This window comes from Chenopodium album, chromosome 25 (assembly GCF_948465745.1).
Source record: "Chenopodium album chromosome 25, dcCheAlbu1.1, whole genome shotgun sequence".
Lineage (NCBI taxonomy): Eukaryota > Viridiplantae > Streptophyta > Magnoliopsida > Caryophyllales > Amaranthaceae > Chenopodium > Chenopodium album.
Window position 1 is genome coordinate 4,637,764 of NC_137858.1, and position 140,971 is coordinate 4,778,734.

Consider the following 140,971-nt stretch of genomic DNA (forward strand, 5'->3'; position numbering starts at 1 on the left):
GCATCAGATTATGTGCGACAACAAACATGTGTAATTAACTAATAAAGCATGTAATTGTGTTGCCATGTACACCTCAAGGCTCAAGCATATAAGACAATTGTGCGAACATACTTACAACAATTACGCACTAACTCAATTTTTTCGAATCAGTATTTACATGTCAAACACTAAAAAGTGAGGGCGGAGGCTAGGATAAGGGTTCCTCACCCCCAAGTACCACAACTAGATGAGAGGATTTAATCATATGACCTGAAGGTTACAATGTAAATTTGGTGAGATACAACTATAGAGCAAATAAAACATCTACAACCTATATGAAGTAAATTACATATTCCTCATGCCATGGATTGGGCTGGTGTCACTTAAAGCAAAGATTGCTAGCTGTAATATATAGTTAAGGCAATAATTGTGATGACCTAATCTTCAACAAAAAATAGGGTTAAGGACTTGTCTTGTTGGTTTAAGATTGTCATATTATATATGTATTTTAAAAAAAAAATATCGCAGAACATGAATAGGAAGGATATAAAATTTAGTCCATATCTTTAAAAAAATAATAATTAAAAAATTCCATTAAGACTATTAATTTTTTGGTGCAAAATCCATTAAGATTATAGTAGTATATATATTTTGTACTATTAACTTCAATGTGATCCAGTTTAGCATCTTATAAATTTAAGGGCAGGAGTGGAGTTAACGGTCCAATGGAAGCGTAACACATCTATAAGGTCAGTAACAACAACTTCCTCGTATAAAAAGCCTGCATGCTTCTCTAACAGTAAACGCCCATAACTATAGTTGTAATCTACAATCCACAAACTAATAATAATAAAGTAAAATGCATGTTTTTGAATTTCTTTATCAATGTACATCTATATAATTAATTATTCTTTAATTTAAAATTTACACTCAAGGATAATTAAATTATTATTGATCTAAGTAATATGATGGAAAGTCTATAAATTAGATAGCACATTGGTATATACGTACTATATGAATATTTAGGTTTGATGAATATCACAGATAGAAGTATATATTAAAAACTGACCTAACCCAAAAGTAATCCAATCCAAAATTTAATCTATGATAGCATAATAATTTTACATGACTTAAATCTAAATAGACTTGACCTAATAAGTCGCAATCTAAACCCATCAAATGACCTAAATTGACACCTCGCACCATGTATGCATGTGAGAGTAGAGAAACAAACTTCTCAAACGGCTCAAAAATGTAGAAAGAAAGAAAACATAGTTAAGTGGAGATAGAGAGTGTTATTAGTGTTAAAATAGAAGGATATTTTGTGGCCTCCCACTTTGAAAAATAATCAAAGATGATATGATATGGTCAGAGCAATTAATTTAATCATATTTGCCACGCGTCATTCGTTATACGTTTCATGTTCTTTCTTCCCCCACCATGCTTTGTCAATGCCAGTAGCCTCCAATTACTCATATATCATGACGGCCCATCAGATACAATATACGTAGTATATGGAATTAGAAATATGTTCGTGTTAAGAGTTAATTAATTTAGTCAAGGTGTGAATGTCCACACTCCAATTCTTCATTGCATTTAATGTAGTAGCCAACCCTAATTGCCACCCTCTAAGGTTATAACCCACAATGTAATAGTGGTTCTTACTACTATAAATAGCCATGTAATTTCACTTGTATGATACACAAAAATATTACCAAGAGTAATACATAAAAGTAGTAATACTTCTCTTATTACCTTCTTCTCTTAATCCTCTAATTTCTATATATTTCATAACACGTTATCAGCACCATCTTCAATCAGGTATACTTATACCGATTATCCAATTTTTACAAAGATTCAATTTCCTTCACAAAATATATTTTGAGGAGTATGCTCTATAGTTGCCCATATGGGATCCTCTATACCAGAAACTCACAATATATTTCTCCACAAAATTACTCTATTTAATTAGCCTTGTTGATTAAAAATGAGGATATCAATACATACCTTATTTATGATACTTAGTTTGGTAACTCTCATGCATGGTTATAGAAAGTAATATATAATTACTTTTGCATGTGGAAATATTTGTTGTATGCATGTTAATAGAGTAAATTTCATGGTCACATAAATCATGTTTATACTTACTTACTTGTGCATAATTACTAAAATGAAAAAAATGATGCAGCCTTTATATTTATTTAATTTTTAGATTACACACTTTTATGTTTCTTTCAGTTTTCGAACCCTTGACCTCATGAATAGATTAGGGTTCTCGGACCACTACGGCTTGCATCCCAGTGTGATACTTATTTACGTTTGTAAATATTAATAGTTTGATTACGATTATTTTACTAGTCTACTAGAACATTGTATGATATTTTTTTACAGTAGTGTAAAGCTGAAACGGATAATTTACCCCCCTATAAAAGGCGGATTACACCCCCTTATTTCACCATACAAACCTTATCCCCTCCTTAAACTTTACCCAAATTATCTCCTCTTCTTCTTCCTCCATTTACACCGGTCATACACCATGTTCCCCGTCGACAACCGACAACCACCACACCCCTTTACTTTTGAAGAAGATTTAAGGAAATTAAAACTATATTTAGTTTTAATTATGGCCCTAGTAGTTTTATTAATGGCAATGATGATTTTCATCATTTTACATAAGTAGCGCTCGGTTTTTCGACAAAGGGAATTCATGCATGTAATCTCCGTAGTACTTCAAGTTTTTTTTTTGTCTTCTAGGTAGATTATAAGTGTATTTTGTTATAATAAATGTTCCTTTTGTCTTATCATTAATGTATGTCATTAATATTATTATTATTGTTGTTGTTGTTGTTGTCGGTGATGTAGTGATAGTAGTACTGTAGTAGTATTTATTGTTATTGTTATTATTATCATTGTTATTGTTATTATTGTTGTTGTCGTTGTTTAATTAACGTAATTATCATGTTTAATTTTAGCTTAACTTTATGTAAATCATAATAATAACCCAAGGGGGAGAAGCAAATATGTTTTAAATGGATTATTATTATGATTACAATTTGATTACTTTAATTATCACTTGCTTAATTGGCTTAATAATAATTACCTATTTGATTGTAGTTAAAATGGGAGACTTGATGAAAAGACAATTTGACGTATTAGACTTGTCCGGACATAATTATCTTGAATGGACAGTTGATGCCCAAATGAATTTGAAGGCTCAGGGATTGGAACATACAATCAAAGAAATTACCATCCCAGGAAACGAAAAAGATGCCCCTGCTCAAGTTAAAGTTCCAACTGATCAAGAGAAAGCAAAAGCTATAGTTCTCTTAAGGCATCATTTACAAAACAGTTTGAAAACTGAGTATTTAATGGTGGAAAATCCCAGAGAACTATGGGATAGCCTGAAAGGAAGATATGACCACCATAAAAGGGTACTCCTTCCTTCAGCACAATTTGAGTGGACAAACCTGAGATTTCAGGACTTTAAATCTGTCAGTGATTATAATTCATCACTATATAAAATCGTATCAATATTGAGATATTGTGATCAACCAGTCACTGAAGTGCAAATGATAGAGAAAACACTCTCTACATTCCATGCTAACAACATTGTATTGCAACAGCAATACCGTGAAAGAGGCTTTGCAAAATATTCTGAGCTTATTTCTACATTATTGGTTGCTGAAAAGAATAATGATCTTCTGTTGAAGAATCACAACCTAAGACCAACTGGGTCTCAAGCATTCAATGAAACAAATGCTGTAGAAAGCTCAAATCCACCCGAGACAAATGTTGCTCATAGAGGTGGACGTGGAAAATATAATAATCGTGGCAGAGGTCGTGGAAATTTCCGCGGACGTGGCCGTGGACGTGGTTATGGCCGTGGTAGAGGCCAATTTTCCCCTAGAAACAACACTCAAAGGGGGCATCAACAAGGAAACAAAAATCAAGCCACCACAAAAGGAAAAGACACATGCTATAGATGTGGCATGACTGGACATTGGGGACGTACTTGTCGTACGGCCAAACATCTGGTAGAACTATACCAGGCTTCCATTAAAGGGAAAGAAAAACATGCCGAAGCAAATTATGTTAATGAAGAAAATGTCCCTGGAATTAGCCTTGATGTGTCTGATTTCCACATAGACAATGGTGAAGCTGGTGGTGAATATATCTTTGGAGAGAATAATCATGTTTAGATAATTCATCAATTACTATGATATGTATTATGTTTTCATTATGTACTTTTCTTGTATGTTTTTTTTTTCATGTTCAAGTTATGTACTCTTAATTTTTCATCATTAATAAAGTAAGTCCAGTTAAATTATCTTAAACTAATCTTATACTTATTATTTTATGAAGATATGGATCTGCCCGAAGTTGGTTCCAAATTTCAATGCCTTTTGGACAGTGGAACAACACACACTATTCTGAAGGATAGAAAATATTTTTTAAAGTTAAAATTATTTCAAGCAAATGTTAATACCATTTCTGGGTCAGCCAAGCTAATAGAAGGTTCTGGAAAAGCTTGCATAATACTCCCAAATGGAACAAAATTAATCATTAATGACGCTTTATATTCGAGTAAATCTCGAAGAAATCTTATAAGTTTTAAAGATGTGCGTCAAAATGGTTTTCATTTAGAAACAATGATAGTGGATCAAAAGGAATATTTATGCCTCACGGCAGAAAAACATGGCAAGAAACATGTGTATGAGAAATTGCCAGCATATTCTTCAGGGTTATATCATATAGATATACGACCAGTTGAAATAAATTTGATATCTAACCAGAAGTTAGATAATAAGAATCTGCTAAATTTATGGCATGATCGTTTGGGTCATCCTGGTACAGGAATGATGCACAAGATTATAGCAAATTCAGTAGGACATTCAATTAGGAATGTTAAAATCCCTCGATCAGATGAATTAACATGCTCTGCATGTTCACTTGGCAAATTAATAATAAGGCCATCTATGAACAAAATTGCTACTGAATCTCCAACATTTTTAGAGAGGATTCAAGGAGACATTTGTGGACCAATTAATCCTGCATGTGGACCATTCCGATATTTTATGGTATTAATTGATGCCTCAACTCGATGGTCACATGTAAGTCTCTTATCCAGTAGAAATGTTGCTTTTGCAAAACTCCTTGCTCAAATTATTAAACTAAGAGCACAATTTCCAGACCATACAATAAAAAGAATAAGGCTTGACAATGCTGGGGAATTTACATCCCAAACATTTAATGATTATTGTATGTCGATTGGAATTGTTGTAGAACATCCAGTAGCTCATGTTCATACACAAAATGGACTTGTTGAGTCATTAATTAAGAGACTACAATTGATTGCAAGGCCATTATTGATGAGATCAAAATTGCCTTCATCTGCTTGGGGTCATGCCATGATACATGCGGCAACTCTAATTAGGTTGAGACCAACTGCTTATCATAAGTTCTCACCACTACAATTAGTTTTTGGTCGAGAACCTAATGTCTCACATCTAAAAATTTTTGGTTGTGCGGTGTATGTTCCTATTGCTCCACCCCAACGAACAAAGATGGGTCCACAAAGAAGGCTGGGAATTTATGTTGGGTTTGAATCACCCTCCATAATTAAATATCTTGAACCAATGACCGGTGATTTATTTACGGCCAGATTTGCCGACTGTCATTTCAATGAGACAGTATTCCCAGCCTTAGGGGGAGAGAAAGTGGACCCACGAAAGAAAGAAATAGAAATCATTTGGAATGCAACACAATTGTCAATGTTTGATCCACGAACAAATATGTGTGAACAAGAAGTTCAGAAAATTGTTCATTTACAAAGCATTGCAAATCAGCTGCCTGATGCATTTATAGATGCAAAGAAAGTGACAAAATCACATATACCAGCTGAAAATGCCCCTGCACGAATTGAAATTCCATCTAGTGATAAGATCACTGAAAATGAATCTCTAGCACGCCGAAAGCGTGGAAGACCACTTGGTTCAAAAGACTCTAAACCAAGAAAATTAAAAAGACCTGATGAGATCAACAATATTCCCCTTACAGAAGGTCAAGAAAGACAAAGTACAGATGAGAATAGAGAAAAAGATGATAATCCGAAAGGGGATGAACAAGATGACCATGACATCGATAACAATGAAACTTCAATAAATTTTGTTTCTACCAGGAATTATTGGAGTAGAAATAATGTTATCGTAAATGAAATATTTGCATATTCCATTGCAATTGAAATGGCATCTAACGAAAATGATAGTGAACCAAGAACAGTGGAAGAATGTCGTTGCAGGCATGATTGGCCAAAATGGAAAGAGGCAATGCAGACAGAGTTAAAGTCACTCGAAAAACGAGAAGTGTTTGGAAAAATAACCCTTACACCAGAAGGTGTAAAGCCAGTTGGATACAAGTGGGTATTTGTGAGAAAACGAAATGAGAAAAATGAAATTGTTAGATACAAGGCAAGACTTGTAGCCCAAGGTTTTTCTCAAATTCCAGGGATTGATTATGAGGAGACATATTCTCCCGTAGTTGATGCAACTACGTTAAGATTTCTGGTAAGCTTGACAGTCTCGGAAGGACTAAAGATGCGATTAATGGATGTAGTGACCGCATATTTATATGGGTCACTCGATACAGATATTTATATGAAAGTCCCAGATGGACTAAAATTACCAGAAAACCACAAGCCTAGACATTTACTTTCCATAAAATTGAAAAGGTCACTTTATGGATTGAAACAGTCTGGGAGGATGTGGTATAATCGTCTTAGTGAATACCTTATGAAAGAAGGGTTCAAGAATAATCAAATCAGTCCTTGTGTTTTCATTAAGAGATCACAATCAGGGTTTGCAATTGTTGCAGTTTATGTTGATGACTTGAATATCATTGGAACCCCAAATGAACTTGAAAGAACTGCAAAATACTTGATGAAAGAATTTGAGATGAAAGACCTTGGACAAACTAAATTTTGCCTTGGATTGCAAATTGAGCACTTAAATAATGGTATTTTCGTCCATCAGTCTAACTACACCGAAAGAGTGTTAAAACGTTTTTTCATGGACAAAGCGACCCCAACAAACACCCCGATGATTGTTCGGTCTTTGACTATGAAATATGATCCATTTAGACCTCGAGAGGAAAACGAGGATGTCCTTGGTCCTGAAGTACCATATCTAAGTGCAATTGGGGCTCTAATGTATCTAGCTAACAATACTAGACCAGACATAGCCTTTTCTGTGAATTTGTTAGCCAGGTTTAGCAACGCACCAACGAAGAGACACTGGAAAGGAGTAAGACACTTACTACGATATCTACGAGGAACAAAAGATCTTGGTTTGTTTTATCAATCAAGGCAAGATGCCACCCTCATCGGATATGCGGATGCTGGATATCTATCAGACCCACAAAATGCCAAGTCACAAACTGGATATCTGTTCACCTATGGTGGAACTGCAATTTCTTGGAAATCAACAAAGCAAACCTTAACTGCGACATCATCAAATCATGCTGAGTTGATTGCCCTTTATGAAGCAGGACGTGAGTGTGTATGGCTAAGGTCAATGATCGGCAATATCCAAGAAGAATGTGGGATGAAAGAAGTAACTGAAAGTCCAACCATCATTTACGAAGACAATACTGCATGTATTGCACAAGTAACTGAAGGATATATTAAAGGTGATAGGACTAAACATATATCCCCAAAACTGTTCTTTACACACGATTTGCAGAAGGAAGGGAAGATAAATGTCCAACAGATCCAATCATCTGATAATCTTGCAGACTTGTTTACAAAATCCCTACCTTCGAAGAGTGTTGAGCGGTTGGTCCACAAGATTGGGATGCGTCGTCTTCATAAACTATGTTAAAATCAGGGGGAGCATTATATGCACTGCACTCTTTTTCCCTTCGACCAGGTTTTTATCCCAATGGGTTTTTCCTGACAAGGTTTTTAATGAGGCAGTACACTAAAGCATATAGTAATATATTGTTGTACTCTTTTCCCTTAGCTATGGCTTTTATCCTAAAGGGTTTTACCTAGCAAGGTTTTAATGAGGCAACATATACCCTATTCTGTATGGACATTCAAGGGGGAGTGTTAAGAGTTAATTAATTTAGTCAAGGTGTGAATGTCCACACTCCAATTCTTCATTGCATTTAATGTAGTAGCCAACCCTAATTGCCACCCTCTAAGGTTATAGCCCACAATGTAATAGTGGTTCTTACTACTATAAATAGCCATGTAATTTCACTTGTATGATACACAAAAATATTACCAAGAGTAATACATAAAAGTAGTAATACTTCTCTTATTACCTTCTTCTCTTAATCCTCTAATTTCTATATATTTCATAACAGTTCGGTCAAATTTTTCATACTCCTTTCAATAATTATTATATTATACATATATATTCAATGTTAAATATAAATGATCAATTAATTAATGTGTATTTTAGAAATTGATTATAATTACAACAATTATAAACTTTTCACAAATATAATAAATGTAGTATATTTTGTTTTTAGTTGTAACGAACAATGCAAGCACGTGGCAATAAGTCACATGTTCAAATCTGCAAACTCTGCTTATAATTAGTAATTATGCATCACTGTTTTGATTCATTCAACGTACATATATTATAACACGTTAAGATTGTTAGAATCACTTTAGCTCGATTCTTAAGTCTCTTACTCATATCATCACTCACATAAGGTGTGCATATAAATCATGCATAAATTCTGTACCCTATTATCACATAGATGATTAATTAGCGGACACATTTATCTTATTGTGAATGTATTTTTAGCTAAATTAAAATGAGATTAAAAAAATAGTTTAATTGTAGATTTTGTCAGATATTTATTAGTAATGTTATTGTTTAATGTATTTTTTTATAAATAATTTTACGTAATTTGTTAATACATATATAATTTTAATATAATTTGTTTAAAAAAATCAGTGGGTTCAATGAACCTATTTGAACCCAACGTGGATCCGCCATTTTTACTAGGGTTTTAATCTCCTATATCATAACTCTTCAACGACCATCACCTTTCAATCATCACCGTTGAATATCTTCTCAACATCAGATGGAAACACAAGAAGATTAAAAAAGGTTGTTGTAATTGTTAAATTACTTCTGTTAAAGCCTGTTGTTAGCACTTCACGAGAGAAACGGTGATCAGTAGGAACAGGGAATTAGAAGGCGCTAGTAATTTGAAATTAACACTTAATCTAACATTTAGTTTTTAAAGTAGAATTAATGGTGTCTACTTATTTGCACGATATTATTATGTAGGTTAAATGGTTAATTTGTTATTGGATTCAACTTGATTTTCCATTCAAAAATACGGAGTATTAAATTAGTTAGTATATATCCTTTGTAAAAAGGATCGGAGTAATCATCAATCCATCTTCAAGATTATTACGACGTTTGTTTTGTTTTCCACCGACCATTTTCAAGTGTAGTGCTTTCTATTGAGCGAGTTTAATTCCCGTAGTGGATGAACCGTGTATTTATAGTAGACCATCATTAATTTTGTATGAGAACTCATGCAATAGCTATGCTTTCCACCGGCCATGGTCTTGTTAATTGTATGTGCATGTCATTCGAATTTTAGATCATGGTCTTCAGTCTTGTTAATACCGGTCATGAAGTGTGTGTGTGTGTCTCACTTTGCCAATAGCGGATTTTCAGTATTGCCAAGTGTAAACACCCATTTGTGTCTCCCCAAAATCAAACCCAGTGATGAATGTCTTTCACGTCGAACCATAATCGAATGAGGTGAAAGTGTGGAAAAGTCAAGTGTTGCGGTTTAGTTTTATTTAAAATTCTCTTCTCTCTGTTTTCGAAAATAACTCTATTTATTTAAAAATAGCTAAACCAGTTTAGCTTGGTCTATAATTAAGGTCCAATAATAGTTTAGTTGGATTGGGCTCAAAGAGACCTTTCCAACGATATATTATGAGCCCAATTCCGATGAATATTGAGGAAGTTATGGCCAAAATACTAAACTGGGCCCGGTTAATTACTTACATACGGCCTAATGATCTAGATGAGGGCCTAATGTTAATTATTATTCCTAAAATTATTAGGATTAATTATAACTTTCTAGAAGTTTCTAGAGGGTTCTTTTTAATTCTAATATTATTAGATTTAATAATTATTTATTTTTGGACTTTTATTTGGAATAAAATATTATTATTATTATTTTAATATCATTATTATTATTTTTATTATCTTTGAAAATACGTTTTTTATCTTCTGTACGGATTCCGTAGATCAAGTTGATTAAAGATCGGATTTCGCGTGGAAAAACGCGCTTAAGCCAGGCGACAGAGACAATTCGTCAGCGACAGACCTTGTCGCCTCGCGACAGAGTGAATTCCTGGCGACAACGTGTAGTTTTATTCCTTATCAAATTCCATACTTTTCCGGATTATTTTCTTATAAATAGGGTCTCAAACCTCCGTTTTTATTCATCAACTCTCATCAACAATCACCCAATTCTCTCTATCAACTCTTATCGAGAATTACTTAATTCTTATTCTCTCTCTCTCTTTCTAAACCAACCTTTTATTAAACACAATTCCGCATTCACAAGACTTAGAATCTCTTAGCCAAGTTCGAAGTTGCCTTCGCCCTAGACGTGCAAGGTTTGATATTTTCTGAGGGTTTGGTCCAAATCTAGTCAAAACTTTATTTAATTTGATTTCAATTTAATTATTTAATTATTCTTTATTATTTTCATTGAAGTTTACTAACTTGTGTATTTTGTTATTAGAAAGAGGTACGAGGCTTCAAAGTAAGTAGATTAGCTTACTCTCTATTTCTTTCACAATGTAGAAAGCATGTTTACTAATGTTTAATTCCTAGTATCATATTAGGATGTTTTTAATGCTTTCTAGTATCATGTTTAGGGTGTCTTTACTTATTTCTAATATCATGTTAGCATGTTAGTACCATGTTAGGTTTAAAGCTTTGATCTTTATTGCTTAGTGACATGCTAGGATTTGTTATTAATCTTGTTAGTATCATGCCTAGGATCTTGCTATTATTATTAAGCTTTATTATGCCTTAACATGATTTGGATCATTATTATATTTATTATAATTATGTTGCTTGATATTTATTTATTGTTATTGCTTGATCACACCTTTTATGATTGCTAAAGGGAATTTGTACTTGAAATCACGCTTAATAAGATAATTAATAATCTTGTTTAGGCTAATGTGATTTTAAACTCAAATGATCGCCAATAATAGTATTATTTGTGCATTAATATTCGACCAACATAGATAAACAGGGTAGGATTAATATAATGTTTGTATGTTATTCGAAAAGCGCACATGAATACGAGCAGAATAAAGTAGAGACCTATTTTATAGGGCGGGTCCTTTCTTTTGTAGATTGGATTCGTACCCTCATCCCCGAACCCTGTTTGGTTCAAGACCTTATGGAGTTGATGGTCCTTTTGGATTGTCTTTTGGGTTTACAAGTTCCTAAAACTTGTTGGCGACTCTTTTGCTCTCTTTTCTTTCCCTTTGAAACGCCACCGTACTTTAGTGTATGATTACAGTGGGGTTCAAGTTTGGGATCATAATGCTTGAAATATTCCCTACACCGAGTAATTTTCAGTTTTTTCACCCATACTTTTTAATTGTTGGTCTCAGATTTCCAAATAAATGGATTAAGTATTGCTGACCCCACTTAGTACGGTATTACAAGTATCACATTTTATGTTTCTTGTACTGTATTTATTTCTGAGAAATCTAACACCTCTTAATTAATCGACATGCTGTATTTTCTATAACATGTCATATTAATCGTATATAGTATGTTACTTGAATTACATTACATATCTATTATAAGCCTTATTTTACAACACTATGAACGAGTTAAATATGTCTATTGGTTGTCAAAAAATTGTACATCTTTAATTGTTACCTATTAAATGTTAATTTTTAATGTTATTTAGTTGCAACAAATATATTTATATTTTTTAATACAAGATTTTTGAAAAAACTGGAAAATAACCACACAGAATATTTCTATAACAATGATAAAAAAAAAGTTTGGCCCCTAAAAGAAAATTACTCAGGATCCGTCACTGTTGCTTTCATATTTGTAGAGGAAGATGTTTTGTGGCCTCCCACCTTGAAAAATAATCAAAGATGATACAATAGGGTCAGACACTCATACTACTTCATTTAATCATATTTGCCACGCGTCAATCGTTATACGTTTCATGTTCTTTCTCCCCTATCATGGTTTGCCAATGCCAATAGCCTCCCACTACTGCTATGCCATGACGGCCCATCAAAATTTTCATACTCCTTTCAATAATTATACAATCCATATATTCAATGTTAAATATAAATTGATCATATAATCAATGTGTATTTTAGAAAATATTATATTACAAGTACAAATTTTTTACAAATAATATAGATAGTACGTTTTAATTTTTATTTATAGATAATATAGATAGTACGTTTTAATTATGTACCCTATTATCACATATATGTAGGGGTGTCAATCGGTTTTGCGGTTCGGTTTTTGGTTCGGTTTATCGGTTTTCGGTTTACAACGGATCGGTTTTTAACGGGTTGGAATTATTATTGGGTTAGTTCAGATCGGTTTTAAATAATTTCGGGTCGGTTCGGTTAGGTTTGTTTTTATTACAGTTTCTTTTCGGGTCGGATTCTAATCGGGTTGGGTTATAACTGGTTCGGGTCATAATCGGTTCGGGTTAAAGTCGGTCGGTTTAAAAACGGTGTTTGTCTGTTTAAAGCGGGTTTTGGGTCAAAACATATCGGGTCCTAATCGGGTCGGGTTGCAATCGGTTCAGGTCATAATTGGCTCGAGTTGAACTTAGTCGGTTTGACAACTGGTTTTGCCAGTTTTGAACGGGTTACGTTAACGTATATATCCTAGCATATCCTCAACATTCTATAATTAGTTATTCCAATAGCTTTAATTAAGTCCCTTTTCTGTATAAAGATTTTCAGGATCAAATAATAATAACAAATCTAGAGTTAGCTTTTAGATTTTTTTAATACAATATAGTGTTCGGCTTTAAGTTACAGGTTGTAAACGATTTGGGTTTATCGGGTTTTAGTCGAGTTTAATCGGTTTCGGTTTACAATGGGTCGGGTTGCTATCGGGTTCGGAAGTACTCGGTTCGGATTGTTCTCGGTTTTGGGTTGTATCAGTTCGGCTTGATAACGGGTACGGTTCATTAACGGTTCTCAAACATTCGGATCGGTTCAGTTTCAGGTTTTAAAAAATCGGGTCGGGTCGGTTTATGGTTTTAAAATAACAGGTTCATAGCGGTTCGGTTCCTTTTCGGAACAATTCGAAACGGTTTGGATTCACCAGTTCGGGTCGATTTTTGACAGCTCTACATATATGGTTAACTAGTGGACATATTTGTCTTATATTGTAAAGGTATTCTTAGCTAAATTTAAATGAGATTAAAAAAAATAATTTAATGTAGATTTTGTCACATATTTATTAGTAGGCAAAAGCTAATGAGCGTCCCGGGGCGTTAGATAAGAGTATTAAAAGTGAAAATATTTAGAGTAAAATTAACATTAATTACACTGAATAACGCGTGATTTTGTCATGCATTCCTTACTTAATACTCTTTCAACCAATAAAATTATTTCTTAACTAACGCCCCGGGACGCTCGTTAGAAAGATCCTTTAATTTGTTACCGATTCGACTTGATTTTCAATTCAAAAGTACGGAGTATTAAATTAGTTAGTATATATCCTTTGTAAAAAGGATTGGAGTAATCATCAACCCATCTTCAAGTCGTTTTATTAATCACTACTATATTAATTAATTAACCAAACAACTAAAAAAGCTTGTATAGATCTCAATTTGTTATTAAATTACTAGTGGTATTTTGATTATTATTGATTATAAAATATGCAAAAAGAAGTGGAGGATGTGAAATGTTGCTATATATCTTGCCCTAACATTATGAAATGTTATTTTCAAAATCTAAATCATTCTCACTTAAATATAACCTAGTCAAATCATATTCTTTGTCACTCACTTTATAAATTCCAAATCATATTGTTGATTGATCTTCAACATATGCTTCATATATCCTGTCAAACAAATGGTATTAAAGTATATACTTTGTATATTTTATGCAATATCAATTCAATATATATTACATAATTGTAGTACATTGAATCCATTTCATGTATTGCACCATAGATTGAACATTATTGTATATAACTTTGGAATTCTATTGATAGAAGTTCTAGATACACTAGTACATACATGTGTGATTTAATTTCAATCATGTTATTTCAACATACACAAAAGATGATGTAAAAAATGTTGGTATGCCATTACATAATGGTGTACTTAATACTCCATACTATATCTTGTTATCTTGTCCATCACCCAAAAAAAGAAAAACCTCACTCAATAATCTAATCAATGTCAAATTTTCGAGTCACAAATTATATGATTAGCTTTCGAAGATGATCTAATTCAATTCGTTCATCAATCATCTCGTTATAATCTATTTTATAAGTCTAAGAAGAATTTTCAATAACTATCCAAAGAAACTTAATTTCATCAATCCACTGCACCTTGTGATATAAAACTACATATATATACCTAATTACAAACAGTATAATTAATGAGATTAAAATATAATAAAAGAAGTGATTGACCTAAGGAAAAATAAAATTTAAGCAGCATGTAAAAGAGATGGGACCATGATTACAAAATCCGACATGAAGTAGTGCAGTTTCAGGCATTGACTCTTACCCATACATAAGATAGAAAACTATTTAAACTTGCATTACAACAGTTAGTTGGACTGTACTAGTGCACTAATTATGACTCTTAGTTTACCACAGCATCATCTTTGTATTATAATTTCAAACCAAATTTTAATTCAATTCAATCAATCAATTTTTCCACTTAAGATTAAAAGTGTCAACTATCTCAGCCCTTTTTAGTTCTTCATTCAAATGTTGTTATACCTAAATTGCATGTTTTGTACGAACAAGTTGAATGCGGTCTTTATTATTGATATATATCAATTTTTTTGGAGTGTCAATTACGAATTTAGATGGTAAAGTTTGGGAAAATGAGATGGAAAAATCAAAGCTCAACTGTATATCTGCATCATGAATTACTTACTCGAGAGGGAGTTATAGCTACTCCGCATGATTTTCATTTGTTTCACACTTTGATAGTAACACACAAACCCCTAATTGGGGTGGAGTGTTACAAATAGCATTAGAGCAAACATGCAACGACATGGTAATCCTATGGGCGGAGTGTTGCTTTAGTAGAGGAGGGTTCTAAGTATGATGCAATTGAATATGTCAATTACTTCCTCCGTTACGAATTACTCGCAACAAAGGGGTATTATTTGTGAGATATAAAATATTCCTTTGTTGCGAGTAATATGTAACGGAGGAAGTAGTTTATATGTGCGGTGTATGTTTGATAATACTTCTCATGATTGCTTTAAATGGTTTTAATGTAATACTTAAACCAACAAGCTAAGGTGTTATTTATTTATTTATTTTTTTTTGAAGAATTGAATTCAAATGTTAAGATACTTTAAAATTAAACAATTAACATGTTTGGCTATGAGTAATCTTAGGGAATATGAACTTATGGGAAGTTTTTTCAAGATACTCGTGAGCAAGCTAAGCTAAGACAAGATGCGCTATAAGAATTTGATTTCTATGGGTCCATTTATGATCCTAGTTGCGCATGGTGACGATCAACTTGACCCAAATTAGGGATTGTTGTATTACATACATACATTGCCTTTCAAGTTTTAAGCCTCATGGTTAAATATTACTCCGTATAATATTTGACTGTATGTGGCTCATAAATCATAATATATAATGAGATTTATTGTACTTCTTTCATTTTCTTTTTTCTCGTACACTATTTAGTGTTCATGTTTTTTTATTTGCCCAACTTTATTGATTTATATGTTGGGCAGAATATCGTTAAATTTATCTCTATTTAGATTTTCAGACATCAAATATTCTATATTTATTATATTTAACTATAATTAGAAATATAACAATTATGCATTAGCAAACATAAAATCTAAAATATAGTGAGTAAAAGAGAACGGAGAAATTATAATTTTGTGTGGCCGTGTGGAATTTTGTTACATTACAAATTTACAATGATAACAATTCAAGTGTGAATGTGTGCTTTTAACACTATACGAGCAAGTGTGGCCGTGAGAGACCTTATCTCGTTAGATTATATGGAAAATATATTGATAAGAAGAACTGAAGATCATCCTTTAAACGAAAGAAAGAAGAAGTGTCTAGTTTTGCTTCTATCAAAGAAAAACTTGCAACTCTTGACAATAATCATGCATCCTTTAAACAAAAGAAAGAAAATCTCTAGATCGAAAAAAGCCATGCATGTTTCGTGGCTGGTAGCGGTCTAGCAGAAATCGATCTCCTTCTTTTCAATGCTTTCGGCTTTTGCTTTAATTTTCTCCTGTGCTCGCTAGCTATCTTTTACTATCTACGCTACTTTCTCATCCATAAGAAAGAGCTACATACATACAATATATAACACTACTAGCAATGAGACGTCGAAATCGATTGGTCGAGTAAGTGTTTAATAGAATAGACTAGAGTATATGTTAGTACTACTGCTAGGAAGCATCCACACCCAAGTTCTGTGGCTGCTAATACATGGGATCGAAAGCATATACATATTTAATATAATTCATCTGTTGGCTTATAATACACGACCTTAATTATTAGTTAATTAAGAAGTTGCATTGTAGAACTAACACGTTAGATTTATGCGTGAACATATGTAGTACTCGTATAATATAATCCCGTTGACCCCAATATCCCATGCGACCATGCATGCATGCACGCACCATGCGATACATGCTGGTATGGACTATGGAGGTGTATAGAGGTGGTCATTTTATTATCGGTTCAGACCTAAACCACCTAGAACTTGTTCACAATCCACCCAATAGGCCGGTGAATTATTGGTCAAAATCATACATTAATTTAATAACCAAATACGAATCAGTCTATTCCAGTCAACACAAATAAAAGATCAAATTGACAAAAAAAAAAAAAAAAAAAAAAAAAAGTGATTTAACTAGACTAGGTGCAGCCCGGCCGTCTTGCAAGTAATTAATAGTAAGTCGGACTAAATCAAAATCGATGAAATGAGAAAGATCCACCGGTCCCAATCCCAATTCCTAACCAACTTGTAACCAATTAGACGTAGATGCTAATTACGGAGTTACTAGTAAGATTAAGTAGATATATATATAGGTGCTGTTACAAAAAAATGCTTGCTAGCTGTAAATAAGTGCTTGTATTAAAGAAGAAAAAAGCCAGTAGGTACGTGTTTGCTGTTATAAGCAATTCTCTACATCTCAAAATCTCACTATGTTGTTTGTTTAGTAGTCATTCTAGTCAATATTCATATTACCCACTAACCACATACAGTGTAAGCTAGCTAGCTAACGACGTAACCCGCATGTTTGTTATAGGGGAAATGAATCCAGCATTAAGCACTAATATTGGGCTTCCACTTCGAGGCCCCAACTGATGACTATCTATATTGGCACTTGTCGATGTATTATGTCTCCATGCGAGGGGCATCCTCAACATAAAATTAAACATTTTGGGTTGTGTCGTGTTGTGTCTCTGAATGACATAACTTAGTAGCATCGAACTTAATAACAGTATGTAATTAATATGTATAGCAGAATCCAATTTAATTTTAACATCCTACCGTGTATTATGTTTAAATTCCAAACAAATGCTCGATCTATCACAATATGTATTGTTGCCCAATGCGCAGATTTCACACGCGTGTATTGGACATAATATATATATATATAACCATTATAACGTACAAGTATTGCCAATGCTTTCTATAATTGGTTGATTGAATTCTACCAAACAATAATATTGAACTTATTTCTTTCCACGTTAAGTAATTAAGTTCAATAATAATGCCCCACTTTACTTTATTAATATATTTCACCTACTTCACATTTCAACTCACATTGCATACCATTTTTATACAATTTTTAACTATACATTGATATGTCAGAACATACACGAGTCATCAATTAAGCGAGTTTACAAAATGTGTGAATCTTTAAGAGAATCCCTCGTTCACTTCCAATGGCCTGATCATGTCGAGCAATATCGACAAGTTTTATGCCAATACGACCCACTATCATCTTTACTCGTAAGTAAACAAACTATGGGCAAACAATTATATTCTAAAATTCTACAATTAGAATAAAGAACCAAAATAAAAAGTTTTTTTTTTTTTTTTTTTTGACAAGAACCAAAATAAAAAGTTAATGATTCTACACTAGAGATATTTAGTTACCATGAACGGCGCTCAATTGGGCAGTTGCCTCAAAGAAAAGTAAAAGGGACCCACCAACTCTTTTAACACAGTGCCAGATGGCACTTGAATCCTCCACGTTGCACTCCTCTACAGTTTGGTTTCCCGCTGATGACGTGGCACCCATCATCTCTTAATCTCTTACTTAATTACTTTATTTCTCTCATGACTTCATAAATACCATAATTTATTTTTTTTTTTTAACAAAAAAATTTATTTTCAACTTTACCAAAATATTAAAAATATAAAAATATATTTTCTCCTCTAATATTATTAACCCATTTGGACCCACCACCAAAATTTAAATTAATAAATAGACCCCTCCTCTTCATTTCCTCACTTCTCTACATCTTCCCTTCATAAACTCTTTCTCTCTCTAAAAACTACTACTTCACACAAACTTTCTCTCTCTAGAAAATATTTGAAACCAAACCAAACAAGCCCTTAAGAAAAAAAAAATGTCAGTATTTTATGAAAACAAACCCCCAAACCAAATCAATGGCAATACGCAAACACAATGTCATGAATTCCAAAGTCAATCACCATCTTTATTATGCTCTTCTTATCCTATCACTCTCAAGGTATGTTAATTGATGTACCAACCAATTTTTTTTTAATTACTTCCTTCATACGTTGTCAATTTCTTGTTGACTTGATTGGACTTTGTTGTTGTTACTACTTCAAAGTCTACCTTCACCATAAATTATAATGTGTTTTATGTCTGTTTTATATTAAGACGGATTTTAAAACGTACTCTTAGATGTCGACCTAGGGTAGATCATGTTCGAGATATGGTATGTAATCAATAATGGAAGATATTTTTTTAATATATTTCTCGATATTGATTACATAGCATATCATATCTTTAACGGATCAAATTAAAGGTAGGAATGAATAAACCTAGCCTGGCCTAACAAAGATATCACCTTAACTTGGTTTTTGATAATGAGGTTGATATTATATTAGAACTACTTTAAAGTAGTTAGCAATTTATTTGACGTTTAACTCTAATGATTAACATAGACGATCATAGGTCAATTTGAGAACATAATGATTGTACGTAATAACTACTGTCATTGTAAACTAAAAATTGTTGTGTGAAAAATAAATGGTATACAGTGAAATTATCTACGAAATAACAAATTAAATTTGTTTATATTTTGTAGTTTATGGACATAAGCTACAAAGTGAAGGTTGAATCAAATGAAGGGGGAAGTAACATCAAATCATTGATCTGTGGCCGTGGTAGCTCAACAACATCAACAGGAACGACTACCACAACGATTCAAGAAAGAACGATCTTGAACGAGATAACCGGAATAGCGTCACCAGGAGAGATCGTGGCCGTGCTGGGACCATCAGGGAGCGGGAAATCCACACTCCTAAATGCACTGGCAGGAAGAATCCGTGGACACGCACTGACCGGATCAATCCTAGCGAACGACAAAAAGCTTACAAAACAAATTCAAAAACGAACCGGATTTGTAACCCAAGACGACGTACTATACCCTCACCTTACAGTCCGAGAAACACTCCTCTACTGCGCACTCCTCCGCTTACCAAACACCCTCACCAAAAACGACAAAATCAACGTCGTTGAGTCTGTTATTGGAGAGCTAGGATTGCATAAGTGCGGGGACACTATAATAGGGAACACATTCATACGTGGGGTCTCGGGGGGCGAGAGAAAGCGAGTGTGCATCGCACATGAGATGCTTGTGAACCCGAGTTTATTAATTTTAGATGAGCCAACTTCGGGTTTAGACTCAACCGCGGCTCATCGGTTGGTCTTAACCTTACAAGGGTTGGCTAGGAAAGGAGGGAAAACAATTATTACTTCGGTTCACCAGCCTTCGAGCCGGGTTTACCAAATGTTCGATTCGGTTCTTGTGTTGTGTGATGGTAGACCGATTTATTTTGGGAAGGGTCATGAGTCGATGTCGTATTTTCAATCGGTTGGGTTCGAGCCGTCTTTTCCTATGAACCCCGCGGATTTTCTCCTTGATCTCGCTAATGGTACGTCATTTCTTCCTTGTTACACTCTCTTCTTCATTTTTTTGACGTGATTAAATTAGTTTATCTTGTTTTCTGTGTCGTCAATAATGACGTGTGCAAGTATTTGCGTGGTAGTTCTCAAAGTTAGACCGCTTGCATCCTGCATGATAGAGGTGTTGATTTAGGTATCTAGGTTAGATTTAATAGGTGTTACATGATATGTGCGTGAAATTTTAGAATAAGACGAGTATATTTTATTAGGGAATGATTGCTCAACGGTTTAAGTTGATGTGATTATGCTAGCTAGCTCTTAAGTTAACCACTTGTGTTCTTATAAGTTTTCCCTTGTTTTTTTGTAGTAAGTGTTAGCCAGCTAACATGACAATTTGATAAAAGTTATTATATTCGACAAATAAGTATATACATTATCTTAAAGAGGTTTATCCAACTTAATGTTTTGCTTAACCTATGTAAATAAAATTTCTATTAAAAAAATTTAAACTAAAAATAGTGGAATAAAAGTCATTTCAAATTTGATAACAATACAATTTGTCCGTAAATAGTACTAACCTATATAATAGGGAATTCTATTACATTAAATTATTAAAGGTGAAAAATGTCGTGAGCGAAATTTGCTAGTTGTTTTTTAATTTTATTTGTTGGATTGGATTCGAATAATGAGTGAAATGATCAAATAATTACGAGTAGTTTGATTAGTCAAAAAATGATGTTTTGGAAACAAGAACAAAAACAAGTTGTTGTTTGTTCAAATAGAAGCGAGATTTTGATTGGAACCCTTGCAAGTTGATAAATTTCTGGCACTAGCTACATAATGAAAGTGATGGAATTTATTGAAGAAGCAATATGTCGTATTGATTAGTCTTTTTATTTGTCGGATCATCGTACAATCGATAGCGGCATTAAAATTAGGCGTGAATAATATAATTTTTCTTAAAATTGTGATTTTATAATGTACTGTAATGACACTCATCTACTAACTCTCACTCAAGTACTGAAATCAAATACGGAGCACCGTAACACTAATAACTTGTTCGTATACTCCCTCTGTCCTTTAAATCGTCACCTTTCTCATGGTCGTGCGAAGCTACTACCCCACTTACGGTTTTAAACTATACATAGCTAGCTTATACTTCGTACTTGCCTGCTATTATTGAATATTCTCTTTTAATACACTTAAGTTCATTTATAGGTGTAGCTTATTATTTATGAAGTGCAATGAGTTAAGTTTAAAGAGTCACTTACTTCCATACTTGGTCATGAAAAAGAGGGGGGCAATAATAATGCCGACTTACTCATTTTTAGAATCATGTACTCGATTCGTAGTACTAGAAATGTACCATCAATTATTTTTGAATATAAGCCAAAATCTCATCTTAAATTTTGTAACAAAATCACGTAACTAATAATATTTCAGGCTAAGTTTGTTTCACAAATACGCCAATACAGCCAAATAGTTTAGGATCCTTTAATAAAATAAAATGGTTGAGGCGGCTAATATAAATAGATAACCGTAATATAATGTTTATAATTATTTATAAATAATCATATATAAATATAATTTTATGTATTGGGAATATGTATTGTGGCACAAAAATTATGCATACCTGAATTTCTTTAACCATCTTATTCTATTGGCCCCGTACACAATATTTTTTTTAAAAATGCTTGTGTATATCTTCTGACACTAACAAAGAGATCAGAATTATTGGTAAATTACTTTTTAAGATTTTATCTTACTTCCCCCACTAATTAAGATTCTTAATTGATGTGTTAAAACCTTAAACAACATATACTGTTAATGTATATAGGTTGACAAACTTAGAAAAAATACGTGTAGGGAAATCGCCTAAGCTAAAGCCTATAAATAATATACAACTAACAACTCAACTCAATAAGGAAAAAACAAATTACTCAATTAAAGTAACTTGTCCATATGTTTCACCGAGTCTAGAAAATGTCACGATTCTAGTACAACGTGATATGTAACGAGCTTTAATTTACCTTTATTTCCTCCATAGCTTTCTCTACCCCAATTATTAAAATAAAAGTGTACACACACAAAATGGTATACCTAATTAAAGAAAGAAAGGAGATGAACAAAATTTAGCCAACATGCACGACAGAGAAAAGTGTGCTAGTGTTGGAGGTGGTGGGAGCAAATAGCAATTGTCCTAAATTGATAAAATTAGGATTGTTTTGCAATTGCACTTATTTTTCATTGAATATTTCTAAGAACATGGGAAAGTTGGTGCCTTTTTTTTCTTTTCTTTTTCTTTTTGTGTTGGATAATAGTAATAGAAATTTAATAATTTTACGTACCTTCTTGCCAGATGTCGCCCTTTGCTTCATCTTAGCTAGTTAGCTTTCTCTTTCACACTCCTTTTCAGTCTTCAGTCCACTAATAGTTTTTCTTTATTTTTGACTCCTTTTCCTTTTTTTCATACTTTTTTTTTTCTTTTCTTTTATTATTTGCCTTAACTTTAACCACCCACCCACAAAATTTTTGCAAAAGAGTAAGCTCAATAATTTTGGGAATTATTCTAGCCACTTTCTTTTTTTTCAATCCTTGGAAAAGTCATTACCATTTTTGCTTACATTTCACTTTACTTTAGAATTATGTAGGATAAAGTTACTATTCACCTATTCATATTTTTTTTTATTTTTTGTGTGTTGTTAAAAATATTAATGTTTAAAAATCTGTAAGGGTTATCGATAATCAATATATGGAGTGTAAGAAATTGAAAGCAACAATTTCACTTGTATATAATGAGCTACAAATTCAATCCTTTTACACTTTCATTGATAAGTCAACTCTTGAATAATAGTTTTGCATTAAAAAAAAATTATTAACAAATAAACTCTTGAATAGTAATTTATTGTTCACCTAAAATATTTTAAATATTCTTATTTAAAGTATAATCTTTTAAAATGATAGTCATTTATGATTATTGAAATTTAAAGCACACTTCGCGTGTATTTAGATCGTCTAGCAATTATTGAAAAGAGATTGAATAATATTTTAGGAAACTTCCAAATTTAAATTGAACAAAAAAAAATCATTTTATTAGAAAACGAAAACCTTAGTGATAAACGAATATACTGATTAGAGTTGAAATACAAGGCACTGCATATTTAATTCATTATATAATTAAGTGATAAAATCTAGACACAAATATATATGCCGATTCCACCATGCTTTAACAAATTTGTATTAACAACTCATTAGCCCATTAAATCATGCTTTCTAATGATGCTAAAATTATTAATAATACATCAATATCATGCTTTTGTATGATAAGATAGCATAATTGTTTAATCCCAATATTCCAAATTCGAGGCTTCTTATACTCGTACGTTTCTAAGAATCTTTAAGTTGTAGAAACTGTACATCAAACTTTTAACATTTAAATATTTTTTTTTATAACAGTATATTAAGCAAGGAATTTCCTATATAACGTAGCATATTATGTATCAAATAATTAATGACACGTATCAAACTAACAAAGTTTAAAAAAAAAAAAAACAGAATTAATAATACTTAAAAGAATCATGCTTAAACATCCTTTAAATTTGGAAATTAATTAGAAAAACAATCTCTGTCCTACAACTCCTTGTAGGGCAAAGATGAAGATTATCTTAGTCTGAATTGTCAAGCATTTGGGCCACCATTGCCTGATTACTGTGTTTAGAATCATTCTACTGGTTCAGAATTCATGCTTTTCTACAAATTCTTTTCAAAGAAAAGGGACACCCCTTAGCCCTTATGCAATTTAACTTCTTATTTGCGTGTACGGATTCTCAATGTCTCTAAATAATAGGTCAAGTTTCTATTTTAAAATGTATATTGGACCTATAAATATACTCGTATTATTGAAATATAGTACTCCGTATAAATTTCTTTTTATTAAATCAATTTTGAAAACTTTTGACAAAATGTTTTATTTAATTTGTTGAAAATGTGACCCCATACCAAATTAGTTATGTTATCTCATGATGGAGAGAACATTTTTCCTGTGTGAATAAAAGACTTACAATTAATTTCTTCAATCAAATGGTCCAATATTGATAAAAAAGATCATACTGTATCTTATCATAGGCCATGCATATTAATCTCCATACTGATAGTGACACATTATAGTTTCCCATATATACTATTAGTAAACATTGATCATTGCTTTATCTCCTTTTACTAATAAGGATAATTAAATAATGATCATATTAATCTTATTTATCAAGATAATTGTTATTTTGACCTAATAAAGATTTTATCCAACACAGTGTATAAACTATTAGAGTTTGAATATACATCTTTTTATCCCACTAATTAACACATCCCATATTTAGTCAAGAAAATACCTATTCTAGAAAATTGATCGTGTAGCTTCATGTGTCACGTACGAATCTATACCTAGTGCACCCTCTTTTAACTCATAATAAAACAAAAATGTCTATTTCTTACTAACATATTATAGCTGGATGGCAATATTTTTTTATGAGTTATTTTTAAAAAATTGGTTAGTACCATGTATGTGGATTATATTCCTATATAGTATGTCTTATTTGGCTATTTATCTTTGTTACTTTTCTTTTGTTGTGGGAGACATGTCTCAAATTCTTTTAAAACAAAGTACACCTTAGTAATAAATTGAATGATATTTCATAAAATTATATGTTCATAGCTTTTGTGTCTTTTAAGCTTCTTTACATTTCGATATCCCATTATCTTTTTTAAAGATATTGTTCACCTTTGATGGTGTACTGTCTTCCTACCCTATCCCGCCTAGAAAAGAAAAAAATTGATAAATCTTTTTCCATAAATATAAAGTTCCGTATATTAATTGCATAGTTTAAAGTAAGTATGATGTGATAACATATTAACACATAATTATACTATGTCATAGATTTGTTGATAACTACTGATTAACATACTAAACTTTCAACGTAGTCATCCTTAATCAGTACTTAGTACTAGTGGGCAGCCTTAATCAACTTGGATGTTATTCTATTTCATGATTAATGCGTGCAAGTTTAAGATTACATAGTTGAGCTTCCACAACTCTGTAAGAAGTGGTGAAAATGAAGTTGCGAACATAAATTACCAGAGAACAAAACTCATCTTTACACATTACTTTAAAAGTTACGTGAAAAAACAAGTACAAGCCATATAGTCTAGTTTAAATAAGTTCAGATTAACAAATATCAATAATATATCATGGTGCAATTGTTACATAGAAAATCTTCTACATACGTAGGTAGCAGTATTGATCGTTGATATGTTCGATTCAAAATCCTATATATAATCAAATTAAAGTCTAAGCGACATACTACAAAACAAACAATGCTTTAGTATTAATGCACTTTTGACTAGGCATAATACCATTCATAGTCTAGTTTAATGGATGGTTGAGGTCATGGCTAATATTTTGCAATGATTCACTACAATACATAGTCTTTTGGCACACTGTTGCGTTCATAGACACCATTATGAAGACAAGTATCAAGTTGGAGTATTTGATGATATGTGACGACATCTAGTGCGTATGATAGCATATTAGCATATCCATAATATTAATGGAAAGTACCAAATGATTTTTGACCCCTTTTTTTCTATTGGATAAACTAAATGTGTGAAAAATATATTTTTTTAAAAAAATAGGAATTTACCACTAGTTCTTCAATGTTAGAGGTGCGAATCTAGCTAGTGCAATAGGCCTCCAATATTCTTGTTTTTATGATAGGTATTTTACTATTTTGAATATTGGATTGTATTTTCAAAATCATGCTAGATATTGTTCGTACTATTGGTCCGAATTTTTCTCAATAAAATCATTTCTCGAATATATAATTAGTTCAATGTACTGACTTAGCAGTCATTTTCTTAAGACTGTAGGAGTTTGTTTGCTCTTCTCTTATTTTGTTTTCAACTATTCAACATTCCAAAATTTCATTTCTAACATATTTTTCAACAATGATAATAAAAAAAATCGAATATATGTTAGCCTTTGTTTAAGTTTGTGCTTAGCCATTTTTAGAATCATTTTTTTTTCCTCATTCTAGTCGATTTGTATAATAGTAATATAACAATAATGCATTAATAAACATGTTAATTTTGATAGTTGTTTTCCAATAATATATTTCTCAATCAAAATAAAAGCTTGTCAATCGATTCTAAAGATAAAGTGTGATCCTCACGTGGGTAGGGTTCTTCATCTCTTTGACAAAATATTTATACTTTCACCACTTTATTTGCTGTTTAGCATCTTTAATTATTTATCATGTCATTTCCAAGCACAATTATAGAGTAAATAACGCTCCATGATAGTAATATATAGTCATGTAAATGGAGTACCCACTTTCATAAGCTGATCTTGGACCTTTAATTTATATATACTTTATACTATAAACCATATAGCATCATCTTATTATACATATTGTATGATAGTTTCAATATCAAGAGCATAATACACTTTTACCATACTTCGTGCACATTTAATTAATATCAATAATCAAGTCAACTAGCTAGAATAAATTGTCACATTGTTTAAACTTGTTTATTATTTTAATATCCCAGACTATCAATTCCACCATCCTTTCACCATTTCATATTAACGGATATGATTATTCATAGACAGATTGTATCCGGATAAACATCTTATCAAACTTTATTTTTATCAAACTTACCATGTTACTTTCCTTTCCTTTTTCCTATCTTTTTTTTAGGTTGATATAATGTTATGAATAAAAGTATGGAATATTTATTAGAAAGTATGACCACGTGTGAGGCTACTTTGAGGGTGCTTACGCATTGAATAACGTAAACAAAAGAGGTTTTTGGTTAATTTGATGAGTGAGCACCAAAAGCTTAAATGGAGTCCCACCATACTCCACCAACATTGGCCTTCTTTTATTCTTACCTTTCTTATTGCTTCCTCTTTAGGTAGTGACACTATCACATCACTAATCTTAATTATACTCTTTTAATACTTGCACTATTCTGTTACCATTATACTTTAATATGATTGTGATTTGATCATAGTATATTAATAAACGTATTGATGATTGTATGTTGGACCTACTAATAATTGTTAAAGTTGCGGGTTATGTACTTTTTTTTAGTCGTGAACATAGTTGTCCATCGAGTAGCTAGCTAGTGTTATTACTAGTAGTATACATGCTTATTGTTCGTCGTATACATGTTTTGTTATTCAACATGATTATTAAGAACTTTGGTTGTGTAATGACGTTCATGAAATTGTTGTATATGCAGGCATTTCTCACCAGCCAGATGGAGTAAACGAGAGTAATAAACCGAGTACAAAGCAAGCACTTGTTACAGCATACAACACTGTATTAGCTCCTAGAGTAAAAACAGCCTGCTTAGACAATACAAGCAATAACAAGAACACATTGGCAAAAAACACAGTGGTTGGTAGTAGAAGAAGCGCGAAGCAATACATCAAAAACGGCATATTCTCATGGTTCGGCCAGTTTAGCATCCTTCTCCAAAGGAGCCTAAAAGAGCGAAGACACGAGTCTTTTAACTCCCTTAGAGTCTCACAGGTAATCGCGGCTGCACTTCTAGCTGGGATTATGTGGTGGAAATCAGACTATCGAGATGTACAAGATAGGTTAGGGTTGCTCTACTTCATCTCGATTTTTTGGGGTGTGTTTCCTTCTTTTAATGCTGTCTTCGCGTTCCCTCAAGACCGGTCTATCTTTGTTAAGGAGCGTGCCTCTGGAATGTACTCGTTGTCTTCATACTTCATGGCTCGAATCATAGGTGATCTACCCTTGGAGCTAATTCTACCATCAATTTTTCTTACATTGGTGTATTGGATGACTGGCTTAAGGCCTGAGCTTTGGACCTTCCTACAATCCTTGGGTGTTATTATAGGGTACGTGCTCGTTGCACAAGGCCTTGGGCTTGCTCTAGGCGCGATTATAATGGATGCCAAACGAGCTTCTACGATTGTTACAATCATTATGTTGGCTTGTGTATTGACTGGAGGGTTCTACGTGCATAAATTGCCAAGGTGCTTAGGGTGGGTTAAGTATGCATCACTTACATTTTACTGCTATCGACTACTAATTGATGTGCAATATGATGGGGGCGAAAGAATTTCGTCGCTCTTTGGCTGCTCGAGCCATCATTCGAGTAATGTGGCTAATTGCAAGTTCATCTACGAAGACATTGTAGGGCAGATCAGTCCCCTAGCAAGTGTAGGAGTGATGTTGATCATGTTTGTTGGGTTCAGGTTATTGGCTTACATTGCATTAAGGCGTATGAAGGTTTGACCTTTTTAAAAATAACCACGTTACGTTACTAGTACTACTCCCTCTGTCAGGAATTAATTATCACGTTGACATGCATGGGTACGTATTGTGACAACTAAATCCTTACAGCGGGAGTACATATATATGATCCGATCCATAATCATCTTTCAATCCCGAGAAGATTATGCTTCGCGCTTTGATGATCAAGTTGTGGAACAGCTAGCCTTGTGGGAAGCTGCATGGTGTAATAGGAAGCTAACAAATTCCAGTTTTCCCCCTTTTATTTTGAAATGCAGTTTGTAAAGATTTTTAGCAAAGAGGCATAACTGAACCCTCCATCATAATTGGAGTTGTATTTTTTCCCAAGTTTGTTAAATGTATATATACGGTATTTATACTAGTATTTATTAATGGTAATAAAGAGGATTAAATTTCACTTTGAAAGTGGCAATTGCTTGATTATTTGTCTATTTTTTTCAACATGATTTTTCAAGCTTCACATCATTAAAGTGAAATTATCCATACCATTTGAGAAATTAAGATGATGACTTTTCACATAATTGAAAAGTCATAATGTAAACAGCTAATCATACAAAACAAACAAATTAACTTCTTTCTCCAATTTGGCAATAATTAGTTCACTCATCACTTGTTTATTATTGAAGGTGGCTTTAAAAAAAATGAGGTGAAATAAACATTGAAACACATCAATGAGTTAATCTAATAAACTAAGTTGGTTCTTGAAATTTGACTTAATTGGAAAAAAAAAACAGTTATAGATTGATTTTTACAAACAAATGTGCAGTATGTGCTCTTAAAATTGCTTGGTCATATAAAGTATATAGTATGTTACGGTATGAACTATAGAAACAATTAGTCATATACGAAGTATGAGTTTTAGAATCGATAATTTTTATGAATGACCTTTCTATTACACGCGATTTTAAAAGATGAAATATAGTAGATAACATTGGCTTTGTGTTGCCCATCACACAAACCCATTTAAGGCCATACGGTCTACAAACCATTCTAATCTCATAAGCCTATGTAATCCTTGATGCTTCTAAAAAACAGCCTGCTAAATGACACTTCAAGTTTCCGTTTATTATCATCCAAGTTCATAGTTGACGTTAAAAAATACTTGTATAAGAAACCTCCTTTGGTATCTTTTTTATTTGAAATACTTTTAATCAGTAAGCTTAAGATAATTTTAAACGGATTTATAAACTTACGTGTTAGAAAATACGAAGTATGTTTAGCATTTGACAACCTCGTAAAATGCAATGAAGTTATCTTTAAAGAACGAAGGCAGTACTCGTAGAATAATAAATATAGTGTTGAGGTTGAAATGTGTTAGCATTGGGCTAACTTCCTAAAGCATAATTGGGCTAAATAAAAAATAATCCTGATTATAATCCATCAATCAATATTCTAACTCAGTACATATCCTCAAAGCCCAAATATCTTCTCTTGCAAGTTTCTTCAACCCAAAATCCCAAAATCAGCAATTACGTTCAAGTATTCAACACTCAGAAAATTCCAGAAAACCCAGAAACACCAATTTTTAAATGTTGGATGAAGCAATCATAATCATTTGAAGCTGAAATCAATGGAGAAATTAAGCAATTCAAGCTCAAGAGAGATGCAATGCGTCGGAAAATTGGAAATTGCGAGCCCTAAAAAACCAGTTGGATTTCTTTGTGGTTCAATTCCTGTTCCTACTGATAATTCCTTCCACTCTTTCAGCTCTGACCTTGTTCCTTCTTCTTCAACGTAACCATTTTCTCTCTCCTCTTTCAGTTAATTTTTCTGGGTTTTGATTATTTTATTGAATTGTTTTGTTGATTTTTGTTGTTGAATTTGAATTTAGGGTGAGTGCACCGAGGTATCGAATGCTTCCGACGGAAACTGATCTTAATAATCCGCCATTGACGACTACCAGTGCTCCTAATACGCGAACTTCTCCTCCTACTGATGGTTAGTTTATTATTACTTCTCTTATTTTAGTATTAATTGTTATGATTTTTATGTTTGAAAATATAATGGATGTTATTAGTGATTTAAGCTGTAGATTTCTCAAAATTCTCATTTCTATTGTTGTTTGGAGGTAATAGTTATACTGAATACTATTTTGGACTGTTCGGGAAATGATATAATGTTCTGAAAAATCGTAATGATGGAGTATTCTTGAACAAAAGAAGTGAACTATATATATTGATGAATTGAATTCTGTTAAGTAATTATGTTTGTTCCGATTGGGTTGGTTATCCACGGGGTAGATGATTAGATGTTGATATTTCCCGATTGTGAATGTGGAACAAATACTATACAATTTTCTGTAAAAATTGGTGATAAGTCTAAAAAAACAAATAAAAGATTGTCTTCATAAAACTAGTGGGTACTACTGAAATTTATGGGAGAAGAAATTATGTTTCGTTAATTGGTTGAGATTATTATCACCCGTTTTTCCTAGGTGATCTTCATCCTATATGAAATATACTCCAGTGAAGTATTTATTGGAGACTTAGATTCCAAAGTATTAATGTCGGTTTAATATGTGAGAAGATTACCATTGGGTTAGATGAAAGTATGTCTAGGGCATTTCTAGGATATTAATAGGTTAGTAAGTACATGGGAAATACTAAATAGAGTGTGTAATATATGAGATTTGTTGATCACTGACTGGTTAATGTTTTTAATTCATGTTGGGTTTGAGTGAGAAGGCGGGTGACAGTTGGTTCATATATTAGGTACTCACTGCAGCATCTGTTTTCTTTCTCCTTCATGTCCATCACATATGAAATTGAGAGAAACTGCTGAAAAAACTAAGAAGCTGCTTGATAAGTAAGCTCTCTCACGTTCTGATAAATCATGTTGCTAAATTTGGAGTGTGGTTTGGTGATATAAGGAGAATAAAGATCTCCATTGTTTGAGGTTGGAGATGAGATATACTATTGCAGAAGATGGTGGGTTAAGTAAGCTGTATCAATGTTACGGAGAGCAACCATGTTTCCTCAAACTCATACTGGATAGAAGATTTTTATTTAGATGCTGAATGCTGATGATTCGTTTCTAAGTGAATTTTGTGTCCTATCCTGATGTTCTATACCTCACATTGAGCATTTTTCTGTAGCCTTGCTGCATGTTTCTATCATGATTTAGAAGCAAACCTTAAAAAATCGCTACTACCTTCATTCCTTAATATTCTTGGTATTTTAGTAATTTTCTTGCTTTCCTATGCAACTATGTATTATTGAAAATTTTCATGCTCTCTCACGTTGAGATAAACCATTAATTTCTCTAATTCTGTATCAGTGAAAATTATAATAAGTTGATATGCCGAAAGTACACGTTGAAACGAATCTATAAAGACTCCACATGAATATAATTTTCCATACATATAAATTACAAACAGTGGTCAAAGTGTAAATTGTGAATCGTGTTGAAAATCAAAGTGTAAAGAACATTAAGGAATGAAGGTAGTATATATTAGTGTGATTCTTGTGGTCATATGTCAATATTGCTGTTCTAAGTTAATATGATGCTTCTTAGGAAAATGTTTTCATCATGGTTAGAGTTTTCGTGTAATGATTAACTAGTTTAATGACTAATACTTCAGCAGGTGTATCCTGGGATGATGGAGCTGTTACATCTAACTTAGCTAGGAAGGGTGAGGCCCTTGCTGTATCTGGTTTGGTGGAGTATGGTGATGAGATAGATGTCATTGCTCCTGCAGACATCCTGAAGCAGATTTTTAAGATTCCATACACTAAAGCTCGGCTATCAATCGCAGTTCACCGCGTTGGGCAAACTCTTATACTGAATGCAGGGTCAGTTTGTATTTCTCTGCTTTGTGTACTCTTGGTGGTTTTTTTGTAGTATGTTTCTGTGATTTCAATAAATTTTATCTTTATCAGGCCTGATGTGGAAGAGGGAGAAAGATTTGTAAGGAGAAATCAGCCAAAATGCTCAGATGAATCACTCTTTCTCAATTTCGCAAAGCATTCAGTTCGAATGGAGGCTTGTGATTGTCCACCCACTCATTCCACCGCCGCAGAAGGACAATCTAAATCTTCTGTTCTCCCAGACCCATCTGATCCTATGAGTACCTCCTTCAGATCTTCTGAATTTCTGGCTCCTAACATTTCTGATGATGAAGGCACTGATGGACATTCTGATTATTCTAAAGCCAAACAAGATGGATTGTATTGGGAAAGTAAGAAGAACAGAAACAAGGCACGTGATCCTGTAAAAAAGGCTTCTCGCATTGGTGAGAAACCCAGAGGCCCAGTGCAGGAATCCGAAAAGTATAGATGTAGTAATGATGAGTTTTTGAGAGTCCTGTTTTGGCAGTTCCACAACTTCCGTGTTCTGCTTGGCAGTGATTTGCTCCTATTTAGTAATGATAAGTATGTATCTGTGAGCTTGCATCTATGGGATGTTTCTAGACAGGTGTGTATCATACTGTTTGTTTTCTCTCTCCACATTATGCTCATGTCATACTTCTTACTATCTATGTGTTTTCACTCAATTGTCAGGTCACGCCATTAACATGGCTTGAAGCTTGGTTGGATAATGTCATGGCAAGTGTTCCAGAGTTAGCCATCTGTTATCATAGAAATGGTGTGGTTAAAGGTTACGAGCTTTTGAAAACGGATGACATATTTCTTCTGAAGGGCATGTCTGAAGATGGCACACCAGCATTTCATCCATATGTTGTTCAGCAAAATGGACTCTCAGTTTTGAGGTTTCTCCAGGCGAATTGCAAACAAGATCCTGGTGCTTACTGGGTACCATGTCACCTTTCTTTAGACTTGCTTCACTCCCTGTTTGGTTTGCTTCATTGAATTACTTATTGATTATGTATTTCATTATCTAATTCATGCTTTCTAACTTTTTTTCTCTCAGCTATATAAAAATGCTGGAGAAGATGTGATTCAACTTTTTGATCTCTCTGTCATTCCCCAAAACCATCCACCTGATACTGATGATGGTTGCTCGAGCTCTTTGCCATCGTTGATCCAGAGAGGAAGATCTGACTCTTTATTGTCGCTTGGAACTCTCCTTTACCGTACCGCTCATAGGCTTTCGCTTTCCATGGTAACTCTAGTACACTACATCACTCTTCTGTTTTTATTGTTTCTATTTCATACTTCCACTTTTCTTTGCTCATATGGCTTTGGGTGGATTTCTGTGTTGATTTCTCGTTTAAGGCTCCTGAAAGTAGGTTCAGGTGTGCTCGGTTTGTCCGAAAATGTTTGGAGCTGTTGGACGAACCTGATCATCTGGTAAAATCCATATCCTTTTGCTGCTATTTTGTGAAAAAAAAAGAAAAAGAAAAAAAAAAGTTGACTGTAGCTTTTCATTGTTCGTAATTCAAAAAATTATATTTCCTTAGCTAGTTTTGATTTGTTCTTGATAGGTTGTCCGTGCATTTGCACATGAACAATTTGCAAGGCTTATCTTGTATAATGATGAAGAGATCGACTTAGCTGCCGAAGTTTTCCCCCTCGCAGCAGAGGTGACTGTCACTGATCAAGAAGAAGAGTCCTTGGATATTGTTAGTATTATTTCAGAATCTAGTGTCCAGGAGTCATCAACTAGTGAGCTTAATAACTCTCAGGATACAAATTCCGAGGCTTCTGGAAGTGATATTCAGGATATAAATTTTTCGGTATCTAATGGTTTCAGTGCATCTGATCTTGTGGATGCCAAGAGCTCTGGGTTTCTGCAGGATCATAGAGTTAGTGAAGGCTACAACTTGCACACTGTGACCTCAGCTCCTGCAGATGTGATTCGGACTATTGCTGATCCAATTTCCTCAAAGCTTGCTGCTGTACATCATGTTTCTCAGGCTATCAAGTCACTGAGATGGACACGGCAACTGCAAGGCGCTGAATCAGAGTTTGTTGACGATGAAACTACGCAACCCCCACCTCTATCTGAAAATTTTGCTGTTTGTGCTTGTGGGGATACAGACTGCATTGAAGTTTGTGACATTCGGGAGTGGCTCCCAACATCAAAGCTGGACCACAAGCTGTGGAAATTAATTCTTTTGCTTGGAGAATCTTATTTGTCTTTGGGACAAGCCTACCGGGAGAATGGCCAATTGCTGCAAACATTAAAAGTAGTTGAAGTTGCATGTTCTGTTTATGGGTCAGTGCCTCAATATCTTCAAGATGCAAAATTTATTTCCTCTATGGGTAATGGTCCAGCCTGGAAGAGTAGATCCAGCAAGAGAGAGGTGCAAAGACCTATAATCAGAGATGAAAGGCGACCATGCATGAGCTCTTATGATGACAGTATTAATCCTGCGGATTTCTCTTCAACTTACCTCTTTTGGGCCAAGGCTTGGACGTTAGTTGGGGATATTTATGTTGATTTTCTCACTTTACAAGGCAAGGAGACCTCTCCATCTTCAGCTCAAACAAATTCTTCCCAGGAATTAAAAATGTCATCCGAAGTTGTAAAGGAACTCATTAGGCTTAAAAAGAAGCTGGGTCAGGATGTAGAGAATTGCAGTACATGTTCCCTTGTAAACTGCAGTTGTCAGAATGATAGGGCGAGCAGTGGCATAAGTGCCAGTAGCAGCAATGGAGACACTGCCCCATTTGTTCATAGCAAAAGACAGAATAAGAGATCACATTTGAGAAATACAGGTACCTCTCCCTCTGCTAACCCGGAAAATCACCATCCCCATTGTAAAGTAGATATGGGAAGAAATTCTGTAGGGACAGTGGACGAAAGGGATAGTGATTCAACTTTAGATGAGAATAACATGACTACAAATCTCAACCGGGATGATGACCATGTGGAAGAAACTTCAGGTTCTGTTACCATGGAACACACTGGGGATGCATCAGATAATGCTGACGCTGGCTCTTCTTTTGACAGTTCAATTGAAACAACATCTGAAGAATCGCCTAAAATCAGAAGTGGTGGTATATTTAAGTACCTGCAAGGTCCTGGAAGTACTGATACGGATAGCATTCTTTCATCAGCATTAATATGTTATGAGTCAGCTAGTAAGTCTTTGGTTGAGCTTTCTAATGTTTCACCTGAGTTGCAGTCTGTGCTTAAGAAGATAGGATGGGTGTGCAATGAACTTGGAAGACTCAGGCTTGAAAGAAAGAATCTGGCTAAAGCTGAAGTTGCTTTTGCTAAGGCGATAGATGCATTTAGAGAAGTTTCTGATTATACCAATATTATACTAATTAACTGTAATTTGGGTCATGGTAAACGAGCATTGGCTGAGGAAATGGTATCAAAGATGGAGTATTTTAAATCAAAATCTATTCTCCGTGATGCATACATGCAAGCCTTGGAAGCTGCTAAAGTGGAATATGGGAAGTCGCTTAGGTTTTATGGAGCTGCGAAGTCGGAACTAAGCAACAACAATGTCGAGGCAGATGATTTGTTAAATAACCTGAGAACTGAAGTATATACTCAGTTTGCTCATACTTATTTAAGGCTTGGCATGTTATTGGCTAGGGAAGATACAGTAGCCAATGTTCATATAAATGGAGCTCTGGAAGAAAAACTGATGGGGTCTCAAGGTCTTAGTGACAAAAGGACAAAGAAAGGACACAAGAAGAGTCAGATTTCAGCCAACGATGCCATTAGGGAAGCATTGTCCATTTATGAGTCTTTGGGTGATATACGAAAACAGGAAGCTGCATATGCTTATTTCCAGCTAGCTTGTTATCAGAGGGATACTTGCGTAAAGTTTTCAAATTTAAGCCACAGAAGCAGCAATCAATCAAAAAATGAAAATGGCATCCTCCAAAGGGTAAAGCAGTATCATTCTTTAGCTGAGAGGAACTGGCAGAAGGCTATTGAGTACTACAGTGCAAAGAAACATCCTACAATGTATCTAACCATTTTAATTGAGCGGGCAGCCCTTTTATCAAATCTTTTTAGTGTTTATAACTCACATGGGGTACGTTTCCTTCCAAATTCAAATCTTTTCCTTTACATATATAGTCAGAAGCTCACCCCACCAACTATAAAATAGCTGGAAAAGGAATTGTGTTAGTAACTGGTTGGTGGTATGGTTGTGTCTTAGTAATATCCCTGCCCAACAACTTATATAAAGTGTGGAGAAAATCTGGGTGGATTTAATTTGGTTAATGAGATAGATGTAGAAATATAAGAATATTATTTGTCAAAAAAAAAAAAAAAAAGAAATATAAGAATATTAGAGTTTTACTAGAGAAATGTAAACATAAAGGGAAGAGGATTGGATGGGCCTCTTGTGAATTATGTGGTGAGGAGTATTCCATTGAGTGATACACATGATGATGGTTTATTTTGGGCTTATGGCCTATGGAGATTGTATTAAGTTTTATAGAATGTTGCAGATCAGGGCTATATATCTTGTTCAACAATTTGTTACTACTTACTAGACACACGCAATGCTGTTATTGAATGCTTGTTGACTTGGCTATATTCTACAATGAAGTTTGACATTGCTAACTATCTGTTAATTGCGCAGATGCTAGAAACTGCTTTGACTTGCCTGCTTGAAGGACGCTATGTCTCAGAGCAAGTGTATCATCCAGATTCTTCCACAATTGACAAGACAGATGTCTGTGCTAAATTCTGGAGGCAATTGCAGATGCTATTGAAGAAGATGTTGGCCTCTTCTCTATCAGCAGGTCCAAACAAAACGGCTGTTGCTTCACAGGCACCAACTCCATCATCAAAGAGGTTTGGAGATGCTGAGAAATTGAAAGAGCTTTATAAGATGTCCTTGAAATCCCAAGATTTCCACCAATTGCAATCTATGAACAATTTATGGGCTGGTATCACTGTACAGGATGATCAAACTAACTCAACTGGCAGTGACTAGTGTCCCAGACTACAAGTACGGCGTGATTTTGGCATCTTATTTGTGTGCAGTGCTTCATAGTCTGGTAACTAGTGGTGGCTGCTCTTGTGTCCTAAAAACAGCTTCTAATACACACAGCTCAAATAGATGCAGCCATAATTATTATTACACCACCTTTGGTTCAGCTATTTGTATCTATATGAATATATTACTCTGGTGCAGTGGAAGGCTTGCACCTGTGTATATAGTTGTGCAAAGGTTTCAAAATATCACATGATGTAACAACGGAGTTAGTGAATCCTATACTGTATGTCTGTATGTATAACAGCTCCCCCAGTAAGTCAGAAATAGTGTAGTAACCTGAGTTGGTAGGAAATAGTTACACTCTAGTTTTCTTGTGCTAGATAGTTATATGGTTTGAACATTGGAGATATTGCTTCAACTGGTTACTTTGTGTAAATGAATTGATACGTTCAAGGATTTTCGTTAGCCGGTGCTGCAAATGAGTTGGCATAGAGTTTTCCACCCTTTTTTAAAAAAAACATTGGGGGTGTTGTATAAACTTCATGATCCTTTCATTTTTATAGCATCTCATGGTTACAAATAAAACCCTATTATAGCATCACATGCCGTAATATTTCTACTACAATTCAAATGTATTCTCCTTATTTTAAAATCTCTGGTCTCAATTAGTTCAAAGGAATCAAGCCTGACCCTTACACACTTGTTTCATCTAAACTAACCATCTAAACCATGTCGTATCTAAACTAACAGTTTCGTTTAATCGACGATGAGCCCTTTTTTCGACTCAATCCATTGAAACAAATGTCCAAACTACTCCAAAGTCTACTAGAGCGGTGGTGAGCACATTGTTTTTTTTTTTTTAGTGCAAATGAGGTACAAACCAAAGATAAAAGAAAAGGCAGGAAAAAAAATTCAATTAAGAAGACTATCAAACCAAGTTGTATGAGGAAAGATTATAAACTTTCTAATTAAGTTATCAATTTATTAAGTTTATTTTAAAACACAAATAATTTCATCAAAATAGAAATTCGATTCTCTGAAAAATGTGTGCTGACACGAAACAACAGGAAACGCACACACACAAGAACTCCTCCATATATAAATAATAGATGAAAATGCGCATTAATCTTTCCACCATAATTCTGCTCTTCCTAATTACATTCACAAATTCAATTCTCCAGAAAAATTCATCAATGGCTGAAACTGCTCCACCTTCATCATCTGCCCCTGCCAATGTTTACATCGTTTACACTGAACAGCCTTCTGATGGCGCTGATCACGAATCCTCCCATATTCGCACCCTTTCTTCTGTTGTTGGCAGGTTTTACTTCTTGATTTCATCATTGATTTTTGTATTCGCTCTTTTTCTAGGGTTCTATTGGTTTATTTGTTATTGGGATTTGCTTGTTATCATTGCAATACCAGATTTTTAGGGTTTGATTCTTTGAATTGATGATGATTCGTGGGTATTTGGTTTTTTTTTTTTTATGTTATTCTGTGGAAATTGCGAAATGGATTTGTAAATGATAAGTTTTGTTCTTGGTAATGAAGGAAATTGTTGAGAATTGATTAGGTTGTATCTGCTGGATTATTTCTTAAGAAATTGAAGTTTGTTAGTGCATGTTTTTGAGACAATTGATTGGGGAAAAGTTGGTTTTTTGAGCAATTTTTATGGATGTTGTCTGTTTGATGATCGATTGATCTGCCCACAATTAAGCTTCCTAGAAAAATGTAATCTTTTCATCTGATGCATAAAATTTGTTTTCAATATGTTTGGTTTGAGTTTTGAATGTATATACAAGCACTTAAGAAAATAATGTGAGTCATAATGATTTTCGAGCTGTGAAATTTTCTGGTCTTATTAAGATAGGCAGAAGAAAGTGGATTAAATGAGAAATTCAGCTGTAAATGTCTTCTTGCTTGTTGTTGATGTTGAACCTTTTTTTTCTTGTAATCTTAAATGCATATCCCTTATTACTGCAGTGAAGAAGCAGCCAAGGAATCCTTGATTTACGTTTACAAGAGCGCAGCTACTGGATTCTCGGCCAAGCTGACTCCTGAGCAAGTTTCACAGCTCGAAAGTATGGTTTTTTTTGCTCTATTTCTTGATCAATAATTCAATAGTGTGATTAGTGATGATAGAGTTTTGAAGATGGTACTTGTGCCATTTATCTGACATTTTCCAAGTATATTATAGATTTGGTATGATTTGTACTTCAGAATTAGGGTGATTACAGATATACTACTTGTGCTTGAGTTGATGGTTTTGACTTGTTATAACGTTTGTTATGAAGATTTATAGGGTTGGAAATGTAAAGTAGTCCTGTTATAGGCTGTTTAGTTTGAAGGGTACGGCAAATATATCCCTTAACTTTTGGAAAATTGATTTCACCCGTCTATTACCTTCCTCAACTTGATGGTAATACATCATGTTACCCTCCTCCCGCTTTGATTAGAATTTATTCCTTGTTAATACCAAATCCTTTTATCTCCATTCCATTTCCTCCATCCATACCAAACACAACCTAAGTATCTATGTGGAGCAGTGACTAGTTAGTAAGAGGGTAGTATGTGTCATAAGCCAAATAATATAATTACACATTGAGGTCTGCTTTGTTTTCACTGCTATTGTTGATCCTTTTCGAGCTAGCATATTATCTGTGCTGATGATATCTAGTGAGTCTTCTTGCCCCTCGTTTTCTAGTGCAAATTTGCACAACCATGGTTTGTGTTCAGTGTTTGCCATTCTTGTAATATCCTTGCTGAATGCCTCGAAAATGATCGGTTGTTCTTTTTCTTTAAATATTTAGGAATGTTTTTTTTGTGCATCTACTTAAAACCAGTCACTTTTTATTACCTGTCTTAAAAAGGTGAAATTTTCTGTGACTTTGAGGTTCAAACAGAATTAAATCAACTTTTTGTCAATAGTTTTTTGACTTTTATTTTTCTGTTAATAACAGAGCAACCCGGAGTACTTCAGGTTGTGGTCAGCAAAACTGTTCAGCTTCATCCGGTCGGTGGTGGTGGGGCGGTTTGATGCTGTCACCTCTATGTTACCTGCATGGGCTTAAATACAGTCTGCACTGGTGTTTGTATACTCATTAACACCAATGTACAGTGCTTGTTACCCATAAATAAAAGTTTTCTACTGATAGACATGTAGAAGTTATTCTAATAGTATGGAAGTAATGTTTAATGCATGTAGTTCTTGCAAGCATTGTACGTAGTATTATTAATCCAGCACAATGGATATTATTAATATGATTTGGGTTGTGTTGAATGGCCAATCCGACCACCCCAATCCCCAACCCCAATATTACTAAATGTTACTCCCTACATATTTTAAGATTTATCAATGTTATTGATCCAAACTCATTCTTGAGGGTTTAGAGACCTATTGTTAGTCATTTTGTGGTTCTAAACCAACTTTCATGACCTAGGGAGACACCCTCCACATTCAGTTTAGTTTTGAAAAATTATCCCGAAATTGATTCAAAATTGTGAATTATAGCCTTCAATTTTATTAAATTTGTTACTTTTTTGAACTCAAAAAAAGATTAGGTCGAGGTGCTTTCTATGAACCCCATGCTACCCTGAGAGGCCAATTTTGTGGATTGAATCATCCGCTTTCCCTCGTAACTATTATTTAAGCTAGTTACAACCACGCATCATGTCATTGATTCAAGGATACGGTGGCTGACTAATATAGCTTCAAGTATCTTCTATCTTCCTAGGATGCATCTATGATGCCAAAATCCAAAAATGGACTGATTTCTAAACATAAAATGATAATTTTTAAATCTTAGGCTACGTATATTCGAAAATATATTTTTTAATAAGTCATAATTGAACCAATAATATAAACATATAATTAATTTTGAAAAAAGGAGCTGTCAATTTGTATTCAAGTCGGGTTTGGGTCGGGTCAAATTAGATCTTGGGTTAAATCAGGATCAGGTTATGTTGGGTCAATCTAGCTTCAGATCAGGTCCAGGTTCAGGTTTGGTCAATTTTAGTTCAAGTTATAGCGTGTCGTTCACCTTTTCAGATTTAGGGCGGGTTCAATTTGAGTTAAAATCATATCGGGTTCAATTTTAGGTTCGGGTTGTGTTGACGAGTTTGGATGGGTTAACAAGATGGTACAATCGAGTTCAGGTTAGTGTTGAGTTGGGTTTTGGTTCAAGTTCACTTCTAATAAATATCGATGTGGCCAAGTTGAACTATATAATTACGCCTTCCATATTTTGATCAAGCATCATCAAGATTTTATTAAACCTATATACGAGTAATAGAGAACAAAAGGTATATAAGCTAGACAAAATATTTTATTAAATTGAATTGAGGGTTTACAAAATTATATAAGTATATAAGCTGAATAAAAGGTAAATAAAATTTTATTAAACCTTCCATGACTCGAGTTCAGGTTTTAATTGGGTCGGGTACTAGTTCAGGTTCAGATTGTTTTTGGGTCGGATTTAATCGGTTGATGGTTACTATCAGGTCAGGTGCAAGTTCGGATCAGGTCATCAAGTATTGGAGCAAATCGGTTTCGGTTAAGATCAGGCCAGGCTCGGGTAACCCTATTGTTCGAGTAAAGGCAGGGTTCAAATCATCGTCGGTTAAGATCGGGTTCTCGGGTCAGGTTAGTTTTTGACACCTCAAACTATAATCCACACTTTTTGATGAAATTTTGAGGTTTTGGGGCTCGATGGAAAAAAGTGTTGAGACCTTAGGGAATATATCTCAGGGTCATATAATGCCATTTGAAATCATATATGATAATTATATGTTCTCATAAACGTACGTGGTAGGCATTAGTTTACGAAATCACTGCAAGTTGTGAACGGGTAAAATGACCGTTTAAGGGCATATTAGGTGGTTCCACCGAACCAATTGGACTCCTGGAGAGTATTAGGGATCATGGTAAACACCTCGACAATTTTTATTTCCGGGCAAAAAAAGGTAAAAAAAATTACAAATTTGAAGGCTATCCACGCTTTTTGTGTAAATTTTGAGTTTTCAACCCTGAGGGATACATCTCGAGGTTATATAATGTCGTTTGAAACCATATATGATCATTATATGTTGTCATAAACGTCCGTTGTAGGCTTGAGTTTACGAAATCACTACAATGTGTGAACGGGTAAAATGACCGTACAAGGGCATATTGGATGGTTCCACCGACCGTATTGGACTCCCGGAGGATATAAGAAGCAATGGTAAACATCTCAGCAATTTTTATTTCCATGCGAAAAAAGGTAATAAATTACAAAATTCAAGGCTATAATCCATGCTTTTTGTCTAAATTTTGAGGTTTCAGGGGCCGGTGGCGAAAAGCTTTGAGACCCTAAGGGATACATCTCGGGGTCATATAATGCCTTTTAAAACCATATATGATCATTATATGTTGTCATAAACGTACGTGGTAGGCTTGACTTTACGAAATCACCTCAGGTTGTGAACGGGTACAATGACCGTTTAAGGGCATATTGGGTGGTTCCACCGACCCAATTGGACTCCTAGAGAGTATTAAGGACCATGGTAAACATCTTGACAATTATTATTTCAAGGCAAAAAAAGGTCAAAAATTACAAAATTAAAGGCAATAATCCATGCTTTTTGTGTAAATTTTGAGATTTCAGGGCCCGATGACGAAAATCCTTGAGACCCTAAAAGATACATCTCGAGGTCATATAATGCCGTTTGAAACAGTATATGATCATATATGTTGTCATAAACGTACGTGGTAGGCTTGAGTTTACGAAATCACTGCAAGTTGTGAACGGGTAAAATGACCGTATAAGAGCATATTTGTTGGTTTCACCGACCCAATTGGACTCCTGGAGGGTATTAGGGAGCATGGTAAACATCTCGTCATTTCGGGCAAAAAAAGGTCAAAAAATTACAAAATTGAAGGCTATAATCCACGCTTTTTGTGTAAATTTTGAGTTTTCAGGGCCTGATGGAGAAAAGCCTTGAAACCCTGAGGGATACATCTCGAGATTATCTAATGTCGTTTGAAACCATATATGATCATTATATGTTGTCATAAATGCCGTTGTAGGCTTGAGTTTACGAAATCACTATAATGTGTGAACGGGTAAAATGACCGTACAAGGGCATATTGGATAGTTCCATCGACCGTATTGGACTCCCGGGGGATATTAGAAGCAATGGTAAACATCTCAGCAAAAAATGGAATTTAGGGTTTTGCAAAATCAGGGAATTTGGGGCAATTGGAGTATAATACTTGATTGAGGGTTAATGTAGACCAATATTGTCAATTAATTTTGATTTTTTGAAAGGGAATTTATAAATTACTCCCCCAAAATGGAGATTCTTGCCTGAAAAACAAATTAAGGTAGTGGTACTCAAACATTTTGTGATTTTTTGGTAGTTTCTTCAAAAAAAAATATTTAAATGGTAGTTGTTTCCAAAATCAGTTATTTAAATGGTAGTTGTTAACAAAATTTCCTTTACGAAATCACTACAAGTTGTGAACGAGTAATATGACCGTTTCAGCGCATGTTGGGTGGTTCCACCGACCCAATTAGACTCTTGCAGGGTATTAGGGACCATGGTAAACATCTCATAAATTTTTATTTCCGGGCAAATAAAGGTCAAAAATTACAAAATTGAAGGCCATAATCCACGATTTTTTTGTAAATTTTAAGATTTCAGGGCCCGATGGCGAAAAGCCTTGAGACCCTAAGAGATACATCTCGAGGTCATATAATGTCGTTTGAAACCATATATGATCATTACATGTTGTAATAAACATTTGTAGGAGGCTTGAGTTTACGAAATCACTACAAGTTGTGAACGGGTAAAATGACCGTTTAAGGGCATATTAGGTGGTTTCACCGACCCAATTGGACTCCTGGAGGGTATTAGGGACCATGGTAAAAATCTCGTCAATATTTATTTTCGAACAAAAAAAAGGTCAAAAAATTACAAAATTGAAGGCTATAATCCACGCTTTTAGTGTAAATTTTGAGTTTTTAGGACTCGATGACGAAAAGCCTTGAGACCCTAAGAGATACTTCTCGAGGTCATATAATGCCGTTTGAAACCATATATGATCATTACATGTTGTCATAAACGAACGTGGTAGGATTGTGTTTACGAAATCACTACAAGTTGTGAACGAGTAAAATGACTGTTTAAGGGCATATTGGGTGGTTCCACTGACCCAATTGGACTCCTGGAGAGTATTAGGGACCATGGCAAACATCTCGGCAATTTTTATTTCCGGGAAAAAAACGATCAAAATTTACAAAATTGAAAGCTATAATCCACGCTTTTTGTGTAAATTTTGAGGTTTCAGAGCCTGATGGTGAAAAGCCTTGAGACCCTAAGGGATACATCTCGGGGTCATATAATGCCGTTTGAAACCATATATGATCATTATATATTGTCATAAGCGTACGTGGTAGGATTGAGTTTACGAAATCACTACAAGTTGAGAACGAGTAATATGACCGTTTCAGGGCATATTGGGTGGTTCCACCGACCTAATTAGACTCCTGGAGGGTATTGGGAACCATGGTAAACATCTCGGCAATTTTAATTTCGGGCAAAAAAAGTTCAAAAAATTACAAAATTGAAGACTATAATCCACTATTTTTGTGTAAATTTTGAGGTTTCAGGGCCCGATGGCGAAAAGCCTTGAGACCCTAAGAGATACATCTCGAGGTCATATAATGTCGTTTGAAATCATATATGATCATTATATGTTGTCATAAACGTCCGTTTTAGGCTTGAGTTTACAAAATCACTACAAATTGTGAACGGGTAAAATGACCGTTTAAGAACATATTGGGTGGTTTCACTGACCCAATTGGACTCCTGGAGGGTATTAGTGACCATGGTAAACATCTCGTCAATATTTATTTTCGGACAAAAAAAGGTCAAAAAATTACAAAATTGAAGGCTATAATCCACGCATTTTGTTTAAATTTTGAGTTTTCAGGGCTCGATGGCGAAAAGCCTTGAGACCCTAAGAGATACTTCTCGAGGTCATATAATGCCGTTTGAAACCATATATGATCATTACATGTTGTCATAAACGTACGTGGTAGCTTTGAGTTTACGAAATCACTACAAGTTGTGAACGGGTAAAATGACCGTTTAAGAGCATATTGGGTGGTTCCACCGACCCAATTGGACTCCTGGAAGGTATAAGGGACCATGGTAAACATATAGGCAATTGTTATTTCCTGGCAAAAAAAGGTCAAAAAATTACAAAATTGAAGGCTATAATCCACGCTTTTTTGTAAATTTTGAGGTTTCTGAGCCCGATGGCGAAAAGCCTTGAGACTTTGAGGGATACATCTCGAGGTCATATAATGCCGTTTGAAACCGTATATGATCATTATATGTTGTCATAAACGTACGTGGTAGTCTTGAGTTTACGAAATCACTGTAAGTTATGGATAGGTAAAATAACCGTTTCAAGCCGTATTAGGTGGTTCCACCTTTGCAATTGGACTCCTGGAGGGTATTAGGGACCATGGTAAAAATCTCGACAATTTTTATTTCCGGGCAAAAAAAGGTTAAAAAATTACAAAATTGAAGGCTGTAATCCACGCTTTTTGTGTAAATTTTGAGTTTTGAGGGCCCGATGGCGAAAAGCCTTCAGACCTTGAGGGATACGTCTCGAGGTCATATAATGCCGTTTGAAACCATATATGATCATTATATGTTGTCACAAACATCCGTTGTAGGCTTGAGTTTACGAAATCACTACAATTTGTGAACGAGTAAAATTACCATTTAAGGGCATATTGGATGGTTCCATCGACCGTATTGGACTCCTAGAGGATATTGGAAGCGATGGTAAACATCTCGGCAATTATAATTTCTGGGCGAAAAAAGGTGAAAAAATTACAAAATTGAAGGCTATAATCCACACTTTTTATGTAAATTTTGAGGTTTCAGGGCCCGGTGGTGAAAAGCTTTAAGACCCTAAAGGATAAATCTCGGGGTCATATCATGGCGTTTTAAACCATATATGATCATTATATGTTGTCATAAACGTTTGTTGTTGGCTTGCGCTTGCGAAATCACTACAAGTTGTGAACGGATAAAATTACTGTTTAAGGGCATATTGGGTGGTTCCAACGACCCTATTGGACTCCTGGAAGGTATTAGGGACTATGGTTAACATCTCGGCAATTTTCGTTTTTGGGCGAAAAAGGTCAAAAATTTACAAAATTGAAGGCTATAATCTACGCTTTTGTGTAAATTTAGAGGCTTCAAGGCCCGATGGCGAAAAACCTTGAAACTCTGATAGATACATCTCAAGGTCATATAATGGCGTTTGAAACCATATATGATCACTATATGTTGTCATAAACGTCCGTTGTAGGATTGAGTTTACGAAATCACAGCAATTTCTGAACGAGTAAAATGACCGTTTAAGGGCATGTTGAATGGTTCCACCGACCATATTGGACTCCCAAAGGATATTAGAAGCAATGGTAAACATCTCGGCAATTTTTATTTTCGGGCAAAAAAAGGATACAAAATTACAAAATTGAAGGCTATAATCCATATTTTTTGAGAAAATTTTGAGGTATAGGGCCCGGTGGAGAAAAGCATTGGGACCCTAAGGGATACATCTCGGATTCTCGGGGTCATATAATGCCGTTTAAAATCATATATGATCATTATATGTTGTCATAAACATCCGTGGTAGGCTTTAGTTTACGAAATCACTACAAGTTGTGAACGGGTAAATTAACTCTTTAAGGGCATATTGGATGGTTCCACTGACCCAATTGAACTCCCGGAGGGTATAAGGGACCATGGTAAAAATCTCGTTAATTTTTATTACCGTGTGAAACAAGGTCAAAAATTAAAAAATTGAAGGCTATAATCCACATTTTTTGAGGAAATTTTGAGGTCTGGGGCCTAGTGACGGAAAATGGCAAAATTGAAGGCTATAATCCACCCCATTGTTTGAGTACAGGCTGGGTTCAAATCATTGTTGGTTAAGGTCGGGTCCTCGGGTCGGGTCGGGTCAGTTTTGACGGCTTTAGGGTCTCTGCACTTTACGCCACCAAACCCCGAAACTTCAAAATTTCCTCAAAAACTGTGGATTATTTAGCCTTCAATTTTGTAATTTTTTGACTTTTTTCTCCATGAAAAATTGCTTAGATGTTTATTGTGGTTCCTAATACAGTCCGAGAGTTTAATTGGGTGGGTGGAACCATCCAATTTGCCTTTAAATGGTCATTTTACTCATTTTCGTACATGTCTCTTATATTGGCTATAAGTTCTCACGGAGCCTTTATGTTTCCGGATAATGGTCATATATGGGTCCACACAATATTATATGATCCCGGGATTCATCCCTTAGTGTTCCGTGAAAGTCCAACACCAACTCCCGACACCTCCTAAATCGCTCTGATTTCGTGTATTATAGTAGAGCTGTCGATTCGGGTATTCAAGTCGGGTTTGGGTTGGGTCAAATCATGTCTTGGGTTAAATTAGGATCAGGTTATGTCGGGTCAATCTAGCCTCAGATCAGGTTCAAGTTTGGGTCGGGTCAATTTCAGTTGAGGTTATTCTGGGTCGTTCACCTTTTCGGATATATGGCGGGTTCAATTCGAGCCAAATTCAGATCGGATTCAATTTCAGGTTCGGGTTGTGTGTGAGTCAGGTTTGAGTGGGTTAATAGATGGTACATTCGGGTTCGAGTTAAGTTGGGTTTTGGTTTAATTTCAATTCCAATAAATATCGATGTGCTCAAGTTACGCCTTCCAAAATTTGATCAGCATTATCAAGATTTTATTAAACCTATATATGAGTAATAGAGAACAAAAGGTATACAAGTTGAATCGAATCGTGGGTTTACTGTTTACAGTTTTGTACCAGTATATAAGTTGAACAAAAGGCATATAAATTTTATTAAACCTTCCATGACTCGGGTACACGCTTTAATTGGGCAGGGTACTAGTTCGGGTTCAGATTGTTGACGGGTCGAATTAAATCGGTTGACGGTTACTCTCAGGTCAGGAGCAGGTTCGGGTTCAGGTCAAAAAGTATTGGATCAAATCGGTTGTCGGTTAACATCGGGTCAGGTTCAGGCCGTGTTACAGGTCACTAGTTTCACCCCATTGTCCGGATACAGGTTAGGTTCAGATTTGTTTCTTAGATCGGGTGAGTTTTTGACAACTCTAATTAATCATGCCAAGTTTTGCCTCAAGTAAAATCATTTTAGTTTTTTTTTTTTTTTTTTTTTTTTTTTTTTTTTTTGAAGAAAAAAATCATTTTAGTTCATACCGAATAACATTCATTTTAGTAGGTACGTAAAAACCTTATTACATTAAAATCTAAATTGACAATCCCAATCCAACAAATCTTATTTGTACCTATGAATCTATGATCCAGTAACCAAACTCCTAAATTTTGTACGAGTACCTGTAAATAAATGTGAGCCCATATCCAGAATAACCTTACGTCAAAAACCTTATCAAAGTTTACCATATTTTTTAGGTGTATGAAAAAAAAATAGTAGAAAAACCAAGAAAGTCCCAGAAAACTCCCGCCCCTTTTAATTGTAACAGTTCTCGACATATCCTAAACTCTTCTCTTCCTTTCCAACTCCACATCTTTCTACCTTTCTCTCGATCCTTCACTTTTTACCGCCATTAATTTCCATCTTTCTCCAACAAGTATATAAATATATATCATCTCTCAACTCATTCAATTCAATCAATCAACACAAAAAACACAAACGATCAAACAACAAGATCATCAACAACCATCTCTTTACTTGCAACAAAAACAGCACAAACTTTGTTTTCTTGATTGTTTTCTTTGCATTCATATAATCATCATGTCAGCCGGAGCGAAAGCCGGAGGCAAAGCTATTGGTATCGACCTCGGTACAACCTACAGTTGTGTGGGTGTGTGGCAAAATGATCGAGTCGAGATCATTCCCAATGATCAAGGCAACCGCACCACCCCCTCGTACGTTGCCTTTACCGACACTGAGCGGCTTATTGGCGACGCTGCTAAGAATCAGGTTGCCATGAACCCTCAGAATACTGTCTTTGACGCTAAGCGTCTTATTGGTCGACGTTTCTCTGATGCCACTGTTCAGGCCGACATGAAGCACTGGCCTTTTAAGGTTGTTCCTGGACCAGCAGACAAGCCTATGATTGTTGTCAACTATAAGGGGGAAGAAAAACAGTTTGCCCCTGAAGAGATTTCTTCTATGGTTCTGACAAAGATGAAGGAAGTTGCTGAGGCTTATTTGGGACAGACTGTTCAAAATTCTGTTATTACTGTACCTGCGTATTTTAACGACTCTCAGAGGCAGGCTACAAAGGATGCCGGGTCGATTTCAGGGATGAATGTCATAAGGATCATCAACGAGCCTACTGCGGCTGCCATTGCTTATGGTTTGGATAAGAAGGCGTCGAGGACAGGGGAGAAGAACGTGCTCATTTTCGACCTTGGTGGTGGGACCTTTGATGTGTCCATTCTTACAATTGAGGAAGGGATCTTCGAAGTGAAGGCCACTGCAGGTGATACTCATCTCGGAGGTGAAGATTTTGATAATAGATTGGTGAATCATTTTGTTGCTGATTTTAAGAGGAAGCATAAGAAGGATATTTCTGGAAATGCTCGGGCGTTGAGGAGGTTGAGGACTGCCTGTGAGAGAGCAAAGAGGACTCTCTCGTCGACTACTCAGACGACGATTGAGATTGATTCCTTGTATGAAGGGATTGATTTCTATTCTACCATCACGAGGGCAAGGTTTGAGGAGCTGTGTATGGATCTGTTCAGGAAGTGTATGGATCCTGTGGAGAAGTGTTTAAGGGATGCAAAGATTGACAAGTCCAAAGTTGATGATGTTGTGCTGGTAGGAGGGTCGACGAGGATTCCTAAGGTACAGCAGCTTCTGCAAGACTTCTTTAACGGGAAAGAGCTCTGTAAGAGCATCAACCCGGATGAGGCTGTCGCGTATGGAGCTGCTGTACAGGCTGCTATTCTATCAGGTGAAGGTGATCAGAAGGTTCAGGAACTGCTCTTGCTTGATGTTACCCCGTTGTCTCTAGGAATTGAGACAGCAGGAGGTGTAATGACTGTGCTCATTCCAAGGAATACAACAATTCCGACGAAGAAGGAGCAGATTTTCTCTACTTATTCTGATAATCAGCCAAGTGTGCTGATCAAGGTGTATGAAGGAGAGCGTCCTATGACCAAGGACAACAACTTGTTGGGCACCTTCGAGCTTAAGGGAATCCCCCCGGCCCCTAGGGGAGTTCCTCAAATTAATGTTTGCTTCGACATTGATGCAAATGGTATCTTGAATGTTTCTGCAGAGGATAAGACTGCAGGGGTGAAGAACAAGATTACTATCACTAATGATAAGGGAAGGTTGAGCAAGGAAGAGATTGAACGAATGGTGAAGGAAGCAGAGCAGTACAAGGCTGAAGATGAGGCTGTGAAGAAGAAGGTGGATGCTAAGAACTCTCTTGAGAATTATGCATACAATATGAGGAACACTATTAAGGATGATAAAATTGGTGGTAAGCTGGATGCTTCAGATAAGCAGAAGATTGAGAAGGCTGTTGATGAGGCAATTGAGTGGTTGGATAAGAATCAGTTGGCTGAAGTGGAGGAGTTTGAGGATAAACAGAAGGAGTTGGAGGACTTATGCAATCCTATAATCGCGAAAATGTATGGCGGTGGTGCTGCTGGTGCAGGGATGGATATGGGTGGTGACATGCCAGGTGGTGGTGCTTCAGGCGGTATGGGTGGAGGTAGTGGTGGTGCTGGGCCTAAGATTGAGGAGGTTGATTAAGAGGGTTATGTTTTATGAGTATGATATAGGATTTCCTCTGTTATCATCAAATTGTTCTTGTGCTTTTGTATTTTGGGGTTTTCCTAGGGGAAAGGGGGGCCAAGGATATTGAGAAATAAAGTTAGCTTATGTTTAGTGTTGTAACGTTGATGGTTGTAATTAATATTATTATATGATATAAAAATATTTTGTTATTAATTCAAATCCAGTTATGTGATGCATTGCATGTCTATTGTTTAAACTGTTTATTTATTTATAATAATAGGTAAAAATAACACAGTCATTTCTATTTCAGAACAGAAAACAAAAGCTTATTTGCACTTAGCCTAATTATGTGGAAAATTATGTTTTAAGAACTTCATACAAAGATTTTAGGTAAGGAACTATTGACCAATTTATGAAAAACAAAATTGATTCAATCAGGGTGTTTTCTTTCTATGATTCCCTGTTTAATATAAAAATTAAAAATAGAATATATAAATAAAATCAGTGCTCTGTATATTAGAAACTCCATTTTGCTTGTTGCTTGTTTCTTTAATAATTTCATAGTGTGTGAATAACAATCAGTTTGAATTGAACACATAATTTCATTAAAAAGAAAACAATTGTTGTTTAAAATGTTATTGTTATAGTATAAACAAATGTTTCTTTTAAGCTTCAACCTATGGGCAGAATAATGCAGCAAGCTAAGATTCATAATTCCATAGCCTATGTAGGAGTTGAACCTACATCATAGTGCAAATTGCACATAGCTCTACCAATTAAGCTAATAGGCTGCTTTAATTGGTTTTTGAAAGAGAAAACAGCATGTTAGGTATTTTGTAATAAGAATACAAACTCGGCTCAAACTAACATAACTAATATAAGCAATAAAGTTACCCTAACTAACAACATGCTCTTTTTAGCTAAAACAGAGCAACCAAAGAGATACCACTTTGAAATGCATTGCACATACAGCTTAACTGTATTGATAAATTTTGTAGCTACCACTGTGAGGGGTAAAACCCTGTGCCAACATTAGTTCACTGTTTCAGGACTTTAAAATCAATCTCACATTCCTAAAAACCCAAACAACATAGATCAACAACCCCCAAAACATTGACATAAACACCTCCGAAAATCATTCCAACACTAAACAAGTACATCCATAATTACCTCAAGGGAATAGCACTAACTAGACCGTATATCATCGAATATACACGCTTCCAAACCAACAATGAACAATCAATACCTCAAGCTTTATGTCAATTCAAATTCCTCCACCCCAGTGAGAGAATATAAACTGAAAATATACCCAATCACTCCAAAACCATCTCTCAAAACCTAGAAATTTCGCTGGAATAAGATTGAGATGATACAACTCAATACTTCCCAACTCAAGAAGACATCTGCTTAACCTTTTTAAAGATTCAGCTGGCACAATACATTTTCCCCATATACTTCTTGATCACATTTGCATTCTACACACACTTACCATCCTGAACTCAGCACTGCATATCAATCTAGCCCAAATTAATATTTCAACACAAACATTAAGAATAACTTCAAAATCATTAAGTGAATACTCATCCAACCTATGTTACTTGGACTCGGATACCCATGTCCAACACGGATACGTGTCATATCCATGTCCAAGTCGGCTATTTTGTGAAAAAAAAAAACCATGATTTTGAACTAAAAGTGAAGTGTCCGGGTGTCATACCCATGTCCAAGTGTCGAGGGTCCAACACGGGTACGTGAGGTGAAATTAAGAGTCAGAGTAACATAACATCCAACCAATTCATAATCTCTTTCTATTCCTGCCTAAACAGTAAACATCATGCACATTGGAGGATAAAAACCTCAAACCATAACAACATCAACTCAGAAAAAATATCAGATCACCTAACTCCCACAATACAAATTTGAAAATTGAAACCATACAAACTTCTATCAAAACAAAAACCAATCAAAATTAACTCAATTATCTGAAAACTTATATCACACTAAAATTAACATACATATTCCACAAGTAGCAAATTACAGTAACATTTACCAGATAGTTTATTGCGAGGTTTGGGTGGTGATGGTTGATGAGTTGTGGTACCGACCTTTGATGACGGTGTTGACAGTAGAAGTTTCCCATGATATTACTGGATTTGAGCGAGTTGGAGGAGAGAGAATCAACTCCGACGAAACCCTAACAAGTGATTAGATGTTACAAATACTAATTTTTTATCCCCAATTTGAAGATTTGATCGATGATTTACGTAATCAGAGTGTGAATTAGACGAACAGGAGAAATCGGAAACATCGTCTGAGGTTAGGGTTAGGGTTTTGATCGGAATTGATAAGTTTCCGAAGGGGAAATTGAAAGTACAGAGAAATTTTAGAGGGGATATTTAGACTATGAACTTATTGCACTTGCCACAACCCCGCTTCTTTCAAAAAAAAAACTTATTGCACTTGTGAACTTGTTGACTTATTGACCTTGTTTGACCATTGACATTATAGAAGTAATTATAATTATTTTTTGTCAAGACAAAAGTTAATCATATTGGTTATTTGGTTGTATAATTTTTATTAGTGACAATTTACGATGACTACATAAATTTCGTAGCCACTGTAATTTTACATGATGGTCGTATATTTGTCAGAATTAATCAATATCATTCATTGAGTTGACTTTGATAAAAATATTTATTTACTATTGAATTAAAAATTAGTTGTTTTATCTCCTTTCTCTCAACACTACATGATCTGAGATGATCATCATACTACTCCATCAATTATTTGAATAACTAACTAGATTAGCTTGGCAAATTTTGAGCTTGGTAGGCAGGCAACTGTTGATTAGGGGTCTGTTCACATTTACTGAACTAAGCTGAATTGAACTGAACTGAACTGAACTGATTGGAGCTGAACTGAACATATTTGAGCTGAACTGAACTAAACTGAACTTAATTGAGCTGAAATGAATATTTTATGTGAGAGGGAAATTAAGAGCTGAACTGAACTGAACTGATTGGAGCTGAACTGAACTGAACTGAAATTAAGTAAATATGAACAGGCCCTAGGTCTAGTCTAGGGAATTACTCGTATATGGTAACTAATAAGTTAAGATATTGACGTCATAATTTAGGATTAGGAGATTTACAAGAGTTATTGTAAAATATTCTTTTTACACCCCCATTTTTTAAGTGTTACACTTCTTTTTCTTGATAAACACTGCAATCTATCTATCTATATATATTATACTAAAAGACAAGCACCTCAATGTGAGGATGACAAATGTCACTCTCTCATTGGCTTATCTTATGTATAAAATATATCTAAATAATTTTTGTTTACATATTCAAGCATAGTTATTTTTGTTCAACTTTAAACAATAAAAGCAAGTTTCTATACATGCATAAGATTTATATGATTTCCTAACATGATTAAATTTTTAATAAAAAATATATACTTTCCAATACTGCAAATAATCCATAACGTCTTTCCAATCTTTATTTATAGTCAAGTTAAAGAATAATACTGTAACTAATTTGAAGCAATATGATTAAAGTGCATAATTAAGGAAACAAATATTTTGTATTTTGAAAGGCTAATATTGTTTTTTTTTTAATGAAAATTAAATAAAATCGATAGAATTTAGTTTGACGTCAATTGTGAAATCAATACATACATTTTAAAAAAAAAAAAAAAAAAAAAAAAAAAACAGATGTAAAGTAAAATATTGTGCACCAATTATAAAAGTTATCCTAAATTCAATACAAGTTATCGAATGAACACAAAAGTTTTTGATAAAGATACAAAATAGTGTATAAATTAATTTTATTGTTTGTTGTACTCCTCGACAAATACTGAATGCTGAGCCGAAATGTCGTCTTATAAAAAAAAAATATATAATCTTGAACATAAATTTAATTTTAATCGGCCTTTCATTTTCTATACAATGTCTTTTACAATGACCTTTTGTTTTTTTTACGTAAACAAAATTGAACTAAAAATCAATCTAAACAAGAAGAATAAATGTAAATTGAATTAGACATTTGACGGGAAAGGGCATATATAAAATGTATTATAACTAAAACTCGTGTTTAAAATTGTAATATTCGTATTAACAATGCTATTACTTCCCTCAAAAAAAAAATAAATAAATAAATAAATAAATAACAATGCTATTACTTATGAATTCGTGCATTGCTCATGTACTATGCTAGATATACAACAATCATGTGCAATAATCTATGTTGTTTTATACATAATAAAACTTTTAACTATAATTTAGACTTTCAAATCAACAATTTATAATAAAAAAAATATATACATGTCATTTTTATTAAACCTAAACATTATATATAAGTCACATTGTTAAAGTTCTAATTATATTATTGGAATGTTGGTATGATACTATTTTCATGTACTTTACATTCTATGTAATTACGTATAGTATGAAAATTAATACATTTCGTGTAAAATAGTATGTGTATATAATATAATATTTTTTATAATATAAAAAAGTATATATATATATAATATAATATTTTATAACACGGGTCCTCCATATCCAGTGTAGTCTCAATCACCACTACACCAATTGGTTGTTGGTATTGGTGATTGAGACTACACTTAATTGGCAGGGAGGACCCGTGTTCGATCCCCGGCAACAATTGAGAGGGGAATGGAACCTAACAGCCCACAACTGATCCTCGAATCCGAATTAGCTTAAAGGGTGAACCGGATAGAACACCCACAAAAAATTGATCAAGCAACTCAATGCATATATGACGGGAATTAACTTATCCTTTATATATCTTATACAAAACTCTAAAGTCTATAATTTTTTCAAGAAATAATAATATTTGTAAATTTTTGTTAATATGAAAGATATAAACCCATCAAAATGTATATATAGTTAATTTGTTTAATAACTTATATCGAATGCGTAATTTTATTAAAATTATTTGCATGTAGTCATTAAATGTGTTGGATGTTGTGTAGCTATGCAATGTTGAAAACTTTAGTTGAGCTACTTTGATTTAGTGATTGTCAGTAAAAAGATATTGACGTCGATATTGAAATATAATAGTCTAATAAATTCTAAATAGAAAAATTAAAACAAAAGGAAATGAAAATAGTAAATGGCTTTAAATATGAAATAAACATAACCTTTTAAATCAATTTAGCGAATTCAAGAGACAACTTTAGGGCTTTTAAAAATTAAATGGGGGAAAATATATGTAAAAGAACATTTTTAGAGATATAAATGTCCACAAAAAATTGATCAAGCAACTCAATGCATATATGACGGGAATTAACTTATCCTTTATATATCTTATACAAAACTCTAAAGTCTATAATTTTTTCAAGAAATAATAATATTTGTAAATTTTTGTTAATATGAAAGATATAAACCCATCAAAATGTATATATAGTTAATTTGTTTAATAACTTATATCGAATGCGTAATTTTATTAAAATTATTTGCATGTAGTCATTAAATGTGTTGGATGTTGTGTAGCTATGCAATGTTGAAAACTTTAGTTGAGCTACTTTGATTTAGTGATTGTCAGTAAAAAGATATTGACTTCGATATTGAAATATAATAGTCTAATAAATTCTAAATAGAAAAATTAAAACAAAAGGAAATGAAAATAGTAAATGGCTTTAAATATGAAATAAACATAACCTTTTAAATCAATTTAGCGAATTCAAGAGACAACTTTAGGGCTTTTAAAATTAAATAGGGGAAAATATATGTAAAAGAACATTTTTAGAGATATAAATGTCCATGCACTATTATAAGAGTTTTGTTAACCTTTTTATAATTAAGGTAGGGACAAATCTTAATATATACTCCGTATATTTTATTTGTATAAAATTATCAATATCCATACGACCATACCTATATACGAAGTATTTGTGTTGTATAGTGTATTTAATTAGCTGTTGGTTATATGACTATTATATAATATATAGTTTTTGGCACAATGCTTAACTCAGGAAAGATATAAGGTTATTATTGTGTCTATAGATTTGGTGAGTGCAACGGGTCAATAAAACATGTATGTAGTAGAATGATTGTAGCTACTGATGCAGATGGTATGATAAGAAAATTTAAGTAGTTTTTTTCTCAACGGGATATATAAATGAATTAGTCCACTTCTCTTATATAGTTATTTGGAGTATTATTCAATTATTTTTCAACTAATAAAATAACATTATAAAAAATTAAAAGAAATTCAAATAACATAAAATACTATTCAAATCACGTTCCTTTAATTTTTTTTATTGACCATTAGTAACCAAGTCCTTTATTAGTAATTGAATTACCTTTGTTTTTATTTTTATTTTCCCTACGAGTTTTATTATTTGATTTATAAACCGTGCATCGTACGGGCACTATGCTAGTTTAACATTATTTCTCCTACATAAGTTGAGTCAACACTTATCATGTCCATGGATTAGGATTTGAGTCTCGATCAACTCCTGATATCCAGCTTGAGGGTTTGTGTTAAGGGTATTTTGGTAATTTCATTATTCATGATAGTTGGGCCACAAGTGTCATTACTATTATGCATAAAGAGCATTATCTTCCTTGGCATCAAGCACCTAAAATGTGGAAGGCAAACCTCACCATGGCCGACATCAAAACCGTTATACAACAATAACAAGTCAATTGGTCAATCCAAAACATTATCAAAGACGATATATATTCTATTATTCTTCTATTGTGTTAAATCTACTCCCTCCGTCCCTAAATTACATTCCTCTTTCTAGCATTAATTCCTCATATAATAGAGAGAAAGAGGAATGTTATTTAGGGACGGAGGGAGTAACATTTTTCAACCATTACTATCGAGAAGCAAATTAAATTGCGAATTTCTTGGCTAATCAGATCATAACCCCCTAACATCCTCGGATCCTCCCCTACAATACGTCAATACTGGCTCACATCTTGTACGACTAGTGATTGTACTCTCTAATCATTCGTAAGGATAAGTTAGATTGTGATATTATTGTTAAAACTAACCTAATCAATATATATATATATTAAAACCCATGGCAAAACATGCTATTTTGCCATGTGTCACCGATTTTGCCATTTGGCGCCACATCATATCAGCCCATAAATGATTGTAAAACTCCATGCATTAATAGTATTAATGTTTAGTTTAATTGAAAAACTCTTCATGTGCATAACACCCTATTTAAATTTCACTTTGAATGTAACTCCTAAATAATTGCACAATAATAAAAATTGTAAGAAATTAAAAATTATTCCATTTTTTGTGCATTAATTAATAAAATTGTAATTATAGAATAAACGAGTTGATTTATATATACATATATTACAATTGTGATTATTGAGTAATACGTAGTATTTTTTTGTGCATTACTAAGTAATATTGACATCAAATTTATAGATTTGATTTATCAATTTTTTTAACAACAAATTAATTGATTTATCATTTACCCTATATTTATTAATGCAAAAAAAATGTTTTTATAGTCAAATCAGCTCATAAAAACAAAAAATTACTTAAACTATCACCTTTTTTTTTTAAAAAAAATAATTATAAACCACTTAAACTCTTAGTGACAAACAAGCCAAAAAATATATATTTTGATCAAAGTAATAAATTTTACTACCTCCGGTTCAAATTACTCGCAACAAAGGAATATTTTATGTCTCACAAATAATACCCCTTTGTTGCGAGTAATTTGAACCGGATGTTGTATAATGACCCGGGGCATCGCTCGGGCCAATAACTAGTTTTATTTAATTATCCAATTTTTATAGTAAAACCAAACATACCCACATGACATATGTAATGTGGAGAAATCAAGATCTTAATTTTGATTTTATAACCCATAGAATTAATTAATTAATTAATGGCATATAGTACTCTGTTTACCCAATAACATGTTTTTAAGACGGGATAAATTAAATACAAATACTAAGTAGTACTCGTATTTCGTATTAATTAAAGACAAAGATGATTACAGTATTAATTAACGACAGAGATACTTGTGTAATTACTGAACAAAGAGTACAAAAGGTAGAGTACAGTACTAAATCAACGACAAGATAGCAGCAGTATAAATTGTCGGAATTTCTGTATTATATCACCATTTCACTGCAATTTCCCTCGTGGTTAAACTGCAACTTGCCCAATGATTCTTTTTTTCTTTTTTTTTTTTGGATTTTGATTATATTTGCCAAATGAAATTATTTGAGGTAAAAATAATGGAATAATTGCAGTAAATCAGAAAAAGACAGTGTTTATTCCCACCGTCGATTTCACGAAATCACGATGATTTGGATATTTAGTGGTCTCCAACCAATCACCCACGATCTTACACAGTCATCAAAGATGCACCACCGATTCTTCCCTTATTCCATTTTTATTATAAAGTTTTTATTTTTATAATTTTAGGAGAGAGAAACAATGATCGATCTATCATTCTATCCATGATTCTTTCATACCTTAATTTAGCGTCATTCTATTGAAAAATTAAGGAATACCCTGTTTTTATTTTTTTCACAGATCCCAAAGAAATTAACCCCAGAAAAAGACTTGTCTAAATTCTTTGAATTTCACGAATTCATCATACACCCATTTGAGAAGAGAGAAAAACAAACAAAACCCAGAAATTTTAAGTCTTCTTGGCTTGATTTGACACCCTTTTGAGGAGAGAGAATGTCGGAAAATAAGCAAGGTGGTGGTGGTGGTGGTGGGTCACCGGGAGCGCCGGTAAGAAAGCTGATTACAACATCGGCGACGAAACCGACATCGTCGGTATTACCGTATCAAACACCAAGATTAAGGGACCATTATTTGATCGGAAAAAAATTGGGTCAAGGTCAATTTGGTACGACATATTCGTGTACAGAGAAATCAAGCGGAAATCTTTACGCTTGTAAATCAATTCCAAAAAGAAAGTTGTTATGTAAGGAAGATTATGAGGATGTTTGGAGAGAGATTCAGATAATGCACCATTTATCAGAACACCCAAATGTGGTTAGAATTAAAGGGACTTATGAAGATTCAGTATTTGTGCATTTGGTTATGGAATTATGTGCAGGAGGTGAATTGTTTGATAGGATTGTTGCAAAAGGTCAATATAGTGAAAAACAAGCTGTTGAATTGATTAAAACTATTGTTGGGGTTGTTCAGGCTTGTCATTCTCTTGGTGTTATGCATAGAGATCTTAAGCCTGAGAATTTCCTCTTTGATACACCTTCTGAGGATGCTAAGCTTAAAGCTACTGATTTTGGTCTTTCTGTCTTTTATAAGCCTGGTTAGTTCTTCTGATTTTCGGGTTTCGTTTTCGTTTTCATTGGGTTTGATCCTTGTATCATTTGTGTTATTGATATTGTGGGTCTGAAGTATGATCTTGCTTTGTTAGTACATTTGTGGTGAATGATGATGATTTTTTATTTTGTTTTGCTTTGGTATGAATTGTGATGTAATGTTCACTTTTTGACATAAGTGTTTGCCTTTTGAATGTTGCATATCTTAATGAACCTGGGTGCTATGTCATGCACTTTCTTAATGTAGGTGTCTCAATGATGGGTATCTCAAAATTGTCATCATACATAGCACAGAATCTAGTTTATATTATATATTCATGCCCTTCCCTTTTGTTAGTGATGACACCATTATTCAATTGTATGAATAAATACCAAGTGCAAATTCTTTGTATATAGCACAAGTAATATGTCTTTTGTTTGTAAAGTTGGCTAGTGGTACGCGATTTACAAAGTACCTTAAAGTTTAATTCCTACCAACCTAAGCATGTTGAGTTGTTGACAATCTCACCAATTTTTGGGTTTAACCTTCACCTGTTATGTAATACACAGGACAATATTTTAGCGACGTAGTTGGGAGCCCCTACTATGTTGCACCCGAGGTATTGTGCAAGCGTTATGGACCTGAAATAGATGTTTGGAGTGCTGGTGTCATTCTCTACATTTTATTAAGTGGAGTTCCACCATTTTGGGCTGGTAAATTCTCTAGTTAATATCTTTACAGTTCAAGCTATAGTATGTCATTTCTTCATCTCCGAGAAGCTCATATTTAATTATTTATAAACCTGCTTTGCAGAAACTGAGTCAGGAATCTTCAGACAGATTCTCCATGGGAAGTTAGATTTCGAGTCTGAACCATGGCCAAATATTTCAGACAGTGCAAAGGATCTGATTCGTAAAATGCTTGAGAGGGATCCAAGGAGGCGAATAACAGCTTATGAAGCTTTATGTGAGTCATATATCTGAAAATGACAAATAATGTCTTAACTGCTTGAGAATTTTGTACCTAATTTTCTTCCCCGAATTGGTATTTTTGCCTGCAGGTCACCCATGGATTGTGGATGACACTGTTGCACCTGATAAACCTTTGGACTCCGCGGTTTTATCACGTTTGAAGCATTTTTCAGCTATGAACAAAGTTAAAAAGATGGCATTACGTGTATGTTACTATCACTTTTAGTTATAGAGTCATGTGTTTGTTAAATACGGAGGTGATTATCTTGTTGTCTGTCCATCTCTCACAAGATTCAGATTGTCCCACATATTTCTTGATATAAATGGGCATTTGACTGCACAATCTAAATTATGTTATCAAGAGAGAAATTAATTAACATAACATATTTTCTGATTTCCAAATGTGATATCTTCGTTTGATAACATTCTCTCCTGTCTTGTAAACATTCTGTAAAAAGCAATTAGGGAAACAATGTGATTTCAAAAGTGGATTTGTGGTTCTATTCCTGCATGGCAAGCGGCAAGCTTCTTTTTACACCCTGTATGTTACTTATTGCATCAACTTTTTGTCCAAAACTTCCTGCAGGTAATAGCAGAAAGTCTTTCAGAAGAAGAAATTGGTGGTTTAAGAGAGTTGTTTAAGATGATTGACACAGATAACAGTGGAACCATAACATTTGAAGAATTGAAAGTTGGGCTGAAGAAAGTGGGTTCAGAAATGATGGAGTCGGACATCAAAGCTCTTATGGATGCTGTAAGTCTACATGTCCAAGGAAAATTGATTTTTAAAGGCTTGAAATCGCTTTTTGTGCTCTTCTGATGTCTTACCTTATGATTGGTTGTCAGGCTGATATCGATAACAATGGAACCATTGACTATGGTGAATTCCTTGCTGCTACCCTGCATGTGAACAAGATGGAGAGGGAGGAAAACTTGATAGCAGCTTTTAAATATTTTGATAAAGATGGTAGTGGCTACATAACAATTGACGAGCTTCAACAGGCCTGCAAAGAGTTTGGTCTTGGTGACGGTCATCTGGATGAAACAATCAAGGAAATTGACCTGGATAATGTGAGTTTTTCCTCTATCCTTAGTTTTTCTTTCCAATGATCAAAGAATTTCTATGTCCTTTTTTGTCTGACCAATGTTAAATCTTGTACTTGTGTGACATTTATATAGATAGTCACGTATATTCTTTAAGCATTATTATTGTTATTTTTTTTTTCTGATATATGAGATCAATAATAGTCTCTGTTTTTTATTTTATTTTTATAGATATATGAACTCTTGGTGAATTGTGGCACTCTAGAAATAGTAGCCATGCTTAAAACTGACACATTAAAAGCACTCCTGGTTCAAACTAATTGCTGGACACTTTTAGACTTATGTAATCAAGCTTTTTCTTCATTGATCTTTTAATATTACCAGTCTTGCAATAAAGCTGTGGAATGAAAATGGATGAAGTTACTTCTCGATATAAATTATGGAAGATCTAACCATTGTAATTATAGATTTTGAGAAATTTATGGACAATATGTTGGTGAGGTTTGACCATTAAGATTGAATGTAGCCGAGATGAAGATATAAGCTTTTTTCTGAGCTTTCTTTTTGATGCAGAGAAACTGGTGCATCAGCTCTGTATGTAGAGCACCGTATGTTTCACAGATCCTGATAGGTCTAACATTCAACTGTTAATATGACTTCATCTATTGTTTATCTAAATTTTCTCCTGCTGTCATTTAAAGTATCCACCACCCCTTGACTTGGCTTTGGCCTATTTATTAGTTGAGCTCTTCTGATAAATCATTGTTGTGAAGGAGTAGAATTGACATTATTGACCTGGTCGGTGCAAAGCAAGTTACCACGGGAATCAGAAATTCACTTGCTTCTAGATAAAATTGTACTTTCTCCGTTTTCTTATACTTGCAACAGTTTGACTTATACACTATTCATGTACTCCACTTTGACTAGCTTTAACGATTTATAGCTAAGAAAAAATATAGTCATGTGTGATCCTGTTAGATTCGTCTCGTTTTATACTATTTTAATATCTAACATTTATAATTTTTACATATTGCTAATTAAAGATATAAACGATTGAAATAATGCATCGACAAACGTGAAAAGTGAAGTGTTGCAAGTAAAAAAAAAAACAGAGGAAGTATGAGATTTTGGTGACTGATATCTTTTTACTAATTAGTATGGTCAGATGTCTACTCTTGCCAAGTTATGGATGATATGGTTTGAGTTACCAATCTTACCATGTCGTTACACTTTCTAACTGCATTGAGTAACATGGAAACTTTTGTGTTAGCATCTTGTAGTTGTGTCCCTTATACCTTGAAATTAGCTTAAGCAGTGTGAATTATTATAGAGTTAACCTCAGTGATTTGAATAGTGCAAATTAGGCCTCCATATTTCTCAAAAAGGCCTTTCCTTCCTTTCTACATCTCGACATTTCCCCTGTCAAGACTTTATAAGTCATCGAGTTCTGTTGATCACCTCCCATGTACTCTCAGACTCTCAGTTGCTACATCTTTCAGGAAGTCAGACTCATCCACATCTTAGGGATGTGCATTATCTAATGCATTATATGAATTTCCTGGTGTAAGATCTCTGCTGACAGTTTCACTGTTAAAACTGACAGGATGGCCGCATTGATTTTGGGGAGTTTGCTGCGATGATGAAGAAAGGTGACTCAGGAGACGGCGGAAGAACCATGAGGGGAAATTTGAATTTCAACCTGGCTGAGGCATTGGGAGTAACCCCAGTTGAGGCATTGAAAGTAAATCCAGCTGAGGCATTGGGAGTAAATCCGGCTGAGGCATTGGGAGTAAAAGACTCCACTTCAGATTCTAGCTAAATGTTTTGTCTGCTGTATAGCTCTGAAGGATAGTGACTGGCAATAATGAAGCTGCTGATCTGTTGAACCTTCACTTATATGTTGCTTTACATAGATTGGATTTGATGAAATCCAGTTTTTGAGATTTTGAATATGGGAAAACTTCCATTTATCTCAGATGAATGTGTAGAGTAGTGGACACAACATTTTTTTTTTTTTCTTTTTTTATTAACTTGTATAAGAATTATATTTAAGTTATTTACTGAGTTGGCCTATCATCAAGTTACAATATAAATTTCTTTTTTATTTACGTCCCAAGGATGATCTTCTTTGACTTGCCTAAAACGCGTCGTTTTGATGGTGACCAAAAGCACAAAAAAATATAATAAAATAAAAAAATTAAAGCTGATGATGCAGAGCTGACTTTTAACTCTATTGTTTTTTTTTTTTTCCTTAGGCGGTAGTGATCATGAAATCTGGAGGAAAACTCTAACCACTTGAGGTATCCTTTACTCTCAGCTCACTTCTTTATTAAAGAGTATTCCATTTTTGCTCAAACTTTGAGTTTTTTCCCATTTTCTCACGAGCATTTTTCACCTGTTTTTTTTTTTTTTTTTTTTTTTTTTTTTTTTTTTCCGCTCATTTTTGTAAGGTATGAGTATCAAATCACCGCTCCTTTTTTTCCTAATGAACAAAATTTTGCTCATTTGTGACCTTGCTATTAGCCTATTAGTGACGGGTAGTTTATCGCTAGTAAGCACAAAATAGAAGAAAGTAGTAGTACTCCATGTTATATACTGTGCTATACATTTTCCACACCAATAGTCACCTAAATACCATTAGATAAACATAAATTGTGCATCATTAAGATGAATTGAGGCTCCCTCGTTATTACATTTGGTAACTTGAATGCGATCCATATCAAAGTTTTTCACATCCTAAGTTCCTAACCCATGAAAGAAAAAAGGTTTAGGCACACCACGTGTTTGTAAAAATGCCTAAACTAAAAGACATTGGTCTCTGGTACTACTACGTAGTCCTTGTTAGGGCTTTTTCAAACTCGGGCCAGTTTCAAAGGTTCGTTTATTGTTGCAATTATCAATTATGTTATGAATTTATGATGCTTATATTTATGTTATAATGCACATTGCACGACGTATATCTTTTACCTTCAAATTTTATCACTTTACCTAAGCATTTATCAATGTTTAAATACAGAGAATGATAATTATAAAATGTATATAATATAAGGTACTCGTATATAATATCTTAGGATCTGAATGAAATTTTACTTGGTATCGTTTATAGTAACACTCCATCAATTAAGATTTGTCTATTTTATCAGGAATCTCAGCATTAGTGAATTTAATGCTGTTAATGGGCAGATTAATTAGCATAATCATCTGTTACTTGCAATTGTCCACATTCTATGATCGTTTTAATTCATTACCATAGTGAAAAATCATCCTGTTTTTTTTTTTAGAACGGAAAATCATCCTTATTTAAAGCCATAATATTTCACCAAAATCTTTCCTTTATAATTTCAAAAAAATCAAAAGTTCTCCTCTTCAATTCTTTAACCAGTGATACATCTAAAACACTGGCAGAAAAATAAAATAAAAAATAAAAAATTTCAACTATGAATCTGTTGGACATCCATAATTTCAATATTTGGAATTTTGAAATGAACATCCTGTATGTTGGGCTAGGAATTGTTCTCATTTTCGTTTCCGTTTTCGGTTTCTTCCGGTGGAAATCTGCTTCTGTGAAGGCAATGGGTGATGAGGGTGAACTGCAGGAATCCCTTTTAGCTTCAGAAGTAGATGGTCAGACCAGCCATCAGGTGATAATTAGTCCTTACTCGAAAGCCGGGTTCTTCAGCAAGGCCACCTTTTATTGGGTAGGCTCCTTAATATCAAAAGGTAATCATAAGGCTAGTCTAGACCTTGATGATGTTCCTCCGCTTCCTCGTGATAATGATGCTAGTGAAATGTTCGTAACGTTTAGTAAGTCTTTAGAGCATGCTAATGGCAAGGTTACAAGTATGCAGCTTTTTAAGTCTATGATCATAATGTCGTGGCCTAACATATTATGGACATTTGTTCTTAATTTGATTGACACATTGGCCATCTATGTTGGCCCTTACCTCATTGACTCCTTTGTTCAGTACCTAAATGGGGTGAAGGTGTCGTCGACAGCTAGAACCGGGTATGTTCTGATTTCAGCATTCGTTGTTGCAAAGCTTGTGGCATGTGTCTCGGAGAAGCATTCAGACTTCAGGGTTGCGATAATTATGCTCAAAACAAGAGCTGCCCTTATTCAGAGCATCTATACTAAGGCCTTGACCCTCCCCTGCACATCTAAGGAAGAAGGCCGTACAACGGGTGAGCTGATCAATGTCATGTCAGTTGATGCAGAAAGAGTTGCGCACTTTGGTGCCTTCTTGCACGATCCATGGGTGATCGTCCTGCAGCTTGTATTAGCCTTGTCAATCTTGTACGCAACTCTTGGGCTTGCCTCAATCGCGGCACTTATTTCAACTGTGTTTGTGATGCTGGCATACTATCCTGTGTCAAAGTTGTTTGATAAGAATTATAAGAATTTGATGCAATCCAAAGACAAAAGAATGCAGGTTACAGCTGAGATACTAAGGAACATGAGAATTCTGAAGCTTCAAGCTTGGGATATGAAATTCTTGTCCAAAATCCATGGCTTAAGAGATGTGGAGAATGAATGGTTGAAGAAAACTGCTACTTGTTTGGCAGTAACAACTTGTGTATTCTGGATCGCCCCAACATTCGTGTCTTTGGTTACTTTCAGCACATGCTTGCTCATTGGTGTCCCTCTAGAATCTGGGAAGGTCTTATCTGCTATTGCAACATTCAAAATTCTTCAAATTGCCATCATAAACCTGCCACACTTAATATCTAGTATAACACAAATAAGAGTTTCTCTTTCGAGAATTGCTTCATTCCTCTCCCTTGATGAGTTGAGTCCGGATGCTGTGGTGAAGCTTCCTGCAGCATCTACGATAAATAATCAGGTAGTCATTGAAATTAGAGGAGGAAACTTTACCTGGGATCACTTAGCTCCACACCCTACATTGAAAGATATCAACATTAAAGTTGAGCGAGGAATGAGGGTAGCAATCTGTGGTACAGTTGGTTCTGGTAAATCAACCTTGCTCTCGTGCATACTTGGAGAAGTGCCAAAAGTCTCTGGTGTCTTAAGCTTATGGGGGTCTACTGCTTATGTTCCTCAAACCGCTTGGATACAAAGTGGAAGCATAGCCGATAATATCTTGTTTGGAAAGGAAATGCATGTAGAGAAATACAACAGGGTCCTAGAGGCATGCTCTTTGAGAAAAGATCTCGAGGTCTTACCCTTTGGAGATCAAACAATCATTGGTGAACGAGGTATAAACTTGAGTGGTGGACAGAAGCAAAGGATACAAATTGCTCGAGCAGTATACCATGATGCTGACATTTATCTTTTAGATGATCCTTTTAGTGCAGTTGATGCTCACACTGGAACTCATCTCTTCAAGGTTAGAATTTTTATTTCATACACGTAATTATAACAGTATAACACAGCAGTGAAATTGTAGTTATTTATATGATTACAGCAAACAGCAAACTAGTGTTAGAAAAATTCAATGGAAATTGATGTACAAAGAGATCGGATAAATTCTTCAAGGCACGTGATAAACGCTTTCCTAATAGTTATTTATCGACTCTCTTTGGAACAATCGAGTTACACGATAACACTATTGGGATACAATGAAAAACCAATTAGTTTTGCTTGTTCTTGCAAAACTAATTCAACAAAGTTTGAGTAGAATTGTGTTTGTTTTCACTCTAAGAAAGTTATTGCAGATTTTCTCTCAAAGTAAGCAAGAATAATTTTAGATTCTAATCTCATACCTCATATATGTCATATAATCTCCTATTTATAGAGTTTATATGAAGAGCAGTTTTAATTCCAATGGAAATGTCCGTTCACAAAGCAACCGTTCAGAAAAACTGACAAAACCGTCAGTTTTGAACTTTGCCCGGTCTGACCGGGCAATGGAGCCCTACCGGGCGCGAGCAACACTTTTTAAAACATGTAAAAAACTAACAAACCCCCTTTGCCCTGGCAGACCGGGCAATTGAGCCCTACCGGGCACGAGCAGCATCTCAAGAAATTGAGATAATTGACAATTTTTACTCGTGCTCGCCCTACAGGGCAATCTTGCCCTGGCAGCCAGGGCGAAGCACAAATTTGTCAATTTTGCCTTGTTTTGTCACTTTTTTACATCTTGCTTTGCTATACCTCTAAGTATAATCATTATACTAATCCTCCTCAACTCCTAGCATAATATAAACTTCATATACGATACATATGCTCCATTTATTCCATAAATGTTCCAACAACTAGCACTATAAATTTATATTTAATTCTTTTCACCTTCTTTGGTACAGGATTGCATTCTAGAGCTCTTAGAATCCAAAACAGTGATGTATGTCACCCACCAAGTAGAATTCTTACGTGCAGCTGATCTGATTCTGGTGAGTTTTGAAGATTTAATTCTGGAAAATTGAATGAACAAATTCATGGATGTCCTAATGAATGCTTTATCTTACATAAAGGTCATGAAAGAAGGAAGTATACAGCAAGCTGGAAAGTATGAGGATATTTTAAATTCGGGCACGTCACTGATCTCAGGGAACTTGTGGTAGCTCATGAAGAAGCCTTATCCTCATTTGATTCAATCGGGACTTCAACAAACATAGCTAGGACTGATGAAGAAGCATCGAAGGAGGAGACTGATGATGATGATGGTGAAGCTGATGATAAAGACCTGAGGTCGAAAGGACAACTTGTGCAAGAAGAAGAAAGAGAGAAAGGAAGAGTTAAAATCCTCTTGTATTGGAAGTATATCACAGCAGCATACAGGGGAGGTTTAGTGCTCTTCATATTATTGTCTCAGATTCTTTTTCAGATTCTTCAAATCTCAAGCAATTATTGGATAGCTTGGGCAACTCCAGTTTCATACGATGCCAAACATGTTGTACAAGGAAAAACTTTACTGACTGTGTATGTTGCTTTGTCGGTTGGAAGTTCCTTATCTATTCTGGTGAGATCATGGCTTCTTCTGATAGCTGGGTACAAGACAGCATCTTCGCTCTTCTACAAGATGCATTCCTCGATTTTTCGTGCTCCAATGTCATTTTTTGATGCAACCCCTAGTGGACGGATCTTAAGCAGGGTATGATCTGATATCTGATCTAGCCTCAATTCCCCTCTTATTTGGTAAAAGAAATTGGCTTTTTTTTTTTTTTTTTTTTCGTAGTCTCATTCAAACCTTGCTTCATTTATACTTTCATTAAAATGGTTCGAGGGATTATACATAGTGATGATTTACCTTAGTTTTATTTAGGGTGATATAATATGAAATCATTTATTCAGATTAATCATGTAATACTACTTGTTTCAGGTGTCTACAGATCAAAACGATGTGGATATGTCTGTCCCAAATAGAGTTGGTGGTTTCGCGTTCTCTGTTATCAGTCTTTTAGGGGCTATTGGAGTAATGTCACTGGTTGTATGGCAGGTTTACATGATTTTCATTCCAGTTATTGCTGTCTCTCTGTGGTATCAGGTAAATATATACGACGACTCAGACCTTAGATAATCAATATTCTTGCATCACCTAATTTTAGATTCTAAATATTCTTCTGCAGAAATACTACATAACTTCAGCACGAGAACTTTTTCGGTTGGTTGGAGTAAATAAAGCTCCAGTTATACAACATTTCTCTGAGAGTATATATGGAGTTTCTGTTATCAGGAGCTTTGGTCAAGAGTCTAGATTTTGTGAAACAAGCACAAGGCTAATAAATGGGTCTACGAGGCCAACTTTTTACAGCAATGCTTCAACCCAATGGATTAAATTCCGCCTTGACATGTTGTCTTCACTTATATTTGCCTTCACTCTGATTTTCTTGATCTCTATTCCTGTGGGATTAGTTAATCCAGGTATGCTGTCTTACTGATTCTTTGCACCATTCTTGTTACCGCTCTTGTATCTAACATATTATAGGTACAATTACAACAATTATGACTGATTGTGATGTCTATCTTTTCTTCTCTGATTCAAGTCATTGCTGGGCTAGCTGTGGCATACGCGCTCAATCTGAATGAGTTACAAAGCCGCGTAATATCAAATTTTTCTGTAATGGAGAATAAGATCATCTCAGTTGAGAGAATCCTTCAGTATACAAGCATTACAAGTGAGGCTTCCCTCGTGTTAGAAAATAATAGGCCAGACCAATCTTGGCCTTCTTGTGGACAGGTTCATGTTCAAGATCTTCAGGTACAGTGTCGCCCTTTGCTTATCCCTACACAAAGATAGACATATACATTGACAATTGATAATTTGGTAACCGTAATAATTCATACCAGGTTCGTTATGCTCCACAATTACCACTTGTACTGCGAGGAATAACATGCACCTTCCAAGGAGGAAAGACAACTGGGATTGTAGGCAGAACAGGTTGTGGCAAATCAACCCTGATACAGGCTCTCTTCCGCATTGTAGAACCTGCAGCTGGGAAGATAACTATTGATGGAATCGATATTTCATCCATTGGACTGCATGATCTACGGTCTAGAATAAGCATAATCCCCCAAGAACCTACCCTGTTTCAAGGGACTCTTCGAAGCAACTTAGACCCACTAGAAGAGTATACTGATGAGCAGATTTGGGAGGTAACATTAATTTCTGTTAGCCTACTCATGCTCATTTAAACTGTATTTTTTCTTAGCAACCACGATGTTTTCTTTGTCTTAGGCTCTTGATAAGTGTCAACTTGGAGATGAAGTTAGAAGCAGGGAATCGAAGCTTGATTCAGCCGGTATATGTTGTTTTCTTTTTTTGTTTTTTTTTTTATTTTTTTATTTTTTATAATTCTCTTTCATGTAAAAACACTGAATTTGCTCTAAACTGTTTTCTCTGTTGGTATCTGAATCAGTAAGCGAGAATGGAGAGAACTGGAGTGTTGGCCAAAGACAATTGTTTTGTCTTGGTCGCGTACTTCTTAAGAGAAGCAAAGTGTTGGTGCTTGATGAAGCTACTGCTTCTGTGGACACTGCAACAGATAATGTCATCCAGCAGACCCTAAGGGAACACTTCTCAGACTCAACATTAATCATAGTTGCACATCGAATTACTTCTGTCATCAGTAGTGATCAAGTGATCGTTCTAAGCCAGGGAACAGTTGAATGTGACAGACCTTCAAGTTTGCTACAAAATCCTACCTCGTCTTTTTCGAGGCTTGTTAATGAGTATACAGCAAGATCAAAGTCCAAGAAAATGGATCCAAGATCAAGAAAACAGAACTCATAAACAGATCAAACTGGCTAATCAAATATTTTAATTTTCAGCATGTTAAAAATAGCAATTAATATAAATTGGACCAGGATTCTATATTGTTTTGTAAATAGCTCAGTGATATTGAAATGAAGTAGGTTCGTTATGATTTTCCTAAAAAAAAAAAAAAAAAAAAAGGTAGGTTCGTTATGATACTAATGGTTTTTTTTTTTTACAAGAATTTGGATCCATTGCACTCTGACTCTCTCCACCTACTGTTCCTTAAAGTTGGATAAATGTCATGAAAGTCAGTGAGATTATTGCAAGCCTATATTCTTTTTCTTTATTAACTGTTGAACAAATTTTGAGAGTGAGAGATAGCTCAAGTGGTTAGAGCTTCCCTCCCGACTCCAAGAGATCTTGGGATCGATTCTCACCTCCGCCCCGTGGCTCTTTTCAAAGTTAATAATCACATCAATATTATTAACATTAGGAAATTTTCTTATAATTTTTTTTATTTGTCAAAGCACACTCATTTAAAAAAAAAATTTTTTGTCAAAGCACACTTGTTTTAAATTTTTTTTTTTGTTAAGTCCCACCATTCCCCAGGATTCCGACTAATTACTTACATTTTCGGCGTTGACTAACATGTGCACCTTGCACGACTCACCTAACCCCATTTTCTTTTATTTTCCCCTCTTTTCCCTTCATTGATTCCCCTCTTCGTCACTCCTATTCATCATAATTTGGTTTTTATATCCTTTTATACAATTGCACGGAAATATAAGTGACGAAGAGGGAATAAATGGAGGGAAGGGGGGGGGGAATAATAGTAAAATGGGATTAAGTGTGTCACGTGAGTTGCACATGCTAATCAACGCCGGAAATGTCAATCAATAGTCGAAATCCGAAAAGTGGTGGGTTTTGAGTCTTTTGACCCAAAAATAAAATAAAATAAAATAATACTGGTGTGTTTTAACAAAAAAAATTTATAACATGGTTTTCAGCAAAATTTTTATTTTATTTTATAATGGGTGTGCTAAAGACATAGAAAAAATTTAAAACAGGTGTGCTAAAGAATTAGAAAAAAATTTTAAAACAGGTGTGCTGAAGATTCATGTATGGAATTTTTGTAAGTGTCGTTAGGCCTTATGATTAATGAAATCTTTTTCTTCGTGTCAAAAAGAAGAAATAGAAAAATGAATTGATAGTTTTTTATTTTATTTTTGAAATAAAACTATAGCACTTGAAGGAAGGAAGTTGTTTTGGGTCTCGCATTTTATGAAGGCTTGTGTGCCATCTAGGACTGGGCCGGGTGGGCCTTGTTGTAGCTATCCTAGCTACACTACAGTACTGCCACTTAACCATAATGGGATCTTTCTACTCACATTTGTACAGTGTGAGGTTCATCACATACGCCGCTTTTGAGTTGAATTTCACAAAGAAATAATCAAGGTTATATGGGAAAAGAATTTGGAGTTGAAATGGGGTAAATTGTTTTGAGCAGGGAACTTTGTGGTGATTCCTTCCAACAGTTTTAGTTAGAGGGTAATGTTAGAGCCAATAAGGAGATTCTTTACGAGAATTAATCTCGATTTTAGAAACTCCTTATTTATAATGTGGCGATGGCCATGACCACCACCGCCATTGCTATCGCCATCATCAAAACCATCACTATGTCAAATAATCTTGAATTACCACTTCATCAGAGTTAACCCAACTGGTAGTCTTTGTTGGGTTATTGGACATAAAAGATATAGGTAAAGCATTTGTTATTGCATTAGGTATGACGTTATTGGGCATTTTTGACACCCAACATTTTTGATATGTAACTATTTTGTAACCGAAGTTAGGGCTCTTGATTGTCAAAAAAAAAAAAAAAAAAAAAGTTGAGGCTCTTGCTGGCGAAAATAAGTTGGTTATATGTCATCGTTATGGGTTTCTATAAGCCGTATTTTATTGCCACCAGTCATTGAAGACAACGTCGTTTCTTATACAATTGGCAGGGCTCCACGATGAAAATGGGGAATACTTAATTGGAATTGTGACTTGTTACAACGAGACCTCCACATGCAAACCAAATTATATGGGATTCAAGGCACTTTGAGTCTTGCCATTTTCTTCACTCAAATGATCTCATTTGGTATTTGACCTAGAGCACATACAATCATTTGCAGTGTGCAATAAAGTAATGTTTTAATTTATGACTATTAGTAGCATCTTAATTGTTTTATTGCTTACTGTTCATATAATATTTCTGGTTTATAACGTTTAATTGTACATGAAGTATGTAAACTTCAACATTGGCCTATAGGCCTTAAATAATAATCCCTCAATTTTTTTTTTTAATATTGCTTACCATGAGATTTTGCACTACTTATATGTAAATTATGACTTTTACAAAAAAAAATATATATAAATATATAAAATATGATAATGTAATATATATAGTTGGATTTGTCACAATGTCTACTTGTATAATATATTTTATTTTATTTTATTTTTTACAACTAATCACTTAAAAATCATATTTTAAAGAGTATGTTAAATTTTATCTGTTTTTTTTTTAACTATTTATTCAGCTGTTTTTTTTTTTTTTTATTATTATTATTATTTATCTTTTAATTATGTGTACATATATGCTTCATGTTCAATTTTACAGTCATGAAAATCCGGAGAGAGTATGTTAAAGAGTCATAAAAAATTGAAATCGGAGTATAATTTGCTAAAAGTAATTTATATTTTGTAAGATTATTGATGAAAAAAGTAGACCTCGATAGCAGAGTTTTTAGTCGGACTAGTGAAAGAGTCAAAGAGTAACATTTTAGTGGTAGATTTTTTTTTTTTTTTTTTTTTTTTAATTTTATACTAAATTTAAAAAAAAAAAATTTACTAAATTAGTCTCGTGCGATGTACGATTGTAATAAATGAAATTTCCTAACTTTGTTTATAATTTCATACCACAATTAAATAAAAAATTTCCCAAAATAAATAATAGGTGAAATAATTTTATTTTATTTTTTAAAAAAGGGTTTGAACAAATGAAATTTCCTAATTTTGTTCATAATTTCATGCCACAATTAAAATTAAAAAAAAAAAAAACCCAAAACAAAATTAAATAATTTTTTAAAAAATAGAGCTCATAAAAAAAATTGAATGATAAAAGGCCGGGTCCTACTAAACCTAGGAGGCTAGGAATAGATGCATGAAGACTAAACAATTTAATTTTTTTTTTTTTTTTTTTTTTTGAAAATTGACACTAATAATGATATAGTTGACCAGAATTTTTTTTTAAAAAAATAAATAAAATATCATAAAATAATGACATCATATAGAGTTTTGAAGGGAAAATTATTAATGACAACCCAACATGTGTACAATTTTAGGATAGGATGATGTCAGTGGTTTCTATTTAAGCCTTAGTTATATATATATATATATATATATATATATATATATATATATATATATATATATATATATATATATATATATATATAAATACTCATAATGGTAGTTATTCTCCAAAGTACTTTGTACTATATAATACGAAGTAACACTAAAAACACTCTTGAAAAAAACACGCGTAGCTAGATAAGTGTAATTAGTTTTGTGGCGATTTTCTAAATTTAAACTATTTACAAGAGTGTTTAATGTTTATAAGTAGCCCTAAGGGCTATGAATAACATTTTCCATGTTTTGAAGAGTAGTTTTTTACAAATATTATTAAATAAATCCACAAAATGAACAAAAAAAAAAAGGGTTAGTTCTTCGGTTTTTTAAGCTGTACCCATACTTTTTCAAAGTTATAAGTTGTGCCTTCCACCTTACGATATTTTATCAACATTACCCTTTGACAACCATATCCATTAACGAAAGTTAAGTTATTTTTATCAACAAATCAACAATGGTGTCATGGCATTATTTATTTGACACATGTCCCGATTTAATTAGTTTAACACTTTAAAAAATTTAAAAAAAAATTAAAAAAAAAAGTTGTTAAAGTTAGGTGAGGTTATTGTTAATAAAATTAGTGAGCTTGACGGCAAGACATTTGAAAAAACATGGACACAGGAGGCATAAAATTAGAAGAACCAAAAAAAAAGAAAAAAAAAAAAAATGCACGAAGGGCTATAATTGTCATTTGAGACCAAACTGGATAGGATAGAGTGATAAACCCCCGATTCCAGAATAAAGGAAGACGAAGGGATAGAAGTTCTCTCTCACAGAGTATAGAGTTGAACTAACAATGGCGTCTGCATTCTCTGCAACTTTGGCATTTTCATGTGCAACACTAAAACCCAATCAAAACCCACTTTCTATGAATGTTCCTCTTTCTAAACCCTTTTCAAGCTTCGTTTCACCCCTTTCTCTTTCTCCTCAAAGACTCTCACTTTTCACTGTTGCAGCCAAAAGACGCAGATTGCCTGAAATCCCAGATGAATTGAAGGAAGAATATGAAAAAATGAGGGATGAATTTGAAGAATTTCAAAGACCCCCTAATCAAAAACCTCAACTTTCTGATATTTTGCCTGAAGATTTTCAACCTCCTAAGCCTGGTTCTCGTGAATACGAAGCAATTCTTGCGAAATATTTGCCCAAAAGACAACCTCCTCCTCCTCGTGAAGAGATTTTTGCTGTTGTTGTGGTGGGTTTTCTTTTAATTTTTTATTTCTGGGATTTTGATTGTGTTTTTTTTAATCATTCTATATGATGCCCTGGTGATTAATTCGATATTAAGTATTTGTTCATTGGTTTTGTTAAATATGATTGTTTTTTGGTGCAAATTAATCGGGTTTTTTTGGGTTTTTTTTTTTTTTTTTTTTTTTTTTATAAAATTAGAGTAAAAGATTGGTAAATTGTCACTGATTTGATATGCAAATTCTTTGGATTTTTAATTTTTGAGGGGAAATGAGCAAAATTATCAGATTACTGTCATTTCTGTGATTAATTTTGATGTGTTATGTTTTGTTCTTATTTAGGTTGGTTCTAGGCAATACATTGTCATTCCTGGACGATGGATTTACACCCAGAGACTCAAAGGTGCTAATGTCAATGATAAGGTGAGGTTTTGAGAACGCCTTTCCAGATTATTCTTATTACTAATATTATTTAATGGAATGTTTACTCTAGGACATCCATTACTTGTTACAAATCTACAGTGCAATTGTTGGTGGCTTGAATTGATGTGTTCTTCTAGGCTGTTGTGTAAAATAATGTGGCTTACTAAAAGAACCAGAAATAAATGTGACTGTTTTGATGAAATATCTGAGTATGCAAAGTAAAATAGTGAAAACTCTTGGATCCATGTGTACAAGTTTGATGGATAAAGCATAGTGGTTCGTTATAAATCTTATAATAATGTTTAGTTTTGCAATTGTCCCTTAATTATGCTAGGTTTGTGATTGTTGAGAATAAGTAGGCTGTTTGTATCTCTGAGGCTGTTGGGTGCAGGTTCTTGTACTGTGTCTGAGGTATAAAAGGATCTAAAAAATGATTTTCTACAAACACGGAGTCGAGCTAGTATAGTGTTCTATTGTTCTGTATAAATCTGTAGTGTTTCGTAGAATTCTGTATGTACTAGCAAGGTCAGCTACTCAGCTATATCTTCGTTTTCAAGGCCAAAGAGAAAACAAAAAAAAGGAGACCAAACAAAGCTGTTCCCGTTGCCTTTCTGTCTGTTTCTTGCTTGGATATGAACAAGAGCTCATCCAAATGTTTATAGTATTTAATAGCATTAGAAGTGTGAAGGCATGGATGTGGTTGTCTAATTGTATATAACATTGTTCGTAGCTCCCGTGAGCTGTTCATTGTGTTCCCTGCTTGCTTTCTTAACTACTGTCCGTCTGTCCCTATGAGAATTTGCTTTGCCTCATGACTTCCTTATCAGTGCTTTATGTATTATACAGGGCATTGGCTCAGAAATCTTGTAAAACCCCAAACCCATGAAAAAGTATTATTCGAAATTTGCAAATTACAGAGCCAATGTCCTGTAAATTTGATGAGCCGACATGGAATATAGATGATCAACACAAAATCATTTTCTGTAATAAGAGAAATGCAGTGCAAGCACAAATCGGTTGAATCAAACAATTTGTTAAAACTTCTATCATTTGTTTTTATGACAGTGTGTTGAGGGTGTTACTTCTTAATTGTTACTTTGTTTCAGTCTTTTATGTCGGAGTAGTACGATTTTATGAGCGTATCACTTATCAGTTATTATCTGTTTCAGCCTCTTAAAATATGTGGAGTGAGTTCAAATCTTCTGTCCCATTATATGTACTACTTAAATCTATCTTCTCTCATACAAATCACCATTTTCCTATGAAAATAGGAATCACTACACAAAATTGAACCAAATTTGTATCTTCTGTGAGCTCTGTCCCACTTAATTCTGACTTTTTCCTTTGCCCTTTTCTGCATCATGCTTGTTGGTACATGAACGAGAGTTCTTCCAATGTTCTATAGTACCTAATAGCATTAAAAGTGTGAGGGTACGGATGTGACAGTAATGGATAGTTTCTTTCTTTTGTGCATTTCAAGTGAAATCATAGCATATAGCTAGTGTTATATTGTTTGTTTGATTGTATAACGTTGTTCTAAGCTCCCTTGGGTTACTTATTGTGTTTCCCGCTTGGTTTGTAAGTAGTGCCTCTGTCAAAATCTGTTTTGTCTCGTATCTCTTTACTAGTGCTCTGAGAATTCACCTCTGGTAACCTCCCAGTCTCCAATTTAAACAACTATCAACTTTCGTATATGTTAACTGAAGAGGCTACTATATTGCAGATTGTTCTGAACAAAGTTTTGCTTGTGGGAACTAAATCTAGCACCTACATAGGAATGCCCATCGTCACAAATGCTGCAGTACATGCTGTTGTAGAAGAACAGGTAGCCTAAGTCTTCTTTTATCTGCTTCCACCATTTAATCACCGATAAAATCATGAAACCATCAACATTACTGGTGCTGTTGTTCCTGCAGTTGCTTGATGACAAAGTTATTGTCTTCAAATATAAGAAGAAGAAGAACTACAGACGAAATATTGGTCATAGACAGGTATCAAAGTTACTTCCTATTTGACTAAAACATCAGTTATCAGCATTTTCCTGTAATTATTTTACATTTTGGCTTCTGTATGCAGCCCATCACTCGTATTAAGATAACAGGAATCACTGGTTATGAAGATTACCCAGCTTCTACTCTAGAAGCAGAAGCAGAGGCAGAGACAGAGGCAAAGGCAGAGGCTGTTTCAAGCTAAGTAACAAATCTGCTGCATATTGCCTTTTTTTTTGTTTTTTATTCCACCAGTAGGTTTTTGATTCTTGCAGTGTCATCTTTTTGCCAAAGTTTAGGCTGTTTGTAAGGTTTAATTTGATAGGATCGATATTGGAAGAACTATCGTTGGCCAGAGTTTACTGTATATTTCTCCAACTGAAGGAGCATGATGTAAATTAATGCATCCAAATGAAAGTTTTAAATTTTGCAGTGAAGGCTTCAATACTGTAGAGCTGATCATGTAAGCCCGAAGCAATTTGTTTGATTTAGACTCGGTTTGGAACCCAGCTGATTGACTGGGCATTTATTTGTTGGTGTGTTGAGGTCTGAACTTTGAATATACATTTCCTATAAGTTTTGATTACTTAGGTGCTGAGCCCGAGTTTACTGGGTACGATGAGCTTCCCCGTTCTAATTCCCACTAGAACAGTAGGAGTACTCTTAATGATACTCGTGAAATAAAAGTTACGATGCTTTAGAAAAACACAGAAAACTTCACTATTGTGCAAATTAATTAACAGAAACTATGTGCTACCTCTTGTTTTATGGATTCCTTTTGGAACATTATACAAAAGCTGTTTGCAAATTCATGGATTCTTGTTGGATCACAGTACAGAAGTTCATCACACAAAACAATATGCTCTCTCTCTCTATTTATTTATTTATTTATTATTAGGAAATCATGTTGTGAATATATATTTATTTACTGTGATAATTTTCACATTATGTATTATTTTGTAAAGATATCTTTTATGTTAAAACATGAATGATATACTTTCTATTTTGTAAAGATATTATTTATGTTAAGATATGATTTCGTGAATAATATCTTTATACAATTGGTATATTTATTATCGTTAGGAATTTCTAAGGTGCTGGAATTGTTTCTTAATAATTTAACCAAGTTCAATTCTTTTCCTAAAAAAAAAAGTAACCAAGCTCTAAGGCTACCTGTATAAATACCTCGTATGTTCAATATAAGTGGTGTAGGATAAAAAAAGTTATTGATCAAATATGAATAGAATGTACAAAAAGTATTATGTGAGACGGAGTCATAAATTAAAACAAGAGCGGTCCCAATTTGAAGAGATCCCGATACCAATAATTTGGGATATTTTGTTAAAACTTCCTACAAGAACATGCTTGGTTTGTAAGCTTGTATGCAAAGATTGGTATAACATCATCAGTGATACTGAATTTGCTAATTTACGGCGTTCTCATGGCTGCTATATCTCTCTATTGCTTTGCGATTATTCCTATAAAAGCGAGAATGCTATTACGCTGGTTGACATAGAAAAAACCTCAACAAGTATTGCCGACGAGATGGGTAATCTTAATACTAATAATATCGATTCAGTTATGGAGCTGAAACCCGAATTAGTGAGGAAACTTGCTATAGTTAATGAATGTAATGGTGTTATCTTATTTGTTGATAATTATGAATCTAATTGGTGTTCTTATATCATATGCAACTTGTTAACCGGACAATATGCATTCCTCAACAAAACCAGTACACAAGGTTGTTATGGTGTATGGATGGTAGGGATTGGGTGCTGCCCTGTGTCACGCGAATTGAAACTGGTTAGAATTATATTCCACAGAGAAAAGCGAAGTAGAAGGGTTGGGCAAGTTAAAACACTCGGTACTAATGAATGGAGGAATCTTGATAAAAGAACACCACTTCCACGTAGTTTTTGTAGTAATGGGTATTGTTCAAGACCAGTTTACTTGAACGACTCGATTCATACGTATTCCGATAAGGATAAATGTATATGGTCATTTCATTTTGGAACTGAGAAATTTTCGGCTATTTCATTACCTGATAGTATGAGGGAAGAGAAACGGGTGGTTTTGTGTGTTTTAGATTCTTGCCTCTGTTTGAATGCAATGGACATATGGGGTGCAATGGCTATGGAGGAAGTTAATATTTGTCCTCACAACATATGGGTTATGAAGGATTATGGGGTGAAAGATTCTTGGGTTAAACAATTCATAGTGTATCATACAGATAAATTTTATTCTATGCCTTTATGGTATATTGATAAGGAGAAAGTGTTGGTTTCTTGTGGTTATAAAGGTATTAGGGTATATGATGTTGGTTCTAAAACTAGTGAAAAGGTACATGTTGTTGGATTTTCTCATGTTGAAGCAACTATAATCAATCCGATGTTTACCAAGTTACAATGGTCAGATGGTACAGCTTCTTCATATTTTCTTTGTTCCAATTTTATCATCTTAATTTATTTATGCTATAACTTGTTAATATTTTTTTTTATTTTAACAGTGGAAGAGGAAGAGGAATTGACTGAAGTTGAAATTGAAAGAGCAGTCAGAAAAAGAGGAAGGGGAAGAAGAAGAGGAATGACTTGTTAAGGAGTACGCTAAGTATGCTAGGCGCGTGTTTCCTGTGGGTGTTGCTGCTGTCAGAACCGTGAGCTCCCCAAGCTTACTCTAAGGTTTGGATTAAAGCTGATGCCATCAATGTTATAAAGGCAGCAAACTTAGCTTGAAGGAAAAAAAAAAAAGCTTCATTTATTTAGAGTTTGTTTTATTTACCTTACTATTTTAAATAATATGTACTGTATTTTTTTGATAAATAAAATTATAATATAATATTTTAGAATTGTTTAAAAGATCTTAGACAAATTAAAGTATTTGATAAAATAATGAAATATTACGCTTACTTTTTATTTTTGTAAGGAAAGGTAGCAATTTATATTTTCTTTATTTTAAGGAAAGGTAGCATGAGCATTTCGCTAGAACAAGAACATCATCTAAAATTAAAGACAAACTACTGTAGTCCGATCTGTGATCCCGCAAAGCCTGGACAACGGAGAGGCAATCACTCTCAATAACAACATCCTGCAACCCCATCTGGCGAGCAACAGTCAAGCCCCATTTCACAACCTTTGCCTCGTTGGGATTGCATTGTGGCGCGCCCTCCATACAAAAACCTTTACCCTATGGAGCACTTGCATATGCCAAATTCTTTTCCAAATATCCCTACCTGTCTGTAGCAACTCCAACCTCTTCCCTCTTCCAGTCATCATCGAATATAGCACGATAAGCTGATTCGACTGAATAATCTATTAATCTCCATGCTTTTCTAAATCCCAACAGACAGTATCTTGCGGCAGCCTACTACTTATAGGGATGCTAGTAATTCTTTCCACCTCAAAAGGCAGGAATAATTGTGACAGCAACTCAACATTCCAGCAATGATTTCCCACATCAATCAGCTCACTAACCTTCTGTTGAAGTTCATCAATTGAACTTCTGCTTGAGGAATTTTCCAGAGAAAATAGAGAGGAAAGAAACTTGAGAAAGAAGATAGAAATTTTATTACAGCTGAATGAATGAAAATTACAGCATAAGGAAAGCATTTATACTAGAGTTAGTTACAAGTTCTAACAAACTCTAACAACTTTTCTAACAAACTAAAGAGCTGAGCTGTAAGCTAATTTCTGATATGCTGAGTTACCTGATGGTATGAGGGAAGAGACACGGTTGGTTTTGTGTGTTTTAGATTCTTGCCTCTGTTTGAATGCAATGGACATATGGGGTGCAATGGCAATGGAGGAAGTTAATATTTGTCCTCACAACATATGGGTTATGAAGGATTATGGGGTGAAAGATTCTTGGGTTAAACAATTCATAGTGTATCATACAGATCAATTTTATTCTATGCCTTTATGGTATATTGATAAGGAGAAAGTGTTGGTTTCTTGTGGTTATAAAAGTATTAGGGTATATGATGTTGGTTCTAAAACTAGTGAAAAGGTACATGTTCTTGGATTTTCTCATGTTGAAGCAACTATATTAAATCCGGTGTTTACCAAGTTAAAATGGTCAGATGGTACAGCTTCTTCATATTTTCTTTGTTCCAATTTTATCATCTTTATTTATTTATGCTATAACTTGTTAATATATTTTTTTTTATTTTAACAGTGGAAGAGGAAGAGGAATTGATTGAAGTTGAAATTAAAAGAGCAGTCAGAAAAAGAGGAAGAGGAAGAAGAAGAGGAATCAGGGGTTGAAGATATATGATGAATTGTAGTCAAGTTTTTTAGTTGAGGATATCGTTTGCAGTTGTTATAACTTATAACTGTTTTTTTTTTTTTTGAAGCAAAGGAAAGGGAACCTTCATTAAGTGGTGGACAAATTGTCCATAAGTACATACGGTGTTACATCACTAGGACAATGATTATTCCATACTTGCTCATCACCGAAAGGCACCAATTTTGCCAAATGGTGCGCTACAAAGTTCCCACTCCTCTTTACATGAGATCAAATAACGGAAGAGAAAAACGAACAGACATCAAAGACATCTTCTAGGATAGAATCTAAATCCGAGAGAAAAAAGGAGGCTTTAGAGAGACGAGAATGATACTCAAGCAATCCGACTCAAGAATGATGTTTTTATAGCCATATTTGCGTGCAAGACGAGCAGCAAAGAGGATAGCTTTACCTTCCGCAATCTTAGGGGTCATCTGCATTTTGTTCTCCTGGTACCCGCAAAAAGAACCTCACCCTTGTGGTTTCGAGCAACTGTCCCAGCCCCAACCCAGCCTTCAACACAAAGGGAAGCATCGCAATTGATCTTGACAGTGCCTTCAGGGGGAGCAGACCAACTTATAACTGTTTCATTTTACTTGAATGACTCGTCTCATAGATACTCAGACTCCCTTGATGATAATGATTGTATATGGTTATTTCATTTTGAAACCGAGAATTTTGGCCTATTTCATTGCCTAATGGTATAAAGAAAGAGAAACAGGAATGCAGGCTTGTTCTTCTTGGCGTTTTTTATTCTTGCCTTTATTTTAATGCCATAAAGAAATCTGATACTCGGTTTCACATATGGGTTATGAAGGATTATGGGGTGAAATATTCTTGAGTTACAGTTTGATTTGATTTTCTTATAAATTATGCCTTTATGATATATTGATAAGGGGAAAGTGTTGGTTTCTTGTACGTGGTTCTTATGATATTATAGTATGTGATGAGTGATGTTGAATTGTTGATTCTAAAACTAAGTATAAAATAAGTTTTTTGGAAAATTTGTGTGAAAGGGACATGTATGTTCACTATTTTGTTTGAAAGGACTTTATATGTTTTAACTTTTAAGTGATCTAAATGGACCCTATATGTTTTAAGTATTCTAAAACGACCTCATATGTTTAAATTGGTCTAAAAGGACCTTATAAGTTTATAAGATTATATAGCCTTCAATTTTATAATTTTTTGACTTTTTTTGCCAGAAAATAAAAATTGCCTAGATGTTTACCATGATCCCTAATACCCTCCGAGAGTTTAATTGGTGGAACCATACAATTTGCCTTAAATGGTTATTTTACTCGTTTTCACACATACTTCTTGTATTGGCTATAAGCTCTCACGGGGCATGTACGTTTCCGGATAATGGTATATATGGGTCCACACAATATTATATGATCTCGGGATTCATCCCGCAGTGTTCCATGAAATTCCTACACCAGCTCCCTACACCTCCTAAATCACTTCGATTTTGTGTATTATAGTGGAGTTGTCGATTTCGGTAATCAAGTCGGATTTGGTTTGGGTCAAATCATGTCTCAGGTTAGATTAGGATCTGGTTATGTCGGGTCAATCTAGCCTCATATCAGGTTCAAGTTCGGGTCGAGTCAATTTCAGTTGAGTTTATTCTGGGTCGTTCACCTTTTCGGATATATGTCAGCTTGAATTCGAGCCAAATTTAGATCAGATTCAATTTTAAGTTTGGGTTGTGTGTGAGTCAGGTTTGAGTGGGTAAATAGATGGTACATTTGGGTTCGAGGTAGTTTTGAGTTGGGTTTTGGTTCAAGTTCAATTCCAATAAATATCAATGTGCTCAAGTTGAACCTATATAATAACGCCTTCCATAATTTAACCAGCTTTATTAAGCTTTTGTTAAACCTATATATGAGTAATAGAGAACAAAAGGTATACAAAGCTGAATCTGATTGTGGGTTTACAGATTTGTACCAGTATATAAGTTGAACAAAAGGCATATAAATTTTATCAAATCTTCCATGACTCGGGTACGTATCTAATTGGGTCGGGTACTAGTTTGGGTAGAGATTGTTGTTGGGTCAGATTAAATCGGTTGACGGTTACTCTCAGGTCGAGAGTAGGTTCGGGTTCAGGTCAAAAAGTTTTGGATCAAATCGGTTGTCGGTTAACATATGGTCAAGTTCAGGTTGGGTTATAGGTCACTAGTTTCACCCCATTGTCCGGGTACAGGTTGGGTTCAGATAATTGCCTGTTCAGGTCGAGTTTTCGGGTTGGATCAGTTTTTGACAGCTCTAGGTACCTTCTATACAAAATAGTGAACATATATATCGGACAAATTTTCTTAAGTTTTTATACGAGTACTAGCTTAAATAGAGAATTATTTTACATTCAAACAATTTTTAGGAAAATCGTTCTCCACAAGTATCAACCCCGATCCGCATCCCTTCACACGCATGCTTTTACTACCCCCGGAGTATATTCACCGGTAATAAAACACCAGCATTACCACTTTCTCCACGATTAAGCGTTTGAACTTGATCCATTTTTAGATTTTCCCTTTAATAGTTAATCTCCAAAACCCTGCAAATCTCCCTTTCTCTCTCTCTCCACTCTCGATTTTTGAAGATCTGAATTCCGAATTCGATCTTATTGATTGATTCAACGCATTATACTGTTTTCGATTAATCCCCAAATATTTAGGGCTGCCTTGATCGATTCAATTGGTTAATGCGTGCAATTGGAGCTTGGATTTCTGATGCAATTAGGGTTTTTCTGTAATTCGTTTCAGAAATGAAGGTTTTTCGGTGTTGATTAAGGAGGTAGTAATGGTGGCACCAAGAAATTTGATTGGAGGAGGAGATGAAGGGAAATTTAGAGACGAAGAAAGCGCGAAAATGGAGGATTCGCCTTCGAGCAAGAAGACGAGATTAGATGGTCGGTTCCCATTGACGAGGTGGGAGCTAGCTGTTGCTATGGCGGTGTTCTCCGTCTTCGTCATTGGTTTGTTCTTCATTTTCATGAAAATGCCTGCTGCTGAGTATGGAAAAATTAAGTTGCCTCGCACTATTTCTGATCTTCGATTGCTCAAGTATTGTTTCTCTCTCCTCTCCTTCTCTTCTTTCTATGATGATTTGCTCTACTATTAGTGATTGCAATTGCTTCTTTGTTTACAATTCCATGTTATTGTTGATTTCAATGTTTAATTCTTCTTCGAGTTGCTTGTTATGATTATGTGATTGTATGACCTATTTTCCTGTAAATTTAAGTTTTGAGATTGTGTTGGATCCTTTTCCCGATCAACGAGAGGATTAGCTACTAGATTGATTCAAAAAGAAGTATCTTTGATGCACATAGGTTAAGGAGTTGCTATCTATTGCATTGGAATTTTGAAGTCAGCGAGTAATGTTGCATATCAGTTTGTTAAATCAAGACAAGTTACAGTGCATTGAAATTTGAGTGACGTATAATATTGTGTTTGAAGTACACAAAGAATAACTTTCTTAGGAGGTTTAGTATTAAGTAATGGAGGGAGTGCAAAATTGATTTTTGTTATCAATAACTATGTGGATCAGAAACAAAATTTGGCATTAGAGATTGTGTAGTTACTTACAAAGCTGGGTGTTTCTCCTTTAGTCCTGTTTGTGTGTTTTGTGGCTTCCTCTTGGCCCAAAGTTGTGAACTAGAGATTCCTTTTAAATTTAAAGATACTTGATAATGTATAATTCAATGATCTTTGTCTTCATAATATAGTGAATTTGTAGGTTAGTTGATTGGTTTCCTAGTCCAAGTATGAAGTTGCTTTTTTTTACTTGGGGGGGGGGGGGTAATTGTGGGGTCAAATTGCATACATTAGCATCTCTCCTTAACCTACTTAAGAGAGTATCTGTAGTTGGTGGTGTCATGGTATTGATATTACGATATGATAAGTTTGGTGGTCAAGATCAGTGTTACCTAATACACTATCTATTACACTTTTCATAATATGCAATTTGCGCAAAATGGGCCAAAAATAGCCCAAAATTGACCATTACGTTTTTCATAATACGCAATACATAAGGAGTTTAGTGTACTAGGTAACACTGGTCAGGATCATGCCTTGATTTGATTACATTTATCTATGTAGTGTGATTTAGGCGCTTTATGAATTACAATGCCATCTATGGCATGTTACAAGTAATACGATCAACTGGTTAAAAAAAAAAATGTATTACGATCAACACAGAAGACAAGGTTGAGCTGTAGGATTTTCCTAATATTAAATGATAAACTCATAGATGGTCCTTGGAATTATTACTAGCTACAGTAGGTCAGTAGTTGAGCACACGTCACTTAAATTCAGCTTAGATTGAATTTCTTCCCATTTAAAGTTCAATGGGTGTGCAATTTGTTACTTGTCTTAGTTTTTCTGGACATTTCTTGCTTTGAACGTTAGATTACTTCATCTTTTTGCATTGCTGCTTTCTACAAGAAAGAATGATTTTTTTTTTTTTTTTTTATCACTATGTAAATAAAGTTACGGAAATGCCATAGAAGTAATACTTGTATATTTTTCTCTACTCTCAGTGCATTGAATGCAGTCTGTCTTGTGTGCATTCTGTTTTTGGAGTTTCCTTAACTAACCTCTTTGCAACTTTTTCAGAGACAACCTTGCAATTTACGCAAATGACCATCCAGCACAATTCATTCTTGGTTACTGCTCAGTATATATCTTCATGCAGACTTTCATGATTCCTGGGACTATCTTTATGTCCTTGCTGGCTGGTGCTCTGTTTGGTGTTTTTAGAGGCCTTCTCCTGGTTGTGTTTAATGCAACTGCTGGAGCATCATGCTGCTATTTTCTGTCTAAGCTGATTGGGAGGCCCATAGTTAATTGGTTATGGCCTGAAAAATTGAGATTTTTCCAAGGAGAGGTATAATATTGTAAATATTTGAGTTCAACTGATGTATTATGAGTTTATGTCTTCTGTATTTGTGACATTTATTCTGATTAATATTACAGATAGCAAAGCGTAGGGAGAAGTTAATGAATTACATGCTTTTCTTGAGGGTCACCCCAACCCTTCCCAATCTATTTATCAACTTGGCGTCTCCCATAGTAGATATACCATTTCATGTCTTCTTTCTAGCTACAATTGTTGGTCTTATTCCAGCCTCATTTATCACTGTGAGGGTAAGTGCTTCCTCTTTGCTTTATGTATGGTTGGCTTGTTGTTGGTTCTTAAAAATTCGGGGCTATTGTGCATTAGAGGTTGTTTATAGATGTGTGTTGATATTCTGCTCTTGTTATTATGCTTTAGAGGTTATTTAATGATGTGTGTTGCTATTCTGTTTTTATTTCCTTTGTCCTCACTTACTATTGTCGAATGAGAGATATCAGATGTAGTATCTAATAGGTCCATGTGTATACTATCTTGAATGTTTGTCAACTTGTTCATTTTCATCTGTAGTTTGGTGGATGACAAGATGAGTTGTACCAGACTGCCATCTGTCTCTGTTGTGATGTTTTAACAAGGTGCATAAATTTGGCTTTTAGATAATCTTGCTGTTTGATAGTCTTTGAGAATAGCAATTGGTCGTTATATATATATATATATATATATATATATATATATATATATATATATATATATATATATATATATATATATATATATATATATATATATATATATATATATATATATATATATAACGAATATTTTATTTCTCACAAATAATACACCTTTGTTGTGAGTAAATTGAACCGGAGGTAGTATATAAATCCAATTTCAGAGGGCAAGCAAAGTTTAATTTAGGGATTCTGCACCATTCTAGTGAAGGATGCATTAACTCTTCTTTGACCTTAAATTTAAAAATTGTTGTTGAGGAAAAGATCTTGTTGCCTTTTATGTTGCTATAACCATTTGCATCTATAATTTTTGCCTCTGTATGCAGTTGACGCTACATACTTCTGTGCCTTCTTCAACACAATGGGATAGTCCATGTTATGTTTTGCTTTCATGCTTTACTTCTTATGGATCGTTCCACAATTGGGGGTTCTTATTGTGCAATCGGGTTAGTTCAAGTACCTGATAAGTAATGGCCATTGTGGGTAGGCTATAAATTTTCCTAGGCCATCGTGGCATAGATTCTCAACCTCCTACCCTGTAATTTTTTTTTTTTAACTTCACAAGTATATAGTCATTTATATTCTCAGTAGCATGGACAGTTGATCATCTAAGGTTTAAAGAGGGTGAGTTTTGAGTGTTTGAACTGGACACATTTACTGTTGAACCTCAAACTAAAGTTATTTATTCCTGTGTGTTAAGAAATAGAAAAGTTATCCATTCCTGGAGTCTGGGGTGCTATGTGGCACAGAAACAGCCCAGGTTTCGAAATGAAAACCTTTCAGAATTGTGAAAACCTCAAATCCCAGCCATTATGTGCTCCATTAGCACAGAAATGGTGGGGTTTTGCAAACAGGGAAACCTAAGGTCCTAGAAGTTTTCGTGCTTCCTAGCTTTAGATTTAGTAACAAATACTGGAGCCATTCTTGATGATTTTAGAGTCCTGGTTCAGAAGTGGTTACTATCTTATAGATTAATATGTATACGTATTTGAGCTAACTAGCTTAGAGAGTGTTATCTTTATTTTTTTTTTTGGGTGCTTCAGTTTTTATTTTCACTAGTATTGTGTGGATTACCTAACTCTTCACTTTTGATCTCATGATTTGTTCAATGGGTTTGCTTGTCATGGATTGGTGTCAGTGCTCACTCCTGGTTTCATGTGTGTCTCTAATATATCTTTTGTCCTAAATTCAGGCTGGCCTTGCGCTTGGGGAGCTGAAGTCTGTGAAAGATCTGTATGATTTCAAAACACTGGCTGTACTTTTTCTGATAGGTTCTGTCATTATATTTCCTGCTATTCTGAAGAGGAAGAGAACCTATGAATAAGTGAGATGTGTTTCGGGTACCCTCGTGGCTCTAACAGAAGCTGATGATTACCAAAATCTATTGGTTACGTATGATTTTATGGCTGACAAGAGGTAAATGTTGACTTGTGGTCATTGTGGACCGTAAGATGAATGACACAATCACGCATATAACATTTGATTGACCTACAGGTCTTAGTCTTAATCCGCGGATTACTTATAAAAGACTAAGATTGTGACAAATATACTACTTCGGATGTCTTCGGACTTTACAATAGTAATCTGCCCAGATTCGTTTTACTTTAGATGTTGGTTCTAAGTTTCTAACCATTGTATGAATCAATATGTTGGTTGTAGCATTTGCTATACTTTATAGTATATGTAAACATATGAAGTAGTTTATTTTGGATGTATGGCCTCCAGTCATACTGATACTCACTTGTGAATATCCTTAGCATTTTTCAATTGTTCCTGAAAGTTGGATGAATATTATGAAATTCAGTGAGATTGCAAGCCTATATTCTTTTTCTTTATAAATAATTGAACAATTTTTCCAAGTTATTAGTTGCATCAAAGTATTAACATTATGATTAACCATGTCATCAAGAGTTGTGGTCTATTCTATGTACCAACGAGAATGGACTGCGTAGCAGAAAATAGCAGCCTTGAAGACGGCGTAAGTCGGCAAATCTAGGATCGGTTATGATATTTAACCAATTTTTTGCATACAAGCTTACAGATCAAGCATGTGTAACCAATTAGGATAGGCTGTGTAACTAGTTCAGCCGTTCAGGTGGCTCCTTGTGTGCATAATTAGCAATTACAAAAAAATAATGTAATACAAATTTTATACAGAATAGATGTAGCAATATATATGTGTGGTCGCCGGTGGGAAAGGGGAGGGGGTTGCAGACTTGCAGGTACGGGGAGGGAGAGGGAGGTTACAGGCACGGGGAGGGAGATGATGAGGTGGTTGGCCGATGGTGTGGAGGTGGTGGTTAATTGTCTAATTATTATATATTTGAGGGTAGGTTAGTCTTTTAATTAAATTAGTTTACATAATGAGTCATTTAAGCGTTGGTTAGTAAATTTAATGACAAATATGCCACTTTAGGAGTTTCAAGAATCTAAGGATGATACTACATTTTTTTTTTTTTGAAAGATAGGATGATACTACATAAAACTCAAAAAAATGCGTCTTCCATATAAATAATTAAAACCTTGAGGTCATCACATATAATTTCCTATTTTTTTAAAGCTTTTTTCACGTTATACTCACAAAAAAAAAAAATCATTAAAAAATTTTGTTTTTTCTCAATTTTTTCATTATATTATTTAAATTGCCAAAAATAATCAATAACATATTTTAAAACCAATTCAAATCAGCCGGTATAAATTTTAGACTTATTTTCCTGATCAAGTCCTAGCTCTATCAATCCGATTTCATTTATTAAAATGTCATTATTTACTATAACACTATTTTGTTCATATTTCGCGGCAAAGGTGTTTCATATATGATTTTTTTATATCAATCCGTTGATAGAAAAGGAGATCTTGCGAGAGTGCATTGTGAGGTGTTGTTTGCTCTAAAATGGTTTCATGTAATTTGTTTATTTTATAAATAATTTTAATATAATTTATTTCATATTGATTTGAACATCTCATTAAAAATAATATAGATAAGCTACTATATAATAACTCTTAAAACTAACATTACATAACGTCAATGAGAAAATAGCATGTCGTGTGCTATCAGTATATGTAAGGTTATATGCTCAAGTTTAACTAGTCTAAATTTTGTATATGCTATATTTGTAGTGATATTTGATTAATATGATTTTGACTTGGCTGACTTGTGATTATCTACGTAGATAATAAGTACTAAGGGTTATCTAATCTTGTTTCTCCCACAATATAAATAACGCCTAAGAAATCTCTCCAATGCTCAAGAAAACACTACACTTGAAAATGACGTAGAAACAGAAACAAACATGACCACTAGATCGACCCAACTGACCCTGATAATATAATATAGTGTCCAGTGAAACGAGAACCTCTGACGAAGATTCAGAGTACAGTAGTGACTCCAATGCCAGGGACGAGGATAAAGAAAAAATTAAGGACGAAGATGATGATGAGTATGATACTTAAGAGAAAATGGTGAAATCATTAGATTAATAAAGGGTACTGAAAATAAAGAGCTTGAGTGAAATTTATAGTTGGATTATTTTCCATAATTTTATTAGTAAACCTATTATATCATATTAAGGCAAAGATATAATTATTTTTGACATTAAATAATTAAAAAAAATTAGCCAATAAAGATAATTAGTATAGTGATAATCATTTTAAGAATAGACTATTACGATAGATTTTTTTTTTTTTTTTGATATATGTGCGTATCGATAAGCAAAGCACGTAAGCCATTTCACTAGTCACATTAGAAACTTGGATAAATTTTTAGGGGTTTGACAAATTCAACAAACCCTACTAATTAACTTTACATGAGAATACAATTAGTTAAAAAATAAAAAATAAAAAAAAATTAAAAATAAAAAATAAAAAGAAAGAAAGAGAAGTTACATTTGTAATAATATATAGCATGCCTTATTAACATGCACATGAAAGTTTGTCCTTGTTTTTTTTTTTTTTTTTTATGAAACACACATGAAATTAAATTTTGTCTAAAACACAAAGTACTACGTATATATTTATATTGATATATATTTTTTTGTTTTCTCCTTTTTTTTTTCTTTTGATGACGGTTGAAGTATTATGGATGAATTGAGCTTTGCTATAAGTTTGGAAAGCATTCGAGAAAACTTCCAAGTTGATTCTGAACCTCTAGTTTATAATCATGAGGAACTAAGTGCATGTTTGGTAGATCATTATTAGAAAATGATGATGAATTTCCTAGCAAATTATCCAATATTTCCCACTTGTTGCTACTATCATGGTCATTATGATGATGTTCCTCATTAACTATTCCACCACTTTGTTGATGATGTTTATATGCTTCTTTTGTTGCAAAGCTTGTCGAAAGAGACGGACTATCCAATCGAGGGAGGTCGATGATCAGTTGGTTTTCGATTATCAATTCCGGGTTGAAATTAGTGTAAGGAAGCTGCTGCATGGGTTGTGTTTGAGGGTTGTGGAAGTTTGTGTGACATTGGTTTATAGAATCGGATGGATCGGTATTAGGGCTTGATGTATCTTGGATTGATGGAGAACCAATGTGTCTATCATAGTTGTTATTTCTCATGTAGTAGTACTGATTTTGATGATGACTCCATGCTTCAAATCCTTGCTTGTGACTTGGACTTGGTTTCTTAAATGCTCGGCATACCACCCATCCTTCTTCCTGCAATATTCAATCCTCTTTTTATTAGTCAAACTCTTTATAGTACGTACTTGTCTCAAAGGTTTTAAGTATAGCTACATTTATTAACATTTATATGTTGCACCTAGGAGCTCATGCATAGGATCGATGGTGTGTGCTCTAAGTCCAACATGTGCACAACTCGAATTTGAATATTGTGCACATACTAAACCCAGAACACCATCTTGGATACTCTCAAATGCATGAAATAATTTGCGCAGGAATCACTACTATTAATTTATAAAGATAAATAAAGGCGACTCCTTATTAATATTTGTATGTATATATTTTTACCTATGGTAGGTTATTAAATATACGTTACGTAGTAAGTCATATAATGTAATTTTTGATATGGGCAATAAAAATCACAAGGACTTGCCTGAGGAGGAGCATGTTCAGAAGTTTGAAGACGATATTCATGCATAATCCAATCAGTTTTCCTGCCATTAGGAGCACGGCCTTTGTAGAAGACAAGGGTCTTTCTCATCCCTATGATGTTATTCTTGGATAACACCGCCTTATCTCTCCCAGTGGCCTTCCAAAATCCGGCCGCCGTGGCCCTATTTGTACGAGATCCGGTAGGGTACTTCCTGTCTTTGTGGCTGAAGAAGTACCATTCATTACGTTCATCATATCCCAACTTGCATTTATCTGCACCATATAAAAAAGGGTCTAAACATTGAGATCAAAGGTGGTACTCCTACTTTAAATTATTTCTACCATGAATTAAAGTTTATTACTACACTAGTGATTAATATTGAGGGTCTGAACACTAAGCAAAGACAAGTTGACTCACAAAAATAAACTTAGGATAGCTATGTCTATCTACTCCTAGGAGATAATTGAATATTACTACGCTAGTGATTAATATTGAGGGTCTGAACACTAAGCAAAGACAAGTTGACTCACAACAATAAACTTAAGATTGCTATGTCGATCTACTCCTAGGAGATAATTAGATAACGTCACATATACGAATAATATGTATACAATCATTTTATTGAACATCTACAGAACGTAAGTAACGTGGGTAGAACAAAAAAGAACAGAATGAGAATATCTTAATAGACGATTGTATTATCGAGTAGTGCATATAAATATTAAGAGTATATAGGAAGTCAAATACATACCTTGGATGTCCCAAGGTTCCATCCTGTAAAGATCAATTTCAATGATGACATCTCGATCGAATTTGAGGGAGTTGACCTTTCCCTTGAGATAGTACCCCACTAATTCTTCTTCTGTGGGATGAAATCTAAATCCCGGTGGAACACATAATTCGGTATGATTCATTTCCAATTATAATTCTGTAAATCAAATCCAAAATTTAATTAATAAGATAATTGAATGATGTAACAAAACTATGATTTGCTATTCATCAAGGATATTAATAATTACATTGCATCAATATATTGATAATTACTACTACTATAATACTAAAGTAAAACAACATTTTACTTATAGTAAATTCTAAAACATAAATAATACTCCGTAAATAGAAACATGCTAATAGTCTCTTAGGTATACATAATAGAAACGATGATACAAATATATGAATCGATGTTATTGTACGTCAACTTAATTACTTTAATTTCTTGCATAGCTTTATCGAATATTTCCTAAATTCAGCCTCATATATGTCTATCTTTACAATTACAAGATGTATATATATGCAATTATAGGGAAAAAAAAAATGAATCATAAGGTTTTTCCAAGCCTATACATGTTATTTAAAAGTATTCGGGGCAAGAAAAACTAATTTGTTTATCACACATATACAATCTATCGATTATACTTCATTCGTACATAAATAAACTAACCTTAAAAAAGGCATAAAATAAAATAGGACAACATGCTTGACCTTAAGAAAGTGGAAAGAACTATTGCAACACATGAAATTTTCATGCATGGTAAATAAACAATCATGATATCATATGCATTTTGGTTATAAATGCACTTTCAGTGGACCAAATTCATTATAATGGTCCTATACCTAAGTTTATAGCCAATCAACAAATTTATATGACCTACCAAATAAAAAAATAAATAATATACCGTTGAAATAAATTAAATTTTGGAGGATTTAATTTTATTCAAGTAGAGTAGTATATGCATGAGGGTTAAAAAAAAAAAAAAAAAAAAAAGGAGCCGAAAATATTGACTTTGGCAGAAACACTGAAGCATTAAGCACGCACGTTGAGTTGTCTTTTGAGTAGAGTGCACTACATTCATATACGCTGCCAATAATAGCTTTAATTTTATTTTTATTTGTTTAGTATATCTTTATTATTACCATAATATTCATATATACATATATATACATCATTTACCCACCACCTTTCTCTTTCAAAAATCTATCGTATGTGTATAAGTCAATGTCAAACATAATTACCGTAATCTAGTTTGAGCCATGCAGTGCACCAATAAAAATCTACATAAGATTGATTGACAATAATGTATGAAGTATGTATTATCCCACTAAATATATTTATTTCTTGGGTGTTAAAAGATAACCGTCTTTAAACTTTGATTAAATACAAACATGCTATATATCTTAGTTATATTGCTTGACATATACAAAGTGGTCAAGTGTGAACAATGAGCAGGTTTAAACTACTCGACGTATATGTATGTGGCTATATTAAAACAAACTCGATTAATTACTCTCACTCAAACAAAATTATAAGGAATTATGTTATTATAAGTTTTGTTGATCTATTAATTGAAAATGATCCTAAAACACATACTGAAACTCACTCCGTCTTCATACAATTCAAATTTTAAAACCTTATACATTTACAAATTAAAGAAGCTAGTAATTAAGTAAATTAAAGAAGCTAGTAATAAAGTAAATTGTATATGTCGTATAATCTAACCTCCATCCTTGATTAGATCTTTCTATTCCCAAGAGTATCATGCTAAGAAACGATCAACTTAATACCCTCAAAGGACTAACAAAGCTAAGAGTACGTAGTTATCAAGTAGTTAATTAAGAAATGAGAACTAACCAAAGAAATGAATGAAATCTGTGTGTATGTTGTACGTCCTAGCTTAGAATAATCTTGTCTTTCTTCTGCCTCCTCTTCTTCTCTATTTGAATCGCGGTGAATGGTTATGATGATCCAATTAACTCGTTCCGACTTGATCAATATATGTGAGAGCAAGCTAAGGTACCTAGCTAGCAAGCTTAGCTTAGAGATGATGAATAAAAATATGTCTTGGAGAAAAAGAACAATGATCTATATCATGTGTATATATATATATATAAATAAACCTGGAGGATAGGTTTATAAGTAGTAAAAAAGAGGAAGGTGAAAGAGATGAGGTGTAGTTATCAATTACGCATGGGGTTAGCAGATTGCTCTAAGCCTTTTACTTGTATATTTTGGACGGCGTCTCACCCTAATCTTTTTCACGCCACCCCCCTTTCTCTCTCTCTCCAAATTGTCTTTCTTTTAACTTCCACCGTAAATTTTGTGTTTTAAGACTATGTATCCTTTCTCTTATATAGTTACACTCCCTCCTATCAACATCTTACGTTACCAGATAGAGTATGGCGTAGTGGAAAGATTTGCATTTCACAACCATCAAGTTACATTAAACATTATTTTCCTAGGAAAAAATTCTCTTACATACCCGGCCCATACCATTAAATTACGTTAAACATTATTTCCTGTTTACTCGAATTAAATTGATCAGTGTGAGGTTTTGACTCGGTAGGACTTTCTCCTTAATTACCTTTAAGAGAAATCAACACCTATCCTATGTTATTTTACCATAAAATCCTTGAAATAAAGGTTAAAAAGGAAATGAAAAAAAAAAACTAAACTTTAAAATTAAACTATCCAATAGTTTCTTCTCCTTTTGGCCACCCCCCTCCTTTTTTTCATAAACAAACAGTATATGTTCCAACTCTTGTTTGTCTGTTTGGTACGCCGCCCTTTGCTTACTTGTCACCCTCGGTCGATTGCCACGTGGAGGACATGTCAGATATTCTTACCTGGCCTGTCCACATCATGCAACTAATGATTAGTAATTTTGTCATCTTCATAAATATATTTTTATGTTATTTTCTCTATGTTTTGTAGACATTACCTCATATGAGTCAAAGAGAAGTTATAAAACCTTCTTTTGCCCTGGATTTTGGGTTTGTCATCTACTATACTTCGAAAGGTTAGTCTAATTTTTAGTATTTTATTAGGGTACCGTACCCTCTTGGCCTATGTCTTAATCCTTTATCCATATTTGTTACTATCAACCTTGAAAAATATATAAGAAAAGTGTTAGTGGTATTATTCATTTAATATTTTTACAATTTGTATCTTAAAGTGACAAATAATATCATTCTTTGAAAGAGATTTGTATTATTTTCTTTGAACCTTAAAGTGATTGGACTCACAATATTATTTTTGAGATGTCCTTAATTACTTACTTACAGGGAGTCCCAAGTTATATGAGACTATGTGTAATGTGAAAGTTTTTATATATTGTGTCAATAACAACTAATGGTGAATTATTAGAGATGACGAAGTAGCTTACCAGACTTATATATTGGCTATCCACATAGACCACATTCCACTTTTTTAACGAATTTTAATTTCCTCAAATATTTTATCCATTGTAAAAAGAACCAGTTTAGACAAAATCCATGGCAAATGAATTTAAATTATGCTTTTTTAAAAAAAAAAAATAATTATAAAAGAGCTCAATTACTAATTGATCAAGAGAAAATTAAATAGTGTAATATCTTTAATTTTCAAGAGCAACAACAGTTACATATATACTTCCTATAATGAGAGATATCAATTACAAGAAGACAATAATATTTAGACAATCCTATATGTTTTGAAGAACAAGTTTCTTCTGTAATTGATGCCTTAGAATCATGTTTCTGTGTGCCTACAATATTATTGTGATCACATGAAGTAAAACATTGAATACATTATATGAGTATATTTTATAATTGTTTATACACTTGTATCATGAAACATGGAGTTTATTATTTGGTTTCATAAATAAAAATTATATTTTAACCATTGTTAAAAAAATAAAGTAAAATAAGTAAAAATCCGACGACCAACAATTTGGTTACATTATTAATAAACGTAGGGAGACATTTATTTCTGGTTTTCATCAAAAAAAAAAAAAAATTGTATTTTCAGTTTGGGTTTATTTTCAGTCGCGGATGTATAATCTCTAATAATTTTTTTTTTATTTTTTTATTTTTAGGAAAATAATCTCTACACATTATTGTTGAGTTTAACAAATTTGTTGAAGAGATTATGACCGCCGCATTTTTGAGGAAGCATCATCACTAGCGTTCAAATGCACTTTCCGTTATAAGAAAACGAGTTTTGGTTAATGGAAATCATTTCATGTTTGCTCAAGTAACAAGATAGTGCGCAAAATAGTAAACTATCATTAATCAAAAGGTTTTGTGTGAGACCAGACTCACGTGAGACCGGGCTCAATAACAAAAGTCCAATAAAAAGGCGCGGGTTAACTAAACTCGATCGCGAGACCCGCAACACCAAAAACATGATAGTAGACTCACGTGAGTCCGTCTCACCCAAAACTTTACTATCATCAATTATATTCACAATTAATATATTAGTATGCCAAATATTACTACTGTATTACTATTATACAGTAATTGTTTTTTTCTTTTTTTGTTTTTTTTTTTTTCCTTTTTTTTTTTTTTTTTTTTTTGTCAATTTCATTTTATGTCCAAAATATCTTCATCTGGCCGGTTCGTCACTAATCTCGTGGGCCTCTAGATTTGATTTGCCACTAATTCTCTAATTAGCTAGGTTTTGACCTTTTTTCGTTCTATTTTGTGATAAGACATCTACACTATATTGGTCGGTCAATTGTTCTTGATAAAATTAAGCTAATTCATGTACAATTATAAATTTTAAAGTAACAATGTATAAAGTATAAGATTAAAATAAATGCTTCGCTTTGATTTCTTTTTACACTTAATCCTCATATTTCGCGTTATTGTTAACCTATGCTTTGAAGTGTATTAAATAATTTTACGAATGAAGATGATTGATTATGTTAGAAGTTGATCAATATTTTTGATAACACACTTCCAAGTTTAAACTTTGGATTCTCATTTTAATTTGTTAGGAAAAAATGTAGTTTAATTACCATGAAAGTAGACAAAGTGGAGAGTTTGTAACAACTTAGTTATGGCTCATCCTTCAATTCAACAAACAAGCTCCTGGAGTGGTCCTACCACATCATAGAGACCAAAAAAGAAAAACACAAAAATAATCTTCCTTAATCATTACAATCTTCCTTAACCAACCGTCCAAGTTTCTTTGCAATATACTAATATTAGTAAGCAATAACATCCTTAATATATTTGAAAAAGACAATAACAATATTTAAATATGAATGAATCCTATCTTGAAATGTATCTATTATTACAATTAAGCTAGTGCATATATACCATAAAAGTCTGTTTACAATAGGTTACATGTTCAAATTTCCCCTTATCTATTTGTATTTTGTAATACTATTATACCCTAAAGCTCAGAAGAAAAAAAAAATATATGATGTTAAATTAGTACCCAATAACTTAATGAATATAATCAAATGGACCCCCTTTTGATCCATTCTAGTTCATTGAAAAGAACATATAAATTAATTAAAGGCTATATAAAATAACAAAAAGAACCAATTGAATATTAATGAAGTAAGAACAATAAAAATAAATGTAGTAATCACCAAGAAAGACAATATATGGCCAAAAATTAGTCCTAAAAGTGAGGGTTTGTCACTTTATAATATTTTTAAAAATAAATTAGGAGATGTCACATAATCTTACATCATTGTCTTGTTTTTGGTTGTATGAAGAAATTCGAGGCATCGCGTGTTAAAAGGTTTTTCATAGGATCTAGCGCAAGATTCTGCTATAAACTTAACTAAACGTAAAAGTAATACTCCATTTATATTTTTTACAGAATTATTAACTTATTAATTATTTTATTCTATGGATTTAATCATACATTAACATGAAAAAGAAATTTACCAATTTTATTAAAATTTTTTATTGGTCTTGTGGTCTATTTAGCTACATGTGGCAGGTTGCTGTTACCAGCTTATATACCTAAAAATGTATTTCTGATTGTAATTTACTACAAGTATATATTATTCTTTTGTCAAAAAGTATATATTATTCTTATAGTTTTTTTTTTTTTTTTTTTTTTTTTTTTTTTTTTTTTTTTTTTTTTTTTTTTTTAAGTTGCTAAATTTAATTATTTCTTAAATTTGGTGCATCGTATCATACATTGTTGTAATGATAATAATATTTAAGAAAAGAGCTTTATGCAAAAAACTAAGCAGAAATAATTTATTAAGGTTGTGAATGGATAATATTGCTCCAAATGGCAGGTTATACTATGTTGGGTATACCTAAACAAGTATTAATGAAATTAAGATATGATTTCACCCACTTACAATGGTTAAACTATGATAAAAAGTTGCTTAGCTGAAAAAAATGAAGAATCAAGAACTATACTTCAGAGCACAGGTCATTCAATTAGGTTAATATTGTATTACTTTCAGATAAGATTTAAGGAGTGTTAAGCTAGCAACCTTTATTTATGTTGGCATTTATCAATTAAGTTACTTTTCTAAAGATCGATATAATATGGGTTTGATTAGTATCTTCTATAAACCGTCCTGTAAGGCTGTAATCCTTAGTTATTTGAAAATTTTAATGATCAAACGCGTGCACAACATGCATGCACTCCACACACGCCATAATAAAGTGTTAGAAATAATATGAAATGTGGTCTATGTAGCATACTCATTACATCGGCCCTAGGGTGGATCGGAAAACTCTACTTGCAACGTAAAGAGATCGAGAAGTGAATAAACTCATAGCTTAGTACAAATAACTTCGATTTAGCTAGCAAATACATATATACCTAGTTGACTACTACTCGTAGTTGTTATAGTCTATGAATTGGGTAAATACAAAATAACTTCGATTTAGCTCGCAAACACACAATCTCACTTTCCCTTAAAAATAAGATTAACTCCACATGCTTTTTGAGGTATTTGATGCATATATAAACTAAGAATGGTCTCAATAAAATAAAGGAACTAAACTTGAAATAAGAGACAATAGCAGCACGCTTTGTCTCCATAGCATGGAAATTATCTACACGATTTTTTTTTTTTTTTTTTTTTTGACACATGAGTTCAATTAATATAAGGAATAAAGGATTACAAAAGATGGAATAATGTTTCCTCAAAAAAACAATGGAATAATATAAGTTCGTTAATTTAGAATTGTTTGTCCCTTTTTTTTTTTTTTTTTTTTTTTTTTTTTTGGAAAGGCAGAATTATTTATCCTTTTTATGATCAACTCTATTTGACATATAAGTGTTATACATAGTTTTTATTACTAACTCTTTTTCATGTTTTTTGCAACTTTGCAATATTTTATATCTCACAAATAATGCCCAAAGTTGCAAAAAACATGAAACGGAGGTAGTATGTACTTTTGTGAAATTACCTACAAGGCTATAAATGTTGTAAAGTAATAAGGTTGTGACATAGTAATCAACTAATCATATACACAATAGTAAATAATTAAAAAAAATAATGAAATTAAATACAAACTCTGATTAGAATTAAAAATACTTTTTCTAATTTTTTTTTTTTTTTATTTCATTTTATGCATGATTTATGTGAAATCATTTTGTATTTCTCTAATCATTTTGTGTTTCTCTTAATACATAATTTTACAATATATACCACTTTTAAAATATTTTTTTACTATAGTGAAAATTTTAGAGATATTTCTCCATTTTATGCATGATTGATCGATCATTTCATGCAATTTCTCTATCACTCGATTTTATATAGGGTTAATTATTGATATCAACTTAGTTCATACTATTATAAGAACCGTGAAAATTTTACTATATCTTATAGTTCATACTCTATGCTAAATAGTAAATATAACAATTGAATAGAATTATGAACGTGATAAATGAAATGTATCAGCTAACAATAATACGCGTAATAAGTTTATCTGCAAAGAGTAAAATAAATAGAAAGGAGAAGCTAGGAAAAGTGAGGCAGCTTTATAGGCGGACAAAGATATAGTATAAACCAAGCTTAAGTAAAGTGGTGTGTGTTTTTCGTTTTGTCTTTCTTTTTTGGGCGGTTTATATTATGGGACTCTTGATACACTCATAAGGTCATACTTATCCTATACTATTGTGTCTTGTAAATAGAATAAATAAATGTAACCTCATCAACTAATTAATAGTTTATATATATAATATTATATGCTTTGTTCTAACAAACAAACATAATGTATTATGTTTAAATTTTCAACCTCTTCCATCACAACCAAATCTCTTCTTTTTTAATTCTTTGTTGTTCAACAACAAACTTCTAGAATGTAGCAAGTTTGCTAGCTTTCTTTGATTATGACCTTCAACACCTCTTAGCTAGTGAGAGAAGAAATAGAGAGAGGATGGTCAGCCATTTTTTAACTAAATTTGATTATGACAGTTATGTTGATAAAACCCTAGCAAAACTTTCTTTTTTTCTTCATTAATTCAAACTAAACATGTTTTTATTAATTCATCAATAGATTCTCCTCCCAGTACACTAAACATTTTTTCATCAATTCAATATATTCTTCTTCTTGTACTATTACTGTCTTTAGTTTATCGGAAATATTAGTTTAACGCAACGTTTATACTAGACTACTAGTGGTTTCGTAACTGGTTAAAGGTGTGATTGTGTGAATATGTACAGCAATTGATCCAGCCTGGCCTCCTAAAGATGCTTTTATTGGATAATTCCATGAATTCCATATTCACATGTGTATCTTAACTTTCTTCAATTCATAAATTTTTCTTGATTATGATTAATTAATTTCGATGGGTAATTACTCCCTACGATTTTTTTTTATTATTTTTTTTTTATGTATACACTTATGTTTTATTCCAATTTTTGACTATTATACCATTTGATCTTATTTATTACCCCGTTACAATATCTACATATTTTCATTCCGTTTTTCTTACACCTTTCCACCTTTCCTAGAATTAATACTAGCCTACGATATCTGAGTATATCAAAAGATAATAGACGGAGTACAAGTTTTCGTAAGTTCAATTCATACAAATTATTAGTATACATTACAGAGTATTATTTAATAATAAGAAGAAAAAAAAAAATGTATACATCAGGCCAGGCTTTCATCATCTAGGGATGTCTCATGTATGTGTATGTGGGAAATAAATTAAACCATTGGTGGAAAAGGTGCTAGCTTAGAAATAAATAATAATGTTTGTAATTTTTCAAGTATTAAATGTTCCCTTTTGGGTTGTTATGATGAGCTGATGAAATTTATGAAATTATTTTATTCATCTCTGATTACTTTGATTCCAAGACTATCATCCCAATTGTTTTAGAACATGGTTTACAGGTAAAGGCCACCATCATATGAAGTATTTGTTTTATATGTACATACGAAGTACAATTTATTTATTGAACTATACTGTAGTTTTTATTAGAAAGGTTACATACTTTATTTCTGCCCATCTTTATTTTATTTCTGCTGCCATTTATGTTTCAGATGTACTGTAGTTTTATTACCTAGGTTATGATTTATACATGGAATTTCATGACTAAAGATTATTTTTAGTTATAGAAAATATAATGCAGGGTTACTGTAAGAGCACATGATCTTAAATTATAATACTTTAACAAAACTAGTTTTGCAATACAAACATCTGAAAATTGTTATCTTACATATGAATTTTAATATAAGGTAAAATGGTTATGTATGTTTCTAGTCGTGTGATCACTAATTGAAAATTACATATTTCATAATTTGGGTGACCATTACCCTTAACTAGTTAAGCTCGATGCCTCGATCAATATTATTATAATATTTGAAAGCGCGATATAATAACACAATTATAGTAGTGAACAATTATAGAAGTGAGCAGATTTAAGAAAATTGATCCCTTAGCCACCTATAAATTCTATTTCTAATAATCCTCAATGGTGGGATTAACATTTGAATTCACAATGACGTGTTGCTTGCATTTTCATAACAACATGATACATTAATAGTGTTTTATTATAGATACTTCGTATGTGATTGGTGTTAAGGGTCATCAATTATCCCAGCAAAAGCCTTTTGGGGTAAATCATTAGAAATGTTACACATAAAATTTAGAGCCAAGAATAATTGGAGATGAAAAATACACATAATAGATTGAGGTTACCCGGCCTACTTAAAATCAGTATAATTATAGTAATAATTTCGAATGACTTAAAAACATTGAGAAGTATGATTGATAAATTTGGTGAAAAAATCAAGTTAATTACTGTTTAAACCTTTTTTCATTTGAGGTGAATTTGAGTACAAACACGTGCAAACGCAAAAGAAACAAAAAGTAAGAAATCAATTTCACAAAATATATGGCAAATAATTACTGTAATTTTCAGGGCCACATTGCTATTATAAAGCATGCACTCCCAATTGAATTTCACATCAATTAGTTATCAAGAAAATTCAATTTTAAATTATAATATAATTTTTTTGACGTACTTTCGGTATTTTTTTTTTATTTTGCACAAAAAAATGATTGATTGATTTTATAGAATATGAATTTGTTAATTAACCAATTTACATTTGGATGATGAAATAGATAGGCCTTATAATTGAATAAGCTCCTTTGTCGGGCCTTTCTAGCATAGGCCACTCATTTTTAAGATGCACGATATATAAACACAATGTGAACATACTAAGATGCTCATTTACAGTACCCACTAGAGAATCTCTAAACATGCATTGTATTCACATTCATTCTCTACTAGTTTTGTTGCTAAACTTAAAACGCGTTGATAATCAAAATTCGTCTACGTCAATGATTTGAGTAAGTAGACTCACATCAAAATAAATATTATAGTAAAATGTAGTCTTATTATCAAAATCTTCGAGTGGGAAAAAAATTTGTCTACTGAAGTTTGTAAATTTGTCTACTGGAACTTCCTTTGAACCCCCTTAATGCAGTATACACCAAGAATCCAAGATGCCTGAACAAATTTGTTTACAAGAAATTGCGCAGACTCAAGAAGCATTTCTTCAGACTCCGAGCTGATAAGTAACCTTTTCAATGGTGATCATAAAACGGACATTACAAAAGGAATTCGATGTATAGAAGCTCCAATTAGGTAAATGCTGGCTGTCAAGTAACAAAAGAAGCTTACTCATAAAACTGCAAGAATTTCTTATATTGATTATAATTTATATCTGCTTGGTTGTTACTTGTTACAAAAAAAATTACCATGTCAATAAAGTTTTGAAGTCGAATCCCCAGAGGAAATATTGTGTACACTAACTCACTAATAAACATTAAGACTTTAAAATTACATTCAAAGGAAGCTCCTCTGGAAGGACCCAGATGCAAATTTGGTGGACAAACCCTGTTTCAAATTCTCAGCATCAAGTTTTACATCTTGCCGTCCAGCTGAGAGATCTTTCTCTCGGTCCCAAGGTTTCCAGGGGTGATTCCCCACCCATTCTCCGTCATCCTGCTTCTGCGTCTGCTTTGATTTCTTTTTTGAACGACTTTTCTGAGACTCTTCTTGATGCTTTTGTACCAAAGTCTTTGATCTTTTGGCTTTGTTATATTGGTCTACCAAAGCAGCATCAATGTCAGAAGTTTTCTTGTCTAATTCATTAGAAGCAAGTGCTGTTGCCACATTATAGGCTTCCAAGTAACTGCACAGATGACATAGAAACAAGGCATCAGGTCTCTAAAACAGCTATGAATATATATTAAGGACTAATAACACAAATGTCTTAATTAATACTTTGTCTTTGCTTTCTGAGCACGATCTGAAGGTGTGTCTGTCCAAGCACTGGTATCACCGCGCCCTTCTTTAGCAGTTCTACTGAAGGTTGTAGTGTGCGTAGGCATACCACCAGGCTGAAATAGATACCAAATGTCAGTCACAGAGCAAGATGCATGAGGTAAGAATTCAGAAATTGTATGTTAGAAGTTTGAGCGTATCCACTCAGTTCTCATTTAGGCTAAGAGCTACTCAAGCCACAGTTTATAAGATTTGGTCATTAGCGCAAAAGCAAACTAGATGTTGAAGTCTAAAAATTTCCATAACTACACTGCAGTGCTCAGAGGCCAACAGTCCCCATAGATACAATCAACTTTTTGTAAGCAATTAAAATATAGGTTCTTCCCTGAGCACACATATTCCCGCAGCAAGAGTGAAAACTAAATAGGCTTAGTCCTGGTAGATAGTGTCAAGAGTGAAACCAATAAAAATAACGCCATTCTTATACTAACAAATACTCTAATACTCTCATAGCTAAATGCCCCTTAACCTTGACCATAATATCTTGTAAAGTTGTAATCTCGTCCAAATCACTAACAATTCCACTAATATGAATTTCCCTTTGCTTCTTATATATTGCCAGCAAGTAGGCTACATTATGCCTTCCTAATCAATTACTATTAATAAAGCCTGCCAGTAATTGCAAATAGTAAGAGGCTGCATAAGAGATCTTGCATTAAGTACAATGCAACATCACACAAACCCAACTGATTTAAGAGGATTTTGGCATAGTACACAATGTTACAGATATATCATATGTTACCTACGAAATCTTAAGAATGACTCATTATGAACAAAGGAACTCCTACTAGAAATATGTACTTATAGTCACCCTATTCAGAATATAAATCACAAAACAAGCTAGACAATGAATCAACTGAAAAAGCAGCAAGCATAAATAAGCAACTAAAATTGTCATATGGTACAGAGAATGAAAATTTAAATGTACATCAAACCTATACTAACCTATTTCAATATACTAGTATTTGAAAATCCAACTTTTTTTCAAAATAAACAAAAAAGTCTATTATATACGAAGTAGAAACGTAGTTGATAAAAACTGAACATTTTAGATATTATAGGAGCAGAGGCCATCTAAAGCAGGAAATTCGAGGATAAAGAAGAAAGTAAAAAACTTATCTAATTATACCTTTCTTTCAGGAGGTAGAGACGTCATCCATTCATCTCGTTTTGGTGGAGCTTTCACTTCCAACTCTGCAAGCAACACATCATCCCCTTCCATAGCCAAACCTATCAATAAAGCAAGATCAGAGGCTGCTAAAATTATACTCAGAAAAAATTAAAAATCAAAAAAGAGGGGAAAGTCTGATGTGCAAGATGCACTACTTTAATTGTCATCTGCTTAATGCCCTGCTGGAGCATCAATGAAACATCATACTGTCTTGTCTCAATAATTATTGTCTAACTAGAACAAATTAGAATCAATGCTGTTTACAAAATCAAGTTGTTCCACATCCTTGAGCTCAACTGAATATAATACAGCTCTAGAAAGCTGAAACTGACAAAAAAAATGCTGAAATTTAAACTAGCCACAAAAAAGGTATGAATTGACAAGTGAATATACATTTTTCCTTTTCTTTCTGTGACAAATAAAAACTGAGAAGCCTTATTTCATTGTTTCTCACCTTGTGACTGCCTCCATAGTGCAGCTTCCCGCATTGATCTTAATTCCGCCTACAGCATCCAAAACACTTCTATTATTTGATTTATCCAAAATCTAATGTCTACCGGAGTTAAAGTAAAAGTCATTACCTTCATTTCTTCTTCCTCTTCCTTTTTCTTAATTTTATCATCCAATGCCTTTCTCTGCAAGATAAAGAAAACTTGATTCAGATGGCATGTAAACACTCTCCAACAGTCAACTGTCAAAATTGATACTGGCTTAAATTGTTTGAATTCTTTAATAGTTGCATTCTATCACAGCTTATTTAAGATAAACATTTCACTAAATATTTCTTAGAAACAGCAGCTCAATCTTTTGGGAAACCGCTTTACTGTAGAGTCTAGACATCAGAGAATATTTACAAGTTTATTGCTAAACTCTGGCAGACTCCAGATGATGTCTACAATTTGATCGAGGGGCAATTTTGTAAATAGAAAGATAGGGCTATGATTATTAAACTCAAGTGAACCATGTTACAACAGACACTCGCCTTTTCTGGATCTTGCAGATCTTTGAAACCTTTGTTAAGTTTAATGAACGCTTGATTAGCTTGTGGATGAGAGCATTTGTCTGGATGCACCATAAGTGACAATTTCCAGTACCTGAAGCGATGAACAAGATGGAAATGATTAGTATACGTATAACAGTAGCATATTAACATCAGAAATCAACCATAAAAAAATGTAAGTAGTCACAATCTATGAACTGCATTGATCAACTACCTACAGAATTTAGAACAATATATACAGTCAGCAGCGCCACTCTACATTTAAACTGACAGAGGAGAGGAAATATAGAATATATCTAGCAATAGAGTACAATGAAACACATAAGTATCTCATAATACATTATAGTTCAAAAAGTCCAGTTCAAAGGACTTTATGACAGTATGATATACTTTCAGAGAAACTTCATTGAGAACCAAAAGTTTCTCAAGCTCCAAAGCATTGGTCAAGATGCCAGAAAGCCCGTCTGTCCTTCTGAGTCATCTGACTATGGACACTGGACCAGCACATAGTGTCCAGTTGAGCACACCGTTCAACCGGTTAAATAGCAGTAACAAGTATCTTGCATAGAAAGTCCATATTTTCAACACTCAAACTGAGTCACATATCGAACCATAACCAAGGCTTCTTCCTAACAACAGCGATTGCCAGTAAGTAATGTCCAAAAGAGTTTTTCCAATTCCATGAGAGTCACAAGGATTCAAGAAACCTCCAACAGATTTTCCAAAGGTCCATATCCAACCCCCCCCCCCCCCCCCCCCCACCCCACAATCGAACTTTTGATCCATAGACCTAGTTCAAAGGCTATAAATCCCACTAGTAAGACTACTAAATGCTGAATTACAATGTCAAGATTGTCAACTTACAGGAAGCATAATTACCTATGGAGTAAGACTATTAACTTATTACGTACTGAATTTCAATGTTTAAAAAGAGGATAAATTTGTTACAAATACATCAAGTCATTTGCTATAGATATTCTCATTTAAAAAATATCAAAACCCTTTATGTAAATCAAATATTAAGTCCACAACTCCATATTGCTAGGTAACCTCATTGTATAGGCTATAATGACTATAAATCACACTTAGAATAGTCTTCTCATGCCTGACTTATATTTAACATATAAATTTTGGGAGAGCCTTCCTAGATTTACAGGCTTTAAGTTCATATATGCAGCAAGAACAACATCCCTGCTCACTCTGGAAAACAGCAACATACTGTATACAAAATACAAGAATCACTCTAATTACTGCAGTGAAACCTCAATAAGACACAAAGCAAATTCCTCTAAGCCGCATGCTTTCCAATTATGATGTAGATGACACTGCAACATAGGCTCAAATATACCTCCGAAAATTTATACAGGAAGCAATGAAAATTTCAAAGATAAGCTTCAAAACTCATGTCTAAGAGACTCAACATGAATTTTCTCCATAAAATACAAAGAAGCCTCCAACGGTAACTATAAGGTACAAGACCAAAGGTCTAATACACATTGCCCAAACATCCGTGGTAGACTTGAGTTTACGAAATCGCTGCAAGTTGCAAAAGGTATTGGATGGTTCCACCGACCCAATTGGACTCCTAAAGGGTATTAAGGACCACGGTAAACATCTCGGCAATTTTTATTTACGGGCGAAAAAAGGTTAAAAATTTACAAAATTGAAGGCTATAATCCACGTACTTTGAGAAAATTTTGAGGTTTCGGGGCCCGGGTGGCAAAAAGTCTTGAAACCCTAAGGGATACATCTTGGGGTCATATAATGCCGTTTGAAATCATATATGATTATTATATATTGTTACAAACGTCCTTGATAGGCTTGAGTTTACGAAATCGGTGCAAGTTGCGATCGGGTCAATTGACTGTTTAAGGGCATATTGGATGGTTGCACCCACCCAAATAGACTCCCAGGTATATCAGGGTCCATGGTAAGCATCTCGCCAATTTTTATTTTTGGGTCAAAATAAGTGAAAAATTGTCCAAAATTGAAGGCTATAATACACGAAATCGGAGCAATTTAGGAGGTATCGGGGGCTGGTGTCGGAATTTCACAGAACACTACGGGATGAATCTCGGGATCATATAATATTGTGTGGACCCATATATCACAATTATTCGGCTACGTAAAGGCCCCGTGAGAGCTTATAACCAATACAAGATGCGTGTACGAAAACGGGTAAAATGACCGTTTAAGGGCATATTGGATGGTTCCACTCACCCAATTGAACACTCAGCGGGTATTAAAGACCATGGTAAACATCTCGGCAATTTTTATTTTCGGGCGAAAAAAGGTCATAAAATTACAAAATTAAAAGCTATAATCCACGTTTTTTGAGTAAATTTGGAGGTTTTGGGCCTGGTGATGAAAAGTCTTGAGACCCTAATGGATACATCTTAGGGTCATATAACGCCGTTTGAAACCATATATGATCATTGTATGTCGTCATAAACGTCCGTGGTAGGCTTGAGTTTACGAAATCACTACAAGTTGCGAACGGGTAAAATGACCATTTAAGGGCATATTGGATGGGTCCACCCACTCAATTGAACTATCGGAAGGTATTAGGGACCATGGTAAACATCTCGGCATTTTTTATTTTCGGGCGAAAAAAGGTCATAAAATTACAAAATTGAAGGCTATAATCCACGCTTTTTGAGTAAATTTGGAGGTTTCGAGGCCCGGTGAGGAAAAGTCTTGAGACCCTAAGTGATACATCACAGGGTCATATAATGCCGTTTGAAACCATATATGATCATCGTATGTCGTCTTAAACGTCCGTGGTAGGCTTGAGTTTACGAAATCACACCAAGTTGCGAATAGATAAAATGGTCGTTTAAGGGCATATTGGATGGTTCCACCGACCTAATTGGACTCGTAAAGGGTATTAAGGACCATGGTAAACATGTCGGCCGGGTGAAAAAGGTCAAAAATTTACAAAATTGAAGGCTATAATCCACGCTTTTTGAGGTTTAAGTCTTGAGACACCAGGGGATACATCTTGGGGTCATATAATGCTGTTTGAAATCATATTGATCATTATACATTGTCATAAACGTCCGTGGTAGGCTTGAGTTTACGAAATCGGTGCAAGTTACAAACGGCTAAATTGACTGTTTAAGGGCATATTGGATGGTTGCACCCACTTAAATAGACTCTGGGGTGTATTAGGGTCCATGGTAAGAATCTTGTCAATTTTTATTTCTGGGTCAAAATAAGTGAAAAATTGCCAAAATTGAAGGCTATAATACACGAAATCGGAGCGATTTAGGAGGTGTCAGGGCTAGAGTCAGAATTCCACGGAGAAAAAATTACACAGTCATTCTATAAGTGAACAGATTCTAATTCTCTTGTCCCACTCTGTGTTGCATATGTATGCCACTTATAGTGATTGATCAATGGATATATAAAATAAACTTTCAACAACTGAAGTTGAATTTACAATTAATAATGCTAGCCGTATATTTGTAAAAACTAAAGACAACGTTGATGGCCAGTGATTATCGCAAGAAAATTATTCTAACAGCAGTTAATAAAAATTACTTTAAGGAATTATAAGTAGAATACCTCTTCTTTATATTAGCAGCAGGCATCTTGTGGTTGACTCCCACAATATCGTAAGGATTATCTGACTCCACTCCCATGATTCTAGTGACCTGGGGCAACAAATTGCACAATCATAAGTTTGATGACTGTCTACAATGCTGATATAAAGATACACATAATTTAAACTTCCGAAAGTAATTACGGTCGATGACAATAAAAATAAAAACAATATCTCAAAACAAAATTCACAAACAAGTAAATTCAAATGTGCAAACTGAATGCTCAAAGTATATGAATACCATCATCAAAATTGTAATTATGGAATTCTCTAAATAGCATAATTGGATTGATAACAAAATAAGGATAGCTATTAAAAAAATTTAAGAGAAACAAGGTTGAATTCCAGAACCTCTTCAAAACGCTCAGCTTCATTAGATGATTCAGCCTCTGTGACAAGAGCAGGAGGCGGTGGCCCAACAAATATTCCATTCTCATCTTGCTCCATCTCAGCATCCCTGTAGGATTTATCAATAAATTCAGCTGCATGGATTTATGTAAAATCCAGAACTAAACAGAACCAGCAATGCAATATTAACAACCCAACTTAATTAGCCAATTTCAGTCTTAGCAGATGCCATACAAAAATTAAGGCAAAGCATTACCTAAGCTCAGCCTGAGCTTCAGTTAACTTGGCTGCTGCAGCAAGTAATTCAGCAGATGGCATCTCCGGGCCAATTACTCTGCGACAGTAATCATATATCAATATTCAATAAGAAAGTAAAATGGTACCGTGATGAAAGTTCAACATAAACAGAATCGAAAAGATATAGCATGAAGCATATGTAACTCACTGACATTTAGCTTAAGCAATGAGAACACTCAAAGTAGACAACCAAGAACTACATACCTCTTTCGAGGAGCAGAACCTTCAAAACTAGGACCTATGGTAACTGAAGGGACATCATCGGTATTCTTTCCAACGTCTTCATCAGGTTGAGAAGGAAGGGTGTCCCCAGTTTTCTGTTCAGCCACTTCACTTTGTGAAGCAATCACAGGTCCAACAACCTCTAAAGTTGGACGAGCCCTAGACCGTAACAAGAAAACTCTGTCCCCTTTTTCTTTGAGATTTAAGGAGATAAACAACTTTTTGAGATGCTTCATTAAAGGCTTTTCAGAAATTCCTTTGATATCAACTGCTTGCCCATCATCAATCATTTGTAGGAGCTACGTTAAAAAACAAATAACAAATTTCAGCAAAATCAATTCTTCGAACAACTAAAGCGAGCTAACCAGAAGGAACTAGTCATTCACACAATAAATTTTGCAAAGCTTCACAACTTGCGCCTATGCAACAAAACCAATAGATTCACTATTCTTCAATCTTCAGCACTTAGAGTTTACTCCTAAAATACTACTCCGTAATATACTACCTCTATATAGAAACATTGGTCAAATTATACTAACCCTCCGAATTTAAAAAATTGACATGAAAATTATACTCCATTATAGATTTATAGTTTGTTCATCAATACACTCTCTCCCTTTATCCAATTCAAGTAATAGCATCTCACTAAACAAATTTCGAGTCAAATTCCGTGAGTAGGATTGCATATTTTGGAGAAAATAGAATCAATTGATGTAATTTCCTCCAATTTCAAGCAAATTTCCACATTTAATTCCAATAATAACAATAATCAAAATGCGAAATTACCTGCTTAAGATCAGCAGCAACACCAGGAAATTCGACCAGTAAATCCCTAGCAACATCCTTCGCCTTCGAAAAATCATCACCGGAAGAACCAGAATCAGAATCAGACGCACTATCATCAGAATCAGAAACCTTCTTTCTCGAACGAGATCGTCGCTTGCTTCTGCTATCTCTACGATGCTTCCTCTCATCCTTTTCTTCTCTTTTTCTCTTTCGCCGCCGCTTCTCCTTCTCTCTCCTCGAACTGCGCTTCACTTCTTCTTCATCGTCGTCGTCGTCGCGGTGCCGACGCCGACGCCGTCGGTCTAAGTCGTCGGAAGTTGAGGATGAAGGAGACTGAGAATCAGTATCATCTTCTGATATCCTCTTCGTCTTTTTCGTTGATTTTCCCATTTCTTCTTCGTCTTACTCTCTCCTTCTCCTGGTTTTCCTGGTTTTTGATAATACGAAATTTCTAAGTATTCGTATTCCGTATTTTTTTTCTAATTTCAATTTTAAAATACTACGAAAGCTTTTTTTTCACAGAAATACAGTACTACGTAAGATATGCTTATGTTTTTTTGTTTCCTATATGCAAAAACTAAAATTTTGTGTTTTTTCTTTACTCCATAAAATCAAATATTAGACAAATCAAAAGTTTAAAAATGCACTTCTAAGAATTCTCACTCATCAAAAGTTTATAATTTGTACTCGTATTGATAAAATATGTAATTCATAAAAACAATAAAGTATATAATACATTGATTAGTTAAAATACAGGTGTATAACTCACATATGGTACGTATAAAATTTCAGAGAAGAACAAAATCATTCTGTTCTTGTTTTTTATCTTTGCACAAAGTATTATTTTGCTTAAGTCATTGGAAATGGGAAAAAGGCCTTACAATCTATTTCTTTTAAATGCACCAAAAAGAATTACAGAGTATAATACGTTCCATAAACAAAAAATAGTTAAAAAAAATGTACCAAATTTTAATAGAAAATTAACAACCAATTCAATGAACAGAATTACAGAGTATCAAATAGTTTAGTCATCAATTTTAGAATAAATCCACTTTATATAACCCTAATCCTAACTTCAATGGGTTTAAGCAACTGCAGAATGCCTACTCACTTGAAAGGATGGGGAGCAACCAAGCCAAGCAACAGCAAGCATAAATGGAAGGATTTACAACACATTTACCAGACAGATAATCTTAAGTAAGATTGTGCGATTGTCTAAGACATCGGAATTGCTCTTAAAAGTTAAAAACGGAAGTGAATATCACGAAAAATGACATTCCATCCTTTACAACATTGATAAAACAAGTTCAATAGCTGTTCGAAACAGAATCCTACTAACACAAAGGCTCAGTAGTACAATAAAACATTTCTACCCACAAAAAAAGTAGTAAAATAAAACACAAAAGTGGGGGATGGGGTTCAACAGGAGAAACTATAAATCTAAACCTACAAGTCGCTCCAATGAAAGCCATCACTACCAAGTGCTCTAAGAAGCTGTCAATCCAAAGCGATGTCCAAGATAAAAGAGGAAAACAGGTCGTCAGTGGATTCGACACTAAAAATAAGCTACTATCCTACGTATTTCCACCTACCAGAAATACACCTATTCCTCATCATCCTCAACATCGAGATTCTTCATTTTAGATTCCAGTTCATTCTCCTCTCCATGACCATCACCATCCTCATCTGATTCCTTTTCATCTTCATCTCCACCTTCGGGATCATTCTCTTCTAATGACCCTAACATCTTGGGAGACTTCTTGAAAATGTCATTAATTTCATCAATTCCTTCATCAGAGATATAATTCCCATCAATGTTCAGCAATTGAAAACCAGGCTTATCCACAACTACCTTGGCCAAAACTCTAGCACCAGCTCTTCTGATTGCATTTGTATTCATATCAAGTTCCTTTAACTGAGTAAGGCCTTCAAGAGCACTACTAATTTGTATAGCTCCTTCATCTTTGAGCTCATTTTCACCCAAGTTCAGCTTCACAAGGTGCTGCTTTGATTCTAGGCATTCGGCCAGGGCAGATGCAGCAGCAGGACTAACATCATTTCCAGCCAACTCTAACACTTCAAGTGAAGGAGCACTCTCCTTGAGCGCGTTTGCTATGGCAATAGTCCCCTCATCTTCCAAATTCAAGTAACTCAGGTAAACTTCAATTAAATTTTCATGCTTCACAAGAGCTTTACTCAAAGCAACACCTGCTTCTACGCCAAACATGTTGTCACGCAAGTCAAGCTTCTTTAAATGAGCACATCCCTCTAGGGCTTCGGATAAGGCAACCCCTCCATCAGAACCTACCCTTGTTGAGGAACACCTAAAGTCCTCCAGCAAGGGAGAACGCTTTACAACCTCAGAAATGGCAAGAGCACCTTCATCTCCTGTCATGTTATTGTGAAACTGAAGAATCCTGAGCTTCTCTGTGGAGGGAACCAACTCAGCAACAGCACGTGCTGCATCCTCTGAGATACCATCATTCATTAAATAAAGCTCCTCCAAGTTACTCTGCGATTTCAAGAGAACTCCAAATGCTCGAACACCCTTCTCACCCAAGGCATTATTAGAAAGATTAAGAGACTTCAAAGCAGCGCCTTCAAGGGCAGCTGAGAATATGTTCATGACTTCAATGGCTTCTGCCTCTGGTCTACCAGCAATAAAATCTGACAGATCTACCTCCTTTAATTTATCCTTAACAGATGACAAAATAGGCTCCGCTACACGAGCTGCACCTAAACCAAAACTTCTGTTACTGAAGCATATCTTAGTGTAAGTGTTTGATGGGTTCTTTAGTGGTGCCAAAAGCTCTTCTGCCTCTTCAGCCTCAATGAAGGCACGTGGGCCTTTTGATATATCAAATAAACTTTCAAGGACTGCATCAGAAGTCGGTAACTCCCTAGATTTAGTTACAGGACCACGTTTTAAGGCTTCCAGGATAAGTTTACTACACTCCTTGGCATAAAGCTGGACTGCAGAGCTACCATCACCATCAGGCTCCTTTTCATAGAATTGATTTGCAGCAGTGAATGCCACCTCTTCAATTTGCTTAGCATTCTCCTCAGCCTCTTCCTTGGTCAAACTACCATACTTCTGAGTAAAAATTGTTGGAGTTGAAAGATTGCTGGTCATCCGTTCAACAAGCATAATTCTTGTGTTCTGGCTAGGAGGCCACAATTTGATTGAGAATGGACGACGCTCAGAATTTGTTTGCATAGCTTCCATTATGTAACCTATTCATTTATTTTTTAAAAAAATATTAAAAACCCAACACACATGATAAGGAAGAAACGGAAAACCAATCATCCACAAGATTAAAGAGAACTCTGGTAACCTTATTTCAACCAGCACAAGTACATTTGTAATGAAAAACAACTTATATCAGTATAGTAAAAAGTGAATAGCCTTTTTAGCTAAAACTTCTCATGTCAAATTAAATATATAGGCTGCTTTGTATTAGACTATTACGAGTAGTATCTAATAGTTATGGAAAACGACTGAACAATTGTTAATCATATAAATTCCATCGTCTGATTAAAACCTTTAATAGACAATCCAATATAAACTAACCAACTTCTGCCTTTGCTTATAACCTTTCCATTACCCCACCTCACTTTAAAATCACCCTTCTCATTTAATAGGCAACCTAGCAAGTATCACTTGACCAACTCCTCTTTAAACGTTCTTCTCCTTACAATTCAACTTCGGATATAACAGTACTTCCGATACAACAGTAACGCTTCACTGCAACATCCAAGGGTTGTATATATAAATTAAAAGACCCTATACTTATTTTAATTTAAGGGGCTTTCCACCCTTCCCTAACAAACCAATTCATTCATAATAAACTCATTCAAGTCGTGAAACAACTCACATTCTAACATTTCCTCTCGAAAGATATGCAGCTAATCCACTCATGTTAAGAAGTTGTATACATATTCTTATATCATAACTGCAAGCCATGATCGACATTATTAATATCAATTCAACTAACATTAGTTTAACCTTTAGTTGAATAATTACAATTTAAAAGAAAAAACAAATTGGTCAAGGAACAAACCTTATTCAAACCCAAATAGATCAAAATTAATACTTTATCTAATATCCAAGGAGGTTCTTCAGCTTTAAATAATATAAATTAAACATTAACACACTTATTCCATAGTAATTAATTTAATTTGGTTCTCATTTACTTAGAATTAACCTAACATTTCAACAAATCAGTGAACACTATACAATTTTGTCATATATTAATAAAAAAAACAACAATTAAAACAGGCGAATCTGAACCCCAGAAAAAAAGATTAACTTTTACCATAGCAATTCAAATAATTAGGGTTAGATGATTCACCCTAACAATATCAACAAGCAAATCAAATCATCCCCAGTAACAATCAGCAAATTCACAACAATAAATTCCCATTAATCGAAAAAATGGTAACTTTAACATCAATATACAGAATTCAAATTCTGAAAAAAAAAAATACAAAAAACAAATCAGATAAAGAGGAACAAAAAAGCAAACCTGGAAAATGAAGATCAAAGAATCAACCCAGAAAAAAGAAGAAATGGAGAAAGAAGTGATGAAGAGTGAGTGTAAATTAGAGTGAGAAAATGGAGAGAGAAAGAGAAATGTAGACCGAAAGAAAGAGAAGAAGAGGGGGCGGAAGAGAAGGTTTATAGTCCGTAGTAGGGATTGGATGGGGACTTTGGTGGGGCCTTTTATATTTCGGGTTGGAAATTGAAATTCTCCAAATAAAAATAAATATTTGAAATTTAAATTTACAAATTACAAAATGCTTTGTGTGTGAGTGTGACTTAAATCATCGCGCCCATTTGCTCTTTTCTGCATTTCTCTCTTTTTTTTCTTTTTCTTTTTTTTTTTTATTCAAGAATCCACTTTTTATACGGAGTACTGTAATTGATTTATTCCGTATTAAATTCAAATACGGAGTATTATGTACAAAAGTATTGGTTGAAATGGGTTCACTAAAATATCCACCCTACTCAATTTAAATTAAATCAAATTTTTTTGAAATGGTGAGAAAATTACGTGTCTTTAGCCTTCCAATTCAACTTGTCTAGTGTTCATATGACTTCACCATAAGTTTTCAATTTTCTAAAATAATAATAAGGTATGTTTTTGTAGGTCGTAAAAGAATCCAACGTGTATGCATTAGATTTTAACTTTTAAGGAGGTGTTCAAATTAAGGGAGGAAAATGAATAATTTTTGAGGACATAGATGAAGTTCACTTCAGCTTAATTTCAGTTTTGTTTAGTTCTTTAGTCCAGTTTCTAATTTTCTTCTCTCATACAATATTCATTTCAGCTCTATTCAGTGCAGTTTAGTTCAAATCAGCTCCAATTTGTTCATTTTAGTTCAAGTCAGTTCAGTAAATGTAACAGCCTAACAGGCCCTTAAGTTATGTTATATGGAGTGTCCAGCTTATAACATACCTTAAATGCAATTGTTACGTACGTTGTATCCAAGTTTGACAATAATTGTTACACAGTATAAAGTTGTGGTGATTATGAAGTTGTGGTGACAATAATTCATGGACCATATTGGTACAACGAACGGACATATGTCGTGGAGGTTGCACCCATGGATGCCAACGTTACCAAGCTGCCAAAATACATGGTACGTTGTAATTAAAATCTTCTCTTCAAGGACAAAACACAGGGTTTATCTGTTCATTGTTATTATGTACTTGCAAAATGTTTTCTTGATTTCATTTATTTGAGGGGAATACATGCATGGAAGTCATGAAGACATAGTTTTGTACTTTTGGAGCGAGACACTTGTTGGCACAGCATACATGTACCCCTTCTCATCAATTAATACCAATTACCAAACCATAATTAACTTGGAGATCAACCATAATTAGTGTGATCGACTTAGTGCTTATCATTAAACTTAAGATAATATACTCGAAAAACACAGACGGCAAATGAACAAGTCTTTATTCTACTAAATTCATAATTTGATATTAAAGCAAACCTTCACACCAATCTAACAACAATTAACATGGCAATGATAGATTCTTTATTACTTGTAATATAAATGAAAATTATGTAATCAAAGTTAATACGAGTATTTAAATAAAGTACTCATAATTAAAATTCAAATTAGAGTATACCCGTGCTAATGTATAGTATGGGATAATATTAAACTACTCGTATTTTATAAAATCAGGAACTTTATGCGGAGAAACGACACGCATGCGCAGCCTGGTGAGATCGTCTAGGAACAACACAAGTGTGTAACAGAAGTTTCCATAGGGAGCGATGAGTCCATTGAGGTTTAATTTGTTATCTTGTGCAAATAGCATTACTTATTTATGTGTCACAACTTTGTTATTCTTCCAAGCATAGTAACAAAAAAATATTTATATAATAAAACGTTATAAAAAATCATTGTTTATGAGGCTCAAGGTCTATATATAATACCTTAACCTTCTTGTTCTTATATTCTTGTTCTTAGCTACTACTGTACCTTTTTTATTCCCTTTATTTTTACGACCATATAATAAATAATGAAGCTTCTTGGTTTTTTAATCTTCTCCATCTTCATCTTACAGGTACAAATTATAACTTTTGTACCTCTGAATATATTCGTTATTTAATTTATTTTGCATTAGATTAGAAATGTTACAATAGTTATTTTATAATTGATCTTGTACTTAATTTTGAGTGTAATGCTAACCAATTTCCTCATAATTAATTAATTAACCATAATAGGACTTCAGTGAGGTCTTATCTGCAGCCAACAATACAGGAAATTCCCTCACCAAGGTTAGCTAATTAATTATATTATCTTTACGTATGTCATGGTTTTGCCTCTTGTTTTAAATAAATTAATCACTTTTGTTGACCTTGGAATAATCTTTATTACATGCAGGAAGAAATTAATGCAGGATTTCAGAAGAAATATTTTGTGAGAAATATGAGTAAGTCTTTAGTTTTTTCTTTTCTTTTTTTTTTTTTTTTTTAGTTTAAGTGCACTTAATGGCTCATTTAGTTGGCTTTAATAAACAAAATTAATAATGAAAACGAATTTGTATTGTAAACACTACAAAAGTCATGCACAAAGGTCTATGGTAATGCTAATTCACCTCAAAGTATCTATTTCTTTGATAAATCTTTATAAGGGAGTGAAATCCATTACCACTTTGGTATGGTGTGGATATGAAAAGTTATGAAAAAAAAAAAAAAAAAAAAACACGAGTTTGGGAATGAGATGACATTACCATGGTCATTATTTAGTTATTAATTTCCTTTCAAAAGATACACCCAAATTTATTCTTATCATTATCGTGATTTATTACCGCCTAGCTATTATAGTAAATTTAATCTAGTGCATGTGCTCTTAATTTGTATAACTATGTGTTCTTGTTAATTATAGCTTATTATAAGAACGTAAAGTTTATGAATATCGATAAATTAGGAGTACCGTTATTGTCACCACATCACTTATATTACCAATTAAGTTTATAATGAGCCAACATGAAGATTAATGTTTGGTATTGTCTCTTACTAATTAGTAAGTGAGTATAATTTGGATGGAAATAACGCAGATTGCAATCATGCTTGTTCGATGAGATGCACAAGGTCATCAAGGAAGAATTTGTGCAATAGGGCATGCAACAGTTGCTGTTTTCAGTGCAAATGTGTTCCTCCTGGTACTCATGGTAACCACCACCTCTGCCCTTGCTACGCCCGCCTCAGGACCCATGGCAACCGGCCTAAATGCCCTTAATTTTACTTAATACATACTACTACGTCTCATCTTTAATTTAGCCGTTGAGGCTAATTAAAGAATCAATAATGTATTTTACTATTAGTTTATTATTGTCAATTTGGTGTTAGAAATAATGTGTTGGATACTTGGATCTATATAGTTATTATATCTACTGAGCTGAATTATTGTAGTATTAGAAATAATTTAATGTGTTGGATCTATATAGACATATAGTTATTATAAGCTGAATTGTATAATTATCTTGTCCTTGTTTATATGTTTTACATCAATCTTTCTATAGCTCAACTTTTTCTACTAATAGTACAGCTAGTATGTTCCCAAAATATGATATATAGTTGGGGGTTATAAGGCTAGCTATATGTACAAACATTAAAACGATATAATTTAAGCATGGTTAAGGTCAGATGGTAAAATATATGTACAAACATTAAAACGATATAATTTATATTATTGTGATGAGGTATTTGAAACAATGATGGTAAAATAAAAGCCAAGAAAAATTGAACCATATTGATTGTCTTTTCAGAAGTAACACCACATCAACAATGTTACTAATGAAGTCATTATATGTTTTTTTGGGGGGGTGTAGGGGGATCTCCGAATCTGATGTTGGGCAAGAAGTAAAATAAAAGTGGAGATTAAATTTAGAAATAATATAACCCCTAATTCTCAGTTCATCATCTCTCAAATGCAACTTACAACACACATGCACTAATAAAAATTTAAGTGTGACAAAATGTAGCACAAAAAAATGAAGTGTGAAGCTCAAAGTACTTGATGAATGCATTGTGTTGAGTTGTGGACAAATGTTACAAGCAAAGTCCTAAGAAGAATCAAGGGCACTTCTTGCGGCCTCCTTTGGTGGTCATGTTAGCCCAACAAGGACAAGAGTTAGCGTTGCCAGAAGTTCCTGGTGGCACGCAATTGCAACGTTGGCAGCAAGTGTTACATGCTCTTAGGCATATTCTGTATCTTGATGCCACACTGCACCTTCTATGACACCTTTCTTTGCAATCTGTCATGTCATTGTAGATAGAGTCAACATCATCTCATCGTAAAAAGTGACACATGCTCCACACTAAATTAATACGAGTACAGTGTATAATTGAGACTCGTGTTAGAATTTTAATGGTTGAGTTCGCACCTTCTGGTCAATCATATCAAAGTTAGAAGTTCAGAATTCATCACAACTTGGTCTAGCTCTAGGTTTTTAATAGTTGATTAAGCATAACATAGTTGAGTTTATCCAATTCTTGATTGTTACACATCATTTCATGTTTATTAGGACCCTCTATAATATTGAATTAAAATTTTTGAAATTCTTTTCTTACCTATTTTTGCACCCAAAAAGATGCGTTGTTGAAGGTGATGACGATGGTGGTGATGGTGATGGTGGTGGTGGTGGTGATGAGGCTTTGCATTGCAGACCTCCCACTATAGTTAAAAGATAGATGGAAAAAAATAATTTTAGTTGGAGAAATTGAATGATAATGAATGTTAAAAGTGAATACTAAAAATTAAGAAAACATTTCCATTCTTTTCCTAGGGACATATTAAGTAGAGCTATATGAACCTGTACACTTGTTCACAATCTAATACTCCAATACAATATAATGAATATATTTCTCATATTATAATCGTTCTCATACTTTTTGAACACCAATAACATCATCCACATTTTTTTTAAGTACGGAGTATTACATATACAATTATATATTAACATAATCATCTAATTAATCCGCGTGTGCAATGTAGTTTGTGTACATTGAGAAGAAAAATGGCAATGCCAAGGCAAAATATTAACATGATTACATTAGAAAAACGAAGAACGTACGTACCTCATGCGAGAGGACAAGGCAAAAGATGGCAATGACAAGGAGAAGGATTCTATTGAAGCTTAGCATATTTGTGATGAATTACAATACGTTGTAATCCTTTGAGAAGAGCCAAAAATTAAGAAATAGAGACGTTTATGTGTTTATGTAATAGATAAGGCTCTTCTAAATTTGAGAGAAGGGGTATAGGGGATGTTAATGCTAATTTTTGCCAGCGAAGAGGGTCAAAAAATCCCTTCATTATAAGGTAAATAATGGTTGGAATCTTAATTTTGGAGGCTATTCTTTTATATCTTTGTCCTCTTTTTTAGGGATCATTATTATTCTCTAATTACTTCTTTCATTTCTGATTTTGAGGTTAGAATTTGATTTTGTTGCTGTTTAATTATTTTGACTCTACTTTTAGGATGTGATCTTGCTTATTTTTTCATTTATTATGTATTTTTGATATGAAAATCAAAATGAAATATCATTGACAATAGATATTCATGACTGACCTATATCTTAACTGGTTCAAGAACTAAGCCTTATTTAGTCATTAAAATCAACTGTAATTCTTATTAATGTGAGTGAAAATTTGATTACGAGTGCTCTGTATTTTTATGTACCAGCTCGAGGGTTTGTGATGAGGTTGCATAGCACCAAGGTGCCTCCAAAGGTTTGCTGATATGTAAACATGTGCTCGTATACGCAATTTAGCACCTTCTATTACCAAAAAGTACAGATAAATGCATACATTCTGTGTACATATACTTTGTATTGACTAAATTGGTACAAAAAATAAGTTCATCTAAAATCTAGCCCAGCAACGAGTGCATTGAGCAATACAATCTCCTTTACAGTCAACATTATAACCAAGAGCTTTAGGGTTACGAAGAAGAAGATTTCGCAATGGCTTCCCTGTTATGCCCCACTGGTTTTCTAGGATCTGTACATTATTCTTCAGCTCAGTCTCAAGGTTGCAACCAAGAACTTCAGGGAATTTTTTCAGAAGCTTAGAAAGATCATCATCAGAGAGGCTCAAACTTCTGAGATACTCCAGAATTTCATTCACTATTTCGTAATCAGGAATTTCTTTTTTCCGTTCTTCACCCCAATAGGGTGAATGGATTTGACCAAATGCTTTCCCTAGCATCTTGTCCTGCTCTTCAATGCTGAAGTTGAACACAGACAGAGCTTCTCTACAAGATGCCCATTTCTCGGTATCTTCATTGCTCAAGGTTATATCTATTGTTGGAGCTGCAGAATGCAGTTCCCATCTCTTGAGCGTTAGGACATTATTCCTAGGCTTCCGGGTTAGTTCTTGGGGTAAGAAGCTTCGTGAGGTTCCATATACCGTTGAGCTTAAGGAAGCAAAATTAGGCTGGAGCAAGAAACAGGTGAATTAGACACTTAGACTAAAGCATGGTTTTTGGAGAGGCTAATTTCAGGGAAAGGCCTATTCATTTCTTATTCTTATCAGCAAAATCTTATTATGCAATGAAAGTTTAACATTCATTTTGATTTTGCGAATCAGGCAGAAGAGTTAACAGACGAGATCAGTCTGGGTAAGCAAGCACAAACGAGCTTATGCTTATGCTTATAATCCCTCTCCAAAAGAGTTGAATTGATGGGAATCCAATTTTATATACTATGGACAATAAAAAATAAAAATAAAAAAAAACCAGATGCACCTTAACATTAAGGCAAACAAGGTGTAGAGGTGAACTTACAGAAGACAAGTGTATGAATGATCCACGATCTAACGCCAAAGCTGGTGAAGGCAGAGAATTCGCCAGCATCCCTGCACTAGAAAGAATTCCAATCGACGCATGTTAAAAATCGAAGAATAATAGCAAAGTCAGACACAGGACAGTAACAAACAGCTCAGTAAGTATTCACATAGAATCATTACTTACAACTTTACAAAATCCTAAACAAACTCTATATAAAGAAGAAAGCAAAAGGGAACCACAAATTGCAAAGGACATCACCCGAAAAATCGATTTCTCAACATAATAGACATCTTATAATGGTCAGCACACTCAGCAGTAAGATATGAAGATGCAAAGAGGCATACTAAATTACTAATTGTAGATTAACACAACCTCATCAAACACTTTTACTACTTTGATTTGATCCATAATCTTTCCAAATCAATAATGAAGCACATTATGATTAAGCCACCAAACTTATATCCACCTTGATCAGTTCACATAATTTACTACCAGAAAATGCAACAAATTTGTCAGTAATCGGTTACACTCTGATGCTTTTAAACTAAAAGTAATTGATGATGTACTAACTTCGTCCATGTTTAGTTGTCACATTACGAGCTCAAGTTACAATACCAATCTCATGATTAATTGCAGGTGGAGGAAGCAGCTAACAATTTGACATTTGTAGAGACTAGTTCTTCTATAATTACAATACTTCATTGATGTAAAATAGCAATTAAGATACATACTCCGTATCAATAATATAATACTCTCCTTAGTTGAAAATTAGTGAATTAACAATCCAAAGTTAGAAACTTTAACACTAATCATAAATCAAAGTAACACTAAATTAGCAAGATAATCAATAATATATTAATAATAAAAATTGAAATTAGTTATCCAACCCAAAAAATATTACAAATATCGCAAATTAAGAGTAAAAAAAATATTCCAGATTTCAGATCCTCACATAGAAAACAAGAAAAAGGGTAAAAATCCCAGAAAAAAGAGAAAATCTGATGAAAAAAAATAAAGGTAGGAAGACAAAAATACCTGGAAAATTGCAGAGATGAAGGGCTGAAAATACAGTTTTTGGTTTCTCTTCGAGAAAGGAGAGAGAAAATGAAAGAAGGCTAATTGGGGCCCACAAGAACACGTAACGTAATGGTCCTTAGGTGCTGTTCAATAGCCGTCCACAGAAATGCTAGAGATGTTTGGAGTAATGTCCAAATTTAGCCCATGTTTTTTACGCCTATTTTATTGGGCTTTGATCAATCCTTTTTGCAGTTCACAAACAATAGGCTCACAAAGGCATTTACAAAATTATTTCTGTCTTTTAAATTTTACATTCCTTTATTGTATTAATTCATAACTTTAGTGAAAATGGCTATTATAATCTAGATTCAAAATTTACATACTTACATTATTTACAAATTAATAATTGTATTAATTGGTGAGTAGGTTGTCATTATTCTCAAATTATTAACGTATCACTCGGTATAACATACAATTCACGAGGTTATAATTGTATTTTCACATTTTAACATTACTAATTACTATAAGTGTCAATTCTTTCACAAATCAAGGGGTAAATTTTTCCAAATTATGTATCTCTATCTTCTTAATATCTAATTAGTTAACTTACATTACAATGTGTTGACTTAAGCAGTGAAAGGGTTTGTTCTACCACACCACTACAAATTGTTTTGGAACATCAGATCAAGTCTTCTCCTACGTAACTTTTACATCATCAAGGATAACTTAGAACTCAAGACATTTTGCCAAATACAAGAAAACATGCATTATATAGTTGTTATTAAATTTAACACAAAATTCTGAGAGCATCCAAACAAATTAAAAGTGTATTAGGAAATTTAAGAATAAGTCAAGACAATAATGTGTATTATTACACTCCATCAAAGACAATAAAAGATGATGTATAGCTCTTTATTTGTCTGATTTATCAATAAAACAAAGCAAATGTACCATTAATCATATAATTAAATTACTATGATTAACGTGACAAGGAATACGCAAGCTAAATTAAAGAATAATTACATTAAACTAACCATGCTGATGGTGCAATAATATGGCACCATTATTGACATGTTCACGGTGCAGTTGATTGGTTTAATTTGGCTTCTAGTTAATGCACAATTGCACATGTACTGATTTTTTCACTATTTTTATTATTGATGTACCAAATTAGTAATCAACAGTAAATTAAAGTTTCCTTTTGCAATTCTTGTACCCAACAAGACTTTTAACTATGTTCACTATATATAGTATGATGTATGCCTATATTCAAGATAAGTACTTTATACTTACTTTGGCTCGATTTCAAATTGATTTGGCTTAACATTGATCGGTTGCAAACATATATATTACAAATGTTATACGAAGTACTAGTATATAGGTTGAGCAAGTGAAATGGTTCTAAGATTCAATTTCATGCCTTGAAAAATAATGTAAATAAGATTCGATTTCATGCCTTGAACATCACTCGATATATAATTTAACCGACTAATATATTGATATCCACACTTATACGGAATACTCAATGAAGTTAGTGGGATGATATAAGGATGCCATTAAAATAAGTCAATGTAATAAAATTTGGTAACCAATTTACCAACCTCCTAGAGCTCCTACTAGGTTAACTACTACAACTACACGTCTACATGATCGTAATAATTAAATTTCTGACAAAAATTCATGTTTTAATTTATAAGCTACATGTGGGTCATGATCAAGGAACTCCAGCGTTGATCTATGTACAGTACTACGTTTTGTGCCTCAACAAGACAACTTCTATGATATGATCTTTAGTTTGGTAGGAGTACTAATTAATTAATATCTTGAAGGCATTAAAAAAACTAATTAATCAAATACAAGTATCTATTTTTTCTTCCCAATGTCATGATCAAATTTCATTGGCTTAATCTTAAATTAAGAAAAAAATTACACCATGTTCTTGCTAGACTTGTAGATCGAGTTAATTAAATGCTTAAGATATCGTTACATTTGGGCAAGTTTTATGAATTCGATGGCCAATAAGGAGAGGTGACTAATAATGCTGCAATTTTGACTTAAATATGCTATCATGAACTTATCTCAACTCACGTTTGACTAATTTTCCTAGTGTATAGTTAAAAGCATGGGGTTATAATGGTAGGAAAATGGAAAAAAGGGGTTCCCCATATCCCATTGTTTCAAGATTGAGGTCAATTCGACCAACTTTGATTGAAGATGTTTTTAGCATGCATGACATTGTTAAGACACGATGAAAACTTTATTTGGCTAATGAGTTTTTATATGAACCTATAGAAACTCATGATAAATTATGTATTTAATATGTTTATAAAAGCCTAAAATCAAAGTAATTACATAAATAATGAAAGCCAAATGTGTCAATTATTCCAAGAGGAATGGAGTAATAATAAAAGTTACTTTAATTTGACCCCTCCTTAGCTAAACTTGTTTACATTTCATAAAGCACAATTTTAAGTTTTTAACCACTAAAAATTGCCCATTTTCTTTTTTGCCATACTAAAAATTACCATAAAACACTTGTTCATAAAAAAATCTTTACCTCCCAAAGTCCAAAGCCACAAATCTAATAAATATTAAGTACTTGAAAGCTTGTAGACATATAAAATAAAGACAACACTCCAATTCATGTTTAGTTCTATGCTTCTGTAGTTTTAAGTTTTATAACATACTAATAATAATACTATGAAAAGCCAATTTGGTGTTGGTGCAGTGGTGATTAGAGATTTAGAGCTACAATTAACTTGGAGGACCGCGTGTTTGATATCTCGTAATAAAATTTTGGTAGTGACTAACCCAAATCCAGATTAATTCAAAGGATGAATCGATGAGAACGAAAAAAAATAATAATCCGTACGGAGTAATTATAAAGTAAGACCAAAAAGGAGGGTAAAACGAACAAAGTGCAGAGAGACCGTGACGGAGGGGGGACAAAAATTGATCGGCCGATCAAAAAAATTTTAAAAAAAAAATTCTCAGAAATTTCGCTTTCCTCTTTCACAATTCACACTCACCGTCTTCTCCACATTTTTAATTTTAATTTTACTTCTCTCTCTAAATCTCTCTCTCTTCTCTTCTCAACTCTACTTGTATCGTATTAGTCTTCTTCTTCCTTCATTTCTCACTCTTTCTCTCTCCTCGATCTGCAATTCATTCAATCTCCATTCTCCCAAAACCCTAGAAAATCCGACTCCATTAATGGTGAATGCTAATTCTTCATTACTATCAGCTTGATTCGCTGAAGAATGCTCCCACTCTATTGAATGGCTCAGTACAGGCAGCAGTCAGGGAGTACTAGCAACAGTAACCACCATTATAGCAACGGCATTAGCATCACCGCCGCTTCCGCCGCCGCTGCTGGTGGTTCCGAGCATGTTAGTATCGGAGTTCGTGGACCGTCGCATAAGCAGTCGCGGCATCATCATCGGAGATTAGGTTATTCCAAACGAAGGATCTCGATCGGAACTGTTATTACTCTTCTTTGTTTTGTTCTTGCTGCTTCGGCTTTTGCTTACGTTTTTTTAAGCAGGGATCATGGTTCGGGTAATTGTTTTGATCTCTTTGATTTGATGTGGTGCTGATTGTTTATTAATTTGATCCTGCATTGTTGTGATTATTGTGAGAAATTTAGTGGTTTTGTAGTTGTGGAATTTGATCTTATGGTTATTGTTCTTATTAGATGCGTGAGGAAATGATTGATTGTTGATGATTTTGGAAGTTGTGATTGTAGGGTGAATTAGTTAGGGATTGGGGGAGGTTTGGGCGGGTAATTGTAGTCGAAACTCGAGACTCGAGAGTAGCTAGGAAACTAGGAAAGATAGAGCTTAGATAAGGGAATTTTGATCTTAAAGAGATTGCAATTCTGATCTTAGGGACAAAGGGAGGTTTGGGCGATTAAGTATAGTCGAATGCTCGAGACATGAGCGTAGATAGGAAAATGGAGCTTAGATTAGAAAATTCTGATCTTAGAGATATTGCAATTGAGGAAGGAAAACAAAATTTTGATGTGAAGTGTGAGTGTAGAGGGGAATAGCCTGTTAGCTAGTTGGTCTTGATTGCTTAGGGATAGGCCGGATGCTGGCTTTTGACCTCGAGTATAATGGAATTACGCTGGGTGTTTAGGCTGTGTTGATGCAGGGTGACTTAGTTACATTGAAAAGTAGAAACTTACCTTGGCTTGATTGATGTAAAATCATGGATTTAAGCTGAAGCCATTGATTCAATTTGAGGTCCTTCCTTTCCGACAAAGTGATGGAGGGAAAGATGTTCTTTCTTTGGATTTGGGTTGAGGATTGTGTTCATATGTGTGTGTGATTTGATTGCCATCAGATTTTGGGCTTAAAAAATATATCTGGTCGTTTATAGGTGTTTGGGTTGGCTGTACATTGTTAGGATTGGAACTGTAATAGAGCTTGTGATTTATTTGAATTGCCATTAACTTTTATTGCAGTTTTGTCTATTTGACCATGAGATGTTATTGTTCGTATAAATTGTTACACTATTCAGCATAATCAATCAGCTTATGTGGGTTGATATTGCTGATATCCCTGTTATATATGCAGTTCACAATTATAGATATCTTATCTTGAACTAAACTTAATTATCGTTGCATGCATATGCTGACACACACTGTTAGTAGCATTTGTATGATATAGAAGTAGGCGCTTTAAGGAAAATTTACTGACAAACACTCTTGTAATCAATAAATGATTCTCACATCCATTCTTTCACTCAAAACAAGTAGGTACTCTTAGAAAATCCAATCATAAATCTTATGAGTTTTTTTATAACTCTTTCTTGATTTTCTGCAGACATAGATACAAAAGATACCCAAGATGATGCTTTCCGGGATGATTTTCTTACAAATGTGACAAGAATAACCACTCCCATGGTCAAGTTTGGCCATGACTCCGTGGGTCATGGCCGTGATTCAAGGTATTGGGATAGGGATGATCGGAGAAGGGATGAAGATTACAATGAGGATGCACATAAAAGTAGTGCAGATAGTGATGATGAATCTGAGAAAAGTCATGGATCCAATAAATTGAAGAGTCCAACAAAGAAGTCTAATAACCCTATAAGTAAGGGCACAGATCATCATGGTTTGTACAATGAAGCGGGGCGTAATGAATTGAAAATGTATGAAGAAAAATATGAAGCTTCTTTGAAGAATGTTGGCCAAGAAGGTGTGGAATCCGAGGATGGAAATCATGTTTTAGATGGGGGTCGCTCGGATATGGAGACTGAAGATGCTGACGCAGATGATGAATATGACGATGCGATTGATTCACATGATGGTCATGTAGACGAATATGATGATAGTAGGCATGAAAGTGCGGGAAACTCCAAACTGCCTAAATCTCACTCAGAACATGGTGGAACTGTTTTTGTAGGTCATGATTCAGTTGTGGATTATGACTCAAATGATAGTTCTTCTAAACAGCAGAGTTCTAACAACAGTGGGAAGAGCAAACAAGTCAGTGCTTCAAATATTGGCACTGGAAAGCAGCCAAAGAAACGTAGAAAACACCGCAAGTTTTCATGTAAGTTCTTTTCTCCCTAAGAATGACTAAATGATTATTGGTGTACTTGGGCATGCGATACTCTACCAGTCAACCCTAAGATTTTTGTGTTTTTATCGCGCTGTTGAGGGTTTCCTTTAATCAACATGAAATTGAATATTACACTAACAAGTAATAATGCAACTGCGAAATTGCTTAACTTTGTAATATTTATTGATGTAGCTTCAAGTTGTGATATGAAATTGCTGAATTCTACCGCACAACTTGTAGAGCCTCTTGAAAGTAGAAAATTTGCTAGATTTTCACTATCATATACAGAAAGAGAAGAGAAGCCTGTCGGGGAAGATAGCTGGGAACCTAGGTTTGCCGGGCACCAGACCTTAAGAGAAAGGGAAGACTCATTCCTTGCACGTGATCAAAAGATTAATTGTGGCTTTGTTAAGGGTCCTTCAGAGTATAGTAGTACAGGATTTGACTTGGCTGAGGATGATTCCAGATACAACAGTAAATGCCACATTGCTGTTGTTTCTTGCATCTTTGGAAACTCAGATCGCCTGAGATCTCCTTTTGTTAAAGTGGTAAGACATCTATTAAAGGGTCTATTAGCATTCTGTCCCATGAAAATTAATTCTTTTGTCCGCCGCCTGCACAATGCTTCTTTAAGATTTTTGTTTTTTTTTTTTTTTTTGGGGATATTTACTCCATCGTTGTGTGCGAAATCTGATGTGCAGTTTGAAATTATTTGCCTTTTATTTCAGATAAGTCGTTTGTCCAGGAAAAATGTTTGCTTTGTGATGTTTATGGATGAAAAGACTTTGCAAACCATTTCTTTAGAAGGCCATATACCAGACAGAATGGGATTCATTGGTTTGTGGAAGATTGTTGTGGTGAAGAATCTTCCTTATACAGACATGAGGAGAGTTGGGAAGATACCAAAGCTTCTGTCTCATCGACTCTTTCCTTCAGCAAGGTAAGGATGTGCATCATGAAGGCTATACCTCATGTTTTTATCACATTGTATTTTTGACTTTTTTAATCCAAAAATGGTTGAGATAATGATACTCTTATCTGACAATTTTTTTTGTTTGTGTGAAGTCACAGTAATTAATACTTCTTATTTGAGAATTCTGTCATGATATTGTGCTTTAAAGGGTCCTTGTTTTTCTGCTTGTAGTTTTCCTTGTTCATCTGCTTTTTAAAGTCTGAAGGGCAATATATGCTGTTTTCTAGTCTGTAACTACTGTTAATATCTGATTCCTCATTTAACATTATACTAAATATTTTTTTTTTTTTTTTTTTTTTTTTTGGTAATGGTGAAGGCTGTTTAGTATGAATTTATCGATCATTTTATCCATTTTTCCCCCAAGAATCATAATTGGACTGAAGGGTTTTAGCTTGCTCAAGTGTCATTAGCGTTTGGATCTTCCACATGCAAGATACAATCACATCTAAACAGCAAACTAGAGACTCAAATTGATTTTTAAACTCTTATATGACTTGGTGAGGCATTATATTAGAACATCAGGGGTAAGGATGTTGAAATATGTTAGGACCAAGATGTTGGTGTCTTAGGAGATAATCTTGAATATCTGGTTTGCAAGTAATCCAACTTAAAACTCGGTGGAATTGTTGGTTATATCCAAACTCTGCTGCAATTCTTAGCTCAGATAATTGTGCTTACTACTAGAAAACTCTGAATTTTCTGTGCCTTAAAAAAGTTTAGCCGGGAACAAGAGAAAATGGATCTGTGTAGATGAACAAACAGCTTTACAAGTACTTGCTGAAAGTAGAATTCAGAGATTGGCTTAATTTATTGGCATCTTTCTGTTTCTTTTTTGATAACTTCTATCATCATCCCAATGATTTGTGCTGCTAACTGTATATAGGGTTTGCACCTGTTCTAGTAGTTTGTGTTGCAACAATGATATAGTGAGGGAGCTAAAAAGGGTATCCTAAGAATTTGAGGCTTAGATTACTGAATGTGTTGTACTGGCTGCCTGATGTGAAATGTTACTGGAGCTTTAGATAAAATAAACTGCTCTTCTTCCTGGAAGAAATTATCCACGGAATTGCTACTCGAATTAGTGTGTAGGTTGATAGCTAGATATGTACTTGGTATAAATTCAATGTCAGTCTCTGAGCGTTTGTCACTTGCCAGGTATTCCATTTGGTTGGATAGCAAATTGCGTCTCCAACGTGACCCTCTGTTGTTATTGGAGCACTTCTTGTGGCGAAAGGGTCATGAATATGCAATATCAAATCACTATGATCGTCATTGTGTTTGGGAAGAAGTGGAGCGAAACAAGAAGCTTAATAAATTCAACCACACTATGATTGATCAGCAATTTCAATTTTATCAGGCTGATGGGCTTAAGAGATTTAATGCCTCTGATCCTGAAAAGATGCTTCCGAGCAGTATGTTCATATCACCTTTTTGTTTTTCATTCATCTTTGGTGGGAAAAAGTACGATTTTTGTCTGGGTTGGTCCAGGATAAATTTGGATTGGGATCTAATCTATTGTCCTTAATGATTCATTTCTTTTGGCAACAGATGTACCAGAAGGGTCTTTGATTATAAGGGCACACACACCAATGTCAAATCTGTTTTCATGTCTATGGTTTAATGAGGTGGACCGTTTTACTCCAAGAGATCAGTTAAGCTTTGCGTATACATACCAGAAGTTGAAAAAGAAAAATCCTAGCAAAACATTTTATCTCCACATGTTCAAGGTGAGCAATGTTTGTTTGAAAGCTCTGTGCCAGCAAAATAAAGCAATAATAGAGCCAATATTAGGATTTTGTACATAATTGAAGTATTAACATCTCTTTGCTTGGGATTTGCAGGATTGTGAGAGGCGACAGATAGCAAAGTTGTTCCACCACAGGTCCGATGAAAAGCATAGCACATCACGGGATGCTACGGAGTAGGCAAAGGGAAGCAGTGTTGCACATAGTGTGAGTTTCCACTTTCTTTTGTACGTTATGCTTGGACGTGCCTTGCCATTCTTGGAAAATATAATCGCTCCCCACGAGTTTCATATTAGGTCGTGGATGTCGGTACAATACACTATACTGGATTTTTTCAATGAGGACATAATTGTGCTTGATAACAATGGTTCTGCTGGACCAAAGTGGCGGGGCAGCTAAACACTTCAGGTTAACAGCTATGGAAGGAATCGTTCATTTTGTAGTCCCTCATTTGTATTAATTTTATTCCAATTCATTCTATGTTTGATGGCTAGACGAGCCATCATCCAATACTCATGTAACTCTAATATTGATTTTGAGAAAACTACTGGTGCCATATGTATTTTTAGGGACGATACGACCTGGGGAAAATTTTTTGATTGGTCATTTACAGTGTATTCTAGCCTTCTGGAAACATTTTAGATTAATACATTGATGTTGGTTCGTATATATCACTCACTATTCAGAAGATTATTGGAACTTTTTTTGCTTTGGATTTTTGTTACCTTGATTTGCATCTTTAGGCTTTACCCATATTTGTCAAGTGGGGTCGTAAAAACAGGAGCATGAGCATTGAGTTGTACCTTAACTGTCAATGATGTGGGGTAATAAACTAATAATTCCTGGGAAATCTAAGCAAACAAACTTCACAATTTTATCAAGGAACAATTTCTTCCACTAATCTTTATTTTAGTCTTTACGTTGGTATATCATGGTAAGAACTTCATGTTCCCAAAAAAAAAGAAAAAAAAAAAAAGGACACGTGTTGATGCTAATATAAACATACCTTTATTTATGAAATTAATAAAAATTTGGGCATGGTTAGATCTTAGAGGTAAATGGAAAATTCAAATTTTGTTTTATTTGGCGATTGTTCATATAATTTACTCTTCTAATTTATTTATTTTCAAAATAAAATAAAATTTGTGTCAATCATTCTAATTTAGCGTTATTTTTTTTTTTTTTTCTGATAAGAACGTTGTTTATTTGGTGTTAGCTAATATTAGCATGTCAAAGACCAAATTATTTGAATAAAAGGACTATCTTATTTCACTACCAAACCTTTTTCTGGTTTGTAGGCGTATTAGCCATAAAAAAATAAATTAATTAGGCAAAAAGTAACCTAATTCAAATTGCTTAAGATTGGATTAACCGCATTTTACAACAAATCAAGAATGTATTCACAATTTCATGTTGAAGATAGGCATACATCATGAGATTAATCACAAAGGTTTATGTTTCAATGAACCAAACCAAGTTTAATCAACAAACAATGAAGTCAAGCTGTAAAAATAGCCAAATGGGGCAAAGTATAAAAGAGAATGAAAGTCCTTGCTAATATGCGTGGAAATCATCTCTTCCTTAGGTAATCATATCCACACACAAAATACAAAAAAATAAAAAATAGTAGAAATTATAGTCAATCTTTGTTTTAAGGCAAATCTAGTGCTAATTTTCTAAATCTTGTGATTCTTAATTGGTAATTAAGCTGATAATTCTTTTTCTCCCCTCAATAACATTCTCAAACAACTCATTAACTTCACTCTCAAGCAAGTCTAGCCCTTCCTTGAGAATTAGAGACTTGTTCTTTAAAATCTCTAAACTTTTTGCTAATTTCCCTTCATCAACACTTACTTCCCTAGTTGAAATAATATGCCCTTTGAATTCGGAAAATGCATCCTCAATCACCTCATTCTCTTGTAAAACTGGCCTCCTCAGATCATGTGCGTTTTTAAATTTCTCATTGAGACAATTGATGAGTTTTTGGACACAGTCCGAGGATGAATCTGAATTGCACAAATCAGTATAGATTCCCTCGTCGATTTCAATGTGAATTGGATGAAGAATTGAGCAAAGGATGAACAACGAAATAATAGACATTGTGCTCCCAATAGATTGCATAACTTGCATGTTGGTCCTTGTCTTCAACTTCACTTTAGTAACTTCTTCCTTGTTAAGGTTCATTTCTCTTAAATTCTTCACGTCAAAAAACTTGCTATAATTTTCTCTTTCAAGCCTCTCGAGTTCAATCTTACTAGTCGACGTTGATAAGGTAGCATCCTTCAATCTCTTAATCATGAAGTTGATCAACTGTCGATACCTATCTAAACCCGAAATGGCTGACTTAAGCAAGTTACAGAAATCCAAGAGATCCAAAGTTACACTCATATATTCATCAAGCACATGTACAGCTTCCCATGAAGCAGGAACTTTAGATCTCTCGAAATCAAACAGGAAATGGGAATGAGTCTTCTTGATGACAGACATGGCCTCGCTACACCATCGAAGAGAAAGAGGATTCTCTTCCAGAGACTTCAGTAGCCGCTGTAGATCAATAACCATAGAAGAAAACAGCCCAACAGCTAGTTCATCAGAAAAAGACGGCTTAAAGGACATGAAACATGTTAGAAACATGTTTGCAATATATCCTATGCAATGTCGTGTAACGAAAACAGAGGATCCTAGGTTGTTATAGCAAGAAGGCTTAGACTTAGTTTATGGACTCACATATTCAGACATCGAAACGAACAAATAGATTATATTAGCATACCCTCAGACTTGAAGGTGCAGAAGCTAACAGAAACTGAATAGGACTGGTAATATTGTAGCTTTGTAGTGTAAAATACTCTCTTTTCTCTAATAAGTGGAAAAGAATACGTGAAAAGCAAGAACTTGAAGGTTAAATAATTAAGAGTATGGAGATAAAGGGTGAAGAGGTTAAGTCACGCAATACCCTTTTCCTATAAACAGCAGAAAAGTGAGTATTCACAAAGGAAAGGGACATTTATTCATATTATTTGTATATGTGGTAAAGCTTGCATTAATCCAGCAAATATGTTTGGGTAACAACTTGTTTAATATAATGTTACTTACAAGTTAAATAAATATCCTATGATTTCTTTGTTTAGAGGAGCTGTTAATTTTTTCTTTGTTTAGAGGCAATGTTAACAAGGATGCTAATTAGGCAATACTGAAGGATTAGTTTTTCTGGTGGTTTTCGAGTGGATGGGGATGATGGAGGGAGTATTGATTAATCTTTGATACCCCCATATCTAGTTAGGGTGACTGTGAAATGATGTCGAAATGTAAATCCTAAGATTAACTTATCTTTTGAGGACAATCCTATGTTTATGAGGTCATAAGTTGTGGCATCAGAACCAGATTTGAACAACGAAGGGTAGACAAAGGACGACTCCTCTATTACTTTATTTTTATGCATATTACTTAAAGCATGATTAGTTTAAAAAAAAATCGTATTTGACAGAAAAAGAACAAGAACACCAGTAGGATGGACAAGATCAATTAAAATATTTGAGATGTCTTTCAAGAGTAAAAAATTCATAATCACAACAGTTTCTGACTGAAACTAGAAACAGAATTGTTACAGAGGAATAACAAAATCAGGCTGGTAAGAATGTTGTACCCCACTGACAATCTAAGATGGTTATACATCAGAAGAATTGTTTAAGACACTTCATTAAGACTTCAGTGTGCTCAGGTTTTCCAACAGATACACGAACATAACCTTTCATTTCCTTGTTATTGTAGTGACGGATCATAACACCCATCTTAGCAAGGTCCTCCTGTTTAAAATACGAGACAAAACACATTCGTTCAGGCTATCAGATAAATAGTCTAAGTTATAGGCATCAATGGTTAGGAGATTTTTTACAAAGAATTGAATTAAAATACAACAATTATTCTGTGTATGTTTTTGCAACTCCAGGCCTTTTTGAATTTTAATTAATGTGTTGCTTTGTTAATGGAATTCAGGTTAATAAATATCTCAGCTAACTAGATATAGATTGTGGCCTATTATTGAATAGAAATGTGAGCTATTATTTCAAAAGGATGGAGTAACTACTATCACAAAGCAAGCTAAGGTGATTGGTGAGTAGTAAGCTACAAACACATTTCACATCTGTATCCAAAAATAAGAACAAAGGCAATGTGATAGTACCTTGAGCTTCTTGGCATCCATTCCAGAGGTAACTTCACAAAGAATAAAGTTGGAGTGGCTTGGAAAAGGTCTAAGAAACGGAACTTCCTCCAAAAGCTTATAAAGCCTCTCACGTTCTTGGACCAAAGCGTCTTTGACATTCTGACAGATGGCTAAATATTAGCATAAAAGACTGGAACACAAAGAGATCTACTAATAAAATAGAGATAAAGTCGAGGAAAACAATTAAACAATAGAAAGAGCAACAGAATTTACTTCTAGATAAGTAGGATTTTGCAATGCAGCGCAAGCAGCTATCTCAGCAGCTACAGATACATTATAAGGTTGTTTTGCTCTCCAAAGATACTCGATAATACTAGAGGGGAATGCTCCATATCCCACTCTAAGGCCAGCTAAACCTGTTGATGAACCGAATAACTTATAAGACACTATAGGTTCACTTTACAAGTAAAAATGGTAACTAATGAAATTGGGATTCATTATATTTGTCTCCAACAACTTCTGCAAGAATAACATAACAACAAAGCCTTAGTCCCAAATTGATTGGGGTCGGCTAACATAAATCGTCATAAGGAACCATCCGTAAAAAAATAGAACATAGCAAGAATATTGTTTAAATAAAAGTGAGCGAAACAAGGGGAAAGATATTCAAAGTGAACCAAAAAAAAGGTGTAAAGATAAAATTTGAGAGTGTTTTAAAACAGTGAACTTCTGCAAGAATTTATAGAAAGAAAACATCAACCAACAACATACCAGCCCTTTTGCTGAAGGTCCGAAGAACAATTAAATTCTCATATTGTTTCACCCATTTCATACGAGATTCAAGACCTGCAAACTCAACATATGCTTCATCAAGTATGACCAGTACAGGGAGATTGAGGATCTTCAACAGATCTTCGTCATTGATTATACTGCATGAAATGCGTATAAAAAGCATATAGTCAGTAAATTGCACCTAAAGTCAAGTTATGAGGGTAAAAGTTAGACATTTAAAGCGGAAAGAGCATTCACGTAATAGCACACAAAACATGTACAAACAAGAACGATAGACCACTTATCAACAAAGATTTGGAACTCGTTACACATCAAGCTCACTCCACAAACTAAAAAAATTTACAATGAACTCTCTTTTCAATATGACAAAGCACATCAGTTCACCAAGTTATCTCTTTAGCATATAGCTGACTAAGAAAGTAATTATCTCCTACATTTCTTAATAAATTGAGAATATAATATATTAACCAGAAATATACTAAATATAATATACTATCCCATCCAGTGCAGCTATTCAATGTTGATCGAGAACCGGTTATCAACAATTCTAAATCCATACTAGATGGAGACACTAGACATAAATTAGACCACAAACCAAAAACATGTTTCACCAATTAACAGCACATATTTCTTGCTTTCTATATTCTAATACTTCAAGTTTTAGTATTTTGGTAGGTCCACTTCCACCCAACCAAAATATTAGTGTCCTGTCACCCTAAAGCTAGTCCAAAAGCATTCTCCCCGAAATACATTTATAAAACAGAATTACAATACGAACCTAAAAGTTTGTACCTGTACAACTTAGAATTGTAAATGTCCAAAAGAAGTGCTCATTTTTATTTTTCTAAAAAAAGGATACTTTTTTTAACAAATGTGCCTTGTTAACACACAAAATCACTGTTTCCACTAAGAACTGTACTGTACGGAATATATGAACAAAATAATTTTATATCCTACTTGTCACTTACCTCCCATCTGGATTGTTTGGGGAAGTAAGAAATATGCATTTTGGTTTCTCAAGATCAACAGTACGCGCAATCTCTTCAACATTCAAGCTAAAATCAGCATTCCTTGGAACTGTATAGGAAAAGTATTATTCAGAAGCCTATCAACAGATATTGAATTACAGGAATCCCCCCCCCCCCCCCCCTTTTTCTCCCTGATAAGCCTAAGAACACAATTGCTGGAGCTAAAAAAAGAATTCTATATTGGAATTTATAATTAATATTAATATCAGAAAGCTATAAGTGCAGCATCATGGAGCAAGATCATTCCACCTACCCTTTAGGACAACAGCTCCATTCACATTTGCATCAAATTCATACATTGTAAATGTCGGTGGACAGTCAACAATTTTGTCACCAGGTTCCAGCACACAACTGAGCTACATGATCATTCAGAACAAATGATAAGATACACTGAAACTATAGCAACAGAAGCAGGGGACAGAGTTATGATCTCTAACCGCATGATAAGGTCAATGAGCTCATCGGCACCACATCCTACTAGAATGTATTCAGATTCAAGGCCTGAGTCTTCTGCAAGGGCAGCACGTAACCTTCGACTTTCTGGATCAGGATATATGTACGGGAATTTCATATTACCCAGAGCTTCAGACACCTAGAGAGCA

At 33.9% G+C, this 140,971-nt stretch overlaps 14 protein-coding genes and 2 pseudogenes across 15 annotated transcripts in view; 10 read left to right on the plus strand and 6 right to left on the minus strand.

Moving 5' to 3' along the window:
- Nucleotides 1–18,767: 18,767 nt before the first annotated feature.
- On the plus strand, nucleotides 18,768–29,131 carry LOC145614526 (ABC transporter G family member 25-like). The gene is made up of 3 exons (XM_081669581.1): nucleotides 18,768–18,986; nucleotides 19,572–20,421; nucleotides 27,689–29,131. Exons 1-3 carry the CDS (start codon nucleotides 18,864–18,866, stop codon nucleotides 28,714–28,716), a joined length of 2,001 nt encoding a protein of 666 aa, XP_081525707.1. The 5' UTR covers nucleotides 18,768–18,863; the 3' UTR covers nucleotides 28,717–29,131.
- Nucleotides 29,132–30,203: 1,072 nt separating this feature from the next.
- On the plus strand, nucleotides 30,204–38,005 carry LOC145615180 (uncharacterized). Of its 2 annotated transcripts, none has more exons than XM_081670250.1 (9): nucleotides 30,204–30,468; nucleotides 30,566–30,672; nucleotides 32,315–32,525; nucleotides 32,613–33,147; nucleotides 33,234–33,485; nucleotides 33,604–33,795; nucleotides 33,909–33,983; nucleotides 34,118–36,634; nucleotides 37,190–38,005. In XM_081670250.1, the coding sequence occupies exons 1-9, from the start codon at nucleotides 30,305–30,307 to the stop codon at nucleotides 37,544–37,546; spliced, it is 4,410 nt and encodes a 1,469-aa protein (XP_081526376.1). In that variant the 5' UTR covers nucleotides 30,204–30,304; the 3' UTR covers nucleotides 37,547–38,005. The 2 variants fall into 2 exon arrangements, with proteins under 2 accessions (XP_081526376.1, XP_081526377.1); XM_081670251.1 differs by having other exon boundaries at nucleotides 32,318–32,525.
- Nucleotides 38,006–38,573: 568 nt separating this feature from the next.
- LOC145615164 (subtilisin-like protease SBT5.6) lies at nucleotides 38,574–40,829 on the plus strand. The gene is made up of 3 exons (XM_081670233.1): nucleotides 38,574–38,870; nucleotides 39,533–39,630; nucleotides 40,510–40,829. The coding sequence occupies exons 1-3, from the start codon at nucleotides 38,659–38,661 to the stop codon at nucleotides 40,584–40,586; spliced, it is 387 nt and encodes a 128-aa protein (XP_081526359.1). The 5' UTR covers nucleotides 38,574–38,658; the 3' UTR covers nucleotides 40,587–40,829.
- An 8,565-nt stretch (nucleotides 40,830–49,394) lies between these two features.
- LOC145613047 (heat shock 70 kDa protein-like) lies at nucleotides 49,395–51,442 on the plus strand. Its single transcript, XM_081668112.1, has one exon. It carries the CDS (start codon nucleotides 49,395–49,397, stop codon nucleotides 51,369–51,371), a length of 1,977 nt encoding a protein of 658 aa, XP_081524238.1. The 3' UTR covers nucleotides 51,372–51,442.
- An 8,303-nt stretch (nucleotides 51,443–59,745) lies between these two features.
- Nucleotides 59,746–64,765, plus strand: LOC145613174 (calcium-dependent protein kinase 11-like). Its single transcript, XM_081668238.1, has 7 exons — nucleotides 59,746–60,659; nucleotides 61,222–61,365; nucleotides 61,466–61,618; nucleotides 61,713–61,828; nucleotides 62,210–62,377; nucleotides 62,470–62,694; nucleotides 64,271–64,765. Exons 1-7 carry the CDS (start codon nucleotides 60,059–60,061, stop codon nucleotides 64,484–64,486), a joined length of 1,623 nt encoding a protein of 540 aa, XP_081524364.1. The 5' UTR covers nucleotides 59,746–60,058; the 3' UTR covers nucleotides 64,487–64,765.
- Nucleotides 64,766–66,104: 1,339 nt separating this feature from the next.
- Nucleotides 66,105–71,855, plus strand: LOC145613049 (ABC transporter C family member 3-like; annotated as a pseudogene).
- A 4,128-nt stretch (nucleotides 71,856–75,983) lies between these two features.
- LOC145615136 (large ribosomal subunit protein bL21c-like) lies at nucleotides 75,984–79,302 on the plus strand. The gene is made up of 5 exons (XM_081670210.1): nucleotides 75,984–76,467; nucleotides 76,802–76,882; nucleotides 78,606–78,707; nucleotides 78,799–78,873; nucleotides 78,959–79,302. Exons 1-5 carry the CDS (start codon nucleotides 76,069–76,071, stop codon nucleotides 79,073–79,075), a joined length of 774 nt encoding a protein of 257 aa, XP_081526336.1. The 5' UTR covers nucleotides 75,984–76,068; the 3' UTR covers nucleotides 79,076–79,302.
- An 804-nt stretch (nucleotides 79,303–80,106) lies between these two features.
- Nucleotides 80,107–81,465, plus strand: LOC145613050 (putative F-box/kelch-repeat protein At3g17280). Its single transcript, XM_081668113.1, has 2 exons — nucleotides 80,107–81,286; nucleotides 81,377–81,465. The coding sequence occupies exons 1-2, from the start codon at nucleotides 80,107–80,109 to the stop codon at nucleotides 81,463–81,465; spliced, it is 1,269 nt and encodes a 422-aa protein (XP_081524239.1).
- A 4,073-nt stretch (nucleotides 81,466–85,538) lies between these two features.
- LOC145614758 (putative membrane protein At4g09580) lies at nucleotides 85,539–90,544 on the plus strand. Its single transcript, XM_081669824.1, has 4 exons — nucleotides 85,539–86,212; nucleotides 87,764–88,034; nucleotides 88,124–88,294; nucleotides 89,925–90,544. The coding sequence occupies exons 1-4, from the start codon at nucleotides 85,950–85,952 to the stop codon at nucleotides 90,054–90,056; spliced, it is 837 nt and encodes a 278-aa protein (XP_081525950.1). The 5' UTR covers nucleotides 85,539–85,949; the 3' UTR covers nucleotides 90,057–90,544.
- Nucleotides 90,545–92,804: 2,260 nt separating this feature from the next.
- Nucleotides 92,805–94,706, minus strand: LOC145615486 (NAC domain-containing protein 30-like). Its single transcript, XM_081670559.1, has 3 exons — nucleotides 94,544–94,706; nucleotides 93,793–94,064; nucleotides 92,805–93,395 (listed from the first exon to the last, which is right to left on the minus strand). Exons 1-3 carry the CDS (start codon nucleotides 94,704–94,706, stop codon nucleotides 92,829–92,831), a joined length of 1,002 nt encoding a protein of 333 aa, XP_081526685.1. The 3' UTR covers nucleotides 92,805–92,828.
- A 10,967-nt stretch (nucleotides 94,707–105,673) lies between these two features.
- Nucleotides 105,674–114,217, minus strand: LOC145614572 (uncharacterized). Its single transcript, XM_081669630.1, has 11 exons — nucleotides 113,772–114,217; nucleotides 112,968–113,284; nucleotides 112,723–112,800; nucleotides 112,470–112,575; nucleotides 112,082–112,170; nucleotides 108,497–108,608; nucleotides 108,096–108,149; nucleotides 107,969–108,017; nucleotides 107,473–107,573; nucleotides 106,284–106,399; nucleotides 105,674–106,191 (listed from the first exon to the last, which is right to left on the minus strand). The coding sequence occupies exons 1-11, from the start codon at nucleotides 114,159–114,161 to the stop codon at nucleotides 105,843–105,845; spliced, it is 1,761 nt and encodes a 586-aa protein (XP_081525756.1). The 5' UTR covers nucleotides 114,162–114,217; the 3' UTR covers nucleotides 105,674–105,842.
- An 813-nt stretch (nucleotides 114,218–115,030) lies between these two features.
- LOC145614406 (uncharacterized) lies at nucleotides 115,031–118,439 on the minus strand. The gene is made up of 2 exons (XM_081669457.1): nucleotides 118,298–118,439; nucleotides 115,031–117,005 (listed from the first exon to the last, which is right to left on the minus strand). Exon 2 carries the CDS (start codon nucleotides 116,995–116,997, stop codon nucleotides 115,375–115,377), a length of 1,623 nt encoding a protein of 540 aa, XP_081525583.1. The 5' UTR covers nucleotides 116,998–117,005; nucleotides 118,298–118,439; the 3' UTR covers nucleotides 115,031–115,374.
- A 3,929-nt stretch (nucleotides 118,440–122,368) lies between these two features.
- Nucleotides 122,369–123,439, minus strand: LOC145613053 (cypmaclein pseudogene; annotated as a pseudogene).
- A 616-nt stretch (nucleotides 123,440–124,055) lies between these two features.
- LOC145614997 (uncharacterized) lies at nucleotides 124,056–126,228 on the minus strand. The gene is made up of 3 exons (XM_081670083.1): nucleotides 126,121–126,228; nucleotides 125,083–125,153; nucleotides 124,056–124,733 (listed from the first exon to the last, which is right to left on the minus strand). Exons 2-3 carry the CDS (start codon nucleotides 125,149–125,151, stop codon nucleotides 124,161–124,163), a joined length of 642 nt encoding a protein of 213 aa, XP_081526209.1. The 5' UTR covers nucleotides 125,152–125,153; nucleotides 126,121–126,228; the 3' UTR covers nucleotides 124,056–124,160.
- A 2,921-nt stretch (nucleotides 126,229–129,149) lies between these two features.
- Nucleotides 129,150–135,061, plus strand: LOC145614100 (uncharacterized). The gene is made up of 7 exons (XM_081669096.1): nucleotides 129,150–129,660; nucleotides 130,929–131,660; nucleotides 131,862–132,217; nucleotides 132,398–132,609; nucleotides 133,798–134,054; nucleotides 134,191–134,369; nucleotides 134,484–135,061. Exons 1-7 carry the CDS (start codon nucleotides 129,381–129,383, stop codon nucleotides 134,565–134,567), a joined length of 2,100 nt encoding a protein of 699 aa, XP_081525222.1. The 5' UTR covers nucleotides 129,150–129,380; the 3' UTR covers nucleotides 134,568–135,061.
- A 2,848-nt stretch (nucleotides 135,062–137,909) lies between these two features.
- LOC145614631 (histidinol-phosphate aminotransferase, chloroplastic-like) overlaps nucleotides 137,910–140,971 on the minus strand; it is a 4,089-nt gene continuing 1,027 nt past the window's right edge. The window contains exons 4-10 of the mRNA XM_081669692.1: nucleotides 140,807–140,961; nucleotides 140,623–140,720; nucleotides 140,310–140,418; nucleotides 139,321–139,478; nucleotides 138,823–138,965; nucleotides 138,568–138,708; nucleotides 137,910–138,190 (exon numbers count right to left, since the gene is read on the minus strand). Of these exons, the coding sequence (XP_081525818.1) occupies nucleotides 138,059–138,190; nucleotides 138,568–138,708; nucleotides 138,823–138,965; nucleotides 139,321–139,478; nucleotides 140,310–140,418; nucleotides 140,623–140,720; nucleotides 140,807–140,961 (936 nt within the window). The 3' untranslated portion in view covers nucleotides 137,910–138,058. The remainder of the gene's footprint in view (nucleotides 138,191–138,567; nucleotides 138,709–138,822; nucleotides 138,966–139,320; nucleotides 139,479–140,309; nucleotides 140,419–140,622; nucleotides 140,721–140,806; nucleotides 140,962–140,971) is intronic.

Excerpts from the sequence above, each read along its gene's own strand:
- LOC145613047 (XM_081668112.1), top strand. The coding sequence starts at position 49,395 with ATGTCAGCCGGAGCGAAAGCCGGAGGCAAAGCTATTGGTATCGACCTC.
- LOC145615164 (XM_081670233.1), top strand. The coding sequence starts at position 38,659 with ATGAAAATGCGCATTAATCTTTCCACCATAATTCTGCTCTTCCTAATT. Across the intron at positions 38,871-39,532 it reads CTTTCTTCTGTTGTTGGCAG|TGAAGAAGCAGCCAAGGAAT; the intron begins GTTTTACTTCTT and ends TTATTACTGCAG. Across the intron at positions 39,631-40,509 it reads GCAAGTTTCACAGCTCGAAA|AGCAACCCGGAGTACTTCAG; the intron begins GTATGGTTTTTT and ends TGTTAATAACAG.
- LOC145615486 (XM_081670559.1), bottom strand. The coding sequence starts at position 94,706 with ATGAATCATACCGAATTATGTGTTCCACCGGGATTTAGATTTCATCCC. Across the intron at positions 94,065-94,543 it reads GGAACCTTGGGACATCCAAG|ATAAATGCAAGTTGGGATAT; the intron begins GTATGTATTTGA and ends TATATGGTGCAG. Across the intron at positions 93,396-93,792 it reads CTGAACATGCTCCTCCTCAG|GAAGAAGGATGGGTGGTATG; the intron begins GCAAGTCCTTGT and ends TGAATATTGCAG.
- LOC145615180 (XM_081670250.1), top strand. The coding sequence starts at position 30,305 with ATGGAGAAATTAAGCAATTCAAGCTCAAGAGAGATGCAATGCGTCGGA. Across the intron at positions 32,526-32,612 it reads ACTCTTATACTGAATGCAGG|GCCTGATGTGGAAGAGGGAG; the intron begins GTCAGTTTGTAT and ends TATCTTTATCAG. Across the intron at positions 33,486-33,603 it reads AAGATCCTGGTGCTTACTGG|CTATATAAAAATGCTGGAGA; the intron begins GTACCATGTCAC and ends TTTTTCTCTCAG.
- LOC145614100 (XM_081669096.1), top strand. The coding sequence starts at position 129,381 with ATGGCTCAGTACAGGCAGCAGTCAGGGAGTACTAGCAACAGTAACCAC. Across the intron at positions 131,661-131,861 it reads AAAACACCGCAAGTTTTCAT|CTTCAAGTTGTGATATGAAA; the intron begins GTAAGTTCTTTT and ends TTATTGATGTAG. Across the intron at positions 134,370-134,483 it reads TTTATCTCCACATGTTCAAG|GATTGTGAGAGGCGACAGAT; the intron begins GTGAGCAATGTT and ends TGGGATTTGCAG.
- LOC145614526 (XM_081669581.1), top strand. The coding sequence starts at position 18,864 with ATGTCAGTATTTTATGAAAACAAACCCCCAAACCAAATCAATGGCAAT. Across the intron at positions 18,987-19,571 it reads CTTATCCTATCACTCTCAAG|TTTATGGACATAAGCTACAA; the intron begins GTATGTTAATTG and ends TATATTTTGTAG. Across the intron at positions 20,422-27,688 it reads TCTCCTTGATCTCGCTAATG|GCATTTCTCACCAGCCAGAT; the intron begins GTACGTCATTTC and ends TTGTATATGCAG.
- LOC145615136 (XM_081670210.1), top strand. The coding sequence starts at position 76,069 with ATGGCGTCTGCATTCTCTGCAACTTTGGCATTTTCATGTGCAACACTA. Across the intron at positions 76,883-78,605 it reads GTGCTAATGTCAATGATAAG|ATTGTTCTGAACAAAGTTTT; the intron begins GTGAGGTTTTGA and ends ACTATATTGCAG. Across the intron at positions 78,874-78,958 it reads GAAATATTGGTCATAGACAG|CCCATCACTCGTATTAAGAT; the intron begins GTATCAAAGTTA and ends TTCTGTATGCAG.
- LOC145614406 (XM_081669457.1), bottom strand. The coding sequence starts at position 116,997 with ATGGAAGCTATGCAAACAAATTCTGAGCGTCGTCCATTCTCAATCAAA.
- LOC145614758 (XM_081669824.1), top strand. The coding sequence starts at position 85,950 with ATGGTGGCACCAAGAAATTTGATTGGAGGAGGAGATGAAGGGAAATTT. Across the intron at positions 88,035-88,123 it reads TGAGATTTTTCCAAGGAGAG|ATAGCAAAGCGTAGGGAGAA; the intron begins GTATAATATTGT and ends TTAATATTACAG. Across the intron at positions 88,295-89,924 it reads CCTCATTTATCACTGTGAGG|GCTGGCCTTGCGCTTGGGGA; the intron begins GTAAGTGCTTCC and ends TCCTAAATTCAG.
- LOC145613050 (XM_081668113.1), top strand. The coding sequence starts at position 80,107 with ATGAATAGAATGTACAAAAAGTATTATGTGAGACGGAGTCATAAATTA. Across the intron at positions 81,287-81,376 it reads CAAGTTACAATGGTCAGATG|TGGAAGAGGAAGAGGAATTG; the intron begins GTACAGCTTCTT and ends TTATTTTAACAG.
- LOC145614997 (XM_081670083.1), bottom strand. The coding sequence starts at position 125,151 with ATGCTGGCGAATTCTCTGCCTTCACCAGCTTTGGCGTTAGATCGTGGA. Across the intron at positions 124,734-125,082 it reads CATTCATACACTTGTCTTCT|CCTAATTTTGCTTCCTTAAG; the intron begins GTAAGTTCACCT and ends TTCTTGCTCCAG.
- LOC145613174 (XM_081668238.1), top strand. The coding sequence starts at position 60,059 with ATGTCGGAAAATAAGCAAGGTGGTGGTGGTGGTGGTGGGTCACCGGGA. Across the intron at positions 61,829-62,209 it reads TTAAAAAGATGGCATTACGT|GTAATAGCAGAAAGTCTTTC; the intron begins GTATGTTACTAT and ends AACTTCCTGCAG. Across the intron at positions 62,378-62,469 it reads TCAAAGCTCTTATGGATGCT|GCTGATATCGATAACAATGG; the intron begins GTAAGTCTACAT and ends ATTGGTTGTCAG.
- LOC145614572 (XM_081669630.1), bottom strand. The coding sequence starts at position 114,161 with ATGGGAAAATCAACGAAAAAGACGAAGAGGATATCAGAAGATGATACT. Across the intron at positions 108,609-112,081 it reads GCTGCTAATATAAAGAAGAG|GTACTGGAAATTGTCACTTA; the intron begins GTATTCTACTTA and ends TCATCGCTTCAG. Across the intron at positions 106,400-107,472 it reads CTCTACCTCCTGAAAGAAAG|CCTGGTGGTATGCCTACGCA; the intron begins GTATAATTAGAT and ends TATCTATTTCAG.